This window comes from Punica granatum, chromosome 7 (genome assembly GCF_007655135.1).
Source record: "Punica granatum isolate Tunisia-2019 chromosome 7, ASM765513v2, whole genome shotgun sequence".
Lineage (NCBI taxonomy): Eukaryota > Viridiplantae > Streptophyta > Magnoliopsida > Myrtales > Lythraceae > Punica > Punica granatum.
Genome location: NC_045133.1, coordinates 10013524 through 10145985, shown reverse-complemented (window position 1 = coordinate 10145985; position 132462 = coordinate 10013524). Strand labels below are relative to the sequence as shown.

Sequence of the window (132462 nt, the reverse complement as noted above, 5' to 3'; positions counted from 1 at the left end):
GTGTAAAGACTGTTTTAGACTTGGATAGTGATTCGCTCAACGGCAAAGAATAACAGAACTTGCTATCCTTAGAAGGCAATTTTCATTCCAAGGTAAAGATTTATTCAAATTCATATTCATGTTCATCTAAACTATTATATAATGCCAAAACCTTCCTTTTTGATATATCACTTTTTTATTTCTCAAAATATCCATAATACATTCTTTTTTATTAATTATAATAACGATATTTTCCCCGTACATAGCGCGAGTGCGTTTGTCTAGTATTCATAAATAAATAGAAAATGGCCCATCTTCCCCATAGGGAGAGTGGACCACTTTTTTATACTCTCAATTTTTTTTAGTTTTTACCAATTAATATATTCATAAATAAACAGAAAATGGTCCATCTTTCCTATAAGGAGAGTGGACCACTTTTTTATACTCTAAATTTTTTATAATATTATTTATTTACTTATTTAAATTTCCCAATTTTTTTGCATCTTCATCATAATATTCGAAAGTTCAATCAATCTCAACTAATTCAGTTTGAGTGATGTTGGCACACTAAGAGTAAAACTCGTCCAATCACGAATTTTCTCAAATCACAATATTCGAATTTGTTTCCCTGCAATTTTGAGTTCTTTAAAAAAAAATCTTGAAACGGCCTCAAAATATATATATATATATATATATATTAAATTGATCCCTAATCTTTATTTCACAGCATAATATTAGAGGAGTGAAAATGCATCTTTCATATTAGAGTGCACATAAAAAAATTGTGCATCTTTTATGCTCAAGAGCTTTTTTTGTTTTTATCTTAATATAATACTATTTATATATTTATTTATTTACACTTTCTAATTTTTTAGTCTCTACCCGATATTAGGAAGTTCAATAGATCTCGACTAATCCAGCTCAAGTCGGGTCGGCTGGCTAAGAGATAAACCTCTTCCAATCGTGAATTTTCTCCATTCACAATACTTGAATTTGAGCCATTACTAAAGAGGAATAGTGTCGAATCACCTGAATCAATCCTTACTTATTACACATTTCTAATATTCTCTTACAATTTTGAATTCTTTCAAGAAAAAATACGCGAAAGGACATTCAAATGACATTTTTTTTAAATTATCCCCGATCTTTAATTTGTCAAATCTTGATATTAGAGGAGGGAAGTGCATCATTCATATCAGATTACACATCAAAAAGAGAATGTGCATATATTTTTTTACAAAATCAATTAAATAAATTTATAAAATATTGCAAGACATTTAATGGATTTTTACCTTTTTTTCTATTAATATACTATTTATTTATTTCTTGCACTCTTATTTCTATTATTTAAAAAAATTAAAGGCCTTCAAGAAAAATTTCTAGAAATGACCACAATGTAATATTTTTTAAATTGGTTCTCAATTTTATATAGCCAATTTTTATTATTAGAGGAGTGAAAGTGTATCTTTTATAAAAGTTAATTAAATAAATTAATAAAAATAGTAAATATGTGTTTCATATAATTTTGAAAAGTCAATATGATTTTGCAGAAAATTAGATGAAATGTCGGCAGACAAATAGAAAAATTTAAAAATTATAAAAATCTAGCGAATTATTATATGATTGTCGCAAAAATTTTCTCCTGCAACATTGCGCAGGTCCACATCGCTAGTATTAAATGAAGTCTCAAGACACACTTAACCAAAAATACACTAAAAAGTACATCTATCCTTCCTTACAAGTAGTATACACTATAATAAGAAGAAATGAACCCTTTCTGTGAATATATAAGAATATCCCTCGAATTGTTTCAAAGAACTAATTATAAAATAGTTATTTAATGCTAATATATCTATCTACTATTATCTAAAGTCAGAAATGGAAGTTTTAGTCTCAATTTCAGTTTCTAAACTTTTATACAAAAAATAATTTTTCTATCAATAGAACAAAAGGAAAATTAAAAAAGAAAAAAAGAAAGAAACTGACCATTCGAGATTTCTCAGTCTCACTCGTCTCCTCTAACTCCCCTAAAGATTCTCCTAGAATCTTTCAGAAAAAAGAATTAAAACTACCAAGCTTTACACGACATATTCTCCATATTTTTTATTATATCATGATTAAATTATTATTAATTATTAAAACTTATCACTTTTTTTTTTCACTGGATAAACTTATCACATGTCTATATCTATAACCTAGCAAATAGAATGAGTGCTAATTAAATGCAACACTTTGACATGCAGTAAATATTTTATATAAAAATGCAAAATGACAGTATAATTTTGTTTGGCACAAGTATCAAACTAGATGCACTCCCTCAATGCATAAAATATAACAAAGTTATATTTTGCAAATTATGTTATGTCTTGTGAAATATTAAAATATGGGTAATAGTACGAAAAATGAGCATACCGAGTATATAACTAATATATTTCTAAGTACTTTTATTATTTAACTATAATTTTTTTCTAACTAGATTATAACTCTTCACTATTATTACTAGTTTTTAATCCCGTGCGTTGCATGAGTTTGTCTGCATATAGTAATTATTTATAATCTTAATAGATGAATTTATTTCTTATGAACAATAACTATTTTCAATAATTAATTTCTAATATCAAACAATAATCTCTAATACATTCAACTTAGCCTAATATTAAATGTTGTAGTGACAATTTTGCTACTAATTCTCATATTTAATTTATATGCATTACATATATGCTTGATCATTTGTATATTACATGAGACCATTATGCACATTAAATCTAACCATACAAACTTTATTTTGCAATTTTTTCTAATATTTCTATTATCATATGTTAAAACAATTACTTTTTATGTCACCATAATTTCATAAAATTAGTACTAGTTGTTTGATTTTCTTAAGATCCTGTGTATTAGTTATTTTTTAATGAAAATTATGCGCAATAATTTCTACCTACTTATTTTTATTTAATATACATGGCATATTTACTAACCGTTAATATAACTTATAGATAAATTGCACATATTCAATTCGGATACACAAATGTCATCTTACACATTTTTCTCAATATACCATTATTCAAAATTCTTAATTTCAAGCATTAAATGTTATTTTTTAATACGATCATACATTGATGTAATTAGTGGTTTGTGATAATTTTTATATATGATTAATTGATTATTTTCAAGTTAAATGTATTCAATATCCATTTTCTCATTTGTTTATTGTATATTATTTATACAATAATTTTTAGAATATTTCTTGCATCTATTAATTGCATTTTTGAAAAGTATAGACAAACATATAAAATAAATAATAGATTTGGAATTTATATATATTATTCATTTATGGAGAAATATTCTTATTATTTAATTAAATAAAATTTCCAACAGATTTTTTTAGTATAACGGTTTGATATAAGTTTATTCGTCGACTTATTATTATTTTTCATTGTGAACTCTATTATCCATTGGGTTCCAACTAATTCAGTCGAACCAGGTCAGCCCAATAATGGATAAAGCTCTCCCATTGTGAATTTTCTATTCACAAAACTCGAACTCTAAGAGAAACAAGCACTTAATCGCTTGGACCAATTCACGTTGGTACGCCAACTTATTATTCTTTCCTTTTTAATTATTATTCCAATATATATTCTTCTTTTATAGAGAAAGATTGCACCTATCCATATCCATATATATAAGTAAAAAAATTGTATCCTATTGTAATAAATGCTCTCTCATTAAAATTGAACATTTAGTGGACAAACTAAGGAAAACAAAGACCATTTCTTCTCCTGTAACAGTGCTCTTTGGTAGAGTGTTTTGGGGAGAGTCGGTATGCATAAAGCAACAGTCAATTAGGACCCGGAGTCCAGTTGGATATGGTCGCTGAAGGACTTCGGACGTTACCATTTACAAGTTGTTGTGGACGGCTTACATTTACCAGATTTGGATTGAAAGGAGTAGAAGACTATTCGGAAAGCAAATAAGGCTTATTGTAAGGATTTTGCAGGATGGGGTCTAATGAAAGTGTTTCTATCCCTCAAATCTCCTAAAATTTTAAAAATCGTACTTTAACTTAATTCTACTCACAATAAAATAAAATAACTCATACAAAGTCAAATGATTGGCCCCATTTATACCACTCTTTTTCAAAATCAAAATCACATAACTCATACAAACTCAAAGGGTGGGCCCCATACATAACCATTTATACCACACTTTTTTAAAATCAAAATATGATTTTAAAATATAATCTGTAAGTAAAAAATAGTTTCCTCTTTTATTTTTTCCCCTCCCCGGGTATGATATTTTCGTATCTTTTTTCAGTGTGAATTTTGATATTCGAAAGTCCAATTGGGCCTCAACTAATACAGTCGAGCAGAGTCGACCTAATAAGGGATAAAGCTCTCTCAGCGTGAATTTTTTTGCTATTTTCATATCCTTATTGAAAAGTTTAATTGTCCCGTCATGTAATACATATGTCTAATTAACACAGATGCAATGGGTCACTAGATCTTCCCGGTGTGGTTTATTATGTAACCTGAGTTACTTTTGTCTTACTGATTTTCATGATCGATTCACTTCTATTACTCGACCAATTCATGTTTGTAACTGTATTTTGATTCATAACCATTTTTATTTATCAATGAAGATGCTTATGGGTTTTGATATTCTACTTAGATTTATATTAGAAAGATTGTCAACAAAAGAAAATTTCATAAACTTGTCATAAATTTCGCTATATAACAGTTGCATTGAATATACGTATGTAAAAGCATTAACCTTTTACATTAGATGGTAGTGGTCACATCATAATTTCACATGGTATCAAAGCATAGGTTCAATACGTCACGATGTGTTTGCTCCCATTTAATTAATTCCACGTGATGGGCCTTCAAAATGAAGCCCATGCGTGAGAGTAAATATTGAATATTGCGCATTTTACCATAGACAGAGAGGTACCGTAATATACAGAGATGTCTTCTAATATCAACATTTTAGATTATACGATAATGATCATCTCAAAATCTTACAAGTTGAAATTTAATTGAGTATAACTTATGTGCTAGAATTCAAATGAGTGGGCAACAACAGAAATACAAAATACTAAACACTAGAAAATTATCGTACTTCAAGTTTTGATTAAGTATTGAAATTAGACGCATTTTAGTACTTTTAATTAGTAAAGTTAGTACCTGTACATACTTATAAAATAATAAATATTTGAAAATTGCAGTACTTCAAATGTTAATGAAGTACTAAAATTAGACAGATTTTAGTATGTTCAGTTATTAAGATAGTATATATACGTACTTAAAAAATACTAAACGTTTATATTATAGTACTAAATATTTGGAAGTTGTTGTATTTCATGAACAATTCAAGTACTAAAATTAAATTGATTCTAGAACTTTTAGTTATTAACTTTCGTATTTATACTTAAATACTAAATAGCATAACTAAAATACTAAATATTTCTAGTACTTTAAACATTTTACGACAAACTGATTTAGTAATAAATGTTTCAATTGAAATACTAAATGTTACAAAATTTTTGTACTTTATGAGCTAGAGTTTGGTATTTCTTATAGTATGATTATGAATTTTCTAATTTATTTGTAGTTGAAAGTTAAAAAAAATGTTCATTTTTTTTAATTGTTTATTTAAAAAAAGAAGAAGGAGAAATCAGATCGGCAGAGAAAGCCCTGTGGGGGGTAGTTGGGGAAGGGGGCAGAGCTCCTCGCCGACGCCACCACTAACCCGTTTAATGCCGCGGCCGGCCTCAAAGTTCGACGGTGCTCTTGGATGGGGATGGTGGCTACCGGCATCTTTACCACCTCCTTCAAATTAATCATAGATTTTTTTAGATGCTAACTGATTGAGGAGGTGCGGCCATAGCCGGCAGCAACCTCTGAGGCTGCTGACAACATCGGACAGGTGGCTGGTGGCGCCGATGTGCGGCATCACCCCCTCCCTCTTCTTGTGCCATCGATCACTCGCTGTTCTCCTCTTTTTTTAAAAAAATTGTTTTTATTTTTAAAATAAAAAGGGTGACTGGCTGCACCAATTACAGTGAGTCACCCACAAACAACCAAAACTGTGTCACCGTGACACAGTGTCGTATTAGACTCTCTGATGAATAGATAGATATAGATATAGACTAGCCTATTACCCGTGCGTTGTACGAGTTTATTTCATTTATTTTTTTCATATTATATTCACTCGTTTATCATGCTAAAAACATTATTTTAGTTTTTTATGTTATTAATTCACTCAATATTTTATCATGATCATCAAACTTGCGTATAAAATATAAACTTGAATCTAATTCGTATATTTTAACTTTTTATATTATTGTATCTTTATAAAAAAATTTTAAATTCCATAATTCTAGTGGTTCATTATATTTACTTTTGATTAATAAACAATATTGTACATATCCAATTAATATTTCATTCTTTAACTTATATTATTTTTATAATTTTAAAAATGGTATCTAATTTTCTATATTTTTTGTTGTATTAATTGAAGCATATTTATTACTCTCACACGTCAATTTGTACAATATTTGTATAGATAGCAACAGAATATTTTCCTTATAATAATAATTTCCATAATATTTTTACATATTTATTAACAAAATGCTACTTAGTAGCAAATTTCTATACATGCAATCACGAGTTTGTTCAGATATTACTTAGTTACTCTATTGCTAATAATAATTAAATGAAGAAATATTTCACTAATATAATCTTATTAAAATGAATTATTAAATGTCACCAATTAAAAGGATAATCATAGGAATCTCAAATTTTCAAAGTCTATGTTGCTATGCATTTTTATGAATAGCAATATTTTTTAAGAAATTACAAACCACGTATGGTAAATATATTGTCATCGAAAATCCTTTTTTTTTGTACTTTAAGGTAAATTTTCACTTAAAATTTTTCAATTCAAATGTAATTCATTGCAATTTCATAGCATTTTTAATACCTCTACAAATTATTTTTCAACCTGATTTTATTTATCATTTTTAGCAATACCTTATAATCATCCTTTGTGGTTAAGTTCAGCGTATTTTTAACTATATCTTACAATCATTTTTTAGCCCCAGTTTCCTTGCGGCATCTAACTAATGATTATGGAAAACTCACATTATTTAACAATGATATAAATATTTAATACAATTATTTGTAGCATTAATCACAATCAAGTGAGTTTTAGATAGATGATGCTCATTAAATATAGCATTTATTGATCTCAAGTGAGTTTTACATAATACTAGTGCTCAACCCGGTGCACTGCACGGGTTCACTTTCATATACTAATACTACGTACATATATCATAAATTAGTTTACTTATTGAAAACGAAAGTTGTCAACAATTAATTTTTAAAGATAACTTTCAATAAAGTTACAGGAATAATTTTCATTACTTCAATCATAATTTTCTAATTGACGTTCTTATTATGTCTTGTAAATTTATTTAATTTATTTCACAAATTTAGCTTGTGAATTTTCTAAAAACTAATATATGTGGCATCTTCATTGTCAAATATTTACTTTTAATATCACCATATTTGTAAAATCATTGGCTTTTGATGATTTCTAAGTGAAAATCGAATAAAAGTGATTAATTACTGACATCCTCATTTTCAAATATATAAGTTTTATATTATCATAAAGATCATACAAGTACTAGCTTAAGATATTTTGTTTGGGGAAATCATATGAACATGATAAGTTATTTACATCTCAATTGAAATTATATTATCATATATGAATTTAAATTTATTTATTGTATTTATATTGATAGTATAAGTTTTTTATTTATGAGTAGCATTCGTCGCACATACAACCAATTTTATTATAATAATAGATGAGAATTTATACTTTTTTGTATATAATTGTCGTCTATATAGATTAACTATAACATTTTATATTATTCTTTCTCCTTTATATTCTTCTTCCAATTTATGAAATCAATATTCTGGATAAAAATTATTTTTATTCTATATAATATTATTTTTTTCAATTTATATAATCTTCCGTCGTGGATAAGGCTTATTATTATTTTTATAAGAATGAGATATTATAGTTGTTATATATGTAGATTAAATATCATATCTAATATTTATTGTATTTATATTGATAGTATAAGTTTTTTTATTTATTAGTAGCATTCGTCGCACATACAATCAATTTTATTATAATAATAAATGAGAATTTATACTTTTTTGTATATAATAGTTGTATATATAGATTAACTATAACATTTTCTATTATTCTTTCCCCTTTATATTCTTCTTCTAATTTATGAAATCAACATTCTGGATAAAAATTATTATTATTCTATATAATATTATTTTTGTCAATTTAATCTTCCTTCATGAGTGAGGATTGTTATTATTTTTATAAGAATGAGATATTATAGTTGTTATATATGTAGATTAAATATCATATCTAATATATTATTATTTGTTGTATATACAAATATATAATATTTAGATTAACTAAGCTTTTTAATACTATTATTATTCCTTTTATATGGAAATTGATTGTGATATAATTATTTGGAGAATATTGATAGAATTTATCTATATATATATATATATATATATATATATATACATACTATCATAATGGAAGAACTTGGTATCCCATCAGTTACTTTTTATTGGAGGGAAAAAAATAGGGCATAACATGCGTAGATACAACTGTAAAACTACTCAATTTTAGCACCTCTCTCTTTATTCTCTCTCTTCGCCTTCACCCTCACCATTAGGGGTGTTCGGGTCTGGGTACCATGTTATTTTCATTATTCCTGGATCCTACCCTGTAAGAAACAAGTTTCAAGATTTTGGAACCGGACCCCACCTTATTAAGTTATAGAATCGGAACTTGTGTTATATTACAGGTTTCGAGTACCATGTTGGAACCTATAAATTTTTTTGTCTCGCTAAATAAAATCGAAAATGTTCCTTACGTAATCTGTAATTACGCAAACCAGAATGTCGACATAGATTTGGATTAATCTACCATACATCTACAACAAAGAGTAATATGTCTCATCAATCTATCCATAAAATTAAACATCAGTAATACGATCAGGCCTCACTGAGGATACACCTATTGTTGTCGAACCAAAGCTGTCGACGATAAGGAATGCAAAGCTTGCACCAAGAGAGAGAGAAATAGACAGGGGAAGAGGGTAAAGTAAAAGGGATAAATATATCTGAATATAAGTAGGAGAAATTATTATCGGGTCCAAGTATCGATTCCGATTTTGGGTACCCTATATGCAGAAACCAGAGCCGGAACTTGTTTTCATTGGTTCCTAATTTTAATACTCAGATCATACCCTATTTTCAATACGAGCTACCGAGCCCTACCCTAACGAGTAGGTTCCGACCTGTTCCGAGTATACCCGGTATCCGTACACATCTCTCCTCACCATTACTATCTTAGCCTCATTTCCTTTTCTTTTCTCTTTATTTTTGAATTTTCAATCACAAATTATTTTTTCATGTATCCAATATTACATTAAGTATATCGAATAAGCAATATTTTGTACCAATCATATAATTGCATCTGATAAAGTTTGTATTGATTTTAATTAAAATTACAATCTAGTAATATTTACTTAACTATAATCTCTATTATTATTGTTGTGTATGGAGGTTAATTATAATCATAACATTTATTTATTTTAGAATATTGATTGTATTTATTAGATTCATTTATTGCAAATGTAGTTAATTTTACTATATATATATATATAGAAATAAATAAATAAATAAATATATATATATATATATTAGATTATAAATCTTCGTTATTATTAGTTTGATAATGAAAAGTTAATTATTATTTTTAAATACTTGGGATCCACTATGTAGCAGCCTCTAATCCCAAGAAAGAGAAAGAAAGGATTGAGGAATAAAGAGTAAATTGGTAAATTGGTCCTCGAGCAATAGTTTTTATCTTAAATACACCTCGATCCATTTTTTACATCAACTTGACCCTCAACCGTTGACATTTACATCATCATAGCCCTTCCGTCACCCTTTCGTTAAAAAAATGGACGGAACATATTAAAAAAGTAAATGTTTTGGTAGAAAACATAAATGTAATTTAGCTGTTTATTAGTCTATATTCCAATTTTCTGCAGATTCTATATCCTCTAAAACTTTTACTAAACACTACGGGAATAATCGCTCATAGAGACGAAATTTTTCATCTCAAATTTCCGTCTCATCCTTGATGGAGACGAAAAATTCCGTCTCAATATTTTGCAACCGATTCTTTGAGAGGGATCGAGATGAAAAACTGTCTCTATTTAAGGATAGAGATGGAAAATTTCCGCCTCCATGAACGACTATTCCTATAGCGAGAAAAAAGTAAGACACCGTCCTTTTCCAATTGTTAAGAAAAAAGCCAACTTGCAGTTTGCATGATTTTGTCACTTTGACCAGCTTCTTCTCTTCATGTAGCTGCCTTTCCATGACTTTTTATTAGCAACTAGAAGAAGAACAAACGCTCTTCCTTATGCACATCCAAGATCGATTATCTTTGATACATAGCTGCATTTACACCAACATGAGCCGAGGCATTCTCGTCATTCCAAGTGTTAGATCCACCGTTTCACTGACAAGATTTCTTATTAGTTCGTCTCATTGATTCGATCCATACTGAATTAGGATTGAGACATCTTCACTGCATATTTCGTGGTCTGTCCTTTTCTTTTCTCGATTGAAAAGACATTTTGGTCACTAATATATAATATGTACCATTTTGGGCACTAGAAAGTGTTAGTTTAACTACTAATATTTCTTCTTTTTGCTTTAATTAACCACTACAGTGTTTATGTAACTCTTTTCGGTGTCACTTTGTTTATTAGCATTTGATTTGTATTACTTTGACCATTCATAACATCTCCAAAAACGTGTTGGTTTGACCCTTGTCAAGCGCCTTTTCGTCGGTTTTATGCCAAAATTATTTACAAAACGGTCCTCAATTAATTTTTTTATTAATTTTTTATTAAAAAGTTTTAGTTAAGTTTATGCAAATTGAAGAAATATGGGAATTAGTTCATCCAAAAAAAGAAATATGGAGTTAATACAAGAGAATATAACCTAGAAAATCACCAAATTTCAACCTATTCCACATTTGTTAATTTTTTCATTTTTTAACATGTAAAATGCAGACTTTCACTCTGTAATTGCGTCTACCAAAATTGACGTTTTTTTTACTATTATAGACGATTATGGTGCTGACATGGCAAATGGAAAGTGGCATTTTTCGTCTCTATAAAGTCACAAACATTAAGGGTGTGTTTACTTTTGGAAAAGTCTTCTTTATTATTATTATTTTTCACTTTTCTTCTCCTTTTACTTAATTTATTTCTCAAAAAAATTGAACAATCATGTTTACAAACTCAAAATTAAGGATTTTCAAACTTAAATTTAATATCTAACAACAATTGGAGACTTTCCAATTAAAGGGAGGAGAATTACTATAGTTAAAAATGAAACAAATAATTGATATTGAACTTTCCAATCAACAAGAAGAAAATTAGAAAGTATTAAAAGTACTTCTCTGAATTGCTTTGCGTTTGGGGAATTAGAAAGGTCTCTTTTCCTAAAAAACTGGTTTTCATTTTAAGTAGATAAACATATAATTTATGTTTTTTATTTTTACGAAAAATTTTCAAAATTTTGGAAAAATTTCTCAAAGTAAACAAGGCCTAAGAATTTTCCCTTATCTACCACTTTTTTTTTTCATAAAATCATAAAGATTTTTTCCTTCCAATTATTTCAAAAATATGTGTTCCCTTTTGATGATGAGATTTTTTAATTCATAAGTGTATTTATCAATTAGTTTTACTTAAAATTAAAAATAGATTTAAATCAGTTTTATGAATAGGTTTTGTATCCTCTGATAGTGACATCACAGGTCTGGCATGCATCGAATTTACTATTTAGGTCGTAAAATAAGGCATGCAATGGTAAGTATAGTAACTACTTTACGAAAGATTATGAACTACCTAGTTTTAGAAAATTCTATACTATAATTTATCCAAAAAGAAAAACTTCTATTCTATCGCATGGTATCCTATCAAATAATCCTCAACCGCTAGATTTGCTTAGTAAGGGCCATATCAATCTAATCTAAGGAAGTAGCTATGGCACCTTAACTACCTGTAAAAAAGTTTTCCTAGTTCCTGCTTGTTATGTAAAAAAGAAAAAACGGTTAGTTGGATCTCTGTTAATTTACTAACCTAGGGCTCTTTACTATCCTTAAGTTTCTGTTGAATCACTCAAGAAAATGCCTACTTTAACCTATCTACTCTATTTCAATGAGTACCGAATGAAAGCAAGTTCACTAAGTACCAACTCTAATCTGGCTACCTAAAGGGAATGACTATATTTCTATACTACCCACAGATCAACCAATAAGGTGAATCTCTCTCACGGAATGATCTACAAAAACCGAATTTAAACTACTCTAACCTTTATCTAAACGTAAAATACCCCTCCTCAGTTCATCTAGATTATTAAAAATTTAGTTAGTGGCCAGGTTTTTTTTTTAATTAGTGGCCAAGTAATTGAAGGCATTCAGCACATCCTAGGAATAAGCATATTGGAATTAAAAAAAAAAGGTAGATCAAGAAAGAATAATTGAGTTAATTATGTGTTAGATTTCATCGCAGCCTTAAAATAAAAGTTTTAGCCCCATACAGGCCAAGAACACATAAAGAAAATCATAATAGACATTAAGATCAAAAGAATTCCCCCATTTTTCATAAAAAAAAATAGGGACGTGATCGGAATTGAATTGTTTCATTCTGTTTGTAATACCATGCCCATCACCAAGGTTTTTAGAGTCTCCTCAACCAACTGCTTCACTTGCTCAGCAATAGAGGCTTGCGGGTGATCCTGGGCTTGGGACCGACGGGAATCGAGCCATGCAGGCAAAGAGGCCACTGCAGGGGGTTGAATTTGCTAGGGTTGTTAGCACAACCAGAACAAGTTCTCAAGAGTTTGGATCTCCCCAACATGGTATTAAATTTTCATTGGGTTTATAAAGGTTCGGGCTCATATCCACTTAAAGTTCAAGCTGATAAATATTAGTATCAAAATCTCATATAAACTCATGGTTATTCTTTCATTTTTTCCATGTGAAATTATAATTCCCAACACCCGCCCTCACGTACAACGTGTGGTCTATTTCTGCTTACACACTGTCACGTGCCCTTAAACACCCGCTCTCAACAACTGACCTCGAGCCGAGCTTATCTTCCATGCTTGGACAAGGGGGAACTAACACGAGGCGCTCTTTTGGTTGCTCTCAATGTTTGGTGGGCGTAATGTGAGCCCACGTGGGCACGCGAAAAGCGTAACTCGCTCTGATATCATATTAAATTTTCATTGGGCTTATACGGACCCAGGCTCGTATTCACTTAAAAGTTCAAGCTGATAAGTGTTGGTACCCAAGCTCTGATACCAGTGCACATGTAGGTGAAGGATCAAAGCCACACGTTGCACATGTGAGCGGGTGTTGAAACATATTGTCCCACACGGAAAAATTAAACAAAAATCAACGGGTTTATAAGTGATGGGTACCACAATCTATCAGTTAGAAGCTTTTGGGTTGGATATTGGCCCGATCGCATGTAAGTCTAGTGGAATATTACATGGTATCAGATCGGGTTATCCTTCCGCGCACTCGTGTAGGCTCACACCACGCCAAATTTAGTTTCGAGGTGGCCAAATTGCGCTTCATCTTAGTGCAGCCCAAGTGTGGCCTCATTATCAATTATTATCCCCCTCCACTCGCCCGAGGTGTAAGAAGAAGTCCACCTCGTGGTTAAGTCCCGAGCACAGAAATTCAGTCCCGGCTCGCAGTCAGTTGTTGAGGGCAGATGTTCAAGTCCACGTTGCACGTGTAGGTGAAACATCAAAGTCACACGTAGGCACAGGGGCGAAGCTAGGAAATTATCTCGGGGGGGAGGGGGGGCAAAATATAAAACGAAAATAGACGTATATATGAAACTATATCAAATGTATATTAACGATAGAGATATATGAAGTTCATTAAATTAAAAACTAAATAATTACAAATGTCCATTTCGAGGTCTCATAACCTGAAAGCTATTTAAGATTCTTTCATTGTCAATGTTACAAAAAATATCTTTCTCAACATAAGTAATCAAACAATCGTTCATCCAAGAGTCTCCCATCTTATTACGGATGCGGTTCTTCACAATCTTCATTGTTGAAAAATTCTCTCCACCGATGCAGTAGCAACTGGTAATATCAACGACAACTTCATAAGTAAGTAAATCAGTGGATAGACAATATGCCTTCTTGTGGCAATCAACTTCTGAGAAAGATTTCTGATAATATCAACGACAACTTCATAAGTAAGTAAATCAGTGAATAGACAATATGCCTTCTTGTGGCAATCAACTTCTGAGAAAGATTTCTGATACTTTTTAGGTTTAAGAACTCTTCATGAGATCTCATATCAAGAATGTAAGTCTCAAGTTGATTGTCAAGCAACTGAATATCAACCTCAGAGAACTCCGAAGGATAAAAACGAGCAAGTTGAATCAATTTGGACTTATCAAAAGAGGCAAAAGAATCATTTGGGCTTAAGCAAGCCACACAAAGAAGCAAATTTGTGTTCACCTAATTGAAGCGGTTGTTGAGTTCTTGAAGTTGCCAATCGATCACTCTGTTAAAAGGCTCAAATCGGAAATTACTCAAGTTTGTCAAGACTTCACCTTTCTGCCGCGATCGTCTTGGAGCCACATACATTTCATTCATATTTATGATATCAATGTCATATCCGTAAAAAAATATAGATACTTCACTCATCAAAGAGTCTCATTCTTCATCCCGCATATCTTGCAAACGTTGCTTTGCCACTTCAATCAAAACCATAGCATTCACAATATCTTGATCTTTCCTTTGCAATGCTAGAGACAACTCATTCGTGATTCCCAAAATAGTTTTCATCAAGTGCAAGATGAACACAAATTCAAAAGTTTGCATAACACTCAATAAGGAAAATGCTTCACTTCTTTAATCTATAGTTGAGCCATCTTTCTCAATGATTTGGAGAACTTCCATAACCGATGAGAACATGACAACCAAACTTATCAATGACCTATAATGAGATCCCCAATGTGTATCACCTCCTCTTTGACGACTTCTCTCTTGATTTGAACCCTTACCCATTGAGAATTCACCAATTTCAAATGCTTCTAAGACTCTGTTTTGTTGCTTCTCTCGAAGAAGATCTTTACGCTTGCATGAAGCTCCAACAAGAGTAGTTATAATAGTCAATGAGTTGGAAAATGCAGCAACTTGGTTTCTTTTTTGCCACGGCAACAAGAGCTAGTTGAAGTTGATGAGCAAAACAATGAACATAATAAGCAAAAAAATTCTCTTGCATAATCAAAGTTTTGAATCCATTAAATTCCCCTCGCATGTTACTTGCCCCATCATAGCCTTGCCCCCACACTTTAGACAAGCTCAAATTATGCTTCTAAAAAAGAAGCTGAATAGCCGCTTTTAGTGAGGAAGCGGTAGTGTCACTAACATGAACAATGCTAAGAAAACGCTCAACAACACACCCTTTCGGATTAACAAATCCTAGTGCAACCACCATTTGTTCCTTGACCGAAACATCACGAGATTCATCAAGTAAAATAGTAAAGAATTCATCCCCTAGCTCATGGAGAATAGCATTAGTGGTCTCCATAGCGCAAGCACGGATAAGATCATTCTGAATATCAAGGGATATCATTTTCATATTTCCTGGAGCATTATTCAAGACAACATTTTTTATAACATTATTGTGACTAGCAAGAAAATAGAGTAGCTAAAAAAAGTTGCCTTAATTATGCGATTCTTCTGTTTCATTGTGGCCACGAAATGCCGAGCCTTGAGATAGAAGAAAACGAATGTAGTCAAGTGAAGCAGTTAGATGAAGCTGATAATCTTTACATACTTGTTCTGATTGCTTCTCAAAAGCAAATTGGATATGTTATTGTTGATTCATCAAATCTTCGCATCTTCTTCAAGCTTTGTTATGAGCACTATCCAAACCTCTAACATGCTTATTGAATTTTTCTTTTTTCTTCCAATTTGTATATCCTTCCGACACAAATACTTCACCACTTGCTTGCGCTCTAATGTCCGGCCTATAAAGATAGCAACACAAATAAAATGAGGCATCTTTCGCAATATTATATTCTAGCCAATTTTTATGCTCCTCAAACCATTTTGGAATAAAGCGCCGGAATATATTCCTGAATTTCTTTTGAGGAAAATCGTGTCCTTTCGGTTGACATGGACCTTGTTGCAATGCCTTCTAATTCTATCACGATCATTAGGATGATAATCGGAAATTTTCTTCCTTAGCCCGGGATCCGAAGGGAGATCTTCCAAATTGATTTGCACATGTCTTCTTTTGAGTAGTCATTATTCGCTCTGGTCGTTAATGTTTCTTCTATGGTTGATTTCTTTTTTATGAGATACTTATCCATATATACATAAGAAAAAAATTCAATCTAAATATAGCACCTAAAAAAATTCAAAGAGACAAGGCGGAACAACAAAATCAGCAGCATAGTCACTGAACAGAAGAAATTCTGCAGACAAACCTGACTTAGTGGGCTAGATAGAGCACTCAATAATCAAACCATCTACGTTTCAAGTATGGTATTGGTCTTTGCCACTGAACAGATACTGCCGCCCTCTTCGTCCAACTCCCTGAGGATGAAGCTTAGCAGATCGTGCCTTCAAGGCTTCAACAGTCGTCGACCCTAAGGGCATTCCAACTCAATTTGGTCAATCACAAGAAAATAACGCCGCCGCTTCTCGCTCCAATAGCAAGCACTGCAGGGAGCTTTCAAAGAGAAGAAACGAAAATCGGCACCGCAGACCAACACGAGTTGGTCTTCTAAGCTCGAAGGCTTCGCGACTTTGTCTTCTAAGCAACACAAAATAACTTCACTAACCTGACCCATCTCTTTTTCTTCTGTAAGCCCTCATCAACGTTCTGCATATCTGCAGACTCCTTTCTCTTTACGGGGTTTATGATTCCCAGAGTTACTTAAATTATGATTCCGGTTCTCTCTCAATCTCGGCCCATCAAGGCCGAGCAAGACGCTCAAATCGACCCCCAATTTCAAGAGCTCTCCACTAAAAGACTTCCTCTTCTTCTTCTTCTTCACCAACTCTCCATTCTCGCTTCCAAGCTTCCAGTTCCAACCTTCCAAGTTTGGTTCTATCAGTGTCACAAAAATTCTGTGGTTGGGGTTTGGTTCTTGTCCAAGTCTTGTCTCAGTTGTCTTCCCGCTCAAGTTAACTCACTTAAAATTGATTTTTTTTAATAAAGGGAATTTTATGCTGCGTTTGGTTTAAGTAACATTTTAAAATTAGATTTTGATTTTGAAAAAGAGTGGTATAAATGGTTATGTATGGGGTCCACCATTTGACTTTGTATGAGTTATTTGATTTTGATTTTGAAAAAAAAGTTGTATAAACGGGGTTCACCCTTTGACTTTGTATGAGTTATTTTGTTTTGTTGTTGGTAGAATTAATTTAAAGTAAGATTTTAAAATCTTACTTTGAAACCAAACAGGACATAGTATGTGGTATGCTTATGTAATGGGCTTGGGATCTACAAGGGGGGCAACAAGGCATATTTTAATATTTTCAGGGGGACAAATATTTGACAAAGGTATATTTTGGGGGGGCATTTGGAATTTGGGAGAATCTCAGGGGGGCAATTGCCCCCCCCACCAACTAATTGGCTCCGCTCCTGCGTGGGCAGATGTTGAGACATATTGTCAATGGATTTATTAGTGATTGGATATCACAACCTATCAGCTCAGCTTTTGGATTGAAGATGACCGACCCTAATTGCATATATGTTCAAAGGAATTTTACATGGGGTTGGCTTTTGAGCTGGCAATTTGTTATAACCAACACCTTGTTCACGCGGATCCACCTGTTCTTTCCTGACTGGCGCGATATAAGCCCTTGCCAGAGTTTGCATGTTTCCTGGCTCAGCATACAAGTGTTTGCTCTGTTCTTCCACCACTTCTACTCTTCGACCATACTCATCTTCTCCGGCATTGCTAATCAGTGAAGCCACATCACAGTGAGGTTACTCTGGTGAGCTTCTACTTCTTCTTCAACAACCGTCTGATCATCCTCATTGTTTCTCCCTAGTCCGTCATAAAAGGCATTCAAAACTTGAAAAACTTAGTATCCAACCTACTCACGAACTGCTTTTGTCACCATTTTCTTTGATCATTCACTTCATCTGCAGCATCCAATTGGCAGGTGGTGGTGTGCTGCAACAGCTAGAACTTCGACTAGGGCCAATGGTAATGTTGTGATCGATACACGTAGTAATCGACTTGCGTTCTTACACTCTCCCAAGCTGCTTTCAGCGATGAATTTGCCTTGTCGACCTTCGATAGTCCAATCTACCTCCTCTGTATTGAAGGAAAGGATCCCGCTAACGTTTGCGTTCTTCGGTAACCTTTGTTTGCCCTTGCATTCATTCTTTGTCTTAATCTTCTATTTGGTATCAGAGAAAGGTTTAGGGCAGACAAAATGGCAGCCACCGTTCCCAAATTCCCCTTCCCTTCAACCATTAAGGTCGCCAACTTTTTCACCCTCAAATTGACAGAAACAACTGTTTACTTTGGGAGACACAAGTAGTGTCTCTGATTGAGTCCCATGACCTACTTGGCTTCCTCTCGGACGAAACTGTGGCTTCGCTTTAATTCATCGTCCAGAAGAAGAGAAGACCCTGAGACCTCCATGCAGACTCAGATTGCGAATCCTGATTATGGTGCTTGGGTTTGTAGTGATCAGTCTTGTGAAATCTTAGATCACAGGTACACTCTCGGAAGAGGTCCTAGGTCTGGCAATTGGGCTTAACACAACAGCTGAAGTCTGGTCGGCCCTCTCGAATCACTTTAAGCAGACTTCCGTGACACGGGAGTTCGATTATTGACCCAATTGCTATACATCAGCAAGGGAGATCTTTCTCTACCCAAGTACCTTAATGATTTTAAAGATATTTGTGATCAATTGCAGGCTATCGGCAAGCCTGTCACTGAAACCAATAAGGTGTTTCGACTGTTTGACGGTTGGTTGATTCATATGAGTCTTTCAAGACCACGATGCTCAGACCGCCACTGCCTACATATGTTGACTTGGTTTCTCAGCTGTAGAGCTACGAGACCAGACACAAATGTCCTGTGAAAGTTCTTGCAGCCCTGACAGCCTTCGCGGCCCAGCATATGACAGTTCACGTCTCTTCTGCCCCGACTGCATTCACGGCAATCCCCGCTGCCCCTCGACTTTCGCGGTTGATCCTGGTGCACCCACTGCCTTTGGAGCTCAATATCAGTAGAATAATTCCAGTAGAGGATTGAGAAATTCAAGAGCTCATGGCAAAGGATTCTTCACCTCCCAAGGTCGTGGATTCAGTCAAACCACCAATGGCAGCCGCCAATACCAGATTGGAGGTCGTGCCTCGTCTTCCTCTCAACGTGGTACTGGTAGTTCTCGAATAACTCGTCAAATCTGCAGGAAGTCGGGACATGGTACTCTGAAGTGCTAACAGCTACCAGCCCAATGATATTCCTCAGGCCCTTGCCAATCTACATATCACTGATCTACTGGAGGAGGAATGGCACCCCGACACGGGAGCCACTGCTCATATCACTGATTCAATGGGTACTCTCACTAATTTAGTCCCCTACTATGGCCCCGACAATGTGATTGTTGGGAATAGTGAGAAGCTGCGAATTACTCGTATTGGGAAGTATCACACCTTACCACTCCGTAATGTTGTCATTGTGCCAGAAATCCATAAAATTCTATTATCTGTTGTTCAATTAACCAATGATTATCCATGCTACTTTGAATTTCACGCACACGGTTTCTCTATTAAGGATTCTATGACGGGATAGACTTTAATGTGGGGATCCACTAGTTGCAAGTTTCTTTGCTCAACGGAATGTGACAGCCGATGAAAGCACTTGGTATCGCCGCTTGGGTCATCCCAGTAGTTCAGTCTTGTAATTTTTGTGGACTCAAAAGTTAATAAATGTCAATAAGCTGTTTGGCACCTTATGCCCTAGTTGTCAATTGAGTAAAAGCTCCAAGCTCCCATTTCTCTCTATCAGATATTCATTGTCCGTTTCCTTTGGAAAAAGTGCATTGTGACTTGTGACTTGTGGGGTCCGACATCAGTGTCTTCCATTAAAAAATTTCGGTATTATGTGATATTCATTGACGAATTTCCTCACTATTGTTGGTTGTTTCCACGGAGACAAATCGGATTTCCTTGGTGTGTTTCAATCATTCTAAAAGCAAGTAGAAAATCAATTCGACAAAAGAATTAAAAATTTTCAATTGAACGGAGGCGGTGAGTTTTTGAGCATCGGGTTTCTCACTCACCTTCGCAAGTGCAGAATTCAACATCAAATGTCATGCCCACAAAGTCCTGAGTAGAATGGAGTAGCCGAGTGATGACACTGGCATATTGTCGAACTTGGGTCGGCAATCTTTTTGAAGCATCTATGCCTATGCATTATTGGGTGGATGCATTTTCCACTACTTATTATCTTATAAATAGACTACCATCTGCTCAACTCAGGGTAAATCTCCTTTCTCACGGTTGTTTCATAGGATCATGATTACAAAGCTCTTCGGGTGTTTGGGTCTTGTTGCTACCCGGACCTTCCCAGCGATATCATGAATAAGTTTGACTACCATTCTCTACCATGCACTTTCATCGAGTACAACGACAAGCATAAGGGGTATTGTTGCCTACATCGTTCTTCGGGGCGAGTTTATATCTCAAGACATGTGGTTTTTGATGAATCTGTCTTTCCATTCAAGATGTCTCCACAGGAAGCAGCACTACGTGAGCAAGAAGTGTTGTCTTGGGCTGCAATCTACGCTCGGGCTTAAAATAGCCTGCTTAGTCCTCCAATTCCACTGATCAGACAAGCACAGCAGCGCCTGAGCTTTGGGAAAGGGCTTGATTGTTTGGTACCTCTACTGCCTCTGCCTTATATCAATCTGTTCAGGTCCAGGATCCCGCGAATTCAGCCCTAACTTCTCTTAGCCCGGAGTACTCTGTTGATGTGTCTTCGCAACCATGTGTCCCTGCTCTAGTTCAATCATCTTCTCAGGAAGCACCAGATACCTCGATTGCACTTGAACAACCTCTTGTTGATGATCTCGCTGCATATGATACTCCTTCGCTGGTCACCTCTGATTCACCGCCAACCACAGTAACCTCCCATCCTATGGTCACTCGGCTTCAAGCAGGGGTTCGTAAACCAAACCCAAGGTATGCAAACCTTGCTCTAACAGATATTCCTGCTACTCTACATTCTGCTCATTCAACTCTTTCCTATCTGGGTTGAAAGGTTGCTATGAATAAGGAAGTGCAAGTCCTTGCTGATAATCAAACCTAGAAGTTAGTCCCTCGTGATTCGTCTATGAATATCTTGGGAAGTAAGTGGGTCTTTAAACCGAAGTTAAAGGCTGATGGAAAACTTGATAGGCTCAAAGCTAGGTTGGTGGCTGAAGGATTTCATCAGGAGGCTGGGGTTGATTTCTTGGAGACGTTTAGTTAGGTGATTAAGCCCTGAACAATCAAACTAGTCTTGTCTATTGTTATAGTTCGAGACTGGTCTTTACACTAACTCGATGTAAAAAATGCCTTTCTGCATGGCACACTCTCGTTCATTGATCCGACACGTCCCAATCATGTGCGTCTACTTTGGCGTGCTCTCTATGGCTTATGACAAGCCCCGCGAGCATGGTTTGACAGGTTCAGCAAATTTCTTCTCGACTATGGCTTTTTCTACAGCACTGTTGATTCCTTCCTATTTGTCTTTCGTCAAGATGGCTTCACAATCTTATTGCTTTTATACGTTTATGACATTATCTTAACGGGCGACTTTTCTACTTCAATTTACAACCTTGTGACTGATCTTGCTCGTGAGTTCACTATGAAAGACATGGGGCCACTTCATTACTTCTTAGGAGTCAAAGTCTCTCGATCCAATAAAGGAATTTATTTATCGCAACAGCAATTTGCAATTAGCATCATGTCACAGACGTCTATGGAGAATTGCAAGCCTATCTCTACTCCTATGGCCGTGAAGCAAGCATCTCTCAAGAATGGTGATCGCCCTTTCTCTGATCCTTCTTTGTTCTACAGTATAGTAGGGGCACTCCAGTCCCTATCCCTTACTCAGCCAGACATCGCTCTTGCAGTTAACGCGATTTGTCAGTATATGCATGCCCTGACCTTATTTCATTTTCAAATGCTGAAAAGAATCCTACATTATGTCCATGGAACATTTGATCTTGGGTTGCGCATTCTCTCTGACAGTTCTTTGGAGTTGTTTGCATTTGCAGACGCTAATTAGGCGAGGTGTAAGGGCACAAGACGTCTACTATTGGCTATTGTACATTCCTAGGTTCCAATTGTATCTCGTGGACAGCCAAAAAGTAGCCTACTAGTGCTCGCTCATCCACCGAAGTGGAGTATCGAGCTTTAGTTATTGCCTCTATATAGCTCCCTTGGCTTTCTTTCCTTCTCCATGACATCGGTATTGTACAGCCAAAATCGTTCTTACTCTTCTTTGACAATTTTTCTGCACTACATCTCACCACAAATCGAGTATTCCATGCTCTAATAAAAAAAGTATCAAAATCATTTATCACTTCATCCGAGACAAAGTTGCACTTGGCTCTCTCATCATTGCCCTTAGCTCTTCAAGTGGCCGACATATTCACCAAGCCTTTGGCATGGGATGTATTCATTGATTTGCGACTCAAACCTGGTTTTTGGCATCTTTCGTAGACTAGTTTGCCGGAGAGTATTGAAGGAAAGGATCTCTTGGATCCCGCTGACATCTCGTAGCCAATATCTTGCTTTGCTTTACGAAATCATAAAGTATAGAATGTATTTATTCATTACCATCTGTGAGCATTCTTTCTTTCTGTACGTAGACCTCTATATGTACTAAAGCAGCACAATACATTGAATAGAATAACCTTTGTTTGCCTTTATATATTCTCTGTCTTAATCTTCTATACTTTGAAGTATGCTTCCTCAAATCTGCTTGCTCTTGTAGTTTATGGCCTCAACTCTCAACAAGAGCACCAAATGACAGAGTTTAGGTACAAGAATGATGGGGAGATGGTGGATCATGGTAGTGAAGACAACAGAGATTAGGAGCAAAGGGTGGTATTCAGGTAGGGGAGAAAGAAGAGTGCGTTTGGATTTAGAGTTGAGTTGAGTTTTGATTTTAATTGGTTTGTAATGATTGTATTGTTGAATTATGAGGAAAAGTATGAAAAAGTAATGAATAATTAAGAGAAAGTAATGATTAAGTAATGATTGTGTTGTTAAATTGTGAAAAAGTAATAAATAGTTGAGAGAATTTAATATTAAAAATTGAATTGAATGATTAAAAAATGAAAAAATGAAAAAAAAAGTAATGATTGTATTGTTGAATTGAAGATAAGTGGAGTTGAGTTGAGTTGAAAATTTTTTAAAAAACAAACACATCCTAGTCCAAAGAGAGTGGGAATGATGGTTTTCTTAAAATGGAAAGGAGAAGACAGATTTGTCAAAAGGTAAACCTTTCTATTCATAGCCGGTAGGACTTTTCCCTAATGTCATGCTTGGGCCACTTAATGGGCCATCTTACTAGGCCTTTATACTATTACGTGAGGAATTTTGGAGTTGAACCATATCACTTGTCCCCTATTTTAAGGTAAATTTATTTGCCTGAAAAGGGATTTTTTAGCCATGTAGGATTTATTGCTATGACAAATTAGGCTGTTATATGCCTCCACATTTAAGAAGAGAGAGGGAAAAGGAAGATAACATTACTTTTTTGTCAATATGACTAAGTGCATTGCAAATGACATGAAAGTCTTTTGCATTGTGAATGACAAAAAAAGAAATAGCTATAAGATGAAATACATTTGGATAAGCAGTATATGTAATTTATCGAGTATCCATAATTTATCTTTTAACCACGTGATGATAACATTACAATAGAAATTAAGATCTAGCTTAATCCTCAATAAATACTTTACATGTTGATCAGAGTCGTACTTCATGACATCAAGCAACTCAAGAGAGCAAGTATTCTGGAGCAAGTGTCCCCACCATATGATTAGGTTCACGGGCATTTAGTGCTCGATATCGTGAACTATCAAATCCTCCATTTCTAAACATATTACATATGACACAAATATTTTAGCTTAATCCCCAAGCAAGATTACTCCTAAACATGGAAACTAGCCATTCTTGGATGGAATCAGGAAATAATAATTACAACTAATTTCTTTAATTAATAAACTAATATCGAATTTTTGTTCTGAATTAGGAAATTTTTCATCGTCCCACCCAAGCAGTCGCACACTCTTCTATTCGATAAACAAATATTCTCCAGAACGCACTTTATTTCCTTTCTCCCGATCACTTCACTCTTGCTTTCTCTTTCCAATTATCGATCCATTACCATGGACATCGCAAGACTCGCGAATTTCGAGAGGTCCAGGTGTTTGATCTCGAGAACGAACTCGCCTTGATACGAGTTGCCCTCCTCGGTTGCCGATTCGCAACAACAACACGGAGTTCCTCGGTCACACATTTATGCCTAACGTCACTTGCAATCTGATCGATTGCCTTCCTCCAGTTGAAATTTACAACTTGATGAAGTCGAATGTTGATGCGCTCAAGATCTTCTCCCTTTTTAGACTGCCTCGGCCGGCTATCCACTTTGGGACCCTATTTTCTTATGTCTGCAGTTCAATTTCTAGAATCTCAACCTCAAGACTAATGCTCACAACAAGGAGTCGAATGTCTGTTAAAATTCCAAGGCATCGATTTCTCGAATAATAGGGAGATGGGGATCCCCTCCCATGACTTCATGAGGGAGCTGTTCCTCTATGGTCTCATCTACGGTGGTCATAAGTTGGATTACTTTTTAGGGGTCCTATGACTTCAAGTTTATGATCAAGATGCTAATTTCTTCTCGACTATGGCTTTATTTGCAGCATTGTTGATCCCTTTTGTTTGTATTTTATCAAGATTATTGCTTTTATACATTGATGACATTATCTTAAAGGGCAACTCGCCTACTTCAATGAACAAGCTTGTGACCGATCTTGCTCGTGAGTTCTCTATGAAAGACATGGGGCCACTTCATTACATCTTAGGTGTCAAAGTCTCTCAATCCAATAAAAGAATTTATTTGTCGCAATGGCAATATGTAATTGACATCATTTCACGGCCATTTGTAGAGAGTTGCAAAGCTATCTCCACTCCTATGGTCGTGAAGTAAGCATCTCTCAAGAATGGTGATCGCCCTTTCTCTGATACTTCTTTGTTTCGCAGTATAGTAGGGGCACTCCAGTACCTAACCCTTGTTTGGCCAGACATTGCTCTAGCAGTTAATGTGGTCTGTCAGCATATGCATGCCCCGACCTTATTTCATTTTCAAATGCTGGAAAGAATCTTACGTTATGTCCACGAAACATTTGATCTAGGGTTGCACATTCTCTCTACAAGTTCTTTAGAGTTGTTTGCATTTGCAGACGCCGATTGGGTGGGGTGTAAGAACACAAGACTATCTACTACTAGCTACTGTACATTCCCAGTTTCCAACTGTATCTCGTGGATAGCCAAAAAGTAGCCTATTGTTGCTTGCTCATCCATTGAAGTAGAGTATCGAGCTCTAGCTGTTGTCTCTGTAGAGCTCACTTGGCTTTCCTTCCTTCTTTGTGACATCAATATTGTACATGCGAAGCCATTCTTACTCTTATCTGACAATTTGTCTACACTAGGTCTCACCACAAATCCAGTCTTCCATACTCGAACAAAACATATCAAAATCGATTATCATTTCGTCAAAGAAAAAGTTGCATTTGGCTCTCTTATCACTCGCTATGTGCTCTCAGCTCTTCAAGTGGCCGACATATTCACCAAGCCTTTGGCACGAGATACATTTGTTGCTTTGCGACTTAAATTTGGTCTTTGGCATATTCCATAGACTAGTTTGCCAAAGGATATTGAAGGAAAGGATCTGTTGATCCCAATGACACATCGTAGCTAATATCTTGCTCTGCTTTAGGAAATCAGGATGTCTAGAATGTATTTACTTATTCCCATCTCAACTCTTCAAGTGGTAGACATATTCACCAAGCCTTTGGCACGGTATGTATTTATTGCTTTGCAACTTAAATTTGGTCTTTGGCATATTCCGTAGACTAGTTTGCCGGAAGGTATTGAAGCAAAGGATCCTGTTGATCCCAGTGACACCTCGTGGCCAATATCTTGCTCTGCTTTAGGAAATTAGGATGTCTAGAATGTATTTATTTATTCCCATCTGTGAGTATTCTTTCTTTCTATACATAAACCTCTATATGTATTAAAGCAGCACAATACGGTGAATAGAATAACCTTTGTTTGCCCTTCCATTCCCTCTTTGTCTTAATCTTCTTTTCTTTGAAGTCTGCTTCTCCTCAAATTTGTTTGCTCTTGTAGCTTATGGCCTCGACTCTCAACAAGAGCACCAAATGATAGATCTTAGGTACGTGAATAGTGTGTAGACGGTGGATCATGTTGATGAAGACAACGGAGATCGGCAGCCAAGGGTAGTATTCAAGTGGGGGAGAAAGAGTGAGATAATCCACAGAGAGTGAGAATGATAGTTTTCTTAAAATGGAAAGGAGAAGATAGATTTGCCAAAAGGACACCTTGTTATTTATAACCACTCTGGTAGGCCTTGTCCTTTAATGTCGAGCTTGGGCCACTTAATGGGCCATCTTACTAGGCCTTTGTATTATTATGTGAGGAATTTTTGAGTTTTTTTGGTCATGTAGGATTCATTGCCATGACAAATTATGCTTATATGCCTCCACATGTAAATTGAGGGAAAAGGAAGGCAACATGACTTTTTTGTCAATATGACTGAGTGCATTGCGAATGACATAAATGTCTTTGGCATTGTGAATGGCAGAAAATTAAATAGATATAAGATGAAATACGTTTGGATAAGCAATATCTGTAATTTATTGAGTATTTATAATTTTTATTTTAACCACGTGCTGATAAAATTAAAATAGAAATTAAGATCTAACGTAATCCTCAATAATTAATTTACATATTGATGAAAGTCGTATGTCATGTTGATCAGAGTCATACTTTATGACATTAAGCAACTCAAGAGGGCAATTATCCGGAGTAAGTGTCCCTGACATAGGATTAGGTTCACAGGCATTTAGTGCTTGATATCATGAACTATCAAATCTTCCATTTCTGAACATGTTACCTCTGACATAAATATTTTAGCTTAATCCCCAAGCAAGATTACTCTAAAATAGGGAAACTAGCCATTTTTTGATGATATTAGGAAATAATAATTATAGCTAATTTCTTTAATTAGTAAACTAATACCTAATTTTTGTTCTAAAGTAGGAAACTTTTCTTCGTCCTACCCAAGCAGTTGCTCACTCTTCCATTCGAATGACAAAAAATCTCAAGGCCACGTTCTATTTCCTTTCTCCCGATGACTTCACTCATGCTTTCTCTTTCCCATCACTAATCCATTACCATGGACATTGCAAGACCCGTGATGGTTCGAGAGGTCTAGGTGTATCATCTCGAGAACGAATTCGCCTTGATACGAGTTGCCTTCCTCGATTGCTGATTGACGGCAACAACACATAGTTCCTCGGTCATGTCTTTATGCCTGAGGTTGCATGGATCTGATCGGTCGCCTCCATCCAGTTGAAATTTACAACTTGACGAAGTCGAATGTTGATGTGCTCGAGATCTTCTCCCTTTTCAACTCCCTGGCCGGCTATCCACTTAGGGACTCCATTTTCCTTTGTCTGCAGTTCAATTTCCAAAATTTCTACGTCAAGACTAATGCTTAAAACAAGGAGTCGAATGGCCTGTTGAAATTCCAGGGCATCGATTTCTCGAAGAATAGGGTGATGGGGATCCCCTCCCATGACTTCTTGAGGCAGCTGCTCTCTATGGCCTCATCTGTGATGGTCATAAGTTGGGTTACTTTTTAGGGTCATATTACTTCGAGTTTGTGATCAAGATGCTAATTCAGTAATCCCTTCGGCATGCTCGATTTTTTTGAAATTGGTGAAACACTCCTCTGGGTTTTGCATTTACTACATGAAGCACACGATCAAATCTTACGACGGTAAAGTCCTTCAATTAATGTTGATTAAATCGCTGGTAGGAAGAGTCATTAGTCTGGGTCCGACAGCCTCTTCACCCTTCAAACCTTTGTCAAGCTGATTGGGAGCCGGAAGCTATTCACGGACAACACTTACGAGGCATTTGTTTGACAGGATAAGAATTAAGAGGGATTAGAATAAGGATGGAATTGAAATTAGAAGGGATTAGAATTGAAATATGGGTCAATTTTTTTTTCTTTTTGTTCGGTTGTATCTTGGAATAAACAAGGAATGTGATAAAAATAAAGGTAAAAGGCTTTACTGCCCTTGGGATATAAAATAAAATTAATGATTTTTTATTTTTATTTATTTTTTTTAAGAAAAGGATCTTGACATAGGGCTCACCGGAGCCATATAGCTCCAGTAAGGCCATAACTCGCCCAGCCCTTGGGCAAGGGTCTTAAGCCTGGGCGTGGGAGATCTCTCATGGCTCGCGTGCCCTAGGCCCGCGTGACCCTAGGCTTGCCATGGACTTGAGCAAGGTCTGGAGTCTCGACTAAGCCTCTTGGCCTCAGGCGAGGCTCACCCTTCGCGAGGTCCGCGACCTAGGGTTTCTTGCTGAGCCTTCCCAAATTAATATCTGACTGTCGGGTTGAGATTTGGCCCAGATGAGGACAAAAATGATCTATGCATCCGGAGACCGGCCGAGATAGGTCCTTCGAAAGGTGACGGTGGTGGTGGAGGCAACTGTTATGAGGGTAGAGAAGGAGGGTACCACGAGCAACTAAGATGAATAATGGAGGTTATGTTGGACTTTTCCACGTTAGGGGCTCCGCTGATTTGGAAATCTCATGGAGAAGCCTAGATTTGCAAATCCTGATAAACGAGAATTTAGGCCTGACTCTGAATTGCCTGAATTTAAATTGAAATTCTGATGATTCAAACGGTTCGACACTTGCTCCGCTTAAGGAATGTCTCAGGTTTGATGCAAAAAATCCACAGTATGGAAGTTTTATCCCTTATTGAGCCGATCCGGCTCGACTGAATTAGTCGAGGCCCAATTGGACTTTCAAATACTATGGTTCACATTGAAAAAATTGAAATTATGAGCCCCAAAAGTAACCAAGCTCGGGAATCACAAATTTGGCAGAATTGGGCCCAATTTGTTATTCCTATTAGCCAGGCCAAACATGGGAGCTTATCTGGTTTAGGGACGGAACAAGTTCAAAATAATATAGTTGACTACAAAATAAACATAGTCAACTGGAGCAAAGTGCAATTGACTATATTATATTTCAAGTCGACTATATTACCCTAAACCGGTTCTGCCCGGGAATGGATAAATTTCCAACCAAACATGCAGTTAGTGTTCGGCTCTGTGCTGGTTCTTTTTGCTGTTGCTCGGATCAGAAGCTCCTATGCATTGGAGGTGTTCCACTCTTTTGTTCGGGTTGCACGGCATCTCAGTTGAGATCACTTCCATGCTCGACATTAATTTCTAGAAACTGCACAGCCGATGCACACGCCTGAGTAGAAGGCACTGATGTAGTTTAGATCTGCCTTTGCTTGGACCAGTACCTTACGCATGAATTCGACCACACTGACCGAGTAGAGGCTTCAATTAAAGACACTAGCAGAGGCATCTACTCTTTGCTAATCAGGTCTTTCAATTTTTAGTCAAAAATTACCCTTTATTTTTAGATAAAACATGATAAAATTTAAAATAAAGCAGAGAAAAAAAAACAAGAGTAATGGAAGAAAAATATTATTCTCATCTTTCTCATTTTTCCCGCGTGTCAACTTCTTCTTACTTTGCTTACTCTCATCATCTCTCAATTTCATGTTCTATCACATTTTTTTTGTTTCTTCTTCAAATTCTATATCCAATTCTTACTTTTCTTTTAAAATTTTTCTTGCCCTTAATTTATTTTATTCCATCTCCCGTTCTTACTTTTCTTTTTAAATTTTTCTTATCATTAATTTATTTTTTCCTCTTCCAAGTTAATCCATCCATGAGCTTCTGATAAAAAAAATCATTATAATTAAGGCGTGATATAAGCGAGTTTGACCGTATTATGCTGGGTAAGTATCTAGTCAATGATAAAGTGATACTAAATTGAAACATTAGTAGCCAAACTGATACATTTTGGAAAAACAATGGACAAGGCAAAACCATATTGAACGTTGGGGGAAAAATGTACGGATGGTACAAAATATTTTGCAATGTTAGACCGTATCATGCAGGGTTTCTAGTCAATGATAGAGTGATACAAATTTGAAACATTTGCAGCCAAACTGATACTCTTTGGAAAACAATGGACAAGGCGAAACCATATTGAACATTGGGGGGAAATTGTACGGATGGTATAAAATGTTTTGCAATGTTGCACAATTGGTACAAAAAGTTTTGTTATAACACTAGTAGTACAAAATGTTTCAGAATCTTTCAATCAAAGGCATTCCATCTATTTACCCTTAATGCCATCAACTTTTCCATAGGAGACGATGTGTCACGCCGCATCCGACTTGGCAAAAAAAATATAATAAAGTATTCATAATTTTCAATTAAATTAAAATAAAAATCCTATTAAAAAGTCTCTCTCTCCTTTCTCTCGTCTCTTTTTCCATCTCCTCTCTCTCTCTCATCCTTCTGATCTCTCTCTCTCCTCTCTCTCACCTTTCTTTTCTTTCTCTCTCCTCTCTCTTTCATCTCTCTCTCTCGTCTCTTTCTCATATCTTTTCTCTCTCGTCTCTCACTCCTCGCTTGTCTCTCTCTCTCATCTCTCCTCTCTTTCACTATCTTCTATCTCATCTCTCTCATCTCTCTTGTCTATCTCCTTTCTCTCTCGTCACCCCTTTCTCCTCTCTCGTGTCTCTCCCTCCTTTCTCTCTCTCTCTCTCCTCTCTCGTCTCTCCCTCCACCCTCTCCTCTCTGACTCCTCTCTCTTGTCTCCCTATCCTCTCTCACTTCTCTCTTTCTCTCTCTCATCTCTCTCTCCTCTCTTACTCCTCATCCTCATCTCTTTGTCCTCAATCTCCTCTCTTCTCTCTCCTCTCTTTCTATTAGACGAGAGGAAGAAAGAGAGGAGTGAGTTAGGAGAGATAAACGAGGAGAGAGAAACTAGAGAGAGGAGTGAGAAGAGAGAGAGAGAAAGGTGAAAGAGACGAGAGAGAGACAAGAAAGAGGAAAGGAGATTATAGAGAGAGGACAAAGAGAGGAGAGAGGAGATAGGAGAGAGGCGAGAGAGAGAAGAGGATAGAGAGAGGGAGAGAAAGAGAGGAGAGAGAGACGAGGGAGAGGAGAGTGAAAGACGAGAGACGAGGGATAGGAGAGTGAAAGACGAGAGACGAGGGAGAGGATAAAGAGATAAGAGAGAGGAAAGAGAGAAACCTAGGATATAGATGAGTGAGAGAGAAGAGATACGAGAGATGAGAGAGAGAGGAAAGAGACGAGATAGGAGCGAGAGGAGAAAGAGGAGAAAAAGTAGAAAGAGAGCTGAGAGAGAGGAGAAAGAGAGACGAGAGAGGAGAGAGAGGAGTGAGAGGCGAGAGAGAGAAGAGAGAGGAGAGTGAGAGAGATGAGAGAGAAAGAGAGGAGAAAGAGACGAGAGATGAGAGAGAAGCGAGAGATGAGAGAAAGGAGAAAGGGAGACGAGAGAGGAGAGAGCGACGAGAGAGAAGGAGAGAGAAGAGAGAGAGGAGAAAAGAGAGACACAAACGAGAGGAAGGCTAGAGAGAGAAAGGGGAGGCGAGAGACAAGAGAGAGCAGAGAGGGAAAGGAGGGAGACAAGAGAGAGGAGGGAGAGGAGAGCGACTTTTTTTTATTGAATTTTTATTATTTTTATTTTAATTTAACTGAATTTATTAAATTTTTTGTGTCACGTCTAACACGGCAAGACACGTCAGGAAAAATTGACGCTATTAATGATAAGTAGACCGAATGCTTTCAATTGAAACATCTTTTTTGAATCAATTATGAAACTTTGCAAAACATTTTATACTACCTGCACAATTTTTCCTAAACATTGGTGGGTCACGTAACACCATATACAATTGCCAGTAGACTCAGTACCCTAACATTTGTTTGGATTTGAGGAAAATAGAGAGAAACTCGTACGAAAAATTTGACTAAGTATGTTCAGCGAATATATCACCCGATGTGCAAGCTCGACTGCTGAAGTAAGCCATTTGTTCTTCTAACGTGGGAAATTTCCACACAAATCCAAGACACAAACGAATGTACCCATGAAATTCACAAACACACACGCCCACACACCAACTATTATTTTTCAACCAATTAGTCCAACGCATAGTTGAAAGGAGCTACAAAGAATTGACATCTACAGCAAATCGCCAAAAAAAATGAAAATGAAAAGCCAAAAAAGCCCAAATAAGAAATGCACAATTGTTACCTTTCCCTTTCAAGGGACAACCTTTTATTTTGCTGATCTCTTCCTCCATTCCCCTCCTTAATCTTCTCAACCTGCCCTTTCCCCGCCTTAACCTTCTCAACCTGCCCTTTCCCCTTACCCTGCTGCTCGCTCGCAAACTCTTCTTCAGCACTGCACATCTGAGACTTCATCTTGAACCCGAACTTCCTCGTCACATTCCCCCAAGTTCTACCGCCTATGCCCATGCCACTGCTTGTATTGTTATCGTTCTTCACCCGACCCAGCTTCTCAATCTCCTGCTTCATGCTCTCGCACTCCTTCTCGAGCTCTGCCACTCGCATCTTCATACTGTCCATCCCGACCCTCAGAACCTGGTTCTCCCGCACCGCGGTGGCCCACCCACCCTCGGTGGCCCCTGGGATGGGCCCGCTCCTCAGGGGCCGGGACTGGTCGAGGTTGTCAGAGACAAGGAGGCACCCCGCTATCGAGGTCCTGAGCTGGAGCTGCTCAAAGAAGAGGACTTGTACGATTATTCTCAAGGGCAAGCGCTCGTTCTGTGCTGCGTGGGTGCACGCCTCGATAGAGAGCTTCTGACAATCCATCAGGCGACAGAGTTGTTCCCTTTCAGACTCTGATAGCCATGGGTGTGACTGCAAAATTCAATCATTTAGAGCAAGAATTGGCCACTGGAAACAAACTTTGTTTTCCATCTTCAAATATTGCAAAATGAAGCCTCAATTTTCAGTGCCGCCATGAAGTCTAGATTGTAAGTGATAATTACCTTGAGATAAATATCAATAGCACGGTAAAGTCCATCATCATACGGTCTCGCGTGCTCGGGAATGGCCGCAGCAAGAGCCTGAAACTTGGGCAACTTCAAGTTGACATCTGATGCAACCTCTGCAAGGTAACCATCGACAAGCTTTGCCACCTTCGTCACGGGAGTAAGAGAAGCAGGTGAGCCGATCAAATGATCTTCATCCCCGGAACTGGGAGATGTCTGCGGCCCACCTGTAGTTTGGTTAGAGGCTAGGAAGTGCTCAAGGATCCTCTGCATGCAGTCGACATCATAAAGTGTCTCCGTGGAGTACGAGAATGTTGGGATCAGGAGATCCTCCAAGGTTGCCTGATCAAGCTGGGCCCCGATTCGCTTCTCTAGGTTTGATGTGCAAGAAGAGCTTGCCCTGAGAATTATGGCGGTTCGCAAAAGACCAAACAAGAACTTGGTGGGGATGAGAATGAGGCCCTTCTGCATGGGAAGTAACTGGCCAATCTCTTCGAGCAGAGCCTTCTGGGCCTCTTCCGGAAGGGACGGGCTTAGGCCTGGACGATGATCAGACTTCAGGTTGGTAGAGTCCTGATGGCGGTTGAGCCCAGGAAGGTACTGCCTTGTGTAGGAAACGAGGGAGCCTGTGATGACCTCAGGCCTTATGCCTCGAGACTCCATGGCAAGAATCAACCTCTTATAAATCGGCAGGCTCAGACCTGATACATCCTCATACCACCAACCCGAGCTCAAGTTCATAGGCCGGGCTCCAGTGCTAATACCATTCCATAAGACACTCCCTCCTGGGCTCTGCGGAGGCCCACCGAGCTCCACTACAGGCCAACCAAATATATTTGGGTCAGTCAAGGCCTTTGCAGCCAGTGACATGATGCACCTATCTGTGATGTTGAGCTCATCTGCATAAGGAAGAATATCTTCATCACCACAACTTTGCAGTGCCCTTAAAGAGTCTCTCCAACTTTTAACGACTGTTTGGTTCAGAAAAGTTTCAGTCTTGGCAATGAGGTTTCCTTCTCCATACTCCTCAGACATTATAAGGTGCTCAGCAGCACATCGTAATGGAACAACATTAGAAGCCGTGAGTTCAAGTTTGACTCCATAACAGAATTTGGCTATCAGCTCAAACGTTCTGGGTCCAGCAGGGATATCTGAAAGGTTTATAACACATTTTTGATCTTGTTTCTCCAATGATGCAGATGCCTCAGAGATCAATTTTTCCATTAAGCCGCTTCTAGAGAGGAGAGGGAACTGCATGGGGAAGGCCTTTTACTTTAGACTCAAATAGAAAACAAAAAAAAAAAGGGAAATAAAAGAAGCAGCATTGATACCAAAGCAAATCTAATCAGTGCAGTAAAGATCAAGTAAGAGAGAAGTGAGGAAAAAGAAGTGTCCCAAATGGTGTACATGAAATCTAAGGGCGGGAGCGATGAAGTGTCTACAAAGGAGTTTGGTTGAGAAATTGTTCATACTTTTTAACTTCTCCAAATTCCTACTGTGATCTTCAAAATCTAAAAGAGAAAAGGAAAGGACCATGATTAAATTCGATTAACATCTTGTCCTATGTGACAATGTCATAGTTCCAACCACAGACTTAACGGATAGTTTTCAAAATTTCAAACCCCACATAAAACTGTCTCCTTTAAGAATGGCTGGATATCTAGAAGGCAGAACATTAAAGTTGTAAAATAAAAGAAAATAGGGATTATCAAAATTACAGCATCTGCATATAAAGTTAAAGGTAGAGCAAGTTGTGCCTGAAATAATTCTTACCTTGTGAAGATGAAAGGACATTTGACCCACTTCGACAACGACATCACTGGGAAGGCCGGTTGTACAGAACCTGCGGTTTAATGAAATGGCAGCAACAAAGTTCAGAGGTCACTATTTATGCTATATCTCCAATAGACTTGCTAGAAGAGGATAACGTAGAACAGCACATTACATTGACCGCCGAAATTTACTTTTCAAACATTTACAGGACTGCGCATCAGCAACCAGAAGATGTTAGACTGAAAAATAAGAATATTCTCTCCATTTTCCGTAGAGTTCCCAAATACAGATAAGCATGATGGCTAAGCAACAATTGAACTGTCAGCCTGACATATAATCCACAATGATCTGTAAAAAGAATCCTAAGCATCAAGTGTAGAAAGTCAACTTAATATCCTAAGAAAATTTTAGATCATTATATCCATTTTAAACATCAAAGATGCACGCTGTGAACAATTTTCTTTCCCCCTGAAGAACACACATACTATAATAGCTTTTTCACCGCACTGGAACCTATTATCACACATCTGCTCAAATAACAAGAGATTTCAAGTGTTCCTTTTCTAATCTAGTAGTCATGATGGAATTTAGAACGTGTAATTCTGCAATCTACAGATAAACGAAAAAGTGAGCAGGGGCAGCTCAATCTGTCATCTCATAACTTTCCTCAGTTTATGCATTTTTTCTTTCAAGTCTCAGTTTTATCAGACAACAGTATCTGCCAAAGAAGGAACCAGGAACAGATCTGAACAGATCTCCTCCCATCTAAACCACCACAAATTTCAGGGCATTCCATTTTCCTCCCTTTCAAGAAGCAATGCTGAAGACAGGGACTACATTCTTGCCGCTTGTAATTTCTTTCTTTCTCTCCCACCAAGCAAGGGTTAAGGATGCAAAAAATCGACCGAATATGACTAATAAGCTGATCAAGAAGTTAGCAGAACTGGCCCAGAAAGGAATCTGATGAAAAAGTTAAGAGAGTATAATCCCCGAATGCACAAAAAAAAAAAAAAAAACACCTGGTTACTCAAATTTATGTAAGTGGGATCCTATTTTTTGCAGTGAACTATGCAAGATCATTGTACTGTGCAAGGAACATTCTCTAATGAACAGGAACTCTGAAGGTTGAAAAAAAAGGGGAAACATACAGGAAACGCCAATTATGCAGAAAACCTTCCCAAGTCTGTACTAAACATTCCAGATCTCCATAACAGCATTATGCAATACATGAAACAAGATACCCTGACTATCGGAGAAAGTAAAGCAAAAGAGTGTATAGCAGACAGCTTACAGCGTAGCTAGAAGCAACTTAAGTAAACCAAAATCCAAGCAGCAGCCAGACTCTATGAGGGACGAATTGACGACATCCCATTTAAAATTTTGAAGAATTACACATGGTTATGGGTGATATAAGTTTCCCCATACAGTACCGGGTAAATTCTCAAGAAGAAATTGAACCTTGAACATCCACGGAGACAGAACAACAAAACCATTGAACGATCATTTCAGAAAGAAAGTGGAACAGAAGCTGAAGGCACATACCAAGCCTGCCCTTGCCTCTGGAATGAATCAGTTTTGGACCCCAATTTCATACAAGCCATTTTGCTCCCCACTAACAAGGAGAAGAAGACACCACGAAATGCTAAATTTCAGCCCCGCAACTCTTTCGAGCCCTTCATGTCGAGAACAACCACAAACCAGAATTTTTGTTTCCTTAAACCCTTCAAACCCCTGCCCAGAAGATGAAAAAAAAGGGTCGTCTTGTCTCCTTCCACTGGTTCTTTCCCTTCTAAATCAGCCCCTGAAATGAATCGTCCAGATAGCAGCGTATGGATGTCGGTAGACATTCAAGATGCCATGATTGATCCAATAAGGGAAAGTTCAAAGCCCAAGTGAAAACCCCTCGGTATATCCTCCAAAGTCAACCCCACTAGCAAATTGCTCTGGCAGCATCCTATTAAAAAGAAAATTCCATTTTTATTCAATGTTTAGTTTGGTTGCCAAATACCCACCAAGAAGATTCCAAAAAAATTCAAACCTGCACTCATGCCCTTCAGAGAAAGCCAACAACCGGAGCACCTTTTGCGCTTGTTGGTAAAAATATTTGCAGGCGAAGGAAGAAAAAGTGGTGATTTGCAACGGGAAAGAGAGGGGAAGGGGATGGTGAAAGTCTCGGCGGAGCAATCATTACCTTTAATGGCAAGCTCTTGACATTGAAAGCAACCCATCATGCATGCATGTGGGGCCGGTTGCTTGAAACATACTCATTGTCATCCTCGAACTATTCTCTCCTTTTTTATTTTTATTTTTCCCCCTGTACTCTGTCTAAATAAACATTCTGATGATCTTGAATGAACAGGGCATGAACAGTACTGTGAGCTACGAGGTAATAATATGAATGCATTAATTAAAGAAATTAATTAGTAAATTAAATAATTGGGGGCGGGGGGAGAATTCCACGAGGTTTGATTGCAGGTTCTGAAAGTAACGTTCCCGTTCGTCCCCACCTGTTTAGTGTTCTAGCAATGCGATTCTCGGGATTAGATCACTATTTCTTTATGGCAAATTTTAGAATAAAACGTTAAACTATATTCTATAGTATAAAGTAATTTTTTTTTAAAATTCTTTTAATATTAAAGATAACATTTGGCCCATAAATCTTTTAATGGCGTCATAAATAAGTCGGACTACATGTAAAGTACAATAAAATTGGAGGGTCGTTTAGGCGTGTCGTTGACATGTCATTAACGTGTATATAAATTAAAATCCGCTTACATGTCGATGACATGTCTCTAACGTGTCTGACTTATATTAGACCAGTTTTCTTTAAAAATTGTCTGATTTGGTGACGCTGCAATGATGGGTGACGTGATGAATTGTGATTGGTACATGTGGCAGGAAAATTCAAGAACAATGGTATAGTACTGTAGGCAAAAATTGTTAAACGAAAATATAAATGAGTAGAATACTATGGTAAAACATGCAAATAATGGACGGATGGCATAAAAAAATTGGTAGGATCTAATGGCTGAAATTAATGTTCCATTATGGAACACAAGTTAGAATTTCATTGTAGAATCTACCATTACTTGATAGGGTAAATGTCCAAAAAAATCACAAACTTTATATTTTTTTACGTTTTATCACAAATTATATTTTTTTGCTAAGAAATGCATGTACTTTTCTTCTTCTTTTTTTTACGTATTATCACAAATAATATTTTTTGCTAAAAAATACACGAACTTTCATTTTTTCGTCCTATGTAGCATCTGTCGAAATTTCCATCAATTTTGCTGACGTGGATGTTAACAAATATCTTACAGCAAACGATCATTAACGAAGATTGATGTGGCGAGCCACATTATCAAAAAATATTAAAAAATTTGAAACTTGGGAAGTTGGAAATATGGAGAAAGGTTGTGGCCTCCATAGCTACTGCCCATGAAGCTTCATCGGAGTCGAACTCTCTATGTGCTTCGATCAAAGCACAGAAGTCTCAATTGAGTCATTTATGATTTGATCGAAACCATACAAGACTTGATCTCCAGCTTCGATTGAAGCCCCAGAGTGCTCAATCATCGTAGCTCGATCCCTCTATGCACAGGGGGCTCAAGAAGCATTACAAAGGGCCATTGACATTATTGCGCTCGAAAAAAAAAATTGATAGAAAGGTTGAAGATAATGGCGAAGACGAAGTGCTGGGGGGCTCGACCAAAGTCACATGGGATTCGATAGAGCCCTCTATGTGCACGATAGAGGGCTCGATCAAGCCTACTATGGCTTCGAGGCTTTGATCAAGCCTTGTATGGTTTTGATCGACTCTTAGAGGACTCGATTGAGACTTATGTTCTTTGATCGAAGCACACAGAGGGTTTGTTAGGACGGTTTCTCTCTTATATGGAGAATTGTAAGAGTAGGTGTTGGAGATAGTCCTGCATGAAAAAGTTGAGAGAAAATCCATAGGTTTATAAGAGACAATGATCTAGCAAGCCATTGGCTTAAGTTTTTAGATTGCAAATGGTCCCGAATCCGAAATGGGCCTAAGGATTTTTCCTAACAAGTGGTATCCAGAGCCCAATGTAACGATCATGGGGAAGTGCACACGCTATGCGTGGAAACTCACACCACATCAAGGCCCGAGTGTGGAACTCGCGGCTAGTAAATGGCCTAACAATTGGTATCCGAGTCCGGAAGTGAAAGCCCGGCTTGAAGTCCTCCACTTAGTTAAGAAGTGAGAGAATTATTGGGACTGTTTTTCTCCTATATGGAGAATGGTGAGGGTAGGTGTTGGAGATAGTCCCGCATGGAAAAGTTCAAAGAAATTCATAGATTTATACAATGGTCTAGCAACCCATTGGCTCAAACTTTTAGATTGCAAATGGGCCCGAGTCCGAAGCATGCCTATGGATTTTTCCTAACAGGGTTCAATGGCTTCCCCGATGAAGTTTCATGGGTGGCAGTTATGGAGGCCGCCATCTTCCTCCCTATCTTCAACTGCTCAAGCTGCAAATTTTTTAATATATTTTGTATAACGTGGCTCGCCACATCAATCACCATTAGTGAACGTTTGCCATGTTTCATCTATTAATGGGCACGTCAGCAAAATTGACGGAAATTTGAACGGATGCTAAATGAGACGAAAAAAATGAAAGTTCATGTATATCTTAGCAAAAAAATATAGCTAATGAGACCCCACCCATAATATTGATATCTTCAACTAGGATCTCTAAAATCTTAATATTGGGGATGAATATTTGTTGGCAATCACGCCACCACTTGAGGTTATAAACCATGAAAATGGCCGTCCATGGCTTTGTTGAAGTGCTGCTGCCTATACGATGGAACACTAGTTTCATCATAAATTGCTATCATGCAAATGTTGACAGCGGGATGAGCGTGATAAACAAGGATTATGTAGTGATAATCCTTAACACACTCAAAAGGGCCATGATAGACGAGAAAACTCTCGTATATCAAATAAGTATTATACATTCTGTCCATTCATTTATGTATTCTTACAGCCACATGCCTACACCTAAATATAAAAACTAATACGACTAATAAAAGAAAACTAGAATCCTAAGAATACCAATATGACTAGGAAAAGAAACCAACTAAAATAGGAAATGTAATAGTAGATTAATTAGGAAGAACGTAATAGGAAATCTTGACAATAAGGAAATTTTCGACTAGGCTTCTATAGACATCATAGGTGGTGCTATGGCACAGAAATACAGAGCCTAGGCATTGTCCTTACAGCTTTCCATCGGTGCGATAGCAACGAGGTTTCGGTGCTGAGGCACTGAACACGCTGGCCATCTTGATGCTACAGCACCAGTTGTTGGTGTTGTTGACATCGCTACTATCTTGTCTTGGTCTTCCAACAATCATGACGCTCCATAAACCCATCCATTGTTTGCTTTACATCATTACATTTAGTAGAGCCATATCAAGACATCTCATCTTCCATTTCTAAATTACCATAATCCTAACTCCACTAACCGAAACTATACTTACTTGAATGGCAGATGGGTCATAAATCTTCCACGTCAAATGTTATCATGAATAATAAATAAATTTTGAGAATATAAATAACTAAAAAAAGGAAACGTCAACGAGGAGTTAGAGAGGGATGGTACTGCCAACAAAGGACAATTATAGTCATTGACGTAAGGCAAGCTCCTTACGATGTTGTCCTATTTTGTAATTTCATTTTCTAAAACTTGTATTCACAGAAATGTTAGGTAGTGGCAGGATTTCTTAGCATCCAATATAGCAGTTTCAGATATCAATCTTGAGAGTGGAGGTCTCGCCGATAGACACCCTTACTCTAGACCATTGAGAGCCTCAATCAGTGTTATCAGAACCGGACCGAACATCAAACGGACTGAGGTATGGGTTCATAGGTTTATGGGTTCAACTGGGGATTCGATGGGTCGGACCGCATGTTTAATTATAAAATAAATATTTATTATTTAAAGAAAATAATATAAAATACAAGAAAATAGTAATAAATATTAGATAATAATTAATACGTGTCCAAAAAATACAAGAAAAAAAATCTGTTTGCATCTGATTGCAAATGACTGGTATTTATGACAATGCCCAGTTGGTCAAGAGCTGAAGAAGATTTTCCAATATCAAAAGAAATCGTCTAAAGAAATAGAACGAATTAGAAACAGCATACATGAGAATACGAGGGATGGAACAAAAAATATAGAGTAGTTACTTCCTCAATGAAGCAACCTTTCGAATGTCTTGGTATCAAGATATAGAGTAGTTACTTCCTCAACGTCCGCCTACATATCGCAAACACAAACATGAGAATACAAGGGATGGAACGAAAAATTAAGTGGTCAGGCGACTGCGTGTCTTGAGGAATTACTAAAAGCTACCTTGCAAATGTTATCTCGGCCATTCATCTTGGCCATGACACTGGCAGGGGACAATAGCTGCACTGCATGCCTGTAAAGACAGGGAAAAAATGAATAAACCAAGCACTACGAAGGAGGAGTAAAATCACATTTAAACTCGAGCAGAAATATCAGATGAAATTCAAGACCTTAAAGATATTTTATGTCCGATTTCTCCCAAGTAAGCCAGGCTTTCCTCATCCACCATCAATTCCTCCACCTGAGCACCGATCGCGATAATGTGCCCAAGAAAAGAAACAACTTGCATAAATCACTGGGCATGATATTTATATATATTTGGATATGGGCAAAATTTATTGGAAACTTGAAGCACAGGCGGAAGAAGAACCTGTATCATGTCAGAAGGGTCATAGGTTTGTGCTCGGATGATCACCAAGCGGTCTAACAATTCTACAGGTATGCCATGAGGACTGGGCATATCTGTTCCCTTGCATATATTGCAATGCACAAATTCAGAACAACTCACTCTCGAAGGAGTTCAATACTTGCATTTTCCCAAGTCAAAATTCTTTCATTTTCATCTTCCCAAGTGTAACACTAATCAATCAAATAGCAATACAACTAAATTAAGGCTTTTCCAAGCTTGTAACGAGCAGATACATTAAATTTGCTACAACAAATGCTCTAGTACCCTGGCGAATGATGATGATGATTCTACTCAACAAATTGATGATGAAGTTTCAGAATCTGGGGAAGTCCTCTAGCTGAAAACCATACCAAATATCAGTAGGATGATGATTGCCCTTGGAATGAGTGGTATTCAGCAGAAAACCCAGTTAAAGGTATTTACCTGCTTTTAACCCTGTATCTTCCTGTTAACCGATCAATTTTTTGGTATCTCCTTGGACTAGGACGCTAGTTACGAACCTTGTAGGCAGAAGACAATAAATGAAGCCTAGGATTCTTTCTCATATAAATGCTACTTCTATCAAAAAACTTAAATATGTTGATCTCTTGGGAACTAAGAGATCACCACAAGCAAAGCTTAACAGTTACAACAATTAAAATTAAATTTGGTCCAGTCACCGCAAGCAAAGGAGAAGAGGAAGAAGAAACTCGAACCGTGCCTTGCCTGTAGGTCAAGATGTGCTTCGAAGGAGAAGAGGAAGAGAAAGCTCTGCTGCGTCTAGACTCTGGCCCCCTGCCGTTTCAGGAGCTAATGTGCCTCCAGATGGGCGTCTCATGTCCCCCTGCCGTGTGGAATCTGCTAGTTCCACGGGGCTAACGGAAGCGTAAAAAGGAACAGAAATTCAAAATTTCTTACCCGTGAAACTAATTCCAAGACCTACTAGAAGAGTAAGAGTAAATAAAAGCGTACCTGGAATATTTAAAGTTGTCGACCGAGCGTCCCACGCGTGACGCCTCTACTGGTATCCACACCGACTTTGTCGACGAGTTTTCGAGATCGGCGGTGCTAGCGACCAACACTCGAAAGAAACACCCCGATGCGACACCCGAAATTTATTAGACTAGTAGGATTAATTCAAATTGAACAATTCAACTTGAATTTCCTTACACTTATACACGTACACCCATATACATGTATATATATCTCTTATATCTAAACATGCATGCTGCCCCTTTTATAAGCAATATGGGGAAGACAAATTCAAAGCCCCACCGATGTGGGATTAAGGAGAATCAAGGCTCCAAGTGACATGTGTAAGTCTAGGTGACATCATTTAATTAGTCCATGTGTATAGCTAAGTGTTATCATACAATTGGCCCATGTTTCTTTCTATAATTGGCTCCAAGTGGTTCCATAAAAATAACCACTTAGCACACCATTAAATCTAATAAATCGGGTCTAATTAATCGGCAAATTTAATCTCATTAAATATCCGATTAATCGGTCGCACCATAAATCATCTAATCTTTATTAGACAATTTTGTTGTTTCAAAATATCTCGTCAAGTTAGTCGTAGTGTGTGACCCTGTAGGTTCCCAATTACGTTGATAGTAATATCGAAATCTCTATTTTAATATTACAAACAGTGAGCGGCATCTAGCAATGCATCACTGTTACTCAAGTAATCGGAAAGTCAATTTCTCGACGAACCTCGTGACCTATATTACCGTGTAATATAATCCATTGTCCTCTATATCTCTATTGAGCCCAAGGCATGGTCGATGACATCCTTGTATGGCTTAATATCTCTCTTTCTTGATTTACCGGGTAAGTCTATCAGAGCAAATGAGCTCGATATCATTATATCGACTCATTTGGGTATGCATACACTTTTAGACTTAACCACCAAGTGGCCGTGAGATATCGCTCCCGTTTCGTAGGAGGGACAAATCCTATCTTGGTCACTCACATTCTTTTCCATGCTTTGTGGCATACCCAATAACTATCTTTATAACCAACCAGTTACGGTGGCGTTTGACAGTATCAAAATATACGACATTACACGTAGGAATCCATGGTGACCTCAAGTCAAAGGACCATTACACTATAGTCACTTTGAGATATGCTAATGACAGTCACGTAACAACCCATGTAGCAATCTCATGGCGGGTCAGTCCAATACACATTACTCTTAATGTATACATGTGGTGTGATTTGATATCTCCATATCCATGACCTATGAGATTTGGTCATCAATCAACACTCACACTAGTCTAACCGTATTACCGTTGTCCTAATTAACGATAATACTTTGACTATGGACATTTAGGAATAATGTTCAGTAATTATAGGATCTCACAATCAAGTCACACTTGATGCCTATTGAACCTACTATTCCAAGGACATTATTGTGTAAAATCATATTTAGCGCAATCTACACAATAACAGATATGCCTCGTTTTATAATGAAATAGATATCATATTACAAAACTGATTATAGATTGCCTCTAGGGCATACACCAATTCCCAACAGAATCCGCTCCCGGGTCATCGCTCTGCTGCTTCTGGACTCTGGCCATTCCTCTAGGCGCGAATTGCTGCAGGTGATATTGAAGTAAGAGGAGGAGGATGCGGATTAATCCAACTTGACGAGGAGAAGCCGAGAAGAGATAGAATGAGAAGAGGAAGCTCGATTCGAATCCGTTGCAATCTTGCGATGCTCGAAGGAGAAGAGGAAGCTCGACCTCGAACTGAAGTTACTAATGAGTCGATGATGGAACTGAAGAGTGAAGATTAAAGACTAGGGTTTTCAGTTTTCACTGTTTCGTGAAATCAGTGCTATCAGTGCTTTGCTCATTTTCTGATTTCGAGGGAATCGGTGGATTTCCTTTAAAAAATCCTGCACCCATCAACCGGCCAGTTCGAATGAGTTTGATGGATTTGTCTAAAAATCGCTCGGTTTTTTAGGTTCACCGGTCTGTTTATGCATTTTCGATTTTTAAGCTAATCGGACCGGATATAGGTCCGATTTCCGATCTGACCGGTCGAATCATCCGGTCCGGTTATGATAACATTGGCCTCAATGATTGTTGATGAGTTCTTCTCTTTTCTTTTTTTAAAAAATAATTTGTTCTTAAAAAAATTACATTGATAAGTTTATCGAAAATTAAGACAGTACGTAAGCCCAAAGTGGAGAAGACTATATTTTATAAAGGTTGAGGGCCATAAGAGATTTATTTTATAAAGTGGACAAGATTAATGCGGTAAAGTGTTTATTTTGGTTAAAAAATGGTTGAGGATCATTAAGTAAAACTTCAAGTGAGAAGAATCTATTTTACTCTTATTATTAATATTATTAACCAGACGAGGGTATGCTCTTGCTCAATGGTGGGATAAACCATGGATTTGAATTGAGGAAGACATTTTTTACATTTATTAGGCTTCGTTTGGGAATGCCAAGCTTTTAGGGAAATTTTTTTCTTCTTGTTTTACTAATTTTCAAACAAAAACAATGTCTGTTGAATTATTTTAATACCATGATTTGGTTAATTTTGGAATTAGAAACATGATTTTGACATATTAATAGGTATTTATGAAAACTGCTTTTACTTATTTTTTATTTTAATTATTAATTTTAATTTTATCAATTTCAATAGTTTTAAATTGTCATTTAATTTCCAAACACTTTAATTTATTCTGAAATCAATAGTTAATTTTCAATAATTACATTTTAGTTCTTTTACATCGATAACAACACTCCCGAACCAATCCTTAGTGAGTAAATGAACCGTCAAAGATATAGAGTAAAAATGAAAGTTATCACATATTGAAGAAAAATGCATGTCTCAGCTTCGTTAAATTCTTCAAGGAGGATCCAGTTCGATGTGGCAAAATTTTGCCTAATACGAAATAATTTTCAGGGCCTTTGAATTCTAAGACATTTGTCTCCAACTAGGTGCAAGCCCCCGCATTGCCCGGGTATGCAAAAGAATAATAAAAACAAAAAGAATCATAATCATTTACTTTCATCTAGTTTGTCTCTTTTCATGCCGATTCAAACTCTAATCCTCCGTGCCTTTATCGGTTTTTAGTTTTTCATCTATGCGCTGACAAATGATGCAATAGACATAAAATGTAATCTCTTATGCACAACAGTATAGCGTGATTGGCATTACGAAAGGAGTTCCAAGGAAATGAAATGAGTTTGCTGAAGGATCCAAGAAGGAAGAATAGAATCTGACCAAAAGTCCAGGGATAGAAAATAAATGCGTAAAATAGTGCAGGGACCAATCTGGAACGCGCGAGAATGTACGGGGACTTAGTTGAAAGAGCAGAGAAAAGCCAAGGACCAATCTGGGACAGTTCGTAAAGCCATGGGACGAAATAGAAAAACGTAGGTGTGTTTGGTTTCAAAACAATTCTCAACTCTATTCAACTCAATTCCAATTATCTTCAATTCAAGAATACAATCATTATTTTTTTTCATATTTTTAAATTTTTTTAACCATTCATTTCAATTTTAATATTAAATTCTTTCAACTATTCATTATTTTTTTCACAATTCAACAACACAATTATTATTTAATCATTACTTTCTCTCAACTATTCATTACTTTTTCACATTTTTTCTAATAATTCAATAATACAATCATTACAAACCAATTAAAACCAAAACTCAACTCAATTCTAAAACCAAACACATTTTTCCAAGAGTGGGTAATGATACGTTGTCGCAATAATATGATGCCCAATTGCACGATCACTGATGCGGCTTCTCATCATTAATAAAGCGGTAATGCAGTTGATTAGGCGCTCTTTGGAAATTCGGTTATTATTTAATTTTATTTTTTGAATTTTATTCTCTATAAAAACATGAATCATTAATTTACCATCATTTGCAGTAACTTCTACTTGTATTTCCTAAGCGGGTTGATCAACCTAAGTTGATGATCCCACAACTGAATTTCGATCTTCAGTTTTATGTTAGATACAGAAGTTAGACGAGGTGTTATCAATGATTAACGCAAATTAGGAGTCACAAACTCATCAATTATCATCAACTAATCACCAAGGGAACAGAGCAGCAGCAAGCTGCTGTCAATCGATCGAGTGCACTCTGTTATGCTGGGAGGGCGCAGCTCGTAAACTCTGTTAATAAGTCTTTAAGTTAAATCAACAGAGAGCATTTAACAATTCTTGGCGTTCAAGACATGTATCAATTTTCTAAGTCTTCTCATTAGGTGCCTAAACTCTTTTACATGAGATTTGTATTATATATCAATCAGCAACTAGAAGGCACATTTACATTTAATGTCAAACTCAATTTTCAAATCTCGAATCTAAAACTTCTTTGAGGCGCCCACAGGCGATTCAACCATACGAATTGATTAGATTAACCTAAAAAAATCTAAGAGCAATTACAATTTGATATGATGTGCTCTCAACCTTAATGGGGGCCAGCACGACATATATAGTAAAGCCAACATTTTTTGTTGTCCTTTCTTACGCAGGTTCCTGTTGGGCCCTAAGACCAATCGAAGTTAAATGCCTTTCTAATTCCAAACGGGTCATTAATTAATTAATTGCAGTGTGGACTAGACATGCCAGTCAAGTTTCTTTTGATTTTTTCTTTTTTACTATAAATCAAAAGACCCCATCGTTTCTTAATATTCGTAAAGTAAACAACCAGGAGAAAGAACTACACATTGATACTTGATAGTCCATCTCGAACCACAGTTGCATGTATCAGTTAAAACAACTACAAAGTGGATACTCCCATGACTTTTTTTCGGTATATTCTTTTATGTATTTAGTATGGTGTATATATGGGCCTGCTTTATGGGCCGTGAGGGTTGAGCCCATCATCCAAGGGTGGTCCAAGCAAGGTCACTAAGGCCTCTCGCTCTCAAAATTTTCTGAAAATTGCCCTAAATTGCTAGGTAAATTCTTGAAGAAAAATCAAAATTAGGATAGTTTGGCAATAATTGTGATCTCGCGTGAGCCGGTGATTTACCGATTCCCAGTTCCAAGCTTGATTTCAATAAAGACCGGTGACGAGTTGACTTGAGGGTGTAAGGGAGAAGGGGATCTATGAGCTCATACTGACCACAAATAGGAAAAACGAGGTCGTAATCTCTAATTACTCCCGTTTACTTAACTGATTATAGATGGATTTTGACGGCTAAGATAGATCATCTTGGCATAAAAACCTGATTAAATAGTGGAATGAATTTTATTGTGATCTTCCTGGATTGATTGGGTAGTTTGTTTGGTTTTCAAATAAAAAGTTTTACTCTACTCAACAAAACTCTATTTTATCCCAAATTCAACACTACAATTAGTACCGTTTTATCTTTTTCTCCATTTAATAATAATTTTATACTTTTTCCTAATCATTTTTATGATTAATTTCTTAATAATAAATTCATCATTTACTTTCGTATCTATAAATACATATATGCAGATATTTTCATTCATCCATATATTTGTCAGCACTTACAATAATTATTATTTTTATCTTCTCTTATTCCCTAAAATAGAGTCTTTTTGTCTGAGTACCCTAAAATAGAGTTAAGTTGAGTTGAAATCCAACTCAAAAATCAAACACAAGCTTAATAATCTTATAAATAGGTTTCGTAATTGGATCTCCTTGAAAACCATGCCTAATATCCCGAGTATTCCATGTAAGCATGAAATTGCTTTCTTTTTTCTCCTTTTCTTTTTTCGTTTGAGGCTGGAAGTACAGTGACAGTAAAAGTAGGGTTAGTGGATAGTGGGGTTAGTAAATAGATATCTGTTATTAATTTATCTCTAATTAACATCATATCTGTTAGTAAATAGATATCTGATATTTGGCGGTCTATATTAATTAAAAATATGCTGTTAAGGGCAATTTAGGAAGGAGAACGTGAGACCAAAGTCAAGTGTTTGGCCTTATATAATAGTAAGTATAGATAGATAAAGTGAATTCATTGCTTAAACGTCTTTACTATCCGTGTCCATATTTTCTGTGTTATTTCAATTCTGTCCAACCCCATTTTCATTATTTTCAAAGCTGACCTGGACTTTCTGCAATATCTCATTTTAGTCCTGTGCGTTTAAATGTGTTTCCAGTCAGTCAGTCAGAATTTCTGGATTGCTCCAGTTTAGTCCCTGGGCAATGGAATGTGTTTTCGGTTCAGTCCTTGGGCCTAGAGGTGTGCATGGGTATCGGGTACACCCGGAACCGGTAGGAACCTACCCGTTAGGGTAGGGTCCGGGTAGTTCGTATTGAAAATATGATAAGTTCCAGGTATTAAAATCAAGAACCGGTGAAAACCGGTTCTGGTTCCGATTCCGGCCTACAGGGTACCCGAAACCGGTTATTTATTTTTAAAAATAAAAAGGAAAGAGTAAAGTTACTGTCTCCTCTAATAAATCAAAATAGAGGCACTTTGTTGTGTGAGATCGTATTATGAATATTTAATTTTGTCATTGGATTGATGAGACATATTATTTTTTTATTGTTGTAGATTAATCTAAATTTTGTTGATATTCTATTTGGTGTGATTACTAATTATGTATGTGATATTTTTTATTTTATTTAGCGAAAGAAAAAAATTTACAAGTTCCAACAGGATACCCAAAACCTGTAGTATAATACAAGTTCCGGGTAGGTTCCGGTTCCAAGATTCAACAGGGTAGGGTCCGGTCATGTCCCTTACAAGGTAGGGTCCGGATATCGTGAAAAGTACAGGGTATCAGGAACTGATCACCCCTACTTGGGCCTATTGAACTGATCCAGAATGGTCTTTGGGCATCTTAAAGTGTTTTCTGTTCTATCCTCAGACTTTCTGGACCGTTCCAGCTTAGCCCCTGCGCATTTTATTGTATATTCAGTTCTGTCCGTGTACTTTCTTGACTGTTTGAGTTTAGTCCCTGGGCGTTCTAGTGTGTCTTCTGCTCTGTCCTCAAACTTTTCGGACTGTTCTAGTTCAGTCCTTGAGTGTCTTAGGTGTTGACAAATCACTCTATAAACTTTTTGGACAATTCTAGACCAGTCCCTGCTTCCTTAAAATCTTTAAATCGTGCTGCAAATGAGACATTAATCAAATATAAAATTGACAAGTTTAAAAATTATTAAACTAAAACGATAAATTCAAGTGGTACGTCTCATATGGTACTAAACTTACATAGTTTCTCTCAATTATCTCGGTTATTGTTTCCAAAAGGCTATTGTAATAAAGCTTTGAATTTTTTTGCATTAGGTCTTCCATTATTCATCTTTCATCTTTCTAACTCTTCTTGTTAAGATTTTTTTTTTTCGAAATTTCTCCATGCAATCCAAATAGATCTCTTTAAACTCTAAAAAATAAAATTATATTTGCTACAATTACTTACGTCTATAATCATATGGTTCCATTTGAAGTCATTTTGGAATAAAACCAAATATAATTATATATGCAATTTATATGATTAGGAGATTATTCTAATGGAATGATAAATAAATCCAAGATTATATAATAGCAACTCTTATGAAAGATTAGAACACAACTAATTGTTTCTCAATATTTTTTTCGTAAAGGCTTCTGATGATTTCAAAATATTATAATTAGTGACATTTCAGAAAAGTTCGAGAGCATGTATTGCGCTCTTCCAAGTGCTTCACGGTTTGGGCTTGTCAATTAGACCTTTTCATTCATTATTATGTTTTCGTTGAAAACATGTATGCTTTATCGACGGTGCACAAGTCATCATAACATGAGCAGATATTATTTCTTTCTCTTTTTTCTTTTTTTTTAGGTGAGAACGTGGCGAAAAAAGTTCGAATGTTAAAAAGCCAAATCACACATCCTCTAATAGGCCGTCTAAACAAAATCTTGCCATGTAAGGTTATACATTGTCCTTATGAAACCCGAGTAATAAGATCAACCTAACGATATGGGACGCACGATATGAATTGTGTGGAAACTTCAGGGTTATATACTGTCCTTATGCACAATATAAGTTTAGGAATCGATGTATGATAACTCCAGAGAGAAGAGGTTAATAGAAACTCCCGCATGCTCCCAAAGTTGTGCTCTTATGAGCGCATACACTATATACATCGAAGTAGTAAGAAGAGACTTGCCTAATGAGAAAAGCCTTATGCAGGCTGTTCATTATAATGTAAAACTTGGTTATAAGAATGATCCAAAAGATGCACCAGAAAATCAAAGATAGAAACTGGAAACTGTCACATGCTTCTGCATAGGACAATATTTTGATTATAAAGGAGGCTCAAGGTTTAGGACAACGAAAAAGAAATCCTAAATAACTAATAAAGGAGCACGGATAGTCCCATTAGATATCGAACCTGCGACTTTTGAATCAAGAGACGAGAGCGTGCACTACTGCGCTACATCCTCTTTTGATTACATAGAAGAATTGATTCGATTAGAAAAAGGAACTTGCATGGTACGTGTTGAACTTACCAAATCTACCTCGGTCAAGTTTATGCATGGAACGTGGTTAGTGTCATCATTTGAAGTTTGCATTATATAAATAAATAAAACTAGATGAACACTCACACGTTGCACGGATGATTATCAAGACATAGCCGAGTCAGAGTCAAGAGACTCAGCCGATCGAGTTAGAGTTAACACGTGTTCAAGAAAAAAATATTTTACGTCATACGTGCGGATTTTTTTAACACGTACATACAGGATTCCACTATAAATAGAAGGTACGCATACCCATCATTTCGACAATTTCTCTGCCATTTAGTTGATCACCGTTGCCCTATCTGACTTAAATATCGGGGATCCAAATTGGGCCCATAACCCCCGATTCGACTCTTTTTTTTTTTTTTTACCGTGTGTTTCAGGTCAAAATTGCGTTATCTTTGAGGACAAAAATTGAACGACTGGGAGCTGCTCTTCCAATCCACCCGATTGTTATTTTTAACTCACCTAGGTCTGTTGAACACAGTCACACCACCAGTAGATGAACCATTAAAATTATATGGAGCTGGAGTCTCCAGGGATGAAGTGAAGATTATCTTATCTCCAACATTTGCCCATATGGATGATTCAAATGTAAAATAAGGTGTAAATTTTCCACTAGATCATAGATGGATTTGAGTCCATCTACAATCCAAAAGTTTAAGTTAATAGGTTGTTGGACCCAGACTTCATATAAGTTTGTGATTTCTTTCTCAATTTTTCGATGTGAGATAACATATCTAAACATAAGATTTATAGAAGAACGCCGGCATTTTCAAGGGGCAGTTTGATTTTCCTTTTTCTTTTATCTCCAAGCTCTCACTTTTGATTTGCCTCCATGGCCTCAAAATGTCTCCTCAAAATCTCCATCTTTGCCTTTAGACCGACAATCTCTGTATTTAGTTGGTTGAGCCTATCGCTTGCCGCTTGCTTCCATCCCTTCCGCTTCTTCCTGAAGCGTTACAGCCAACACAATAATGAGAGATGGTTAACGATATATCCAAATACGAAAAGGAAGAATATGAGCGGAGAAATTACGCTCATATTCTGGATTCAGGATCATCTCGTTGTAGTCTCCACAGTAATGATCATCGGGACTTCCATTGACAAATTTGTCCCAGAGTTGTAACGAATGCCTGTGACCTTTTTGCAGGATAATAGGCGGCATAGGAAGGCCATCATGGTGATAGAAATCATAACCACATCTCTTGCTATAGCAGTTGCACTGCAGGTGCTTGGTCGGAGTATTTCTCTCGCAGTAAGCTACGCAATGTTCATGGCGAGGACAGCGTCAAATTCAAGGAAGCCCGTCCCTCATCCAAGTCGAACTCACATTCGGCAAACAATAGAATCTTTCGTATTTCTTCCCGACCAGGCCAAGCACTCGACTTTTCATGATAGGCATTGTAAACGAAGTACCATGCAGGTGAATGGAGAATTTTACCTTGAGAAAATTTTCCAAATGAAAAATGGAAAATCGTAAAATATGTGTTTACCTACTTAAAATGAAAAACAATTTTTTAGGAAAAGAGATTTTTTTTTAATTCCCTAAATTCTCCTAATTATATCTTTATCCTCCCTTTAATTGGAAAGTTTCCAATGGTTATTACATATTGAATATAAGGTTGAAAATTCTAAATTTTGAGTTTGTAAACACGATTTTTCAATTTTCTTTAGAGAAATAAATTTAGAAAATGAGAAGAAAAATGGAAAATAAAAATAGAAAAGACTTTTCTAAAAGTAAATTATATGAGAAGTTCTTCATAACTTGAGGTATAATTATATTTATTGATGTGGAATTTCTTTTTTCTTCATTTTTCCAGAAAGAAATAATTTCTATGTACAGCTAACATGGACCAAATTATAGACGATTCGTTGAATCTAACAAAAATCAAAGATAGGGTGAAGTTCGTCTAACCTAAGAAAAATAGAACCCGAAAGACACTCAACGTGGAGCTGAGCGTTTACTATCTAGCGCAAATGGCGCATCCACGTCACTCTTTTTAGCTTTTATATATTATAATTGATTGATTGATTCCGAAGCTGATTCGGGCAGTGAGAGCCTCACCAGATGCCACCACCTTCCCTGTAGGGTCGTAGGCTACCCTAATCAAGTGGTGGTGGCAGCAATTCCCTTTTAAATTAATGAAAAAATTGACGCATGCTAACACTAATATCAAATGAATAATTTGTATAATTTTAGGTCAAAAAAAATTGTGTTAAAATTTATAAAATGTGAAATGTTTGGATTTTTTTTAAATCATTAACCCAATTTAGTAAGAAAGTCTGGAAATTCCCTCCTTTTGAAGCTGCATTTCCCAGTAAATTATGGCAACTGGGAGTAGGAGTTCAACAAAGCTATCTCCTGGAAACGGAAGTCTCTCGGCACTACCATTCCGAAGTTAAGTTGGAATAGTTATATCTACCGAGTATGGAGGGAAGTGAACTCGAGAATTTTCCAAGGAATCGTTCTAACTTATTGATAGAATTGTTGCTTTGTTACTTTCAGACTTTGAAGGGGCAGAGCTTTGATCATTCCAAACCTGCACCTTAAGATCCCTCATAGTCATTGCCGGTTCGGCTCCATTTTGGTAGAGCCTGTATAGTTAGGTTTGTTGTTCTGTTGTTTTGAGCCTTTTCTTGGATAAGTGTAATTGAATGTATTTTTGGTCTCTAATAATATCATCGCTTATCGAAAAAAAACAAATCTTGTAAAAGTCCCAAATCAACCTGAGTCATTAGATTGGAAAGAAGTTAAAGAATAAATGGACAAATTCATGTATTTATTGCCAGTGGCAACGCCACAGCTCGTTGTTTGGCAAATAGAAATGACATGTTTGATCCAATTTTCAGAAATTTGTTACAATATCTAAGTCCCAATGTGATAAGCTCATGAATTTCATACAATTATTGAGGGAATGAATTTTAATTAAAAGCATTATCTATAGTGATAGAGATCTAATACAATTAGCATATATATATATATATATATAGTTTATTTCTAAAACTGTGGCAGGTATTAAAACTTGTATAACATTAGAATACACCAAAATTGTATTCAAAGCTAAATATGCAAGAAAAGAGAGAAGAAAACGTTCTTTTGATTTCTCTTATATTTATTCATCCCTTCTCTAACTATCTCCCTCAATTTTCAGTTCCTTTGTTAGTATCTTTTAAAGCGCTCGTTTATTTCTTAAAAAGAATACACTTGAATATATTTCTTAAATTTGATATTTTGATACTTTATTTTAGATTCCCATTATTTAGAGCATGTGATGTATCATGTGTCTAACATGTACTTGATTTGAAAAAATTAGAAGTTCATATGGATTTGATTAGCAATGACCATATATCTATTTTGATTTATGGTAAAATATGAAAGGAATTTACTCAATCTATATCATAAATTAATTATATTGATTCTTGTTACGTGAAAGGCATATTTTTTTTTTATGCGTACCATATTATGAAAGATACACTTTCACTCTATTATGATTTCACAAAATAAGGATTGGAGACCAATTTATATTTATGCATATATATATATATACACACACACACTACTTTGAGATCCTTTCACAAATTTTTTCTTGGAAGGATCTAAACCACAGAGGAACAATTAGAAAGTGTAACAAATATAAGTTGGTTCAAGTGATTTTCAATACTTGTTTCTTGTAAGAGGAATTTGTGTCTTGTGTATGGAGAAATTTCACGATTGTGAGAGTTCTATTACTTGATGGGCCAACCCAACTTGCTGGATTAGTCGGAATTCATCGAACTTCTGGATATCATTCTCCAAGACCCGAAAAGAAATAGAAAATGTAAATAGACAAATAATACCATTTTAATAAATCAAAGAAAAAAAATTGAGGCAAATTCGAGTCCTGTGTGTAGAGAAAATTAAGAATTGGGAGAGTTTTTCCATTTAGTAAGCCTAGCACGGGATGAATTACTTGGAACTCATTGAATTTCCGAATATCATGCTATAAAATCTAGGAAGAAATAGAAATGAAAATAGACAAATAATACTATCTTAATAAATAAAAGTAAAATAAAAAATTGAGGAGAATTAGAGTCTTGTATGCGGAGAAAATTAACGATTGAGAGAATTTTGCCATTTAGTAGACCTAGCATGGCTAGATTACTCAGAATTTATTGGATTTTTGTACAAACCCGAAAAAATATAGAACATGTAAATAAAAAATAATATTTTAATATGAAAAAGACCAAAAAAAAAGTAAGAAAAATAGGTTCACTCGCCCTAGGGAAGATGGACCTGTTTTAAATGTTTTATACATATAAACATAAATTATAAATCCTTACTCGCCTCTTCTAATCTCTCTCCCCTCTTACTTCTTCTCTCTCCCCCTCCCTCATATTTCGCACCGCGCACAGTTCTTTTTCCTTTTTCTTTAATCCTCTTTATTAACCATTATTGTTATTATTATGTAATAATCATAAATTAAAAATCATTTTTAATCTTTACTAATATATTCACCTATATTTTCAAAAAGCATATAAAATAAAAAGTTCTAGAAGAATTAGCATTGCAATTATATTATAAATTTTTTCCCATTATACAGCTTGTAGTGCGGTTAAAATTTTCAAACTAAATTTAGGTTTGGCACCGCACGTAATGCGGGTTATACTCTAGTATATAACACCTCAAAATGTAATCCCTCGTTAAATTATTTAGAATATTTAGTTTACATAATTAAAGATTGTTATATATGGATTGATTATAGAAATAAAAGATATATTATCTAAATATATATTACTTTTTGAATTATTTAGAATTTTAGTTTACATAATTGATAGCGTGACGGCTGGAAAAAAGGACTAGCAACAATACCAACGCGGATTGGTTCAAACGGTTCAGCGCTTATTCCGCTTAAATAAGGTGTCGAGTTCAAATTCTTGTAAATGCTGAAAATCCATGATATAGCTTCATCCTTTAGTGGCCGACCTGGCTTGACTGGATTAGTCGTGGCCCAATTATACGTCCGGATATCAAAGTTCACACCGAAAAAAAAGACTAGCATAATGAAGTAGCGGAATAAGAAAATAATTTATATATTTGATGAGGTGTCACCATAGGACATCAACCAAAAAAAATTAGTTATTTTATATATTCATAATAGAACTTTTTTGACAGATAAGAAAAGTAAGATCTAATTAAATTATTTTAAGTAAAGTTTATTATTTTTCAATCTGTTTTTCATCGAAATTCTATTAAATATTTGTATTTAATGTAGGCAAGTATATCAATTATCCAAACGATACCTTTTTTTCTAAAGTTTTTTATAATTTACTTCTTAGCAATTAACCAAAATGTTGTTAACAATTTCAATAATCACTATATAGCTTTCTTCAAATTCCATTAAATATTTGTTTTAAATGGAGGCAAGTGTATAAATTTATGTAAATCGCACTTATTATCTCTACAGAGAATATATTTTTAATTTACTTTGTAGAAATTAGCTGAAATACATTTGCTTCTCTAACCCTTATAGCTTATAGAGTTGAGCACCTTTTGCCCCATACATTTATACAATTCAACACTTGGCCTGAACAAGTAGGCGGATTAAAATTTGAAGTTCTGCTCACAGCGAATATTAAGTCCTAAGCTATGCTCTATCCTGTTTGATCTGGCAGTGACATCCAGATTGTGATCATATTTCTGCATCAGCAATCTCGGTCTCTCCGAAAGTAGAGTTGGGGCTGTCATGAACCCTTTAGATATTATCAACTTCCCAATCGTACAAGTTTTCTGCGGACTCATAGTCTAATCGTTGAAACCGGCTATTATTCAATCCGCTCATCACTGCAAAACCTGAAAGAAGAAGAGAAATAGCATAAGAAGACATACAAAGTAGAATTTTGGAAAGCATTTAGGCATCAGTGCAATATTTCCAACATTAGTGACCGCTTAAGCTTAATAGCAGCTGATGAAGAAAGCCGTTCTAGTAAGGGAATTTTCACTTGCAAATCTTATCCAATAAAAGTTGAGCTATAATTTATGAAATTTATGTCGAGAGTGTTCCCGTGAGCTTTGAGTCGTTGAATGTAAGTATATCTTCTTCTTCTTTTTATGTAAGAATGTAAGTATAATATCAGCGCATCGATCATGAACTTGAAATTAGCTGGAAACAATGCGCCAAAAAGTAACGAGTCTACATAGAGCTATGCATGACGGCTAACCTTCGATTATTCTGTAGAGAGCCGACCACCATCTATCTCTGGGCAATTGGTACTGATACAGCGTGTTATCTATATCTTCATTGTGCTTTCCCTCCAGAACTCCCTGCAGTGTTATCACTGCATCCGTCGTCTGCTTCAGGATATTTTTATCACCATTCTCGAAATTCAACCTCTCGAGTTCACTCCTCGATGAAGAGAGGCTGATTGCTAGGGCGAGATTAGTGGCGGCAGCCCACCTGGAAGAAGCCAACAACTGCTTATTCCCAGCCAAATGGTTCGTCTCTTTGGCCTCTTTCATCTGGAGTACTAGGTTGCGCAAGTATTGAGCATTAGCAGGTCCCGTGCTCTGGACCATCTTAGAGAAGGCACTTGCCTCATTTTGTAGCAGCTTCTCTGGGGTGTCATGTTCTAAGACCTAAAACAGCAAAAAACCTCAAGTAAGAGCTCAAACAAGCATGGACTGAATGATCTCAGGTATCAGAATTTTAGTCTCAGTATCCCATGCCCATTTATTCGTTGTGCATCAATATGTTATATTTTAACTTTTTCGGGCTTGCATGAGAAGGAAATGCTAAACCATGCAGATGAATTTTCCTATTGACTAAAGATTTTGGTTAATCAGCCAGTTTCAACACAACTAACCAAATTAATGCAGGTTATATATTTATTTTGATCTATGTCAGTAATGCCACTTTGTTGGGATGAAAAATGATGAGGACAGTTGATGGAGATAAATACTTTTCCAGCATCAAGCACTAGAATTCGGTCACTGTCGATGATCGTGTTTAGTCTGTGGGCTATAGTGAGCATTGTGCAGGAGTTGAACTCTTCGCGGATTGTTTTCTGAATAAGAGCGTCAGTTCTGACATCAACGGCTGCAGTTGCTTCATCCAGCACAAGAATCTTCGACCTCCTGAGCAATGCTCTGGCAAGACTCAACAATTGCCTCTGCCCCACACTGAAGTTCTCTCCGCCCTCCGAAACCTTGGCAGAGCACGAACATAGATATCAATATAACTTGTCATTTTAGTCTCTTTCTTAAATTAGCTCGCCATCCAAATGTTGGCACGATAAATAATCAAATGGAAGACAAATGGAGGCTGTACCTCAGCATCGAGACCAAATGAGGTCCTCCTGATAACATCCTTCAGATGTGCCCTTTCCAGTGCCTCCCAAAGGTCAGCATCACTGTGCTCATTGAAAGGATCGAGATTGAATCTCACAGTTCCTACCAAATGAAAATGAACTGTCAGGTTGATCAATGACTTAATTGACTTGACTGTTTGAGAAGTTAACGCTGGTTTCTCAAGTGGTTGAAACTGGAATAGTTTCCGTGCTCATGTGATTGTGGAAAGCCAAATAAAAGATATGCTATGAAGCTAGTCCATGGAAATGGGCACACTTAACAGTGAGGAGATTGATTTCTGCAAATTATATCAAGCATGGTTCTTAAAAAAAAAAAACAAGAAGAAGAGTATTCCGACACCACACCAGTCGACTGATTCTCCTGAAAGAGATTAGTGGAAAGGCATACCGGCATAGTTTATGATGCAAGTTTTGACAACAAAAAACATAAGAAAGAATTCATTAACCAGCTTTCTCAATGAGAAGGCAAATCCTAGAAGATGGTAAGAAGACAGCATTTTAAAAGTGTGTACCTGAGAAAAGAACAGGTGACTGCGGAATAATGCTGAGAACTTTCCGCAAATCCATCAATCCAAATTTCGCAACATCACAACCATCAATTAAAATCCTCCCCTTTTCCATTTCTACGATCCGAAAGAGAGCATTCAACATGCTAGATTTCCCTGCACCTGTCCTGCCGACTATCCCTACTTTCTCACGTGGAGATATATCAAACGATATCCCATGCAATACGGGAGGAAGCTCGGGCCTGTAACGCAACACAACATCCTCAAATTTAATCAATCCTGATGAAGGCCAACCTGGTGGTGGGCGATTCCCCTCGATTACTGCTGGAGCCTCAGAGGGCAAATCAATATAGGTCCCAACTCTCTCGACAGCATTTAAGCTATTTTCAGCCCGACTCGCCTGTCTTAGGACTCCACTCATGAGGTTCGTGATATTCAAAGTGTAGCTCAGCAGTAAGCCCATTGTGGAAGCAAAAATAGCCTGGTTCTCAGCATTCTGGGTCTGCATGACAGCAAAGGTTGCTGTGAGCCAAATCATCATGCCTCCTAATGTTTCCAGCCTTATCGTGAGCCACCGATTCGAGCTTATATTCACGAGAGTGAATTGAATGTTGTAGTCCATGGCCTTCCCACTGATGTCAGCCATCCGGTCATGGGCTTTATATGCACGAATGCTGGATAACCCGTTGAGAGCTTCCCCGAACTGTGCATACACTGGTGACCGAGTGATGGAATCCAGGCGTTTCACTTCCCGGGATGTGGTCTGTACATTGAAGAAAGAGATTAAATAGAATTTCAGGGGAAAAAAAGAAGATATCTAAAAGATACCATCTTCCACTTTAATTAACTTTGCTTAATAGTCACTGTTCCCAATAAACATACAGATGCTGATTTAAAACTCTATAAACGAAACGTCAAATCACATAATTGTGGGGCAAATTTAGTAGTACATTTACAAAGTTCATCAGCATCCATCCATTTTCTTAATTCTTAAATGACCAATAACTTGAAAAATAGATAGGGTCCTTGACAGATCAACTTCAGGAAAAATAACTGAATAAATTTCCACAATAATAGCCATACAAGACCAGCCAGGAATCAGACTCAGCAGTCTGCTTCTTCCAGAAGCCACATATACTTTGAAACCTTCAAAACTGGATCTTATTTGTTTGAGCCAGTTTCCTTTTACTTAATTAACACTGTTAACCTTACAAATTGTTTCTAAAATCCTTTGCCCAATGCATGAAACCATAAAACTTTCGGTTTCAATTTCTAGTTTAATTCCGGCACTACTCTTACCTATAATAGTTATGAAAGTGAGAATCAGCCTAGTATTCATAAATGATAAGTTGCATTTTCGACAAAGGCATCCTTAGAAATTCAGAAGAATGTAAGAAAGGTGCAAATAAAGAATGTGAGAAAGTCACTTCAATTACCTGGTAATACAGATAAGCTGCATAGAATAGGATCAGCGACGGCATTATTGCCCAAAGGGAAATCGTGCTCACGATTCCTATAAGCACGAAAGTTGAAAGAAGCTGCCACACTTGTCCTAGAAACATATTCATGAAATTAGCGACATTTCGATCTATATCTCCAAGATCCTTTGCGAACCTGTTGATTAATCGTCCAGTGGGATTTGTGTGGAAGAAGAGCATCGGAGCCCTTAATATCGCCTGGAGCATAGAGTCATGAAGTCTTCTGGCAGCCCGGAGACTTGAAATTATTAACCAATATGAATTTGTGAGAGTCACAGTGACCTATATTTAGGTAGTGTTGTGTAAGCAACCATAACACATAAAGCTTTAACAAAAAAGAAAAAGAAATCAATGGCACGATTGATTTGAACAATAATGAGAAATACCACAAAAGTAACAGCAGGATAAACTACAGAAATTTCAGGAACCTTTTAAAACAAAAATAGGATCAGAGAAAAGGCTAATTAGAAACCACAGAAATAGGCAGAAAAGATATAGGAAGGAGATCCTAAAGAGTCTTCCTGTTGAGTAATATGTATACCATTTTTTCACCGAATAAGCTTGCTCTAGAACATAAATTAACAAATGATCTTTCAGAAAAGAAACAACGACAATTTTAGGAAATCATCAAAATGCATACACACCTGACCGGAAGAGAGAAGAGCATAAACAATTATATATTTTGTAGGTCTATAATTCTCTGATTTGCTTTGATCTGTCCAGAAACTCAACCATGTGCTACTAGAAACTCGAAGAACTTCTGTTAGAACATAGCATGTAAACAGTACTGCAACTACCCATAAGCCTCCAACTGCATTTTTGTACCTGAAAAACAGGAAAAAAAAAAATCAGAGATGTAAATCACGATCAAGATAGATAGACAAATCTTGGTTCACAGGGGAGGGCAACAGTTTTCTGTCACATATCATTTGCTCTCAGCCAATATAGAAAGTAAAATAAGTACAGAGCACAATCTTAAACGACAACGTAAAAACAACTGTAATTTGAGTGGGACTCTGTTTAGGAGTTTCTGTCATCAGCTCATTTAGATAAAAGTTCTATAGATAGTGTTACCATGAACGATTACAGATAACAATTTCATATCCTTTCTTTCAGAACGTCTTTTATATCGGCAAGAATCAAGGGATGAAAAAGTTATCCAGGATCGGATTATTGAGCAGCCTTAGGCCACCCGTTTAAAAATAAATAATAATATCTTCGTTGAGTGTGAGCATTGGAATATCCACAATCCCAACACAATTTGATCAAACTATGATTTGAAACAATGATATCCCATAATCGCGTACTGATGGAGGAAATTTATCAATCCCTATGCATTATCTCTTGGTCAGGAAAAAAAAAATTGATTACCTCATCAGGACATTCCAACTGACAACTCCAGTTTCCCGTTCCTCTTTCTTTATTAGCACTGATTTCCCTCCTTTCCCCTTCTTCCCATATCCTGCATTTTTTGGCTGTTCTGCAACCTCATTTTCAATTGATGTTTTCAGAGATTTCTCTTCACTGATTTGGTCATCTTTTTCATCTTCCACTTCCTCCTCCATTTTCCCTGCATTCTCCATGAGTTTCTTGAACAATACTCCATTTTTTGAGAGCTCCTCAAAAGTTCCATCCTCCTTCACTGTTCCTTCACTTATGAGAATTATTCGATCAACTTGAGGGAGAAAATGTAGTTGGTTCGTGACAAGGACCCGAGTTTTTCCTTGCAGCTTTTCCTTCATACAGCTGTTGAACACCTGAAGGTGATTAAAGTTTAGGCTTTACCTGGATCGAAACAGCTTTCTGGTTGGACATCCACTTAAATGTCCGACAGAATTATACACAAATAAAGGTGCAAGTATGCTTCTCTGTAATAGGAATATTAGTAATGGATGCTTTCTCAGCCCTACGGATATTGGACTTTTCACTTTCCAAGGGAAAAAATTATGAGACAGAAATGGATGTGAATGCACTTCAAACAATGTTATCTTTGAGTTTGAGTAATATTAATTTTTCTTAAGCATATGATTTGCATTTAAAACGTATATGTTTCATTTTAGTTTAAATTTGTGAGGCAATGTTTATATATATATATATATATATATACTTTTGCTGAGTACCTGTCGAGCAACATGGGCATCAAGAGCACTTAATGGATCATCAAAGATATAAACATCTGAATCAGAATAAACAGCACGAGCCATGGAAACTCTTTGCTTTTGCCCACCGCTGATATTCACACCCCTTTCACCAATCTCTGTAAGATCACGGCCCTGGAGAATGAAACACGTCAGCAAAAATAACAAATAAAAAATGAAAATAAAAATCAATCATACTATTCTGATATGTAGGCTTGGCTCACTTAACAGGAAGTAAGTCGAGATCATGTTGTAAAGCAGTAACTTCGACTGCCTTCCAGTATTTTTCAGCTACAAAGTCTGATCCAAACAATATGTTTCCGCGCACCTGTTGGGAAAACATATCAGAGCCTCCATATGCTTGTTCAGGCTTTTAGGCGATGTCAAAATCACTTGACATGAAAAGCAGAGTAATGGTTCAATTGAATTCCCAGAAATCAGGCCCTTAGTTAATAACCTTGTAAAGCATAGGCATAGTTAAATTTTATCATCAAATGTTCTTGTTAATAGACCCAAAATTTCCATCAAGGTCGCAATAACCTAATGGGAAGGATAGAAGGGCAAGATTCTGAATTTAAGGGGGCAAGACAGGAGAATTCTACTAAAAAATCATAAAGAGACAAAAATGTTCAACAGTTTTACTCGACTGCAAAGGGAGACTAGGTTCATCCTGGGGCCCCATGAGGTAAGATAAATTAGCAGAAATGGCAGTGGCCCATGGGAGATTCACACACTAGCAATACCCGTATAATTCAATAATAGAATTGGACTGCTAAATTGATTGAACTGGACAAGCTCTGCCTTCATGATTTCAACAAAAATCATTTAAGAATATGAATTTTAAGGAAGAAAAGGGTTGGTCAAAACAAAAATAGGCTGGTTTATTGAGAGAACCAGTGTGGAACTGACCGAATTCGCGGGGTGCATTTTGGCAGATCCCTTTTTTCAAAAGTATTGGACTATAAAAGTCCATCCGATCTATAAATCTATGATAAAAATAGAAAAGCAACAATATGCAACATACCGTTGCATTGAAGATCCAAGAAACTTGAGGGACATAAGCAACAGTCCCTCTTATAGTAACACGCGTGTTGTCAGCAACAGCGGGGAGCTCGCCAAGCATTGCTGATATGAGAGACGTCTTTCCTTCTCCAGTACCACCAACTATAGCAACTAAGCTCCCAACTGGTATCTCTAGATTGATATTAGAGAGGGTAGGCTTCTCTGCCTGGCGAGAAAGGATACTTTAGACCTCCAATTGACCAAAGAATGAACACGCACCAAAAGGAAAAGAAGAGAACAGAAAAGCATGACAGCTGGAGGAGATAACAAGCAATAGAAGGAAGATGAGTAATGACAATTTAAGGAAACTTTGCCTGACCTTCGAATCCCATGAGAAGTCCCCATTTTCAATGGAAATAGAAGGCAGGCCCATCTCAAGAGGTGGGTTTGGAACAAGAATTCTCTCTTCAGTTAAAAATAGTTCCTCCATGCGCTGTACTGATACATTTGCAGTTACGACCTGTGAGTGTATACAGTTTCTCGGTAAGTCATTCCCTAAACATTACCGAGCAGACGGATACTTTCACTAATTCATATAATAGTTGATTGCAAAAAGAAAAAGAAAAATTGTCCCATGATCTTCCAAAAAATTTTCTGAAACTCCTCGAAGACTATGTTTTCATAAATTTGGAAGACTCATTTCGAAAGATGTAAAATAGAACAGCCTCACATTGATATCATAGAAATTTAGAGACCTATGAGTAACAGAGACATAGTCTATGTAAAGGCAAACAGCAACATGGAGAGTAAGGAGAAGCCTAGTTAAATTTCTAAAACAATCCGTTAAAATGGTTAGTTAAGCAGCAAGAATCATCACAGAGGAAAGCAGAGAAAACATAGGAGGGAGGTGAAAATGAACCTGAGACATTAAATTGGGAAGCATGTTCAAAGGGAATCGTAGAACTGCAAAAAGAGAGAGCGATGTGAATGCTCTTGCTGGTGTCAAGTCTCCACCGAGCAAAGTAAATGTCCCGAATGAGACAACAGTCACGACTACTGGAATGCTGTTCAGTATGAAGCTGTTGAACTGCCACAAAAAGGAATTCATTTAGAAAAAAAAGGGGAATAGAATATAAGAGATGATCAATTTCAGCTGAGAAAGAATTCATAAATTACCAGAAAACTTTCACAAAATAAGTAAGAAATATCACTTCTGAGATGGTTTCTAAGCTAATCATCGTACGTGAAATACCATTCTCATGATTCAATGTCTCTACTGCATGTCATATTTAAGGTAGTTATTGTTGTTCAATGTCCGTAGACTTCTATCGATGACTTCAGGAGATATTTGTGACAATCGCAACAAAAGAAACTTTACTCAAGTGGTAATGAGAGCAAGTAGCTAAAATAGCAAACCACAATTTACGAACCTTTATTAATTTGATAAAATTTATATTTGAAAATATGTTAGATCATCTTAATCACAGTAGAGACTTCAAGGTAACAACAATTGATGTCTCCCACATCTTTTGGTATGTCCCTTCATCAGCAGAGTATATATAGCAATAGTACTTAAACGTGGCTTGTAAAAGCAGGTTAGGCAATCATATATTAAGTTGATTTCTTAAATGAGAACCAGGAACACAAATTCAAGAAAATTCCTTACAGCAGATAATAATTGTGCCCGGCGGAACCAAGAAAGTTCATCATTCCGAATATCTTGGACTCTAGATTGAAAGCTCTTTTCCCATGCATAACATCTACAAAACAAATAAATGCAGTAAATATGCTGCATGAAAATATGAAAGAGAATGTATGCTTCTTGACTTCAACATACTTCACTGTGTCCATTGCAGCCAAAATTTCATTCATGAGGCTGACTCTCTTGTCTGTCCATTGCAGCCCTTCCTTTGTCAATTTCCGCATCTTGCTAAGGATGAGTGTCTAATTCCAAAAGAATTTATATGCAATTGAGATTTTAAGGAGGTAGCAGATAAAAGAAGTAATTGTTCCACATCATTAGTTATATGGCCGATAGACTAGCAACTGGCAATGTCACAGTGCAGTTTGTCAAAAACAATCCGCTTCATTCTGGCAAACACTATGGAAATCTATATTCATTTTGTTTACTACACTTGAAATGGAAATTTAAATTATATGCCACTGAAAATAATACTTAATATATATTTAAATGGATAAGGGGTTGGATCCCTGAACCCACAGTTTCTTAGTGCTAAATGGTATTGACAATCACATTATTTGTAGGAAGGAACACTTTTCCCTAGTGTACAAATATTGGCTAAACAGGAAAATATAAAAGCAGAGAATGTCTTGGCAAGGAGTCCAAACTGAACAAAGGATATTTGCAAAAATGTACATTTGAATTAATTCAGAAACTTAAAACGAAAAACATAAGAAACTTAAAAGAATGTATCATTCTAACACAAAATTAGACAGGATTTTACCAAAGACATGGAGAACTTTCCTTATTACCTGTACAGGGATCATAAGAACAAGCATCAGCGACCCAAGTAATGAGGCAACACCCAATTGCTGGTACAAAAGAACCATTGCAATGGTGATACGGAAGGGAGCTGACCACAAATTGTGAAGTTGCTGACATATTTGCTGAAAATATCAAGGGACATTAGATGAATATCCTCAGAAACAACCGTCTTTAGAGGTAAGAAAGATACTATGATGGTAATGGAGTTGAATGAGCAACTTCAGTAAACATAATTTTCACTTGCCAATTTTATGTCGAGTCAGCGTACTATTCTACCTGTTTCAATGAGCTTTTTCTAGTTTACGAAAATTGACTCAATTTTTCTTTCTTGCTTGTCAACTTGGTAAAAATTGAGTTAACCTGAGACTTATCTGACTGTTATTGCTGTCTATGGAGTAGTGACTAATCTGACTATGAGATGTTAAATCATTAGGTATATAAAATAGTTTGAATAGTAAAAAAAGATAGCAAATGTGAGGAGAAGAAAGTTATTAGATTTCAAAGGCCGAAAGCTAATAGTGCATTCGACATTTGATATTTGTAACAACTCCCTCTAACTAATAGACTTCCATAGATGGTTTACAACTTCATCAGAAGTTCTCAGACACTCACCTGAAGTGCATTAGCATCTGTGGTGATCATGTTTGTTATCTTCCCAGACTGAAAATTCTTTCGACCCTCGTGTGTGAGTCTTAGGGATTTGCGGAAAATTGCAGCTACCTACATATTATACACTTCGTTCTCAACATACAGTCGTAGAGAATATAAAAACAGATACTGTCTTAGTATGCTATAGCAGTGGTGGCAAAGTGAAACAAAGTAGAGTTTGAACTTGGAGATGATTATACCAAGGTTGACCTCAGCCGAAACCCAACGCGCATAGCATTCTGAAAATATTGGGCTTCACAAAGCACGCCAAATGACTGCAACAAATAAACAAGTAAGAAAATTTCTATACTTTGTTGCAAGTCAACTGCAAATATGCCATTATGGGCCTCATTGCAGGTAAAGGAATGGAAAAGGAGCAAACTGGAATTGCTAGGTTTAAGGTCTCATGAGTATTTTTATTTATTCTATAGCATTCTCATATATTATTACATTGTTGTGATACCATGAATCCCACATTTGGTAGTGTAAAGGATTTAAAGTACTTTCGTACAGCCCAATGAAACCAAAACAACTTCAGTTAGCTTTGGGAGTAGATGGGGTGTTAAAATGCCATGTAGAAAAGTTTAAGCGACTGAAAAATGAAAGCAACAAAAAAAAATATATATTTTCTTGCAGGGCATAATTTGAATTTCAATATGAAACAAAATAGACATACCACACCAAGAAAAATTGCGAAGGCATAGAAGTAGCCAATCCATGCTGGATCACCTTGTTGCATTGACTGCAGGCCAAAACATGAGGGTTAGAGATTTTCATAGAATGAAGATGAGCCATCAATCCTATATCCCAAATTTGTCGGACAAATCAACTGGATGAATAAGAATGTTGTGAAGAAAATATAATCGTGAAAGATTAAATAGATATGAAAGGATGTTCTTCTTTTTGCAGTGCAGTACATCGTCATGAAGGTCATCAATATAAACTCACAAGAGCATCAACTTGAACAAGAACAGCATAAAAAGTTACCAAGTTCCACTACCATTGCTGTAGATGAATTAACATTTTCATATTAATCAGTTTCTGCAATATCTGTATAAAGAAAACTACGTGCAAGATAAAAAAGAAGAGACCGTGGACATATGCTATCTTATTCTTTTATTCCCCCCATTTGCAATGGAAGATTCCCTGAAAGAACTCAAAATACTGACTCAACTCATTCACTGACAACTGTAAAATGACGAGTTTGGTTAATGGAATGACAAAGGCAAAGCAACAACTCACAAATTACATTGTCACGGTGTTACGTATGCTATGTTTCTATATATACATAAAGAGAGAGATTAAAGAAGTGATCCTTCTAATCGAAATGAAATCCTTTTAGAAATATCCATGCCTTAATTCAAGTTAAACATACTACTTTTTCTTGATAAATTGCAAAAGGGGCATTCTAGGTGTGGCACTGTTGTTTTCAAGATTGACTGGTAGAAATATACAAACAGAAAGAAGTACGTCTCTTATAACTATAGTTTTCACATTCTAAAATGAAAAAGGAGCATTTGAGAGTGCCATAGAAAAAACAAATCCCCTGCATAGAGTTTGAGAGGCAGTACCAGACCATAAATAAACTGAAATAGCGAGAGAGCAGGCATGTATTGGAGAAATAAAGACATACAGCTTATTTTAACCCTTAGAATGACTCACCTTCAAGAGATGGTTCAGCAGCAAAGGCCCTGCGAACTGAGAAAGATCACTGCCAATCTACAGGAAAATGAGGAAGAAGCAGTTAATAAGTATCAAGATGCCATGACAGTAGGGCGGAGAGGACTGGGATTGAGGATGGGGGGCAGCGGTGTGGCACAAAAGTTCAAAAATAATAAACAGTACAACAAATTTGCTTTATAGAAACCAAAATATAGTAATAGAGCATAATTTAGTCACATGCGAAAGCAGTTGCTTCTTGCTGCTTGGTATGCGATGAGACATGAATTGTTCCAGGCAACTTGCTAATACTACGATGGTGTATGGTGCTGTTGGCTATGCACTGTGAGGTTGGTTTATGGAATGCTCAGCTAGTTACCAAAGATTATACTTGGGTTCCTGGTTAGAATATTTGTGATACCACTTGTGTAGCTAAGATTGCCTAAGATTCATTTTTCTCTGATTGCTATCCATAGCTGTCTTTGCACTATTTAGGTATAAGAATGCTCATTTTATGGAAAAGGTTGAGGTCTATATGGAGCAATATTCGAGAGATTGTGTTTTTGCTAAGATATTCAAGAGTTTGTTGCTTAAGGGAGCATTCCAACAAGCTGTAAGCTCAAGGAGCCCTTATTATGGCCTGAAGAATTCTTCTCCTGCTTGCGTTAGTATGTTAGCCCATTTGTCATGGACCCGTCGCATGGCATACATGAACTACTTCGAGTTTACATATATTGCGAGTTGTGGCTGGCTCTTTCTTGTATATATTGACGATACTGGTGTCATTGGGGTTGATGTGGTCAACTACTACTGAGGACTCAGTTGCAAGCTTAGCTCCAAATTAAAGCATTTAGACCTATAAAGTACTTTCTTGAGACTGAGGTTGCTCATTCTTCTTACGTGTATTAAAGGAAGCACGGTTGACATTCTATAGTAGACCCTGATTGTTCGAAAGGTCAAATTAAATCCTCTCTCAGATTCAGACAATTACAAAGAATGATTTGTAAACAGCACAGTTAACAAACTGGACATCTCTTTTGTTGATATTGTTATGAGTCAGTTTTCCGGTTGTTTTTCTCGCGAGTCAGTGTCTGGGTTCTTTGACAAAAACCAACTGGAATGCGGTAATCCAAACTATCACGCAAATATAGGGAAGGTAATTCCTTGAGATCCAGCGAGGAAAACAACTTGTGGAATAGTCATCTGAGCTGATTGTTAACTAATGTTGAGAAACTGGGACAAGTTTGAGGTGCATATTATGTTTGTACTTGTAGCTCTGATGAACAACAATATGAAGGAATGAGAAGTGATACCTTAAAGCAGCCTCCCAACCAAAATCTGCAAGGAATAATGAGTAAAGACTGAGAAGCCATGCATAGAAAGGAATAGATATCTATGTGCAGACGCTAAACTTTTCATCTCAAGAGAAATGAATGAAGGACAATGAAGATAGTACCTCCCACCAAGGCTGTTATTAAGAGCTCTTAAAAGCCAAGGTTTGGGCCTCTTAGATTCTTTAACCCAGGCATCATGAAACCTGCAAAAGTCAAGATCCAATATTAAGTTTTACGGACATTACATGAATTTTGAACCTCGCACAAAGAAAAAGGGCTGAAAAGGCTAACTTTTTTATTAATGTATCAGTCCGATCCCAAGTATCCAACTTCCAGACGTCCTTTTCATTAATTGGTCGTTTATAGCCTTTCTGCATGAGTGGAGTCATCCAATTGAAATAGATCCCTACAAATGGACAATGTAGACACCGTCACAGATGGTAAGTTGCAATAACTGACAAACCATTTGACTTATTACTGTCTTCTGAGTGCAGATTGATCAATGTCGAACACATCTGATCTTATGGACATCTCAGAAAAAGGTATGAATTTAGTTCAGCATTACTTACTAGAGAATATGTTGACACGCCTTTCAGGACAAATTTGCTCCTCTCCTGGCAGAGCTTCATATTCAGCTTCTTCGAGAGACTCGGATTGGACAATTGTGTAACCAGGATAGGAATCGAGATTCGGAACATAAACGAAGAGCAGAATTCCAAATAAAACCTGCATCAGAGCAAAAATAATAGACACAAAAGAGTTAAATTCACAGATATGATGACTAAAGTTATTAGGCAGAAAGTTAGCTGCACAGAAGACAAACACAGGGACACGATTAGAAATTGATGACTTTACTGGTGCAGAAGAAGGATCCCGGGAAAGAAAAAGAGCAAACCTGGCAAATAATGCTGCTGATGTACAAGTAGAGTGCAGATCTGTGGAAATAAACACATAAAAGGAAAGAATTATGCCCCTCTTCATGTAGAAATAGAATTGAATTACATGTTGCAATGACTTCACACAACACGTGCATCCTAATCTTTTATCAAATGCACATTTGGGTGCATCCTCAAAGACCATCTTCCAATTTCATGACAAGTATGTCTTCCAACTCAAAAGTTAAGTCAACATATGAAGATAGTACGACAAATCAATATGATAAGTTCTTTTAATTTTTTTTTAAACTGTTGCAGAATTCAGACTTTCATGATATGTAGAAGGCCAAAGCCTAAGACATCCTCATAATTCAGCCTAAAAAGAATGCAGAAACAAAAAAACGGAGGCAAAAGCAAAACAAGATCAAGCAGCAGAGATCAGTAGGCCACGGCACATGCCCATTAGTTTAATTGATAATTAAGCCTAGATGGACCAATAGTAAGATATAATAATAATTGAAAACATAAAAATTAAAATGTATCCCGACGGAAGCTTAAGAATACCAACCCGTTGTAGAAACTCCTCATATTGAGAATTAGATTGAGAAGCACAGTTTCTCCCACCAGAACATATATTACTCCAAATCGTATGTACCACCGAAACTCTCGAATGTAAACGCGCATCTCCAAAACAATCATAATTACCATAGAGCACCAAGCAACTGCCTCTATGAGCGAAGCAACCACCTGCATACAAGAAGAGGTTTGCAAGTAGGAATATGAAGACATAGAGCTTTCTAGACTTTAATAGCTGAGCATGTAGAAATTCACCAGTCAATGGTACTTTCTTAAAGTCTTTAATTGCAAGTTAAAGCACCTACATAAACACTTTAACTAAAATAAGCTCTCTTACCAAAAAATATATATAATTGTTAGAATAAGTTTCGTGTCCGCTTATACTCTGCAGGCATAATCCCACTCTCTGGCAACAAACCTGACCCTCTCAAGCAGAAATGAGATTTCACGTGAAAGCGTCAACAGGTTATCATGAGGTAAGTATGAAATTAGCAGACCTTCCACATAGTGGTAATGTTGGAAATGACGAGTATTTATGCCAATCTCTTCCCAAGAGCACCCTTTTCAAGTTGATGAGTACAAAATTTACATTCAACATGAAGGTTGAAGTTGTTGTCAAGAGAGTTGACCTTTTTTTAAAATTAAAAAAAAAAAATTAATCTTGTAGGAGTATGCAGTTACAACTATATTAACCGTAGTGTACTACTGTCCTCACATGGGAGTCAATTCTTGTCACATGCAGACAGGAAATGATGTATTATGAAAAAGTAACAGAAAGAAATAAACAATGGAGGCGAGATTCATATTTAAAACAAACGCAGTATGTCAAGTAACCAATATATAAAGTCTGTAGAAAGGTGCACCTAAAATACATGCCCAATATTATGTAAGAACCGTGATGTAATTAAGAAGCAAAGGGAATTAAAGCCATGATGAGAGATGTGATAAAGTGATAAAAAAAAATTGCCTACGAAGTTATGCAAAACCGAAGAAACTAACAAACACTAACCGAGCAAATTTTAGTCTCCCGCATATTTTAAAATCTCACCTCAAAGGGCATGAAGCCAGTCTGTTGGTCGAAGTAAACAATCGAGATATCCATAACAAGTCTCAGTAGAGGCTCCGCAGCACAATAACTAGCCAGAAGTCCCAATATATAGTTATAGAATGCTGATCTCAAACGGAACCTCTGAACCTTAAAGCTCTTCTTGATTAACCATATTCTATAACAGCACAGGCTCAAAAGAACCAAATATGAGATGGAAATGACAATAGAATCAATGGCACAGGGCGTGTATGCACCGAAAGCGCTATCCACTGTTCTAGCCCAAACCCCATTCGCCACAGGTCGACAGTACCAATCCAGTGGCTTGAAGGCCATTGTATTCCGTCAGTTAGCCAAAGGTTTATTCACTGGAAGAAAGACTCAGATCAGAGTCATTCAGAAAGTCCATTTAAGTCTTATCACGTCCAACGTGGCCCTCCCCGTTCCTGCAGCAAAAAAGAGAGACATACTTCTACATCAATGGAACGCATCAAATTGCACGAACGTATAAAAAAGGATTCTCCTCGTTCGCAGAATTTCACTTATTAATATGTCGTTCAGTTAGCATGATCAGTCGCTCTGACTCTTCCATTCGTTCAGCTATCCAAGCAGAGAAAGCAATCAGACTAAAGTTACATGGGAGAAGACAAGTATCAGAAACCCATCATTCACCACGTTCAAAAGCTACAAATTTACCAAGAATCCAAACCCGCGACTCAAACCAAGACAGACATGCATCCAGCCAACAGTACACATAGAAAAAAACATGTACGAGAACTGTAGTAATTCAAATTCAGGCATTTCATCAGTAACCTTGCGACTTTCAAGAACAGTCATAAGCAAATGGCGGGCAAATGGAGTCCACAGGGCCAGAGAGGAAGAGGGAGAGCAGAACCTGCAAATGGGAGTGTGCTTCCCTTGAGTTCTTGCTTTACTGACATTGTCCCTCGCTACATATATATAGAGTACTCCGCTTCCAAGTTCACATTTTAAGAAAAACTGGTGTTGACTGAGACAGAAGACGACGCCATCGGGGAAGACCGTACCCACATGCATCATCATGTGTGTGTGTATATTTTGGATGGTGCTGCGAGCTTCAAAGGGAGGAGATGGGGAAATCCCACGAGAAGGGGCCGTTATGCTGGAAGAGACAAAAGCTTGAGTGGCAGTGAGGGCGTCACGGCTTATGTAAGCCAAGAAAGCGACATCGATGATGATTATGATGTTTTTTTCTTGATTGAGAATTTGGCATAATTTAATAATGTTCGGATTTTAATGATATCCGTTTGGTTGTTTTCAAGGACGAACATATGACGTCAAAGAGAAGGCGTTAATAGACCGACCCGATTCGAATAGATTAGTCAAGTTCTAATTAGGCTTTTCGATATTATGATTCACACTAAAAAAACTAAATCAAATATAATCGGTTCTTCATATTCGACTAATCACCAGTTTTTCTTTTTTTTATAGAAAAAGTCAAATGGGTTTGGGTTGTTTAGATGTGACTCTAATGAGTCGAGCCCTAAATTAAAGCCAATTTTAGTGGACTTTAATATTTTTATCTTTTATTTAATTTTATTTTTGAAAAGATATTTTAATTATTTTATTGGATTTTATTATCAATTATTTTAGTTTTTATTCTCGAAAAAATAATTTCAATTGAGGCCGTCTTGTTCAATAAACAAATCTACATATGTGTATATATAAAAATAAAGTCCCGAGTTGAAGTCACATCATTAAAATTATAAAATAAAACTCTATCGCGATGCCACGTCAGAAATTTTAATATTCTTCTATCGAAAAAGTATTCTCATATAAAATGTTTTAATTGTGTATTTTCGTACTTAATTAGATAATAGAATATCTATGATTATAAATATATGATGCCGCATACATTGTAATATTGATATAGATACCGTTTACATGTATATAGATTATAATAAATAATAAATATATTGTCATGTACAGATGCTGTTTGCATTATATGTATGCATATATGTATATAGATGTACAGATGCCGTATGTATTATATATGCAAATATATTTATTGATTCCGCTTGCATTAGACCGTTCTGATCTTTATATATATAATTGTGTGTGTGCCGCATGAAAAATCTGAATTGTGGGTGGATCATTTAAAGAAAAATAACAATCTGGAGCATAGCATGATTGAGCAAAGGTAACTATGATATCGTCCTTCCATTAAACCTAATTGAAGAAGGAGATTTATACACCGTCTTGAATTTCAAAATAATTACAACCTCAATGAAGTATCGTCTAGGTAAAAATATTGTTCTTACTAACAACTTTAGTGATCGAGTTGAAAAAAGAACAATTACCCAATAATCGATACAAGTTTGAATTTGCTAATATAGAAACAATAAAAAGATAATACAATGACATGAATGTTCAACTAGAAGGTAAAAGTTAAAAATTGCAATTGGCCTTACCCACAAAATAGATATTGAGCAATTACTTACTATTTTTACTTAATATTTTAAAAATGATCATTGATTTATATTCATGATATAATTATTAATGATTCGTGTTAAAAATTGATATTTTGGGATGAAAAAAATAAAGGTGACAGTATGGGAGCCCCTGATGGAATAAATTGAAGCAGATTTCTTGAATGAGGGCTTGGAGCATTCCATCATTATCAACGATCGTGAAGGAATTTCAAAATATGTTCAATAAAATAATTTGGATAAATTATTACATCCTTCATATTCTTTCTTTGAAATTACCTCTTCGTTGAAAAATAAAAGCAATTATATTCATAAATAAAAGGATCAATAACCAAAAAAATCTCAAAATTTTCACATTTTAATGATGTAGCCCCAACATTTTTCTTTCACCAATTAAATCATAAGTTACCGATTTTGATAACAATTTTAGCAGGATATTAATATCTTCGTTAATTTTAATTGAAATTGCTTACGTGTATATGACGGTGCCAAATGACTTACGGTGATTGGCCAAGTAGATCCCACATGTTTTTATTGAGAAAAAAAAAAAGAATGAGACTGTAATGCCGAAAGGGAGGAGAATAGGAGGTGGCCAGCGACCTTTGTTGTCGTCGACGACTCGCAGGCCCCCGCCGCCCCTATTGGGGTCTCCGGCGACAAAAGAGTTAACCCCCAATTGGGGCGGTGGGGGCCAGCAAAGAGCCCTTCCCCCTTGCCCCCTTGCAACCGCCCACCCCCCAATCGAAATCGAAAAAACTTCCAACTGGAGGCCTTGACGCCGGCCCCCACTGTACCAACTGTGGTTGCTAACAACAGAAGAGGTCATTGGAGACCCAAATCAGGGGGTAGTGATCAACATCGAAGCCCCCATCATTGGCCACCTCCCTTTCGGCCTTATAGTCCCTTTTTTTTTTGTAATTTCAAAATATTCCTTTATTTTTTCAAAACACGTAGCACCCACTTGAGTAATTACTGTGAGTCACGTGGCATTGTCATATATACATCAACAATTTCGGTTAAAATTAACGAAAATATGAACAGTATGCTAAAGTTATTATCAAATCGGTAGTTTGTAATTTAATTGATAAAATAAAAAAAGGTTCGGACTAAAATAGTTAAAAGGTGAAAATTTTTGGATTTTTTTTGTTATTAATCCTAAATAAAAATTAAATCCAATAAAAAAATTTTCTTTCTCTTCCGTCCCTCTCTATGTACGCCTATTTCCCTCCCGTGGATCATGTTTTCCGGCGACTTGCCAGTCATTAGAAGTCGGAGCCCTTCTCTCTTTCTCCCTCTTCTTCTTCCTTTCTCTTTTTTTCCTTTTTAACTAAATCGGGGTGGGGCGCCCCTCCCAACGAGCCCAACCCTCGAACCTGGTCGTTGGAGGGCCCAAACCCCATTAGCGAGCTAGGTCTCAAATCTCTGAGTTGGGGGCACCCCCACCTCTTATCTGAGCGGGGAGTGCCCGTGACTCATAGATCTGAATTGGGGGTGGGGATGCCTCCACCGGTGACCCCACCCCAGATCAGGTCGCTAGCTCCCGACGACTTATTTACAAACTCTGAAAGCTGAGCAACTGTTGGAGAGGTAATATAATATTTCGTTATGGCAATATTTTACATACAGATATCTATCTCCATTTCATTTTTGTTAAGTAAATATATTAAGAGTATATCTTCAATTTTGTTGAAATTATTGATCTGATATTTACAGAGCAACTGAGTGAGTTTAGCCGAAAAAATATTTATTTGTAAGCATTGGATTTTTGGGCAAGTTGCGATGTGAGTAATCTATCCTAAATTAGTGATTTTGAAATGTATGTATATGTCTTCTAAAATTCATTTTCGTGGCCATGCAACTAGTGAAAAGGAAAACATTTATATAGGAATAAATTTTCTCAATTAAATCAAATTGATTGAAAATAAATCAATCGTTTGACTGTTACTAAGGAGAGATAGATATGTGTACCTAAAATATTGCCGTAACAAACCCGGGTATTACAGGTAATGTATTACATTGGAAACAATAATTTTTTTCATCGAGGATTAGTTCCCCTATTATTCTTTGATTTATTTCCGTTAGTTATCTGCTATTAGTAATATTATCAAAATATTACAAGGCCCTATATATGAAAGCTCTCATGTAATACTTCCATCAGGCATTTTTATTTTATAGATATATATATATTTTGCCTAAGTAAATTGAATAAATTCTAAAGCATGGATTTATGTTAGGAAATTATATTATATTGCATCTTACAGTATTAGCTACTGCAGTATTATTTGATTTCTTTTCCTTAGTTATGTAATTTCATAAAATATATTCATATATAATATTCCATTAGAAGATTTTCTAATATATAATATGCTAAATAAATTGCCTAATAATTTAACAATATCTATATATAAATGATATTTATTTATTTAAGGGGATATATTTTTTACTTAATTACATATATTCCTTATTAGTTTCTCTCACATTAGAATCCTGACCAAATAAACGACTTTTTGTTTGGATATATATATACTTATATATATTTGATTTCCTATATCATAGAGGATTAAACTCTTAAATATTATTCTTATACATCTTTGATTTCTTTGCGGTAATTATATATTTTTTATTACTTCAATAATCTTTTGCATGCTATCATCATTTATATTATAATGTTCTGATTGTGAACAGACTTAAGTTTAACTTAATTTTACTTAATTTTACTTTTTTTTCAATTCAACAATATAATCATTATTTTTATATTTTTTTCAATTTAATAATAAATTCTCTCACATATTTTTTCTTATCAATTATTACAATTAATTTTTAATACCAAAATTGTTTTAATTATTCATTACTTATCTATCAATTAAACAACACAATCATTAATTTTGTATATTCTTTTACAATTTAATAAAAAAAATTCTCAACTACTTTTGTTTTTATCCCGTGAAATCAAATAAAATCATAATCATACTCCGTTACCAAATACACTATAAGTCATTAACCGAACTGCTTTTTGGATTTAAAACACATTTATAGAATCGATTCATATGATTAGATTATTTTGGTTCAATTCGGTTTGATAGTTGAGTTCATTTTTTTCCTTTTTTTATTTTCTTTTTTAGATCATAGTTTCTTGCTGGAAGAAAATGAGAAGTGCTCTAATTGGGCCTGAGAAACACTAACGGGCCGGGCCCAGCCCATCTTATTTTATACATACATAATTAAAGGAAAAGGGGAAAATGGCGATTTCTTTCGAAAAAGAAAAAGAAAAAGAAAAAGAATGGGAGCATGCACGCCCGGTGGGACTCGAACCCACAATCGTCTGATTAGAAGTCAGACGCCTTATCCATTAGGCCACGGGCGCTTTTGCCGGGGTTTGAATTAGATTTAACTCCTCAACTTGCTTTTTTATCGATGAAACCTTTTTTTTTTTTGGGGTGGGCCATCTATGTCAATCAATTAAGAATCATATTTTTGGACGAATTTTGGATGCTATAAATCATAAGTACATGGAATCTTCTAAGGAATCAACCACAACCGAGCAATGTCCGAGTCTCAATCCAAAATTTCAATTTGTTCGCAGACTCATATGTGATCCAATGCCGATACCGAAAGAACTTGTTATCTAAACGCCACAATGATCCAGTCCGATTTCATAATGGTCACCCATTTCTTTATTTTCTGTCCTTTTGTAGCTTGTGTGGTGAACAGAGTGGGGGTAACAAAAAGATCGATCCAGGTCAATAATTTGGTCTGATGAATCAATTTAAACAGCATAAGTTGGAAACGTATGCAGAGGAATTGAGGATAGAGACGTGGATCGAAAGCGTATATATAGACTAGGAGAGAACGAAAATATATTATCAACATTCCTTGGAAGAGTTACAAAAAGACTACAACTTCTTTTTTTACAGAGCACCAATGTTCTTCAGGCCAAGGACGACCCCGACACCGATGATGTGGCCCACGGTCCCACAGGCCAAGGTGTCGGCAAGGGTGAAGCCAGCGGGGTCCCCGGTCTGCAGGCCAGATTCCCTGGCCTCAAGCTTCAGCCCGGCTGTGGCCTTCCTGTTGGCTGATGGAGCGAGGCCGAACCTCCCTGCAAACAGCATCAAGCTCGTCGTGGTCACCATAATCTGTCAAAAGGCAAGGGAAAGGTCAAATCGAAGATCAGCATCAATGTTGAGTCTCAAGAGATTGTGCATTTCCTTTGCATTCCTCAGTAAGATACTAAGTTAGGCCAGATTTGGTACGACGAATGGCTCGGGAATGAATCCGGAACGAATGATATTCAGATTATAAATATCAAGGCATTGCATTTCCCACTCGTTCCAACGGATTACGTGGGAAATGCCGAATCAGAAAAAGCAGCAAGTGAATGTACTGCTCCAAAGCCAATGCATCACTTCCAGTTGCTCATGATGCAAGTGACAGTAGTAACGGGAACTGACATCTATTACTGGACAAGAGGACTTACAGTTCGGATCCGGTGAATCGAAAAAACGAAGAGTCGGTATTCTTACCAAGTTAGTAGGGGAACCAATGAAGTCGCAGCGAGCACCGAGAGCCCCCTTTCCCTTGCGTCCCATCGGTTGAACTGCAGCCTGCACGATACATCAGACACATACTCCTCAAAATTTCTTAAATCTTAACTATATCAGTTCTACAGTGGCCTCAACAAAGAGACAAGAGAAATCATAACCCGAATACAAATTCCATTAATCTCCGTGCCCGGTCAACCGAATCACCACAGCAACATACACGAGGACGGACACGCTAAGTAAGAAAAGGGAGCTGTGAACTCACCAGGCCCTTCACCGGAGCTGCTGAAACAGAGGGCCTCAGCCCATTGAACTGAGGGAGAGTAGTCATTACAGTGGTTGCCATTTCCTCTGAAGATTCAGCTCTTTTCACCTTCTTCTCCCTCCTCCAAATGGGTCAAATTGTTCTTCAGACAAGACCTATGAGATCAGCAACAAGAAAAAGAAATGGGTTATAAGAAACAGGACAGCAGATTTCCGCAGCTCAGCCACATGAGCATTCTGTGGCCTCAGACTGCCCAGATTTGGATACACTCAGATACTTGCTGCTGATGTGGCGCTCCACTATTGGGCTCACTTTGTTTGGATAAGGTTTTTTTTGGATGTCTGAGAAAATCTCACCACATTAGCAGTACTTATGATATTGCTGTTCCATGTGTTGTTCTCCCCCGAGGTTCGTTTATGCATACGGGGTCGAACTTCGCGTGCGTAGTGTCAAAATTAACCCTTACTAATGCAATAGTTTTGCCACCTTCTCTGATTAAAATGGTTAACTTCATCTGATTTGGTTCTTATGAATACTTAAGGTAAAACCTACGGCTATTAACATCTAAATGCCAGAAACATCAGAGCTGAACATTTGTTTAAGAGGCCACAAATACAAAACTCCATAATCAGCAGAAAGAAAGAGATTAAAAAAAAAAAAACTCGCCCTCCTACCTGATGCATCAACCAGAACTTCCCTCTACCCTTATTTGCCTTGACAAAGATCGACGAACAAAATTATTGTAATTATCAGTATAAAAATATTGCCCACGACAAAGCTGCATCTGAGAGTACAGTCCTAAAACTCGAGAATCAACACTAACCACACCAAATGCTATATATCAAGCTTAGAATTTTGCAGTCTCGCAGACAGTTGGAGAAACAAAAGCAAGCTGATGCACTGCAAGCTTCATACAGGTGCCAACAATAAGAGAGCATTTTATTTCTCATTTAAGTATGCACAGTTTTACAGAAGGCCACGTAAAATCGAAATAGCTCTATAGAGTTAACCATGTAAGAATTGCTACTAATACAAAATATGAGAGGCTATAATCATAGACACTTAATTCATCATATCTCTAGCATGTCCTTTTGAAGGAGGCAACACACTACCTAACTGCTTTACCATGTCATCAAGCACTCTCAGCTTCTCAGTTTCACCAGACTGAGTTAGAGACCCGACCAACATCCTAAACGACAACTCACTCATCTGCCTTCCTCGCTGCATCATCTGCTTCGAGCACTTGAAGGCTTCCAGCAACCTTCCCCGGGAACAGAGCCCGGTCAGCAAAAGATCCAATGCATGAGAATGAGGACATTGCCCTTTCCCGATGATATATCCCCACAAGTGTAAACCCAAATCAAGCCTCTGATTTACACAGAAGAACTTCATCAACATAACTACAGTCCGTGTTTTGGGTACGAAATTCTTCTCAACCATTTTATAATACAAATCGCAAACACCATTGATGCCCTTTGATCTCATCAGTCCTAAGAATAAGGTATGGTAAGTTACATTGTCATGCCCAATTTGCTTCTCCTCCATATCCTTCATCAATTGAACTGCAGCTTCTATGTCCCTGCATCTGACCATTGAACTGATCAACGCATTATAAGCCCCAATATCTGGTGTCATATTTCTTAACAAAATCCCATCAAATAATTCCCATGCCTTTCCCGGGTTTCGAGCGACCCCTGCACCGTGAATCAAAGTGGTGATAGTCTTGACTGTAGGCTTGAAATCTTTCACCCGCTCCATTTCTTCAAAGAGTCTCAATGCGTCACCTAGACAGCCTTTCTTACAGTAAACATCGATTCTGATATCATATGTGACAGAATTTGGCTTGAAACCTCTTCGGATTATCTCATGATAAAAAAACTCCACAGCGGTCACATCTCCTGATTCTTTGAATCCCAAAAGCAAGATATTTGCAGACTTGGTATCTAGAGAAAAGCGAGAATGAAGATTATTGAACACCGACCGAGCTTCCTTCATCATCCTCTGCGTGCAAAATGCACGAAGAAGGACATTAAATTCCTCAGTACCAAACTTCCCTACGAAGACATCTTTCTCCATCTTATCGAATGCTTCAAGGGTTTCCTCATAGGTCTTAAACTTGGCTATTCTGGATAACATGATGCTCATCGACTTAAGGGTCAATAGCGAAGGATGGGTCACCCGGATATGCTCCATCAGTTCCCACGCCTGGTCAAAGTACCGCATCCGGGTGAGGATGTGGAGGGTTTTCTCAAACGCATCAACACTAGGGCCCCCCGGTAGACGCTGGGTCACATGCCAGAAGAACTCCAGGGCTTTAAGGCCATTGGAATGGGCTGCGAATAGGCGGCCTAGAACATTTTCAACAAAGGGATTTGAAAGCAACTGAGGAGGGATATGTTGTTGAAGTATGGGGTGCAGAGGTTGCTGCGGAAACGGGTGGTCATTGATGAGTTTGGTGATTCTTTCGATCTCATCGGCGGTCTCTGCAAACTCTGGAGCTGGGGCTGACAGGATGAGCCTTTGGGGGATCCAATTGAATCGAGTTCGCTGTCCGATCAGTTTCCTCAAACAGAGCATGATAACTCAACGCACTATACTATTTTACAGTTTCAATTAACAGAGCCTTTTTCCCGTTGAGAAACGAAACGTTCGATTGCTTCTGCAAATAACATCGGGCGACAGCGACCGAGCAGCTTCCGAATCAATCAAAATGCAGAATATTCAGCTGCCCATTATTCAATACCCTTCAAAACACGGTTCCATCTATCAGTAAGGCTCTGAAGCTTAAAGAACGAGGCTTCTTCTCAATCCACAGACCAACCCTAAATTATTGCAACACCACGAACTAAGAAGAAGCAGACAGCTGAACACATTCCTTCCTGCGCTAAAACGAACCAAGACGTTACGGCGGTCAATCTCACCTCGGATTTAGCTTAAGAACAGAGAAGAGGGACACTGTTTCGTGGGCCTCTTTAGGGGGCAGCAGCTGCTGCTGCTGCTGCTTCAGAGATTGCTGTCGGGGGCAAAGGCTAGAGAGACTTGGCGGCGGCGGTGAGTGCTGGTGGCGGAGAGGTGCCGGTCGATGAATAATCCTCCTCCTCCTCCTCCTCCTCTCTCTCTCTCTCTCTCTCTCGGACCAGAAGCTCACTATCTCAGTGGCGGCGGTGAGTGGCGGGGGCAGGCCGAGAGGTGGCGGTTGTCCCACCCAGTTCTTCCTCAATCACCATCACCAGAGAAGAGAAATGAACGTGTTAAAAGAAAAATAAAATAAATTAAATTATAGGCTAAGTCTGGTCATTTCGAAATGAATCGTCCGAATGCATCTCATCTCGGAGTGCCAACGAGCTGAGTTGAACCCTGAACTAGAAGACCAGAGGTCAGCTCGGTCATTTTCTCATAAGCTTGAGCGCAAGGACAACTTGATCGAGTCTAAACATTCATTTGATGATTTTTAAACGCCACGAGTGCACAGATTGTGACAAGTAATAAAGTGATAAATAGAGTATCGTTCCCACAAGAACTTAATCTAAAGTCTACTAGCAATTGAAATTCACAACTTAATCGAGGTCAAGTAAATCAAAGATGGATTGATTAAAATAAAATAAATAAAATAATTCAAGAATAATCAACGACAATGGATGGTCAATTGGTGGACCGAGAATTACAATTTTCCCTAATACATTGCTAACTCGAGCAATTTCCTTTCGCTTAAAATCATATCTACTAATCTAGATTCTTAACTATCCGTAAGGTTCTTTTAGATCACTCATGAAAATACTTACACTAACCGATTCTGACATTTCTATGGTTACCAAATTAATACAAGTTCATTAAGCACAACTCTTCAGCTACCTAAGGTGATAGGTACTATCCTCCTCACAAATCAATCATAGACCTGAATCTCCCTTAAAAACGATCTATCAGAGCCGATATTAAGCTAGTCTACCCCTAATCTATGTCTAGAAGCTCGCTATCTCAGTGGCGGCGGTGAGTGGCGGGGGCCGGCCGAGAGGTGGCGGTTGTCCCACCCAGTTCTTCCTCAATCACCATCACCAGAAGAGAAATGAACGTGTTAAAAGAAAAATAAATAAAACAAATTATAGGCTAAGTCTGGTCATTTCGACATAAATCATCCGAATGCATCTCATCTCGGAGTGCCAACAAGCCGAGTCGAACCCTGAACTAGAAGGCCAGAGGTCGGCTTGATCATTTTCTCATAAGCTTGAGCGCAAGGACAACTTGATTGAGTCTAAACATCCATTTGATGATTTTTAAACGTCACAAATGCACGGGTTGTGACAAGTAATAAAGTGATAAATAGAGTATCGTTCCCACGAGAACTTAACCTAAAGTCTACTAACAATCAAAATTCACAACTTAATCAAGGTCAAGTAAATCAAAGATGGATGGATTAAAATAAAATAAATAAAATAATTCAAGAATAATCAACGACAATGGACGATCAATTGGTGGACCTAGAATTACAATTTTCCCTAATACATTGCTAACTCGAGCAATTTCCTTTCGCTTAAAATCATATCTACTAACCTAGATTCTTAACTATCCGTAAGGTTCTTTTAGATCACTCATGAAAATACTTACACTAACCGATCCCGACATTTCTATGGTTACCAAATTAATACAAGTTCATTAAGCACAACTCTTCAGCTACCTAAGGTGAATAGGTACTATCCTACCCACAAATCAATCATAGACCTGAATTTCCCCTAAAAACGATCTATCAGAGCCGATATTAGGCTAGTCTACCCCTAATCTATATCTAGAATTTCCCGTTCAAGTTCATCTAAACTATTGAGATCAATACAACTTGCAATCAAGCAATTGCAAGCATTGAGCATGGAAATAGACTAAATATATTTGCATTATAAATTCACTAGATTAAAAAGAAAATCAAATTAACTACATGTGGATTCAATTGCAGTCATAGCATATGAAATTAGCCCATAAGGAATGAAGAACAAATGCAAGAATTCAACGTAGACATTGAAATTAAAGAGAAATTGATAAGAGTTTAAGATAAAAATATATATAGAATTGTGCCACGAAAACCAAAAAAACCCAAATAACATGTCTCTCTTGAATGTGTCTTCGACCGTAGCGTCGTCCATACGAAACTCATGCCTAGCCTTGTCTTTTAATAAGGGAGAAAGACTTCAAAATACTAAAAATCTCACCCAAATATAATTTCCTAATAATTGAAATTTAATTTTACATCTTAAGCTTCAAGGAATATCTTTCCTAAAACCCAACAATATTAACCCTAATAAATCCAAATATCTCCTTCGTAATTTTCTATTTTAGAAATGCCCAAAACCCATATAAAATATCGAAAAAATAGGACATTGGGTGAGTGGATTGATCTGGGGCAGCCTAGGCCTTCAATTTCGCATCATCATGGGCCCTTTTGGATTTGTAATTCTACTCTACGCACCAAATTTCAAGTTGTCGTATTTTCATCGTCCAAGCTTCAAATCACGAACCGTCTAAACCGTCGTGCTTCTATCCATATGCAATTTGCACCAATTACTCAAGTTAAACCTGTCCAAAAACTTGGAGAACTTAGAGACTGCAAAAAATCGATCAATGAACTAACTCCAAAAATCACCTAAAAACAAATCAAAAACTAATAAAAACTCCTAAACTCTTTAAGAATGCAAATAAATGAAAAATAGACTAAAAACCTACTCAAACTAACCAAATCTCGATAAACTAACTCTAATTATACCCATTAAAGGTGCCGAATAACTCTATTTTCATAGAGCTATTACCAAATTCGAGCTCAATTCGTTATACAAATCATAGGCTCGAGCACAACCCTGACAAGACTCGATTTATTAAAGCAAAAGAGCATTGATTTAACTCTATTCGAGCTTAAGCTGGTATAGACTCAAATAAGCATACAGGCTCGGACCAACTCGAGCTTCTACAAGCTCAGATGAGTTTAAGCTCGTTTATACTCAAAACAAAACCAATAATTATGACCTTATGGGCCTTATATATAGTGAGTTGTGACTATATGCGTGTAGTAAAGCCATAAAGCTCGGTTAGGTTCAAGAGTTTCTCGAGCTAAATACTGTTGAGCTCGAGCTTGGCTCGCTCAACTAGTATGCTTAGGTTGAGCTCTGCTCAAGCTCAATAAGATCGAGTCACATTCGAGTTTTCATCGAGTCGAGTACACACAATTTGCAAATCATCTCATCTCACTTACACCCCTAATCCATCCCGCCCACTATTCTTCCCCAATCTAGCCTACCAAACATTTTATTTTACTACAAATACTAGCAAAGTAGCCATGCTATGCATGATTTTATTTTAATTTTTCCTACTTATAATATTTTCAAGCAATATTTTGATTTCATAATTTCGATGTATATATAATTATATCTTTTTATTATGATTTGAGCTTCTATTAATATGGATGGATTGTACTTATAGTAAAAGTACTTAAAACGATAACTAAATAAAAATTTCAGTCCATTGTTACAATTTTTGCTTCAAGTATATAGTAGTAATTTTGTAAGTGGGAGTGATTCATTCAATTAACTTATTTACTGTCCCATAGAATGCTTTATGCAGTATACATGAATTGAAAATACTGTTTTGTTTCTTATAAAAGAGAAAAAAAAAATTGACATAATAGCACTTTAATGTTAAATCTAAATTAGGGACGAACCAAAGATTTTGGTCGAGGGGGACAAAAGAGAAAGTAACTTTGTCGAGTTAGGGGAGACGAATATAAGTAACTTCACAAAAAAAGAACTTATAATTTTTTATATAAATTCAAAATTTTAGAGGAATGATGACTGCCACCCCTAACTCCCCTCACTCCATCCTTGATTCTAATACTTCACACTAATTTTTTTTCTTTTTATAACGAAGAGTATACTCTCCATTAACCCATGAACAACCCACAAGACCATGAATTTATGTCAGTTCATGTGCAAACACATGTGTAAGTGGCATCACCAAGGATTACATGTGTAAAGGGGTATTCAAACTGTCAGCACCTAATTTCGGTCCATCGGCTCCGAGGGGGGCAAAATTTTCTTTAAAAAAAAATTAAATTAAATTAAATTAAATTATATATGTATTTAAAAAAAAAAAAGGGATTCGAGCAGGGCCGAGCAGGCCGGGCAGCGCTCGTCGGCTGCCCGCGATTCCCGCCGGCCCAGAAAGCCCTCAAATCGCGATTTTCGCGATTTCCGCCAAATCAGCCGAAATCTTAACGGAAAGCGGAGGAAATTGAAATCAAAATAAACAGAAAGGGGATTCGGGAGGAAAAGAACACGACCCAGTAACAAGAAATGGAAATTTTGCGCTCGATTTGGCCAATTTGGAGATCGGAGAACTCAGAAGATTCGCCGGAAAACCGCAAGTTTTTCCCCCGATTCCGACTGATTAAGCACCGGTGAGGTCCCGATCGACCATGGTGAAGCATCGGCGGTGTCCAGAGCCATCTCCCGCGCCCTCTCGTGCCGTCGTCGCGGCGTCCAGGGGCGAGAACCGCTGCCGTCCTCCTCAGATCCCGATCGCCGGCTAACGGGCCTCGACCCATTTCTCTTTATTCGCAGGCCCAGTCCAAGTCCATTCGGCCCAACGCGCCCAGTCCGGCCCAGCGCTCTTCCGGGCTGTCACGACCCGAAATTTCAGTAAGGTTTCCCTTGTATTTCCTCGAATCCATTATCATATAAGAACTGTTCACATAAAAACTTGAATCCCATAAATTTCCAAAGTACATAACCAATCCATCAACTCTAATAGGTCTATACACTTTTCCTGAGATTTCTTTTTCGCTCTCACATCAGTGATACAACTAAACAAAATTTTCAGGTCGTAACATTTTTAAGTCCATTCTATACACAAGAAAATCTATCAACTAACTAAGGATTCCTACCTAGTCCTCCGAGCTGATCCCCGATATCAAAAAGTGGTTCCTCCGCGCAATCGGAAGCTATCTGGAAAAACGTATGCAGGGTGTGAGCTGCATCTCAGTGAGCACTATATTCCAAAGCAAAATGAATAATATTAAGTGATAAATATATTTTAGACAACCAAACATTCATATAGATAGAAGTAGCATAAGCAAATATTCACCAACACGACATATTAGACAATACATACAAATGATTACTAAGTTCATTCATTAACAATCAATTGCCCTTATAACCATATAAACTATTATTAGAATTAACCATTAACCAAACATCATCTAAGTCTCATAGCCTAACTAAATCAATTTAGCAAACAACACGGCTTCCACGTAATAATTCGGACAATCATAATAATCATCACATTTACAGCAATCCAACCAAACAAACAATATACAATCCAACCAAATCAATATAGCCATAGGGTTGCATTCCCTCGCAACAGAGTTGTGACGGTACCGTGACCCCGCACTTCTCGCACTTATCATTCTCAACTCCCAATATCCATATCTCATAAGCGGGGGCCGCCTATTAACCTCTGGCGGTAAGAGTTGACCTCAATTTGTATTCCGCCGGGTCTTAGCGGCCGATCATGTCCCTTTTTCTATTCCGCCGGGTCCAGCGGCCGATCATGCCCCTGTTTATATTCCGCCGGGTCCAGCGGCCGATCAGGCCCCTGTTTATATTCCGCCGGGTCCAGCGGCCGATCTGGCCCTATTTGTATTCCGCTGGGTCCAGCGGCCGATCTGGCCCATTTTGTATTCCGCCGGGTCCAGCGATCCCATGGCTATAGTCAAACCACAATCAAAATCATGATCAGTTGTAACCATACCATCATTATACCCAAGCATAATCACAATCACATCACAATGGCAGCACATTACCATCACATATCTTATACACAACCAGTAAACACAATCACACCTCATTATCTCAAATCAAAGTGAAACATACAAGACAATGCCTCTCAAATTCCATCACGGAACATAGCACGACCAATTCCTTAATCTAACTATCACAATATTCATCTTAACAATTTATACAATTAGAACGCATCATTTTACAAAGGACTAGAATATTCACATAACATACATACACACACATACACACACACATATATATATATATATCATTTCACAATGTAATAAAGTACTCACCGATAACTCCCAAAAATAAATCACGTAGTTCAACTCTTCGAGATACATGGCTTGGGTATACTCCATCCCTGACATATATTAAATTTAACAAGACCAATTTATAAGCATATATCACACCACCAAGTAACTAATCAAACTCTTTGACAGTACGTTTGTTCCCCCTAAAAATTATAAATTATATTACAAACTAATTCTCCATTTCAATATATCTTAGAATAATTTTCATGAAAAAGCAATCCAATACTAGTCTCTAATATGTTTATCTAGCACAAAAATAATAATAATAATAATAATAATAATGAAAGAAGCACCCCATTAACCCCCATGATCTCTTTATAGTTTTATCTTAGATAAATCTACAGAATAATGCTTCATGGAATGATGCAATTTATTACCCAACCTTTCCTAATACTCAATTCACCCTTTGATGTCCTCACAATTAATTTAAAAATCTGAAATTATTCCCAAACAAAACCAATTAATCGTATAACATTGTAAACAGTAAAATGAGCAAATTTATAACTAAAATGTTAATAATCTTTTTCACTGCTCACTTAATCTCCTCTGAAAACCCATTATCAAGTATAAATAAGTATACGCTTATATATTTCCAACTTAATCTATCCATGGATTTCTCATGATAAAATTCAACTTAACAAAGATAATTTACACTGCACCACTTCCCCTCCTTGCATTTTCATGTATCACGTTATATATATAATGTATATGAGAGCGTATAAGATGCATGATGTTCGCATAGTAATCATCAATTCACACTAATGGCTAGCCATTTAATTCGCCCAAATTTTCAAATGAAATAGTTGCCTAAATTCTAACGAACAGGACCAACAATATGTAACACCTAACACATCAATAATTAAACTGAATTCAAGCTCAATTCTTGTCTTAAGTATGGCTAATGATAAAGGAATCAAAACAAATAGAATCTGAATTTTGTCAAGTCAAACTCAGCTAATTTCCCATGAAAATTGGCCGAGGAGAAGAAACAAATTAAAGAACTGATTACCAAAATAAAAAGAAAATTCATCCACTATTATTATTCATCTAGACCCGAACCAACACCGTATTCTCCTTTAAGCCTCACCCCCAGCTTTTACTGCACTCTCTCACTTCCTCCTGCTGCATATTCTCACTTCCCTTTTGATGTCCTGTTCCCGTTCATCTCTGTTCAATTCTTTAATCTCCACCTTACACTTTCTTTTCCACCATCTCTAACCTCTGTTATATTTAAGTTTCCCTTAAGTTGAGCAATTAAATATTCCTTATTCCCAACTCATCAAAGAAAGGATGCAACAAAGTACATAAACTCAACACAAAATTAAATTCAAAAATCTTCAACACATACCTTACTAATAGTCACCCAACAGCCCTAAATCTTCACGTACTCCCTGGTCTGTATATGCCCCCTTTCGAACTAGGCTCAAAGCTCATTCACTCTCTTTTTTTTTTCCTTCTCTTTCTCTCGCATATTCTCTCTCTCTCTCTCTCTAGTGCTCTGTTTCATCTTGTTTTTCCCCACACAGAACAGAAGAAGAAAGAAAAATAAGGAAGTCAATGGCGGTGGGTTTGCTGGGGGAAGGGAGGAAGGCCACGTGGGGCCCTTTCTACCCTTTTTTTTTTTAATTGGCTTCAGCAATATATATATATATATATAACGTATGTCTATATATAGGTATGTAAGTGTATGTGTATGCATGCTATTTGGCATAAGAAAAAAAAATCAGATCTCACACGGGCGGTTTCTCCTTCGGGCGGGCTAGCCCGATCCAACCCGATTGTCCGGCGTTTTTTTTATTTACAGAGAAGCCCCTCAACTTTCCGGATTAGGTAAATTATCGACTTAGTAGCATGATTAGGGCTCCTTTCCGAATATTATTGCTTGCTTGATGGATATAATGTGAAATGAGTGTTCTTGGGTCGCATGGGTGATCGGATTTGTCCCGAACTCGATTTTACGAACTTTCTGTTTGTCACATTTTAGTCTCGGGACCATTTTATTTTTTTTCAGATCTGCCCCGAATTCTAAAAATTATTTTCAATCAAGTCTCAGTCATTTTACTATTTTTTAATCAGTCCTTGGATTTTTCAGAATTTTCTAAGCATCCCAAAGAACTTTTCAATTTGTTTCAGTTTAGTCCCGGGGCCATTTTTCACCCTTTTCAGATCTGCCCCGAATTTCAAAAATTCTTTTCAATAAATTCCCAGTCATTTTACTATTTTCCATTCAGCCCTGGAATTCCCAGAATTTTTTCAAAAATCCCTAAGAACTTTTCGAGTTATTTCAGTTTAGTCCTGGGGCCATTTTTTTGTTTTCAGATCAGTCCCGATTTTCAAATTCATTTCAAATAAGTCCTAGGACATTTTCAGTAATTTTTTTTACACAGTCCCCATTTTTAGAATTTTCAGATCAGTCCCCAATTTTTTAGAATTTTCAAATCAATCCCCAATTTTTTTTTCAAAATTTTCAAATCAGTCCCTGCTCTTTTAAAATCGTTCAATTCAGTCCCCCTGGACATTTTCTAAAATATCCGGCCCTTTTCTACTTGGATCACCCACCGACAATGCATTTGCCCCATTTAAATATTTCATTTTTGTAATTATGTGACCATGTCGGAAATTAGAGTTTATCGGGCGGTCAAATAATGGCTATCTCGACGGCTCGAAATCCGTAGACTAAAGCATTCGGCAAGTTTTTAATTAACCTAAAATTCTACATACGGGATAATTGGGACGTTAAATTTGGCTAAATTAAATCACTTGATTTCTTTAAATGGATTGCACGAATTGATTAATAATTTGTAATCGCGTCGACAGTTCAAAAACTGTTAGTCATGCCCTTTTCAAAATTCACAGTTTCAAAAGCACCGAGATACGTACAACGTAATCTTAATTTTCATGCACACGCATATTTACCGATTCAAGGGCATGATTACCGGTTCTTGTCATGCCGTGATCCTAGCGTAGGTTTGTGCATAGAATTAGTCAAAACATGGGAAAACAAATTAATCACAAACTCGGCTTAAATCAAACATGGGCAATAGTCAATTAGAGGGTTAGGTTTTTTGGTTTTAGGTGAAAATACTTTTAATCTGTAAAAGCCATATTGTCACGATACAGAATAATCTAAAAACAACCCACACATTCAAGACTTGACTATGGACATCACGTCTGTTGGGTCCGTTAAAATAATGCCGGATGCTACATACCCTATCCATCACCCCTTTTTGCTTGTTTTAAGGTAGGATTTGTATGCCAAGATACCTCGGGTAATAATCAGTTAATTCACGTAAATTCGGCGATAACAAAACCCCATTGATTGTTTATTTGAGCTTGCTTGTTAAATCTTTTGCACTTGATTGTAATGCGGATCGAGCCTGATCCCTTAGGACTCAATTCACACTGGGTCCAACGCTCATAACCGTCGATCACGGGATCCAATATCCCCATACACCGAGTGCGCATTTAATTTAATTTTCGATCTTTTCCAAAACTATACGGTGAGCATGAGTGAAATCATGGCCGAATGCGAACTGACCGGGATTTAGTCATTATAGCTTGTCTTTTATTTATTTGAGAGAACAATGTAAGGTTTTATATTATACATATATTCATGTAAAATCCCGGTCGGAGAGTGGATGGTCAGAGTGTTTCTTCGAATTTACGGTGTCAAAACGCATAAGATGAGCGGAACTTAATTAAGCGGTAATTAAATTAAAATGGCAAGCCTAGACAAGCTAGAGTACCGAAAGAGCGCATGGGATATAGGCCCACACGTAATAGAACCCCCGAATTCGGAATTTTTGGTTCCATACAGACCATTGCCTTAGCATTTTAGGTGTACCATGTACCCCTAGACCCGGGTAACTTGCCGGCCCTCGACTTTCGGGTCGTAAAATGGCAAGTGGCGACTCCTTCTCACGTGCGTCCGTCGCGCGTCCCCGGGAAGGTCGACACTCCCAAGCCGCGTTGCATTTAGGTGCGCGCATGCGTGCCCCGACGAGACGAAATTCGGGTGCGCACACAAACCAACAAGGTCGTGAACTCCTCACAAAGTGTACGCGCGTTATATCCTCTTGCGCTAACTCTTGGAGTTACTTCCTATTAATTTCATCCATTTTAATTAGGGGCAGAAAAGGTCTACCAATATTGGAGATGGAGGAAGTAGAAAAAAATCCAACTCACATAAGGGAAGATTAGACCTTACATCTGCTTCACCAGAGATCAGTGCAAGCACAACCCCAACTGTTAATAGAGAATACATTGTAATGAATGTGAGTCAATTACTGTAATGGAAGTGATCCTCTGTTTAATTTGATCATATTATTTGTTCTTTCATATCCTGGTATTAATGGACAGTGAAAAAATATCTGTGTAATACATCTCTGTGTAAGTACAGCCTGGAAGTGTAAGAGAATTGATCGTGGGTAGGGAAGCTGACCATTCGAGGCGGACAGTGACTGTCAACGAACTTCATCTAATCGCACAAAGGAGATCAAACCTTAACATTTTGATGCAAGCGGAAAAATAGGAGCGCAATCATCTCAAGGGAGTTCAACTGGAAAAAGTGTCTGATGAAATCTGCTTTTGTTTGTTTCTGCAACATTATAAGCTAGAAAGAAGATCTGCATAGTTTTTGTTATATATTTGCGATGTACAGAAATGATGAAATCTGCTTTTGTTCAACTCTGGTTGTTTGTGTTTTTTGGTTGTTTCTGCTGTACATGCAACATTTGTATGGTTATGTATCAACAGAGTTCAGACACGGTTTTATGTCATATTTCACTTCCTGAACAGATGTTATGTTTTGTGGGATAGAATTTGGCCAACATTACTACATAACATAGAACAATTTTGTATTTGCCAATGCATAACAATCAGAACAGTTTCAAAACAATCAGAATTTTTTGCCATGGGACAGTTATCAGCTACAAACAACATGGCAATAGCATATCAGGATTGGCAAACATTGCAAACATTTGCCAATGCATAACAATACCAAATGGACAAAGAACAAAAAAATGGCAAACATTTACAATCTGTAGAACAGTTTCAGAACAATCAGAATTTTTTGCCACGGGACAGTTATCAGTTACGAACAACATGGCAATAGCATATCAGGACAGGGGCCACAATCTGCAGAACACATGACAGTTTGGCAACTTTGGCCGAGGGACAGAGAACAAAAAATGGCAAACATTGCAAACATTTGCCAATGCATAACAATACGAACTAGACAAAGAACAAAAAAAAATGGCAAACTGATCCCAGGATTTCATTTCAATATCACAATATCAGAACAATTTCAGAACAGAATACACTCACAAAACTCACAGAACAGAATGATCAGAGTAAATTCAAAAAAATACCACAGAACTTTTGGCCACATGACAGTTATCAGCTACATTTCATTTCAATACCACAATATCATAACAGTTTCAGAACAGAATGGACATTTCATTGCAATACCCCAATATCATAACAAGTTCAGAACAGAATACACTCACAAAACTCACAGAAGATAATGATCAAAACACAGGGGCCATAATCTACAGACTCCGCACACACACAACCAGATGGCAAGTTTGGCTATAACCACCGGAACACATGACAATCTACAACACACTTTCCATAAGATATCAAGACAGAGAACAACATTGGCAATATTTTCCATAACATATCCACTCAGAGCTCGTATTTCATTAGCAATAAGGGAGTACAAAGTACAAGCCTACAGACCAGAAAAATGTAATGACCATCTACAAGCCGTCCTCCTACTTGCCAATACAGATTTTACACCCCAACCACATCCCAGATAAAATTCCAATCACAATTGAGATACAAATTGCAGAAACAACTACCCTAATATCACCATGGCTTTGTCGGTGCTTCAACTCCAACTCCAATTCCTTAATCTTTAATATCATATACTTAATTTCCCATTCAGATGATGAAACCTCCTCTTCAGCAATCGATTTTTGCTCAGAAGCTTCAAATCCATGGTCAATCCACCTAAAATAGCCACACCCTCCATTATCCCTGTACTTTAGGCAACCAACAAATCTTCTACCTGGATTGTTTGTTATGGTGATATCTTCTGTTGGACTCGCAATCCGCAGCTACAAAGCCCTGCATTGCCACCAGAAAAGGTTGAAGATTCCCTCGAACCAGTTGGAGTCGAACCAGATGTCTTTCCTCTAGAAGCTTCTTGTCCTATCCCACGTCGAATGACAGCTTCCATGCTATTCTTGCACGGGATTTCGAAGAGCAAATCAAACAACTTGCACGGGGATTTGGCTGCAGTAAGCGATTAGGGTTTCAATCGAACCATATTGCAGGGAATTTCGAAGACGATTTTGGCGATTTCAGTTAGGATTAGGAGGATTAGGGTTTCAATTGGTTTGGACATAAGGGGGATTTCTGGGAATTTGGGAATTTAGGGTTCTGATTGCATGGGATTTCAAAGGGATTTTGGGGATTTCACCGAATGTTGGTTTCAATTGCTTCGGTCTCGAAGGGGGATTTCGAGGATTTTGTGAAATTAGGGTTATTAGGATTCCGGCTCAATTTGGGAAAGAGCGGGTCGATCATTTCAATTTCTTTATGTCGAGTCAGGTCGATAAATATTGTTCCCATCCTTTCAACCCGGGTTGAAAGAATGGCCCGGTTTGATCCGTATGGCCACGTCATCCCGTTAACGGCAAACTGGACATATTTGAAGCCATTATATCCATGTCATCATCTCAGTAACGGTCCGTAACAGGTAGGACCAGAGCTGCCACATTTCAAAACGTTTTAGGACTTGTTTTACCCAAGTCAAACTTTTAGGAATCAAAGTCAAAAAATTACAAACATTTAGGACCATTAATGTAATTTTTCCCAAAACAAAACCAATAATTATGACCTAACGAGCCTTATATATAGTGAGATGTGACTATATGTGTGTAATAAAGCCATAAAGCTCGGTTAGGTTCGAGAGTTTCTCGAGCTAAATACTGTTGAGCTCGAGCTTGGCTCGCTCAACTAGTATGCTCAGGTCGAGCTCCGCTTGAGATCAATAAGATCAAGTCACATTCGAGTTTTCATCGAGTCGAGTTCACACAATTTGCAAATCATCTCATCTCACTTACACCCCTAATCCATCCCGCCCACTATTCTTCCCCAATCTAGTCTACCAAACATTTTATTTTACTCCAAATACTAGCAAAGTAGACATGCTATGCATGGTTTTATTTTAATTTTTCCTACTTATAATATTTTCAAGCAATATTTTGATTTCATAATTTTGATGTATATATAATTATATCTTTTTTATTATGATTTGAGCTTTTATTAATATGGATGGATTGTACTTATAGTAAAAGTACTTAAAAACGGCACCTAAATAAAAATTTCAGTCCATTGTTACAATTTTTGCTTCAACTATATAGTAGTAATTTTGTAAGTGGAGTGATTCATTCAATTAACTTATTCACTGTCCCATAGAATGCTTTATGCAGTATATATGAATTGAAAATATTGTTTTGTTTCTTATCCAAAAGAAAAAAAAATGACATAATAGCACTTTAATGTTAAATCTTAATCAGGGACGAACCCAAGATTTTGGTCGAGGGGGACAAAAGAGAAAGTAACTTTGCCGAGTTATGGGAGACGAATATAAGTAACTTCACTCAAAATAGAAGAAAAACTTATATAAAGTCAAAATTTTAGAGGAATGATGACTATCACCCCTAACTCCCCTCGATCCATCCTTGATTCTAATGCTTCATACTCATTTTTTTTTCTTTTTATAATGAGAGTATACTCTCCATTAACCCATGAACAACCCATAAGCCTGTGAATTTATGTCAGTTCATGCGCAAACACATGTGTAAGTGGTCTCACCAAGGATTACGCTTGTAAGGGGATATTCAAACCAACAAGATCGTGAACTGCTTACAAAGTGTACGCACGTTCTATCCATTTGCGCTAACTCTTGGAGTTACTTCCTATTAATTTCATTCCTATATATAGGACGTTAACAATAACTATTGTAACTTCTAGGTATTATATTTTACATGTGCAGAGTAAAATTCAACAGAATATTTTTCTACACTATTAAGACAATACGTATATATGTATATTATCCTTATTAATGCACGTCATTTATTCTCCGAATTTATGAAAAAATGTATAATTCTTTTTAGTTATATATATTGATATTGATTGTGATGTTGATATTGATATTGATATTGATAAGATTAGAATTTAAAATACGAATAAAATTAAAATTCCATCTTTTACTACAATTTTCCTTCTCACCGTGCACAACTACTTTTAACCTAACAGCCTCATTTCTCAGGACCACTTTCACTACTGTATAGCAAAATATGTATCCTCAGTTTTGATTTTAATGAAGTTCTTAAGTGTTAGGTTCCTTGAAATTTTCCTAGACTAGTAATCTTTCTATATCCTTGATGTTACTGTATTCTCTCCTCGGATTAATAAAATTTCTTCTTTCCAAATGGTAGGTTGTCTTCGGTACCTCACTCTTACTTGATGTGATATCGCTTAAGCAACGAACCAGATGGGTGTGTCAATTATGCACTCGACAATATGGTCCATTATGCAGCTGTAAAGTGCATCTTACATTGTGCACAACTAATCATGGTCTTCTTGTTGAAATATGCTCCTTCTCTGAACTCCATGATTGTTTCCAATGTCGATTGGGTGACTGATCCCGATGACTACCATTTGTTGTATCTCCAGGGGCTCGAAGCAGCAGCAAACAGCTTAGCGCTGATCTAAATCCCAAAAGCTTGGGCAACACACAGCTGAAGTAATTTGGATCACTTGTTAGGACACCTCTGTCACACTCAAAACTTATCCTGGGGATCATCTATTTGACAGCTAACTAGGTGTTCCATGCATGCACAGGCATATAGAGATTGATTACCATTTTGATATTGAATGGGTATTCAAGAAGCGACTAATTCGCCTATCTTGTATTGGCACTAGGTTACGACTTACAGATATATTACAGGTGCCTTCTATCAGCAGCACACCTTGCTGCGATACAATTCGAGCTCAATGTGCAATAGACCTTTCCATTGCACTCACAGGTTTTAATAGGGCCCCTGTAAATAGTTAGGACTGCATATATTCAGTTAAAATAGAATATGTTCAATTAAGTAAATCCATGCATTACACTGGCCGCTGAACTATTGCATGATTAAAGTTGCACGAGGATTTATGGGGAGAGAACTCACATCGCCGGCTTATTTTGCTATACGACAATATCTTTCTGTAGCGTAAACATGGCAAACCATTTCTCTTAACTTACAGTAACATAATAAGCCATTAAGATATAAATCCATAAGGAGATAGACCGTTGAAACTTATCAATCAGGAGCTGCATCCTGTACAATGCTATGCTCGGGCTCTTCCATCTTGACACATTGTTTCTATTCAAGCTATTCTATGTGGAAAGAAAAAATTCTATGATCGTTACACAAACAGCTAGTCCGGACAGAGCAAATGATACTGTCACAAACCTTGTCCATCCACTTCACATCATATGGAAAGCCAAAACAACTGGACTTATCCATCTGCAAGTAAATATCGAACTGATCCGATATTTAACAATGAAAATCTTGCAATTTGCAGGCAGCTATAGAGTTCAGGATCCATGAATTGCTTACTACTTTGGCCACCGTCTGAGCTGCAAGTGCCTCGGCATCTGATTTTCTTTGCCTTGCAACCGTATCCTTGTTCACATCGAGCTTGTCGGAGGTCTCGAGGTTGTAGACAATGAAGATTGATGACTTAGGTTTTTCATCATCTCTGGAAACGGGCTTTCTATGCAATAAATTTCCTCCACCAGCAACCACTAGATCCTGGAGGTAACCTCTGTAGGAAGGTTCAAATTCCCCTGTGAAGTAGAACTTCAGCCCCTCGAAAAGCTTCGGTTGCTGCCAATGAACAGAAATCGTTAAACCAAAATAAAGAAAGTCATGGTTGTATAAGTTCATTCACAATGTTTCCTAGAAATGCTCCCACTCGATTAATGCCATTGGTGCGATTGAACCAGCTGGTTTATATTCCCAAATCCAACAAGGCCATCTCTTAATTTGAAGCAGCCCCCTTTTCTTTGTATATATAAATCCAGTTGAAGTCAGATATCAAACTCATGAATCCATAACTCAGCTGATTCAATTACCATCTACATACTAAAAATTCCCACTTCTACATGAAAAATGGAAATAAAGGGAAATGAAATTGCCAATGGCAATTTCTTCCATATTGATTTCATTATTTCATTCCACATGGCTTAAGAGATTTGATTTGTGTAATTTCATGTTAAAAAGTAACTCCATGGAATCAAAAGAGATTATAGTGCAGTGGCGCACGCCCTTGTCTCTTGACCAAGAGGTCACAAGTTCAATACCTAGTAAGACGACCCGTGCCCCTTTATTAGTTATTTAGAATTTATCTTTCATTGTTCTAGGCCTTGGGCCTCCTTTGTATCGGAGGGGTAAAAAAAAGAAAGTAACTCCATGGAAGATGTCTGATGAGATTTATTGTAATATGATATTAGCCGAAAGTTCGGAGATTTACCATGTTGAGAACACGTAATCTTCCTAGTCGAGGACCATCTCTCATGCCATGAACATCAACTGTGATCTCATATTTCTGCTCATCAACATGGCCCATTGCTTCTATACAAGCTTTAATCCCTACAAGCCACCAGACAAGAGAGCTTATTGCACCGTAAATATATTCAATTGTTTTTTCTTTTTTTTCTTTTTTTTTCCGTTAGCATGGATAAAAGATGCATCACTATACTTACAATCAACAGATAATATCCACTTTCCCTCTAAGATTCCCATCAGAACTTTGAGGGTTCTTCTGCAAGCTCCATTTTCGTCTGTCGATGCAATAACATGCGTGACCTTTGAATCCCATTTTTTCCGCACTGTTACTCTAGATGATCTCTCAAACTTAGAAACCATTTCCTGCATTACAAGCAATTCAAATTCATTGTTTCTAAAGTCTATAATCGAGAAATCAACAGCAGACAGAATATTTGGCTTCTTTTACCCTCTCAGCAGCTGTTAGAGTTGAACAGCAAAGCACCATTCTGTCACGTGGTCCATTATGATTCCACTTGAAGCTCCTAGCATCATTCCTCCTGAGGACTTGATCATGGGATTTTTGTGGCCTCCTGCAAATGGTAAAATGGATCATTTCAATAAATTCATTAGACGGGCAAGTTATGAAACTCTTGACTTTTATGAAATTCAATGCATTTGTCGACATACTCTTTCGGGATAGAACTCTTCCTCGTTTCCTCACAAGCAGCTTCAATAGGTAATTTAGAGGAAACATGAAGAGGGCATAACATCACAAAGTTTACCTGTTTAAACCAGAAATAGGGAGATGAGTCTGTATACAGTGTGATGTATTAAACGAGAAGCCACGTTTAATCAGCATCAAAACTTACATCGTCCCATCGACATTGGGGAATCAGCTTTGCGCAAGTGACATGAAAGCTCTTGCGACAGCTCTTCTCAAAGCACCCGAGGGCTGCCCCTTTGATACCACAGCAACTGCACTTAATCCTCCTGCTTCTGGCCAACTCTGCTTCGAGATTAATGGCCTTCTCATCTTCAAAATAAATATTTGGTGCCCTGCACAATAGCTCAATTATATCAGAGATTCAAGTCTTATGACTTCTTTTGGAATTGATGATGTATAAACTAATATCATATTAGGCCTTTAACTATTCAATGCGGCCCTTGACGAATATGATAATTCGTGAGAACCAACTGAAAATCTATTCAAGAACGTATAAAGAAGAAAAGAAAAGAAACGAAAAGATAGCTTCATGATAAGACAAAGAACTCAAAGCATTTTCCAGTTGCCATAAGGCACTTCCCTACACTCCACAAAACAGTCAAAGAGGAAAGTATGACAATTTGTTCTATAAATCTATCATGTGAATTCCTCATTTTAAGAAAGTCCTTACCATTCAACACAGTTCTTATGTGAATGTATGACCCTGAATCCATCACTGTCATCCACTGAGACGGGTCTACCATCACGATAGTGGACCATCTCTCCTGATGCCTATAGGTTTATGGCCAACAAAAGCCAGTCGTCAGTTTTTGAATTAAAAAGATGTCTTGATAAAACATAAAAGGAGAACAGCGGGTAATCATTCAATACAGAAGCTGAGCAAAGCAACTACCTCTGAGCACTCTGAAGAATGACAGAAAGCACATCGAGTTTCCCGAGTAATGGTATCACATTTCCGCAAAACCAACTCCGCATCCGAGACAACATGAGAGGAGCATGTCGTGTTCTTTTTAGAATTCGATTCTTGATTGCAATTTGGACCAGCTTCTGATTTCTTTCTTCTAGCATTGTTGCGTTCACTCTTCGCCAAAGTAGAAGCAACCTTTCTTTTCTTTAATAGGGTACAGGAATCTTTCTCAACTGGAGTATTTACCTCACATATTTTCTTTGAGTTGGTATTCTCAGCAGAATCTGAAGCATCAAACGAATCGGCAATATACCTTCTAGCACATCCATCTGAAATATCAGCAGAAAGATTTTCATATGTTGTCTCAGTTAAGACGGCTGAAGAGAGCTGTGTCTTCCTCCTGCTAGACATTTTTCTTGCAGTGTATGTTCTCGCTTGCTGACAACCTTCAGCTGCTTTATTTTGAGTAGTATCACTCTTAAGAGAGTTTTGCTGAGCTTTTGTCCGCGCCGGTCGGCTTCTCTTCTTGGGCTTATTGACATCTTCATTTGAAATTGAATTCTTTCGGGCTAATTCTAAATCCTTCTCATTGTTGTCCGAACCCTGCATACATATGTAAGTGTCATTACGTGAAACTATTATAATGTTGTTACTTTCTAAGTACTGCAGTCGTAAATGTTAAAGAGGAAACCTGAAGTCTTAAGGGACTTGAACACAATTCAGGAGAACAAGGCCTCTGCGTCCATTCAAACATCTCGCTGTCAAAAAATTCTGTTGCTGGAGGAACCCCATCAACTTCCTTCTGTATGATATCAGAAGTAAACTGTAAGCTGTCCGGGAAAATCATTATTGACATAGCTAAGCTATTATTGACTATGAAAAGCAAGCATAAGTGATGAAGAAACTAGAGGAGAGTTCATAATAGCAATTGTAAAAGTCGGGCAATTCGGCAAATGTGAAACAAGAAATAAAGCAGCATAAAGAGTGGAAGCTTAAAGTCCACCATAATTCATGCGAAATACCAAGTGGCCTGTGAAACAAGTACTCACATTTAAGGGAGAAGGCATCTCATCATCTGAATCCTTAATATCACTGAAAGTTGGAAGGTTGAGTGGGGTGCCGGTGGATTGATCTCCATCTGAAAGCTGAGTGGACTTCTCTGCATCTTCTTCTCTCAGCCAGAAAAAGGGCATAAGGACTGGTTCACCATTTTCATTAAGCGGAGGCTTCTTTGCAGATTCAGCTGGAATGTTCTTACGCCTGTCGCTGTTGATCTCTCCTAAATCATTGTCAGGATTTGCCGCACGTGTTGGCGTCTCCTTTGGAGGATGTCGTGGCACCTGAACCCTCTTCTTGGTTGGACATGAAGGTTTGACCCGAAGAGGAGAGGAATTCTCGACGTTGGAATTGTTGGTCTTCCTTGGCCGTTTTCCTCTTGAGGATCTTTTGTTTATCTCTGTACCCTCAGCAGATACTCCCTCAGGCTTCTTTCCACCCTCTGTGCACCAAGAAGTGGTAAAATATGAACTATAACTTATCTTACACCAAGAAAAGCAATATTTCCTGTATCACATATGGGTATAGCACAGAACAGATACACAACTAAAAGTTCCAAAGTTTCGAAGTAAAATCAATCGGATTACTAACTCAGATGGAAACTGAGAACAAGAAAGGATAAGACCACAACTATATAAGAGGGAAAGCTGGTTTCTTCTAATCAAGAAACACTTGGAAAAGGTGTAAAGCATGCACAGATGTACTTCAGACAAAAAATGCCATCTTTGTCTTGTCCAATGACAAGTCGGGTAAACTCTGCTCGGAAAGAAGCATCACCTGATAACTTAGCACGGTGCGCAGTCTGAGTGACGAACATATTGGCTCCCGAAGCGACTTCCATGTTCTTGTATATACTCACCAAGTTATCCATATGCGGAGCAGGGCGAACCTCTGGTGTAATCACACCAAATCAATCAGACATGCATGAATAATGCTCTAGTAGTTGCTCGAGTTTCAAATTTCTAAGCTGTACCTCGTCGGCGAAATGGAACCTTACAGACAGGACAGCCAGAGCCCGATTTCATCGTAGTCATTATGCACAAACTGCAAACGAGGCGAAAAGGCAAGTGCATATATTATATCTAACCCCACAATGAATACAAAACCCGAGAAGAGAAAAACAGAACGAGGAGGGAGCTTCTTACTTGCAGAAGATATGATTGCAGGCGAGTGAAACCGAGGAGTTCAGCAGGCTCAAGCTGTATGCAAGGATGGGGAAGAACAAATTGATTCAGGGATTGCATAGAGATTTGTCGAAAGGGATACCAGAATCACGAATCATTGGAGGGAAAGCAGCGATGAGGGATTGGTATTTACCAGATAGGACACTTGAGCTCTCTGCCCATCCTCTCCAGGTGAATCGGATCGGCAGCCATTCTTTTCACCGCACTTCGTCGGGATCTTCGGTTGGATGGAGACTGAACCGATTCGAAGAGGGATGTTGTTTGTGGCGCGGCGCTGGAGGTGGGCGGAATTTGACTGGGAAATGGAATGGATTGTCGGGGAAGATTGATTGGGATTTTGAAAAAACATTTGCCGCCAAGAATTCAATACGCCGCCTCAATTTTGACAGTGGCGGGTTTTTTTTGTTTTTTTTGAGTAAATATGCAATTTGGCCCCTGACTTGAGTGTGTTATGTCAATCAGATGTTTGACTTATTTTTGCATCAATTTGGTCCTTGAGTTTGTCAATTTGCATCAATTTGATCTCATACTTTTCTAATTTACATCAAATAGATCATTTTTACATCAATTACATCATCAGCTTAAGGAAATTATATCAATTTCATCCTCCACTAAATAAGTTGAGTTTTTTGTGACGCAAAATATATCAAGTGGGTCCTTTGTGGTACATCAATTAGATCTTTCTGTCAAAATTAATCTGACGATATTAATTAAGGAACATGTTACATCGTTTAAATCCATGTTTTTTTCATTTCTTTTATTATCCTTTTTCCTTTCTATAACAAAAAATTCAAAAAAAAAAACAGTGGGAGAGCCCTAGTGGGGGCTCCCCCGCTGACGATCTCCCCCCGGGGGGGGGAGTCGAAGCTCTCCTTATGTTTGTTCTATTTTTCTTCTATTGCAAGAAAGTGAGAGAATAGAGGGCGGGCTCTGGAAGGGGCTCCTTTCATTTTTTCTTTTTTTAAAGACGACGAAACGACGTCGTTTTGGGCGATGGATTCAAAACAACGTCGTTTCAACCTTCTTTAAAATGACAAAACAACATCATTTTTGGTCCATTCCTCAAAATGGCGCCTTTTTGTTGTCTTTCCAAAAAAAAAAAATTTTGAGGGGAGCTCCCGAGGGCTTCCTCGTCGGCGACCTCCTCTGCAGGCGAGGTCGTCAATGAGGACCTTGAAACAAGGGAGAGCTCCAATGGGGGCTCCCCCAATGTTTTTCATTTCTATTAAATTTTATCTGTTAGAAAGGGATAAAGGAAAAAAAATTAAAAGATCTAAACGAAGTAACATGCTCATCAATTAACGTTGTAGTTAACACTGTAATGACCGAAGGACCTAATTAATGTACCAAAAGAAACTCTTTATGTATTTTGCGTAATAAAGGACCTAATTGATGTAGTAATAATTTAATTGATGCAATTTCTTTTAGTGGAGGATGTAATTGATGTACAATGATCAAATTGATGCAAATTGACAAATTCAAGGATCAAACTGATGTAAAAAATAAGTTATTGACCCAATTGACGTAACCAGAAAAAGTCAGGGACCAAATTGCATATTTATTCTTTTTTTGGCTTTCAAGAATCTTGATGTTGTCCATTAGGCCTTGACACGTGTCACCGAATCTCCACCACACTGCGACGATGGCCTGCTGTGTGTTGGTGCATGAATTACCTTGTGAATTTTTTTAGTGGGAAATTTACGTTGTGAATTTTCATACTCTTGTTTTCTTCCATGGTGTGTTTGGTTTTAGATTTAAGTAGAGTTTAGTTTTAATTTTAATTGGGTTGTAATGATTGTGTTGTTGAATTATGAGAAAATGTATGAAAAAGTAATGAATAGTTGAGACAAAGTAATGATTATGCTGTTAAATTGTGGAAAAAGTAATGGATAGTTGAGAAATTTTAATATTAAAAATTGAATTAAATGGTTAAAAAATTGAAGAAAAAATGAAAAATAATAATTGTATTGTTGATTTTTATTGTGTAGTAAGTAGAGTTAAAGTTAGAGTTAAAATTTTAAAAATATGATTGCAAAATCAAACGTAGCGATGTTTTTCTTTTAGGGATAAGTCTTGATTTATTCATTGACAGTGGAGAATGATCGTCCGACCAGAGAAGTTCTGACAATCAAAACTTCAAACTCTCTTAGCTTGTCTTTCACCAAAATCACAACCAAAAGCTGCTACTCTTATTAACTAAAGAATTCTATCCAGTGTTATCAGAACCGGACCGGACATCGAACCGGCCGAGGTATGAGTTCATGGGTATATGGGTTCAACCGGGAGTTCAATGGGTCGGACCGCCTGTTTAATTATAAAATAAATAAATACTTATTATTTTAAGATAATAATATAAAAAAAAGTTAAAAAAAAGTAATAAACACCGATCATAGGAATCTTCTAGACTCTGTTGATTGACTGCTCCCCCATTCCCTTCCCTTCGTGTCTCTTCTCTGCTCATCGAAAGCAGTGGGAAGCTAGCTGATAGCTCAACCTGTGTGTCTAGGGTTCTTGGTGATGGCAACGTGGTGATTCGATGGCGACGAGGCTTTTGGATTTCCCGTCGCTGGTTCTGTGGCGGGGGCGCGAGTTGGAGTGCGGGAAAGGAGGGAGGAAGGGCGAGAGGTTTGCCCGAGTCAGGGGGAGTCGGGGTTGGATCTAGTGCTGTTGCTCGAGCGTCGCATTCCAATTGTTCTCTCCCTTCCTCAGTGTGCTCTCACCTCCAAATTGCTTGTTGAAACGCCTCATCCAATCATCTCAACCTTGATGCTAGCCGATTGTCGAATCCCACGCCAAGAAGAGCGCCTATTCTCTCTTCCTCTGCTTAGCTCATGGTCTTCCATTCCTTTTACTGAATATTGTCCATTTAGTTGTGGCTATTCCGCCTCCAAACTGCTTGTTGAAATGCTTGCTCCAATCATCTCGCTCTCCACGGCCGCCTGGATGTTGAATCTCATGCCAAACCGGTTGGATTCACCTCCAATCTATCGCATTGCTTCTGGAATGATGAACTAAGTCTGAGTGTGAGAAGAGCGAAGATGAAGAATAGAAGGAAGAAGACTAGGTTTTCACTTTTCGATTCAATTTTGCGATTTCCTGCATTTCGGGCTGGGGAGCCGGATCTGATTTCTTTTAAAATTTATGAACCCATGAACCGGTCGGTTTGAATGGGTTCGATGGGTTTATTTAAAACCCGACCGATTTTTTGGGTTCACTGGGTTTTTTTATGCATTTCCAGTTTTTAAGAGAATCAGATCGGATATAGGTCCGGTTTCCAGTCAGACCGGTCGAACCGACCGGTCCGGTCCGGTTCTGATAACACTGACTCTATCCCTCTTTTTCTGATATATATATATATATATATATATATATATAAAAGTAAAATCTATTTATTTCTCCTTCTTCTGCCATCCATTAAATCTTTCCCTTTCTCCTTTTTTGTTTATCTTTTTTACCAAATCCGAAACTAATACTCCATATAAGGATGGCAATGGTGTTGGTATAAAATCATATTCGCAGATAGCCGCACTATTTTTTGCACTACATAACCACACCAAAATAGTTATGGTGCCGATTTAATTTCAAGAACCGTGACAGTGCAGTGCGGATATAGTTTTGATGAAAAAACCACAGATAAAAACCGCACCGCAGTCTTTCGGTGCGTTTGGTTTCAGAGTTAAAGTAATTTTAATTTTGATTTTGATTTTGATTGTGAAAAATAACAAATAAGATGGGAATATAAATTTGATTTGAGAAACGTGTGTTTTTGTTGTGTAGTGTGTTGAGTTAAAGTTAAAATTAAAATTTTTGACTTGGGAAATGTGCGCTTTTATTGTGTAGTATGTTGAGTTAAAGTTAAAGTTAAAGTTAAAGTTTTTTAACTTACAATCCAAACAAAGCCTTTGTGTTTCTATACATATAGATTAGACTAATATTTCAACCCATTTTTCAAGCCCAATCTCAGTCTCACTTGATTTTGTAATCAATTTAATAAAAGCTAATAAAATGATAGAGATAAAATACTAATTTATGAATAATTTTCATTCAGTAAATTTTTATATTGTTTATTTCTTTAATTGCTATGTTTTTCTTGATTTTTATTTAATTTAATTTTGTGGTGTAGTGCGATGCGAATAACCGTGATTTTTTGGTGATGCAAATATGGTTTTCAATATTCAAAACCGCTGTGGAAGTGGTACAAATACGATGCTCAATTTTAGATCGCAGCGCGGTTGCGGTTCTCGAGATATCCACACCATAACCGAATCGTTGCCATCCCTAACTTCATCCTCTTGTTTTATTGTCTCACAAAGCCACAATGGAAGCCATAACCTGATGCCATTAGAGCAAGTCCAATGGGTGACACTCATGGGTGCCAAGTTGGATACACATGTGGCCACATTGACACCACGTCAAAAATGTAAGACACTAGCACTCACAAGAAAAAAAAAATCACTTCAACTCTTTTTTTTTTCCTCCTCCTTTCTCTCTTTTTAGATATTTTTTAAATAAAAATTAATGCAGGCAGACCGCGTGAATCTCAGCAAATCACGACTCCAAATAACCCAGCACTCCCCTTAGAGTGCAAGGGGAGTGTTGGGCAGGACATGCTCTTAAGAGGCCTCTCCTTGGCTCTCTTTTTCTCTTGCACACACTCTCTCTCTTCTTTTATTCTTCTTTTCGTTCGGGAATGCAAGCTCCACATGGCCTCACCTCCCCAACATCCACCTCCAAATACGACCTTGAGGTCCACTGGACCTCCACTTGCACCTAAGCTCCACGACCTTGACCTCGAGCCTACTCCTCCAATTCTGAGACCGTGTCCTCGGGGCACCTCTTCCCAGCTGCAAGGGCCCAAATCCAAGACTCTCGTCCTCGATCACCTCCTCATCTAGAGCCGAGCCTCCACCTCCAAATCTTGGTTATTCTTTTTTTTTTTGTTCATATTTTCTGTTATTATATACGTACAAATATAATTACTTTGTAGTCCTTGTGTGAGTTCCGATAGTTTATTTTATTATTAATACCATTATATTTTTGGATAAATTTATAATTTTATTTGGATAATTATTTATTATATAAATATTTTTAGAATTTCTTTTAAGTTATTGATTGATTTTTCCATCAATACTAATTATTGAAGTATTCGTGTCGGTAACTACAAATGCTGTTACAGATGCACTTTTTGCGTTAATTGTTTACCGATGGAATTTTCCGTCGGTGTTAACATCAGGAACATTTCCAATGCGATTTTCTGTTAGGAAAATAAAAAAGCAAAATTCTTGTAGTAGTCGAACTATTTTGATAGATGACATGAAGGTTCAAGATTATTTTGTTAGCTCAAATTCTTTAGGTATACGAAATTGTTGGCCGGGAAAGGCCAAAAGTTATTAGGGACTGAAAATGAGAGTTTACTCTCAATATATATATATTACCAAATAACATGTTGTCTTTAAAAATATAACCAATATTTAGCATGACATTCTAGGAAAAAGATCCACTACGATACATTCGAAATCACAATTCTCTTTGAAGGAATAATTTCAACCATCTAATTACGAAAAACCAATGCTTATCAATACTAAATAAATGCTTGGATGGTTTGGTTTATCAATAACAAAAGCAACAACTGGGTCACTTTTATGTTTATATTTCACTAGCTAATTACATGATATCAAGCTATTTAAAATGCTTAAGCCTTTATCCCAGTAGAGGGAGCTAAATTTTGTTTTAAAGATCAATTAGAGAACTATTGTCCCATTGGGTTGCTTTGATCTGGTTGTTATTTTGTAGAGGAGTATCAAACGTCTCCCACTTCGTCGTGACAATCACGGGCTTTACTCTTGCATTCGATAACTTCAAAACATCGAGAATTTCAACACACTCTTGGATTCTTTTTTCCTGAAAAGAAAGTTAAATAGACATAAGAGAGAATGTTTAAATTGTCATTCAACATAAAATGTTATTGATGGATATCGATAGATGGTAATGCCTGCATTTGTGAAATTATGATAATCAAGCACACATTTCAGCCGGTGTGTAAAAATGTACATTATGACAATCCATATCCATATTTTTCTTTCAACCTCAATGTCTTGCTTCATTTTAATTCATGTGTTTTACCAGTAATATAATTAAACGAATAAATGTTATTTTCCTGAATACTTTTGCTCACGATATGATGTATATAAAGCAAAAATATATATTACTCGTATATGAACTAACTAAAATCTTACAGTATTTCAAAATGATGGATGAATCGTGTAAGATTCAGCAAGTACGTACTTGTATGTTCTTAAGGGAAACAACATCTCCCTCAGCGGAAATGCTATCGAGCTTGATTGCTTGTCTCATGAGCATCTCAGTGAGAGTTGCGATCTGAACTTCGGGAACCTTGTTTCCATTTGCAATTGATTTTTCTATCGAGGAAACCTGAAAATGCACCAAAAAAGTGTACCATGTGGAAATGAAAATTAATATGGTCGCTAGTAAGTCTGAACGAACCAATTTGTGCCCTATTTCATTTGACATATTAAATTCGTATATTGGGTAGAAATGTCAATTGATCCAGTGAAATAAGATGACATATGTATTGAGCACTTAACTAGGTATCCTCCATAATATTTGAGTCCTTAAGCCTATAAATCCTTATCTAATGTTAGTGGCTCAAAAAATCTCCAATTTCATAAAAGTCCTGAGTGTAATTCACATTGAGAGCCGCGCGAAATAAGTTTATGCTCTTAATAGGGTTCTTAATAGATGTTAGGTTTTTATACTCATGCGTGGCATAGAATTTTTAATACAATCATAATTGTATTGATCTAATTCAAACTTTAATTATTTTTAGTTAAATTTCAAATTTTTCATAAAGATTTTTTCTTTTTTCTATAGTATATAATATCTAATATAGTTATATTCAAATATCTTAAGGAATTATGATTAGTTCATATATTACTATGTTAATTCATATAATAATTATCATTTCTCATATTCAATGATCATTTCAAGACATGTAGAATCAAAATAGTAATGTTTATAATCACTTTTAACTTGCATTAATTTTTTGGTAGAATAATAGCCGGGTGTCAACGCGCCGGGGTGGGGGGAACTCGACGCCGGCTACCACCATCTAGATTGGTTAATTTTACTCTATCAGATAGAAGGCGACAAAATTGTCGCGATGTCTGACGTCCCGCCGATAGGAAGTCATGTTGCCCTTGGTGTTGTGCTCCCACCGTCACTCTCCTCCTTTCCTATGATATTTTGTGTCTTTATTTTTTATTTGATTCTTTTTCTAATAATATTTTATTTTCACTTTTCTTTAAAAAGTTAATGGACATACTTTTGAAAAAAGGACGACATAACGTAATAAAAACAAAAGATTATAAATAAAATAATTCTGAAAATATGTGGCTCAAATTTTTAAGGAGTCTTGTTTTTTATTATTTTTAAGAAATAAAATAAAGTACATCTTTTTTTTTCAATATTTTGATTCAAACAGTGTAAACCCGATTTTCATTGGCTCCAATCAAATGGAGTCGACATACCCTCCCTTCTGATTGGATCAATAAAAGCAAGTGGCCCCACTGCAATCGGGGGCCAACTGGATGGTACTAGAAATTCTTAGATCAATGATGACCGACACTTTGCGGCCCCACTTCCCCTACTCCACACATTTTGCCATCCCATCATGTCACTATAACTTGGATAAGTGTTTCTTTCCCACCCTTTTCTTGTCTCTAATAAAACATTAGCTAGGTGGTTTCAATCAATGACTGAGGCTATTTTTTTTTTTGAATTACAAGAAAATTTATGATCCAATAACCAGTAGGAAAAAAAAAAGCCAAATGACGAAAATTTGACATAGAATCTCTTAATTTCAAATCGAAAATAAAAAAATGCATTACATTAATTATTAATTCACATTCATATATATATATATTTATTTATTTATTTATTTACCTGAGATCTTTATTATGTTTTAATAAATTATATGGTGATCTCCATGAAAGGTTCTTAAACAGAGAGGGAAAAACACTCAGTTTAAATGAAATTAAACTATACAGATCTTATTTCAAAAAATATAATTTTTGGAAATAAATTTGTTAATTTTTTGTCGCTAGGAAGAGCTTAGGGCTCTAGCTTTTATGCAAACTAAGAGGCCGATCATATGGCTTCGTTTGTTTTTTTAACAAAATAACTTACTCGATCCAATTCTATTTTATTCTTTATAAATTGAACAACACAATCATTATTTTTTTCTCTAATTTAATAATAAATTCTTTTATATATTTTTTTAATCATTTTTATAATTAATTTTAATAATAAATTATCCATCTACTTTCACATTTATATATACATAATAATTTTTTAATAAATTTCTCATATACTTTCACATCTATATATATATATATATATATATATTCTCATACATCAATATATTTATCAATACTTACAATTATTGTACAAAATCAAGTTGAGTCATTATTTAACTCGAATACCAAACGCAAGCATATAGTTTTATCATTCTATCACCGTTATTAATCTTACAATAATGGTTTTTCCATGTGTGTCAGTAAAATGTGATCGGGAGAGAGCTGACCTGTTCCGTAAGCTGATCCACCTCAACTGAGACGTCGGATACAGCGCGGTGGGCGGACTGGATCTTGGCATTGCGTCGCATCTCTATGAACCGACGCTCTATGCTGGCAGGGTCCTGGACTAGTATCACCTTTGACCGGTCCTTGACCCCACATATGTCTAGGTACTCTCTGTTTTCTCTCTCCCTCCCTCGAAATATTAGCCTCTGCTCCACCGGCTGTAGACCCGTCTCCGCCGCTAGAAGCTTCTTAACCTCCCCTATTGGGTCGATCATATAACCACTTTTTAATCATGATAACCTTTTTGATCGATACTCATGCAAACAAATTATGAATGTCATTGCTGGCACCGAACTCGCCATGAGGAAAAAGACTAGCTTATTAACAACAAAGTGTCACTATATTATAATTATAATACGACATCATGTTGTAGAACTCGAGAAACCGTAAATATTCCCTTCAACTCCAAATAAATGAGAAAGGATGATTCTTTTTTTTTTTGGGAGAATATCGTAAATAATATACATAAATAGCTTATGGTACTATAGCGATAAAGAACAAAAATATAATAATTATAATTATATATCATAAATTCATGTGTTTAATATTAATATTTTCTCACATCAAGTGACGAGCAATATCACTAAAGAATTTTTTATCGTATTATATATATATATATATTTATTGTCAGCAAGGAAATTGGCAACTGATAAAATTCACATGTTTACAGATTTAATGTGGGTATATAATTCCCGAAAGTCGCGTCAAGTACTGGTGGAATTAATTAATCAACAATTCAACCTACCATGTGTTTGGATCTATTTTCCCGGCCAGCATGCAAGCAACATTATGGAAAGAGAACTAGGTACGTACTAACATTTTGTTACAAGACTCTGTGGGCATAATATAATAAAATAAAATTTTCAATAGCTAATAAAGAGATATAAATAATCCTACTAAAAATTAAATCCTAAATTTCATGATTACTAAACGAGAGCATGTGATATTGCACTACACTCTCTTTTGATAAATATATAATTTATTTTTTACAGTAACTAATTAATATTTTTCTAAGTCAAGTGAACAGATAGAATCGCTGATTAATTTCTCTAGGATTATAGAGGAATTTTCCAGTAAAGGATATACTTTATTCTATCACTGGCCACTTGTCACTTTAAAAAGAAAATGAAAAAAAAATATTTTTCATGCGCACATAATGAATTTCGAGACTTATCATGAAAATGTGTATTGTTTCAAAATTCAAATAAAAGTGTGTGTTCTAATTAGTACAAAATAAATAAATAAATATGACTGCAAATTAAGAAAATCGCGTTATTTATAAGGTCTGAAAAACCAAAAGGAAAAACAAAAGCTGTCCAAAGAAAAATTTAATTCTTTTTGTAGTAAAAATTATATCAGACATTATTCTCAAGATTCCAGGAAATTGGATATTTTAGAAAAACCAATGCGTTTTTTTGGACTTCGAATTTATTAAAAAAAACACTTAATTAATCTGATAAAGAAAGCATCTATCATTAGGAGCTCTTCTGACTTTTGTGGACAAATGAGAAGTAAAAATGGAGACCTTGCATGGATCCTGTTTGCTACAGATTTTAACTGATCCCTATATCAAATGCTCATTATACTCGTTAGTCGTGGTATTGAGAGATCGCCAACCACGAAACTGCCGTCCAAGTTAAACAACGTACAATGGAGCACTATCATAAATGTGCATCGGACCTACGACCTAATATCATATTATCTAAAAAAGTTCAAGCTTGCCAGGAAGGTGTTCCAACTTCTGACAGTGTGTATATTAAAGAGCGCAACGTGTTAACATACCGAAAGTGGCCTGTGAGTTCACGGAGATCTCGAGCCTGATTGCGCCATGGGTGACTCTCAGCCGGAGATTCGGGACGGAGACGTCGGTGGACATGCTTCTCTGCTGAACCAGCATTCCTCCGGGCCTCATCTCCCACTCCACCTCCTCGTCTACTCTAGGGCCCGAGGCTACAGCCGACGAAGTGGTGGCGGAGCTGTCCACCATCCGGCCATAAACATCAGGCGCCGACCTCCTCTTCATCATCTTCCAAGAGCTTGTTCTCTTACAATAATGGTGTTTGTTATCCCAATCTGATTGTGATCCTGTTGTCGCGGAGTTGAGAGAAAATATCAGTCATGACATCGAAGAGGAAACTTTGCAGCCGACACAAAGGTAGTAAGAGAAACAGAGTTGGGGTTAATTTTTATATAAATGCATGTGGACAATGTATGTAAAGCGCCAAATGCGGAATGTACATATATATCTATATATATATATATATATATATTTTTTTTATTATTATGAATGTGGCTGCTGGAGGCGATCGATAAAAGAGGAAAGATACAACGAGTTTCACTAATGAAAATAGCCGAATTCCTACTAATATGTACTGATTCAAATGATTCGACGTTTGTTTCGCTTAAATAAGTTCTCGGGTTCGAATTTTTGTGAATACATAAAATCTATGTTAAGAGAGCTTTACCTTTAGTGGGCCGACCCGACTCGATTGAATTAGTCGATGTCCAATTGAACTTCCGGATATCAGGATGCATGCCAAAAAAAAATAGCTTAATCCCTTCTTGGACAGATAAAGGTCAATTTTATATATCCCACCCCAGTATGTTTGTGAAAATTATTTGATACCGTCTCCCGATATGATTTCACACAAATCCGAGGATAAGCGAGCTTTATTACCATCTGAAACTTGGGTGAGCATTGCAATTGCAGTATACTAATAACTTTTTCTTCTAAATGCAATTATCAAAATTAAATAGTTGACCTTTGGCCTTTTCGTCAATTTCATCCACAAACTTTTATATTGGCACCAAAATTTGTCCCCGATCCTTTGCAAAAAATGTTAATAATGTTCCTTCGTTTAAATTCGAAACCTTTTGGTGATGTTCAGTTTATTGCTGAGGAACTTACAGGCATATAAGAGGTAGGATGGCATGGGAGAGCCATAGTAGGGCGATGAGTGTTGCGCCCCGGGGATGAGGGGTTGAAGTTTTGAGCAAATCGACTGAGAGAGAGTTCGAAGGACGACAATGATTGCAATTAAGTGGAAATAAAAAAGAAGGGCAAGGCTGCCTTTTTTTTGAAAAAGATTGAGGATCAAATTGACTAAATCGCTAAAATTGATATCCAACTTGAGACTTGCATAATTGTGCAATTTCATCCAGCAAAAAAAATTGTGCAATTTCATTATAGTCTGTCTGTCTCTCAGACTCTCTCTTTTTTTTTAATGGTAACAGTTTCGAAACTAAACCTATTCTAATCTCTCCTCGAGTTAGTCCATGCATACAATTTACCCAGATTTTATTCATTCATGAGAATTACTTTTCATGATCTCTTAATAAAAAAATCAAAAACTCCAAGAATGGAAATAATCTGCTCTAAGTCAACCGCTTCTTTATAAAGTCTTATGTATAACGTTTGATAGCGAAATTTAATTTAAGAAGATGAAAAGAAAAGTAGTTGAAAAACTGTGCGGGAGAATTTGAAAAAAAAGATTAAAAATAATTATTATGTTATTAAATTGAAGAAAAAAGAGTTGAAATTGAGGAAAAATATTGAACAATTGAGAGAATTTAATATTAAAAAATAATTATAATAATAAATAAGAAAATATATGATAAAGAATTTGAAGAAATAAAATAAAAAGTAATTATTATATTGTTAAATTGAGGAAAAAATGAAGTTAAGTTAAGTAAAATCAAATTCTATTACCAAACATAGCAACAGATGAGATTTTACTGCTTTGTTTGGTTTGTTAATGTGATTTTAAAATCACACTTTAACTTAATTCTATTAATAACAAAACAAACTAACACATATAAAGTCAAATAGTGGATCTCATTTATATCACTTTTTTTTTACAATAAAATAAAATAACTCATACAAAGTCAAAATGTGAGCTCCATACATAACCATTTATATAACTCTTTTTCAAAATTAAAATCTGATTTTAAAATATTACTTACAAATCTAACGCACCATACATTCTTAAGAATTTCATTTGGAATCAGTCCAACTAGGCCATATATGTAGAGCTTTAAATATTCAACAAAAATTACTGCGGTTGTCCTAAAAAAAGGAAAATATCTATCTATGTTATCTTACTCCTTTGGCATTTTAACTAAAATTTCGAGAAAATTCTGTGATAATTTACCACTCGTTTGGTAAATCAAATATTTTAACTCTACTCCACTCTACTCTACTTATCATTAATTTAACAACACAATTATTATATTTCTCTTTCTCTTTTATTTTTTTAACTATTCAATTCAATTTTTAATACTAAATTCTCTTAACTATTCATTACTTTTTTGACAATTTAACAACACAATCATTACTTTCTGTCAACTATTCATTACTTTTTCACATTTTTTTTCATAATTCAACACTTTTTCTTATAATTTAACAACACAATCATTACAAATTAATTAAAATCAAAACTCAACTCTACGGACTCTAAAATCAAACACAACTTTAATAATTTATTTGGGTTGGAGGAATTCTGAGATAGAAGGAGGAAGTAATTTGAGGAGTGAAATTTACTTTTTCGATGTGCACCCTAGTATTCGAAAGTATTGATGATCATGACTAATTTAGTTCTAGTTTGATTGGTCTATTAAAAAATAAAAACTTTTTAGCGCTGATTTTTTCTATTCACAATACTTGATCCGATAACTTATTTAAGGAGAATAAACATTGAAGTATTTGAACTAATTCTGGTAAGTGGAGAATAACTTTTATTTATCCAAAGTCCTTGGTTCAAATGGGAAAACTTTATTTTTTTTTTACTGTAATTTATGATACAAGGGCTTTTCTTATACTGGACCAAAAGATCCCAGATCCTAATGGAGAGACTCTGTCCTCCCTATCTCCAAATAAGTAAATGATCAAAATCACTCTCCAATTAAATAAAATTATCGTAAATTTAGAAGAGTTACGTTTCATTTGATCATACCACTTCATTCAGTAGCTCTTTCGAACTTTAGACTATAAAGGGCCGTTTGGATTCAGAGTTAAAGTTACTTTGATTTTGATTTTGATTGTGGAAAAAGACAAATGAGATGTGATTATAAATTTGATTTAGAAAACGTGTGTTTTTGTTGTGTAGTGTGTTGAGTTAAAGTTAAAGTTAAAATTTTTGAATTGGGAAATGTGTATTTTTGTTGTGTAGTATGTTGAGTTAAAGTTAAAATTAAAGTTAAAATCAAGTAACCCTCAATCCAAACGGGGCAAATATTCTTGTTACCTGAGAGCTTATACGGTCGATTCAACTAACTGTTTGGTCGTTGAATCTACTCAAGTAATACGAGATCCAAACAGATTATTAGGTCCATTATATCACAAGTAATGCTGGTGTCAAACTGAAATAAAATGTTTTATTATGTCAAAAAAATGTGTGGGGAGGAGATGTTGAACCAATGGCAGAGACGCCACTTGGGGTTGGCGTGTCTGGTTTGTTTGTCGTGACAGCTAAGAATGGAGCATAGATTGCCGACAGACCAAGGAAGCATCCGAGGGAAAGCTAGAAAAGAAGAAAGGCCAGGTGGGTCCTACCCCTTTTTTGAATTATTTGGGTGTGCATGTTTTTTTTAAAAATTTTCAATTCAATCCAATTCCACTCCACTTATTTTCATTACAATTATTACTTTCTTTTCATTTTTAAATTTTTTTTAACCATTTAATTTAATTTTTAATATTAAATTCTCTCAACTATTTATTACTTTTTCACAATTCAACCACACAATTATTACTTTCCCTCAATTATTTATTACTTTTTCACTCTTTTTTTTTTCATAATTCAACAATACAATCATTACAAACTAATTAAAACCAAAACTAAACTAAACTCAACTCTAAATCCAAACACATTCTTAAAATCTGAGACATGGATATGTTTGACCGATGGCCTGAGTAACTAGTGAGTTGTGATCAGGTGCTCCTGTTGCCACTGCATTATGGCGTCTGATTGGTCATCACTTCAGTGGGATGACAGTGGGTTTTATAAACTGATAGGATTAATAACACACAAAAAAATACAAATATTTCATATTTTAATAATTTTATCACAATTTTTTTCTTTACCTAAAAATACACAAATTTTCGATTTGATAATAATTTTAGCATGTTAACAAATTTTCTGTTAATTTAGACGAAAATTGCTGACATGTAGGTTGACTGAGACTCACCATATTTTTTAATAATAAAATTATTTCAAAAAATAAAAAAAGAAATTAAATAAGAAAAAATATCAATGAGGAGGAGAGGTTGCCGGTGGTGGGGGCCTCATCGCTGGCCTTCATGGTCGCCGGTTACCCCAATTAGGTGGTGATGGCCGGAATTAAGGCCCCCACCCTTCAGAATCGAGAGAACCCCCAAATTATGGATTCGCTTGATTCCGATGGATTGGGACACGACCCCGGTTACCACACCTCGATTGGGGTTGCCAGTGACCACAGAGGGCGTCAACGACCCCAATTGGGGGTGGTAGCCGGGGTCATGGCCCAACCCGTCGGAATCGGGAGAATCCGTATTTTGGGGGTTCTCCCATTCCGAGGGATGAGGGCCTCCATTCCAGCTACCATCCTCCGATTGAGGTCACCGGTGCCATCTGTGATCGCTGGCAACCTCAATTGGGGGGTGACCGGCGACGAGGCCCTCATCGCTTTTCCTCCCTGATTTTGCTTTGTTTTTCTTTTATAGTTTTTTTATTTTCTGAAATAATTTTATTATTAATGGTGGGTCCCACTTGACTTACACGTTAGCAATTTTCGTCCAAATTAGCGAAAAAAATTTGACGTCATACTAGAATTGTTATCAAATCAAAAGTTTATGTATTTTTAAGTTAATGAAAAAAGTTCGCGCTAGAATTATTAAAATGTAAAAAGTTTGTGTTTTTTTTGTTATTAACCCAAACAGATATCCCATCTCAAATCCGGAAAAGATTATTAAAGGGTTTGACCCGTTGAGTCGTGATATCCCGTCTCAAATTTTATAAACGGATATCCTAATAAATTTTATGAACTTTTACGTTGTGGTTTATTATTCTCGAACATATTATGCATTTAAAAGTGTTGTAAGTTTGTTTTTCTTGAACATACTATGAATTTATGTAAATGTTGTGGTTTATTCTTCGTTGATAATTACTCTCATTGTAGAGATATTTTATATTTGAGTACTTCTTTTTTTACATTAGACTATTTTGTATAAATAAGATATTGTGATAAATCGCTAGAAACCCTTTTTGTCAAACATATTAACTGGTGAAAAACAAGTTCTCAATGGATACACGTTAAATTAGCGGAAATAATTCAAAACTTTTTCCTTTATAAAAATTTCTTAATGGATTTGATAATGACTTTTATTAGCGAATACGTGTATAGTATGGACATAATTGTCCCAAATTCTCCCCGCGCCATCCCTAATCCTTGGGCGAGGGTTGTTTTTTTATCGACATCCAAGGGCAATATAATATATGCGAGTATTAAGAGGGTAATTAGACATATTTTTTTGGATAAATTGCATTGGTGGTCCAAAAGGTTTTACAAATGTTACAATATGGTACAAATAGTTTTTTTGCTACTTGATGGTACAAAATGTTTCAAAGTTATTTCGGTATAGTACGAACCGTCATTTCGCCATTGACGCTGTCAAGTCGACGCTGACGTGGTTCACTACATGTCAGGTCCTTTCTGCACATGGTCGAAACAGTAACCTATCTCTCTCTCTCCCCTTCCCCTCTTTCCTCTTTCCCCTATATCTCTTGTCTCTCTCATCTCTCTCTCCCCTCTTTCTCCTCTCTCTGTCTCTCGTCTCTCTCTTTACTGAGAGTAAGAAACAAGAAGACCCAATAGAACCAAACAAAAATTAACAGCGGAGATGGAGATCGAGAGATAGCTTCGGCGAATCAAGATCTCTTCTTCTTCGACTCATTCAATCTCTCACGAGGAAAAAAGAAAGGATTGAAACTGATATAATGCACATTTATACTATTGAATGCATCTCGTAGCTTTTTTTCTGGAAAGGGAAGAAAAGATTATAAACAAACTACAACAGTAGATTACGCAAAGACCGGGGAAGAAGATGACTGTTATCTGTTTTTGGTGGAACGTTACATGATGGTTCAAACTCTTTTGAAATTATAACTTAATAGTACAAAATGTTTTAGAGATGTTACATAATGGTACAAAATGTTTTACAGATGTTACAGCTGACACGTTTACTATTTCGCTGCCCATGTCAGAAAGGAAATGAGATACCTTAGAGGAGATCGAACAGAAACAGGGCGAGGGAAGGGAGGAGCAGGACGAGGGAACATAGGAGCTTACGGAGGTGTTTGAAGCGGCTGAGGTGGTGAGGAAGAAGGCGGGAAAGAGAGCTGGCCGAAATTGACATTTCTTGAAGGAATTGAAGGGCTCGACTGGGTCCTAAACCCACCGTACAACATTGCCTTCCCCCTTTCTCGTTCTTCTGTCTCGGAGCTCCTCCTCTACTCAAACATCGGCATGAGGATTGGCAAGAAGAAGACGGAGAAGGAGGGGAGATAGAGACAAGAGAGAGAGAAAGAGAGGTTACTGTTTCGGCCACGTCAGAAAGAAGCTGACACGTAGTGAGCCACGTCAACGTCAGCTTGACGGTGTCAATAACGAGATGACAGTTTGTACTATTTTGTAACAACTTTGAAACATTTTGTACCGTCAAGTAGCAAAAAAACTGTTTGTACCATATTATAACATTTGTAAAAATTTTGGACCACCAATACAATTTGCCCATTTTTAAAAGAGGATGTAGCATTTTTGAAAGCGAAAAGCTCAAGTAAAGAAATAGTCATGTGGGCCCTTTTTTTTGTAAGTGATGACATAAGTGAGTTCATTTCTTCATAAAGAGAATTTAAAAACTAATACAATGAAAGAGAAAACCTAAATAACTAATAAAAGGGCATGTAAAGTCTCACAAAGTATCGAACTTGCGACCTTTAAGTCAATAGACGGGGGCGTGTGTCACTGTGCTACACCCTCATTTGATTAAGTGGGTTCCCTTTCGATTGATGCGATCTTGGCTTACAAGATAAGTCAATCTTGTTCATTGGTAGAGTTTCCTTAGCTCCACCTTTGATAACAGAACATGTAACTGCCGTTGGCCGTTGAATTGGATCATCATATATGGCCTTTAAATTGTTTCATAATATTTTTGGCACACATAACGTAGTAAAGAAACACACACCTTTACTTGAAATCAAGAATATGGCGTGTTTGATTTTAGAGTTAAGTAGAGTTGAGTTTTGATTTTAATTGTGTTGTAATGATTGTGTTGTTGAATTATGAGAAAAAGTGTAAAAAAAATAATGAATAGTTGAGAAAAAGTAATGATTGTGTTGTTGAATTGTGAAAAAAGTAATGAATAGTTGAGAGAATTTAATATTAAAAATTGAATTGAATAATTAAAAATTAAATAAAAAGAAAAAAGTAATAATTGTATTGTTGATTTTTGTTGTTTAGTGAGTAAAATTAAAATTAAAATTAAAATTTTAAAAACATAATTGTAAAACTAAACGGATAGATTTGACTATCATTAATTGATCAGAGTTTTCTACACACACATATTCCCTTTGTGTTTTCATTTGGATTGGATTTAGATGGATTCGTTCCACTTTCTTCGTCAAAATAATTTCTCGAAAGTGTATTGTTATTTTACTTTGCAGATGTACCAAACGGCGACATAAATTTTTTTCTTTTGGGTAACCAAGAAATAAATATTTTCTTTTGCTTATTCAAATCCTAGACTCCCAAGTTATGAGCAGTTTAAATTGATAGTTCAATAGTTTTATACAAGAATTTTTTTTTAATAACATCATTTACTTGAATGTCACACCTTATTATGCGTATAGGATTGGATAAAAGGGTCTGCAATCAAATAATGAGAGGAAGCTTCAACAAGCCATAAGTAATGAGAGGCAGGTCTATTGCTTGAATTCGTGATTATATATGTCACTTTCAGGACGGTAATTACTTAAAGTACTCAATTAACTGTTTTTAACTTCCTTGTTTGGGAAAGGAACAGTACAACAACTAAGTTAGGTAATGAAATTGACCGACAAGAGCCCGATAACAACGATCGACAAAGCAATATATCCAAACGAAGAAGGCGAACACCGACAAAACAGAGGCTATAGATTCACCGTGAATGCAGAGGACATAATTGATTTGAAGCAAATGAGGTTACGGTCTATAAATGTATATTATCTTAAGTTCAAACACGAACAATGTAAACAAAGAAAATGGTAAATTTCACTGTACAACACGATATTTTGAAAATTTTCACCACATAACACATACTTTATTAATTTCATTAAATTGCATGATATTTTAAAATTTTTTCATGACATAGCACGACGCCAATTTTCCGTCAATTCCTTAAAAGGAAAGCCAACGTAACCGACATTGTGAGCTCACCCTTGCACATCTGGACCTTTTGTGGGCCCCATTGGCTTCTCCTCATGATATAAAAACGTAATGAAATTCATATTATACATGCTTCATTGTGAAAATATGTTACATTTGGTAATGGAGTAGAGTTTGATTTAATTTAATGTAGTTTGATTTCAAGTGATGAAAATAAAAGTAGTTTTCAAAATTTATTAAAAAAATGAAGAAAAAGATACAAAAAATTGATGATTGTGTTGCTGAGTTGAGGAAAAAATAGTGAATAATTAGAAAAATTTAGTATTAAAAATTAATTGTAATAATATATAAGAAAAAGTAAGTGAGAGAATTTATTATTAAATTGAAGAAAAAAATAAAAAAAAGTAATAATTGTGTTGTTGAATTGATAAAAAAATAAAATAAAGTTAAGTGAAGTGAAGTTAAATCATACTCCACTGCCAAACAAGCCAAAGTTTCGTGCTATACCCACAATAAGGTGGGCTAAAAACATCAGCCACGTTGGCTCTCCGTGAGGGAATAGACGGAAAATTGATGCCACACTATGCCATGAAAAAATTTCAAAATATTGTGCAATTTTATGAAATTAATAAGGTAAGTGCTATGTGATAACTTTTTTTAAAATATTGTGTTGCACGGTAAAATTAACTCCAAAAAAAATTTAACAAAATTTATGTCTTTTGATTGAGCCATTTTGTGTCAGTCGTCCCCCAAAGTTTGGAGGGAGGGAGAAACAAAAAAGACCTGTAAATTGGAGCAATGATATTATACGATATCGTAAAATCTTCACTTTGCAGATCTGTACAATAAAGGGGCAAAAGTCGATGGATAAGAAAATAAAACATAAACTCAATTGCCCTAATTTGTTAAACTAAATTAAAGCAAATAATAGAGAGATTTTTTTTTTCTAGAAAATAATGAGAATTCATTCCCTATCGAAATCATCCCCTATTGAAAAAGGGCACAGGACAAAACGCGAAAGAAATAGAGAATTACAAAAGTTGGAAAAGCAATCAGAGGGATCCTCCTTGGCAAATTACATAGGAATAATAGGTGCAAAAACACCAAGCTAATAATAGAGAGATGGAGTTTAGATTGGACTCTGATTAAATATAGGACTTGGTACTTCTTCCCTTTCATCGGCCCATGAGTCTACTTATAACTATTAAAAAAATAGAGAAACGAATATTAACTATAAATATTTAAAATGGTATGTTTCATTGTGAACCCAAATTCCCCAAAAACTTCAGGGCCGTCGTCAGTCGAGGGCCCGGTTCTCGTGCCAATCTGCTCCAAACTTTGATAAAGTAAAACATTTCTTTCAATATGTATTTCAATATTCAAATGACAAACTAACTCGCAAGAACAATATCGTCTTTTTATTTGTTATTTTTTAAAAACAATTAGCGATTAAAATGATGGGCATTTTTCCGCGTCAGCGTACACGTCGGATTCGCGTCTAACAGGTCAACCCTAGGGGACCGAGGGACTAATTTGTGTGGGATTTGGAGACAGCAAGACCAATTTCTTTAGGTGACATCATTGGGGGACTAATTTTACAAGTAGCGTATCTTTCGGGTACCAGATGGGCTATGCGGGCTTGAATTTGGGCAAAACGGGCTTCAGGATGGACCTGGGCCCACTAAGCCCGGCTAGTGAACCATGCTTTTGGTCAAAGTTCCATTCCATGGATTGCGGAGCCTGATGGGCTTGGCCCAGCCCGAAAGATTTACTACTAGCACAGAACTGTGTCCGGTCAAATGGCATTATTGGTCCTTAAGCTTTTGCCTCCCTTCTTTGACTTCAATTATGCTTAAAAGGTTCTCAAATTTCATTTATGTCCTTTATCTTTCCAATCTGTCCAATCTCTCTCTCTCTCTTTTCCATCAATAGAGTCCATAAATTTTTCATGATTTTCCCATTCTTCGAGAACCTACTTGCATGCACACACTTGAATTTTAATTTGTCATAGCTATAATATCACAATGAAAGTAGTGTACGTGGTTTTTTCTCGACGCAGTGCCGGGCTCTGCACTAGCAAGGCACAAAATTAAGAAGCCCAATATTGATGGAACATACATGCTCTTTGTGATGGTCAAAGATCTCCACCAATACATCTAACGTTCTAATTTATTCAAGCACCTAATTGTGTTCATGGAACATTCTTGATTCTTTTTGCCCTTCTATATTTACAATTTTTTTTCTATTACAAAAGAGGTTCGTGAGTTTAATACAATAAAAGATAAATCTTAATAGCTTATAAAGGGGTATAGATGATCTCACCAGGAGTATCGAACGTGGAACATTTTAATAATCATGTGAGAGTGTGCACCATTGCACATATCTACAAGTTTTTTTCTCCTAAAAAGTTAATTTCCTTTTTTTATTTTTATAGAAAACCAGCAGTGTAGGTTATAGTCAAACCAGCTAATCTGACGGGGAAAACAATGCAATCATTCACTGAATTGTTATATCCGGGTCGACAGAATTTTGCAATTATGGAGTGAGCAACAAGGAATTTGCACCTTGAGTTCTTACAAATTCAACTTTGCTCTCAAAAGTTCAAATTCTTGTCAAGCTCTTCAATCAACACCCAAGACCATTGAAAATTTTCTCCAAAAGTAAAACCCACCCGTGTGAGGCTGATTTTATCTTTCTTCTAAAATGGTTCGAAGATTTACATGGTGGTCTAGACATGGGCAATACAGGAACTACAGCATGGAATTATGGTCATTTTCGCCTCGTAATACTCTTTGAAATAGGCACAATTCCGTGGCACACTAGTGTTCTGTAAGAGGACGCTCTATGAGGATACCTTGGAGGCTTTTGTGAACGAGAATTCCGTAGCTTGGGGAAGGAGTATTAGGGCTAGCAAATGGTTTAGGATGAGAAGAAATAGCTTGAAGGCATACGAGGTTTCCGCACTGCGCAGTGGTTATGGCTGCAACTAATAACCAGCTAACGGATCACGTTGCTTCAGAAGATTATTGTTCTGCTTCCCTCTATCTGTCTTGCATTTGACTGAAGATCGATTGATATATGCTGATAGAAACGTGTGCGGTTAAATCTAACAAGTTCGATAAGACCTGTAGCTTAACACTGATCATATAATGCTTGATATAGTGGAACTGTGGAAGCATTGGAGGGTAAGATTTTACTTCTGTCGGTAGATGGTTTACTACATGAGGATGAGGTTGATGATCGAAGAGCGTGGAATTCTGTAGAGAGGGCTTGATTGTGCGAGCATGTGTTAACTGCTATTATTAAGAAAATGGGAATGGAGCAAAAATCTCATATATTTCATTGTATCATTACAAAGCAACGCTACACATATATATACATAAGAAGACACCGGCCCGGGAAAACATATAAAATTACAGATGGCTCTAGAAGAGGACAAGCATTAAAACACCATGGCATTTCAAATTTCAATGACTAAGGACTAAAGAGTATGGTTTGAGGTTTTATGGTGGAGCAGTGGAGTGGAAGAGCAGTCGAGTGGCGAAAAGAAAAATAGAGTCTGAGAGAAGAACGACAAGCATTAGGATTTAGAATAGAATTTTAAAAATTAGAAATTACAAAATATAAGATGAAATTTATATATTTAAAAAACTTATGTACTATTAGGGCGGTTTTGGAAATCATTAGTTTTCAGATTAGTCCCAGTTTTTTTGTGTAGGTTTTTCCTAACCATAAAACTAGGGGTGTGAACGGATACTGGGTATACCCGAAACCGATTGAAACCTACCCATTAGGGTAGGGTCCAGATAGCTCATATTGAAAATAGAGTAGAATACGGGTATTAAAATAAGAAACCGGTGAAAATCGATTTCGGTTCCGACGAAACCGATACTCGGACTCGATAATAATTTTTCTTAGTTATATTCAGATATATTTCTCCCTTTTACTTTACCCTCTTTCCCTCTCTGTCTCTGTCTCTCTCTCGGTGGAAGTTTCAGATTCCTTATCGTTGGTAGCTTTGGTTTGACAACCTCGGCGTGTGCTCGGTGAGATCTGATAGTATTACGGATGTTTTGTTTTGTGGATGGATTGATGAGACATATTACTCTTTGTTGTAGACGTATCATGGATTAATCTAAATCTATGTTGACATTCTGTTTTACGTGATTACTGATTATGGATGAGACATTTTTTATTTTATTTAGCGAGACAAAAAAATTTACAGGTTTCAACAGGGTATTTGGAACCTGTAGTATAATACAGGTTCTGGTTCCATGACTCAACATGATAGAGTCCCGTTTCAAAATCTTGAAACTTGTTCCTTATAGGGTATGGTTCGGATATCGTGAAAAAAACAAGGTATCCGGACTCGAACACTCCTACATAAAACCACTCATAAGGTGAATTCAATTTTTCGGGTTCGGTTATCTCGGTCCGGGTAGGTTTGAGTTTTTCGGTTTTCCCGACTTTTACTAACACCCCTGCATTCCTACCTGACGTCTTCATGATGCAGAATGGTCCAGATGTAAAACTTCAGGGAGCAAAAAATAATTTGCAAACATTTAACCGTGAAAGAATAAAAAACCTTTATTCTGGTCCTCGCTCTCACTTTCACTCCCCCCTACCGCCGCAAGCGAACTCTGCGACTCTCCAAAGTCCAGTCCCTCAATCCTTCTCTCTGTAATCCCCCAGTTAAATATATGTGCATATCCATATGTATGTATAGGTACTCTGTTTGGTTGAGTATTTAAGTTTTGGGAATGGTAAGGATCGAAAGGTGGCTACTTAAGCAAAAAGATGGCTTCTTTAGGGTTTTGGTTTGGTTAGGTCAAGGTTTAGTTTGCGGTGTACGCGGTCGATCTGTGTTTATGTTGTTGAGGAACATCTTAGGAACTCAAATGGGTTGATGGGTTCACTAAAAATAATCTTGTGTTCTTTGATAAAAAAATTCTGGCAGCTCTCTGTTTCTCAGAGCTGACAATTTACTTTTGTTAAATTTGTTGATTTCAACATTTTTCAATTTTAATGACTTATGGGATAATTTGTGGTGATTCGTAACTGCCGATGAAATTCCCGTACATTTCGGGGTAGCTGGAATTTCTGTGTGCATATTTCGCTTTAGCTAGTCTGGTAGTAATTGGATGGTTTGTTTGGTGAGGAGTTCATTTCAGTTTGAAAAGCAGAGGAAGTGGACTTACACTTCTGTATGTACTTATCAAGTGTTTTTTCCTTTTAATGTCTTGCGAAGATGTGTTAGGCATAATGGCCATGTGGTCTGTGTGGATCACTAATTACATAACTGGATTTTTTTATCGAAAGAGCAAGAACTGTTGAATCTTGTTTGATAATAATGCGATTGCTTGTTTCTACTTTAATTCTTTTTACCCCACTTCCTTGTCTCAAATAGTTCTGAATTTAATGAATGGGAGCTCCCGTTCAAGGATAGAATCCTAATGATAGATTGAATTGTGGACTATCGTTTACTCTACGAGGCCGGTTTGTCAGGTACGTACTTTCTCGGCTGATCTTTTGGGTCAAGTGAGCTTGGGCTTTTAACTGGTGGAGCCAAATAAATTTCTTCTGTCGATATGGTTTAAGGGAGTTTTACTTCTCTGTTACCATTATCTTGCGGGTTTCTTGAACTGTATTTTCCTGGGGTAAATGCTGCTGATCTAACCATGAAATTGTAGCAGTGAAGGATATTAAATGTTATTTTTTCCTATTCAACTTTTTTCATTAAGCTGGGCAGCTGGCATTAGTATCTTCTCCGGCTTTCTGTAAGTTCATTGAAGATTTTTTTTTGCATTTGGTTGACCTGAAGAGCTGCAATGTCTAACATTATTGCCGGGATAAAAGAAATTATGCTGTTTAGGTCATCAAATATATGTCATGGGTCACTTATCCACCATCTTTGCCAACTTAATCTGCCAGCTATTTTGAACTTCTTTGTGGAAATGACAACGCATCACACATTTTATATGGCTAGCCCGAAAATTATCTCATGTTATATAGAGTTGACTTCTTGTTATAGAAACAGGGTCTTCTATTGATAGTGATGGAATTGGAGGTTATATCTGAGCTTCATCTTAGAATTTACAAAGAATCAGAGATAAAAATTCACTGTTATTAGAGCTTCATGATGGGGAGATTGCCTCGTGAAGTTTAAATGCAGTGATATATTGAGTGGAGGAGCATAAACCCTCTTGATCTTGAAATGATCAAGTGAATGCGTCTTGTGAAGGCGCGTCCTCAAACATTAGTGTACGCGCCGCTCTTCCTTAGCGATTCTATGAATTGGAGTGTTCATGAATTTTAGACCACTAGAAGGGTTCTCTCCTGCCATATCGTGATCTTGCCTGATAGTGCTGGTTTCTTGTTTTTCAATCAATTAAAATACCAACTGTTTTTGAATGGTTCAACCTTAGAGATATATATATATATATATATATATATATATATATATTTTCCCGAAGCAGCCATGTCTCTAAGTCAATGATAACTATCAAGGAATCTAGTAATGCGAGTAGGGCTCCACCCTTTTATGACATTCAACTGAGTTCTGTTCCTAGTGGACCTTCAGCTGAATCCAGAACTGGAAAATGAAGGGCAAATCGAGACAAGTGCTGTGAAGAAGAATCAGAGCTGAAAGAATTCGATCCACGAGAATTATGACCTGATGGAGTGATTGGAACCTGCTGTTTGGATGAGGTTGGCCAAGACTGAACCCGATGGTCTGTTAGGGTGCGGATCCTGATGTAATGGATCCTTTGCCGAAAGTTCCGAAAATAGAGGTGTGAGACCCCAAAGAAGTTCAATGAACTGCATAATCAGGAAGTGGAGCTCTGCTGGTTGAGCCAGAAGCTGGTGAGGAAGGTGAGGAGAGATGAATTATAGATTTAACCAATTATGTTCTTTCAATGCCTGTTATTATGTTTTATCGAATTACGGGTTAGATTTTTTGTCTTATGGCTATGGCTGGCTTTTGATGATCGATGGAGCGTACCATCTCTCTTCTATACAAGCATCTGCCATATACAGGTTGCTCTCGAGCACGGAGTGCACCATCTGTTCGAATGAGAGCCGAATATGGTGGAATTTTGTGGGAAAAGAACATGTACACAAGCTGAAAAAGAGTGTATTCACTTCCCATTATGTTCCATAAAAGAATATATTCACTTCCCATTAAGTCTACATCAAAGAATTCTGTTCTCTGTCTGATGTGTTCTTGTGAAACCGAAACTAATGTTTTTTAGCTGGCGAGGGAATGTCTTCTGGGTCCCTCCTAGGTCTCACCCACCTCCCATACTCATTACAGACCAGTCCTTTATTGGCCTCCTGTTGCCACCAAGGTGGTATCCGCAGCTCATCGGCCAGCAAGTCACATGCCTTGTTCACGAGGGTGATATCCCTCTTTGCATCTGCCCTGAATCCCGAACCTGTCTTCGCGAACCCATCCACAAGGTGCATATACGTCTCTACGCTGTGGAATCCCATTGGGTTGAGCCCTCGCTTTAGGTAGGGGGAAGCACAGGCGTCGAGTTTTAGTTCCTTTCCCGCATGGGTGTACACCCACTCCAGCGGTCCTGTGATGTCCTCGAACCTCTCCAAGCCTTCGTTCAGTATGAAGCCTGGCATCTTCGGGACGATGTCTTGCTTCAGGACGACCCTTAGGATCTTGATGCCCAGATGGTGGAGCTCATCCCTGAAGGCGGCATTACCGACCCTGGGGCTTGCAAATGAAATGACGCTGATGTGGACCCCCGGGATTGATTGTGCAGCTTCATAAGCGTTAAAGAGAGCCAGTGCACCACCTAGGCTGTGGCCAGTTATCGTAAGGCTCACTTCTTCTCCTCTGGTTTGATATTGCTTGACGAGTCTTGTAATCTCCCTCATTGCTTGCTCGGATGCGCTGCACTTGTTGTACCTCGTCGAGGCGCTCTTAGAAGTGTATATGCTCCAGAACCCATGCTCAACCCTAGCCTCTCCATGCCCGAAAGGCTCTAACTCCCTTTGCAAGTTGTCGTACCACTCTGATGGAGCCATTGTCCCTCGCCAGGTGACCACGATGTCCCTGCGTCCAATCCTCTCTGTCTCCTCATTGTTGCTCACAGCCACGAACCCTATCCAGTTCGAATCCTTGCTCCACGTGTTCACCAGATGGGATCGCTCGAGCCATCTCGGCATGTGCAGGTGGGACATCGCGTGGATGTACTCAGTAACCTCATAGCCATTGTGGATCAGGCCGAGCGAGTCAAAAAATTTACATTTGTTGTACTTGCAGCTTCCACAGTGCTCTGAGAACCGATCGAAGTCGAACGCATCATAGGCTGCCTGCGCAAACTCCCCATACTTGATGATCTCTCGTCGCAGCCACGGGTGAAGAGGGTCAAGGAGATTCTCCCACTCCGTCGAACCATGTATCTCATGCCATTTACTGGCTATTACTTCTCTGGGGGACTTTGGCGGCACAGATAGCATTTCTTCATAGCGACATAAATGGCTGGTAGAGGAGTCGACAAAATCGGTTCTAGGTGGTGCTTCGGTATGGAGGTGGAGGTGGTTCAGGGGCGATGCAGCCATCCCATTCGATGGTTTCGACTGTGGATGAACATCAAAAGCTACACTGCGGTGGGACCGAATTATGCCCACCCGATTCGTACCACCGGATAATCGAGCGACCGGAATCGGGTTATGGATCACCAACGATGAGATTGCCATGGTTTCGAGCTATATATGTAATTTGCCTAGGTAGCTGGTGCTTGAGATGACCAAGCAAAATCACCCTAGCGAGGAATGAAATTGCTTGAGAGTTTGATGGCTTTGAGATGAAGGATGAACGAGATTCAAGAGAGGGGTTTTAAATATATAGTTGGGGTCTGGTTTGGAGGTTGGAGCCGAGCTTGGAATGTTGACTAATTAAGCCGAAGTCTTTAAATTATTCTGAATTTCAGATACATGTTATATATGTATGTGTATATATATATATATGCGTGTGTGAAGGTATTCATTCTATTTGTAGTCTTTGCTTATGGGGAATATTCTAATCAAGTCTACCTTCATTCCTAGTCAATGTATAGGAGATGGATCTGACGAGCAAATAAACATCAGCTTCACTGACTGCATTACCCTCAGTTGAGTGCAATATTACCAAGATTGCCACTCCACGGTCCTACACATTGATATGTAGTGCACGTTTTTCCATCTTTTCCTTGGGAGAAGTAAGTAGTATTTGCTTCAAAGTATTAAGAGAAAAAGTGCTTTCAGCAACAATTACAGGGTAACTCTATCAGCAAAATCATCGATTGATAAAGTTATCGTATAGATCTTAAAATGTTGAGACAAAATCGGTATTTTAAAATATGATAAGATCTCGTATTAGCTTACAAAAAGATTAAATTCAATGTGAAATTTTCCATTTGAAAGGAACCTTTTAAGGAGCCTATTACTTCCCTTCTCCTAGTCCCATCACCCAATTTGAATTGATAAATATAATTTGGACATTACCAAGCTGAAACAACTACCTTCAAGGCTCAGTCGATTATCAATGTTTCTCACTTGATTCAACAAGTTAATTTAAGATCGGTGACTTACGTATATAAGATGCTATCTTATCCTATATATCGTTTGTCCACATTAATTGATGTATGTTACCCCCAAGTCGAGGCCCATGGAGTTGGACCTTAAGTGCAAGTGGGATTTGTACAAGTTTATAAATAAACAAACATGTCTCTTACGATCGTCAATTAAACTTTTCATTGAATAAAATTAGATGGATGTTGAGAAAGAAAATTAAAGTTTGGTCCAGCTACACTAACCTTCAACTTGGAACTCAAGGATCATGGGTTATATTCTCATTAATTGAACTTTCCGTGCCTATTTATTTCGCCTTTCTAATCTTCTAATAGATCCACGCTAGTATGAAAGTTACAATAGTGCCAACCGAAAGAATACCTGTAGACCAACAAATAT

The 132462-nt window shown here is 36.8% G+C and overlaps 7 protein-coding genes, 1 long non-coding RNA gene and 1 other non-coding gene across 11 annotated transcripts; all 9 read right to left on the bottom strand.

The window, feature by feature from the left end:
* Positions 1–32422: 32422 nt before the first annotated feature.
* Positions 32423–37393, bottom strand: LOC116214801 (BTB/POZ domain-containing protein At1g30440). Its single transcript, XM_031550266.1, has 5 exons — positions 37237–37393; positions 36741–37152; positions 35199–35268; positions 33423–34676; positions 32423–33291 (listed from the first exon to the last, which is right to left on the bottom strand). The coding sequence occupies exons 2-5, from the start codon at positions 36797–36799 to the stop codon at positions 32659–32661; spliced, it is 2016 nt and encodes a 671-aa protein (XP_031406126.1). The 5' UTR covers positions 36800–37152; positions 37237–37393; the 3' UTR covers positions 32423–32658.
* Positions 37394–56877: 19484 nt separating this feature from the next.
* Positions 56878–73622, bottom strand: LOC116213704 (ABC transporter C family member 12-like). Of its 3 annotated transcripts, none has more exons than XM_031548738.1 (29): positions 73370–73622; positions 72560–73002; positions 71849–71929; positions 71504–71682; positions 70956–70995; positions 70630–70786; positions 70352–70466; positions 70183–70263; positions 70040–70064; positions 68730–68786; positions 67744–67809; positions 67268–67342; positions 67032–67139; positions 66407–66541; positions 65751–65857; positions 65580–65673; positions 64833–65000; positions 64293–64433; positions 63936–64139; positions 63141–63239; positions 62894–63046; positions 62145–62530; positions 61418–61598; positions 60732–61055; positions 59302–60058; positions 58750–58871; positions 58382–58627; positions 57644–58058; positions 56878–57275 (listed from the first exon to the last, which is right to left on the bottom strand). In XM_031548738.1, exons 2-29 carry the CDS (start codon positions 72890–72892, stop codon positions 57178–57180), a joined length of 4947 nt encoding a protein of 1648 aa, XP_031404598.1. In that variant the 5' UTR covers positions 72893–73002; positions 73370–73622; the 3' UTR covers positions 56878–57177. The 3 variants fall into 3 exon arrangements, with proteins under 3 accessions (XP_031404598.1, XP_031404599.1, XP_031404600.1); XM_031548739.1 differs by having other exon boundaries at positions 73452–73622; XM_031548740.1 differs by lacking the exon at positions 71849–71929 and having other exon boundaries at positions 73370–73620.
* Positions 73623–78315: 4693 nt separating this feature from the next.
* TRNAR-UCU lies at positions 78316–78388 on the bottom strand. Its single transcript has one exon. It is a non-coding gene; the product is annotated as a tRNA-Arg (tRNA).
* A 452-nt stretch (positions 78389–78840) lies between these two features.
* On the bottom strand, positions 78841–80172 carry LOC116214177 (photosystem I reaction center subunit psaK, chloroplastic). The gene is made up of 3 exons (XM_031549505.1): positions 79831–80172; positions 79548–79628; positions 78841–79160 (listed from the first exon to the last, which is right to left on the bottom strand). Exons 1-3 carry the CDS (start codon positions 79909–79911, stop codon positions 78933–78935), a joined length of 390 nt encoding a protein of 129 aa, XP_031405365.1. The 5' UTR covers positions 79912–80172; the 3' UTR covers positions 78841–78932.
* A 570-nt stretch (positions 80173–80742) lies between these two features.
* Positions 80743–83228, bottom strand: LOC116214176 (pentatricopeptide repeat-containing protein At3g61360). The gene is made up of 2 exons (XM_031549504.1): positions 82752–83228; positions 80743–82574 (listed from the first exon to the last, which is right to left on the bottom strand). The coding sequence occupies exon 2, from the start codon at positions 82405–82407 to the stop codon at positions 80893–80895; it is 1515 nt and encodes a 504-aa protein (XP_031405364.1). The 5' UTR covers positions 82408–82574; positions 82752–83228; the 3' UTR covers positions 80743–80892.
* Positions 83229–87522: 4294 nt separating this feature from the next.
* On the bottom strand, positions 87523–90488 carry LOC116213030. Its single transcript, XR_004157982.1, has 3 exons — positions 90303–90488; positions 88937–89004; positions 87523–87806 (listed from the first exon to the last, which is right to left on the bottom strand). It is a non-coding gene; the product is annotated as an uncharacterized LOC116213030 (long non-coding RNA).
* Positions 90489–98240: 7752 nt separating this feature from the next.
* Positions 98241–103783, bottom strand: LOC116212972 (protein BREAST CANCER SUSCEPTIBILITY 1 homolog). Its single transcript, XM_031547752.1, has 14 exons — positions 103572–103783; positions 103400–103453; positions 103228–103298; positions 103032–103145; positions 102248–102696; positions 101890–102000; positions 101184–101801; positions 100962–101062; positions 100437–100623; positions 100255–100349; positions 100034–100157; positions 99783–99948; positions 99551–99669; positions 98241–98904 (listed from the first exon to the last, which is right to left on the bottom strand). Exons 1-14 carry the CDS (start codon positions 103628–103630, stop codon positions 98572–98574), a joined length of 2601 nt encoding a protein of 866 aa, XP_031403612.1. The 5' UTR covers positions 103631–103783; the 3' UTR covers positions 98241–98571.
* Positions 103784–108948: 5165 nt separating this feature from the next.
* On the bottom strand, positions 108949–114308 carry LOC116214978 (BAG family molecular chaperone regulator 2-like). Its single transcript, XM_031550519.1, has 4 exons — positions 113881–114308; positions 112041–112297; positions 109724–109870; positions 108949–109339 (listed from the first exon to the last, which is right to left on the bottom strand). The coding sequence occupies exons 1-4, from the start codon at positions 114122–114124 to the stop codon at positions 109169–109171; spliced, it is 819 nt and encodes a 272-aa protein (XP_031406379.1). The 5' UTR covers positions 114125–114308; the 3' UTR covers positions 108949–109168.
* A 15334-nt stretch (positions 114309–129642) lies between these two features.
* LOC116214160 (phospholipase A1-Igamma1, chloroplastic) lies at positions 129643–131374 on the bottom strand. Its single transcript, XM_031549486.1, has one exon. It carries the CDS (start codon positions 131209–131211, stop codon positions 129733–129735), a length of 1479 nt encoding a protein of 492 aa, XP_031405346.1. The 5' UTR covers positions 131212–131374; the 3' UTR covers positions 129643–129732.
* Positions 131375–132462: the final 1088 nt, after the last annotated feature.

What these genes read in the sequence shown, in the direction of transcription:
- LOC116214177 (XM_031549505.1), bottom strand. Translation starts at nt 79,911, where the DNA reads ATGGCAACCACTGTAATGACTACTCTCCCTCAGTTCAATGGGCTGAGG. An exon ending in CAGCTCCGGTGAAGGGCCTG is followed by an intron (nt 79,629 to 79,830) that starts GTGAGTTCACAG and finishes TGTATCGTGCAG; the next exon opens with GCTGCAGTTCAACCGATGGG. An exon ending in TTGGTTCCCCTACTAACTTG is followed by an intron (nt 79,161 to 79,547) that starts GTAAGAATACCG and finishes GCCTTTTGACAG; the next exon opens with ATTATGGTGACCACGACGAG.
- LOC116214176 (XM_031549504.1), bottom strand. Translation starts at nt 82,407, where the DNA reads ATGCTCTGTTTGAGGAAACTGATCGGACAGCGAACTCGATTCAATTGG.
- LOC116213704 (XM_031548738.1), bottom strand. Translation starts at nt 72,892, where the DNA reads ATGGCCTTCAAGCCACTGGATTGGTACTGTCGACCTGTGGCGAATGGG. An exon ending in CTGGCTTCATGCCCTTTGAG is followed by an intron (nt 71,930 to 72,559) that starts GTGAGATTTTAA and finishes TGAGAGGGTCAG; the next exon opens with GTTTGTTGCCAGAGAGTGGG. An exon ending in TTCCCAATTTAATGTCTCAG is followed by an intron (nt 64,434 to 64,832) that starts GTTCATTTTCAC and finishes ATACACTCACAG; the next exon opens with GTCGTAACTGCAAATGTATC.
- LOC116214160 (XM_031549486.1), bottom strand. Translation starts at nt 131,211, where the DNA reads ATGGCAATCTCATCGTTGGTGATCCATAACCCGATTCCGGTCGCTCGA.
- LOC116212972 (XM_031547752.1), bottom strand. Translation starts at nt 103,630, where the DNA reads ATGGCTGCCGATCCGATTCACCTGGAGAGGATGGGCAGAGAGCTCAAG. An exon ending in GCACCGTGCTAAGTTATCAG is followed by an intron (nt 102,697 to 103,031) that starts GTGATGCTTCTT and finishes CTTGGTGCACAG; the next exon opens with AGGGTGGAAAGAAGCCTGAG. An exon ending in CATAAGAACTGTGTTGAATG is followed by an intron (nt 100,624 to 100,961) that starts GTAAGGACTTTC and finishes GCTATTGTGCAG; the next exon opens with GGCACCAAATATTTATTTTG.
- LOC116214978 (XM_031550519.1), bottom strand. Translation starts at nt 114,124, where the DNA reads ATGATGAAGAGGAGGTCGGCGCCTGATGTTTATGGCCGGATGGTGGAC. An exon ending in TGGATCAGCTTACGGAACAG is followed by an intron (nt 109,871 to 112,040) that starts GTCAGCTCTCTC and finishes GTGCATTTTCAG; the next exon opens with GTTTCCTCGATAGAAAAATC. An exon ending in TTTCCCTTAAGAACATACAA is followed by an intron (nt 109,340 to 109,723) that starts GTACGTACTTGC and finishes CTTTCTTTTCAG; the next exon opens with GAAAAAAGAATCCAAGAGTG.
- LOC116214801 (XM_031550266.1), bottom strand. Translation starts at nt 36,799, where the DNA reads ATGGCTTGTATGAAATTGGGGTCCAAAACTGATTCATTCCAGAGGCAA. An exon ending in TGTCCTTTCATCTTCACAAG is followed by an intron (nt 34,677 to 35,198) that starts GTAAGAATTATT and finishes TTCCCCATGCAG; the next exon opens with TTCCCTCTCCTCTCTAGAAG. An exon ending in CTATTGATATTTATCTCAAG is followed by an intron (nt 33,292 to 33,422) that starts GTAATTATCACT and finishes TGAATTTTGCAG; the next exon opens with TCACACCCATGGCTATCAGA.